At 45.6% G+C, this 144,179-nt stretch overlaps 2 protein-coding genes across 12 annotated transcripts; one reads left to right on the top strand and one right to left on the bottom strand.

The window, feature by feature from the left end:
- The first annotated feature begins 36,684 nt into the window (after positions 1-36,684).
- Positions 36,685-55,566, top strand: KLF11 (KLF transcription factor 11). Its single transcript, XM_068280307.1, has 4 exons — positions 36,685-36,982; positions 44,391-44,651; positions 48,481-49,435; positions 55,047-55,566. The coding sequence occupies exons 1-4, from the start codon at positions 36,941-36,943 to the stop codon at positions 55,343-55,345; spliced, it is 1,557 nt and encodes a 518-aa protein (XP_068136408.1). The 5' UTR covers positions 36,685-36,940; the 3' UTR covers positions 55,346-55,566.
- LOC137571346 (uncharacterized) lies at positions 44,650-139,111 on the bottom strand. 11 transcript variants are annotated; one of them, XR_011031337.1, is made up of 5 exons: positions 115,174-115,922; positions 84,712-84,764; positions 78,300-78,961; positions 74,765-74,843; positions 44,650-44,686 (listed from the first exon to the last, which is right to left on the bottom strand). XR_011031337.1 is itself a non-coding variant. In XM_068280309.1 (3 exons), the coding sequence occupies exons 1-3, from the start codon at positions 115,627-115,629 to the stop codon at positions 78,859-78,861; spliced, it is 612 nt and encodes a 203-aa protein (XP_068136410.1). In that variant the 5' UTR covers positions 115,630-115,922; the 3' UTR covers positions 76,439-78,858. The 11 variants fall into 11 exon arrangements, 1 of the variants encoding a protein (XP_068136410.1); XR_011031335.1 differs by lacking the exon at positions 44,650-44,686 and adding an exon at positions 68,610-68,674; XR_011031334.1 differs by lacking the exon at positions 44,650-44,686 and adding an exon at positions 71,582-72,655.
- Between the last annotated feature and the right edge of the window lie 5,068 nt (positions 139,112-144,179).

Below are 144,179 nucleotides of genomic sequence, written 5' to 3'. Positions count from 1 at the left end.
GACCCTGAACAAGCATGCAGCAGATCAGGTGTTTCTGACATTATTGTCAGATCTGACAAGATGAGCTGCATGCTTGTTTACTACAACCAACAGGCAACTGGTATTGCTTAAAATGAAATAAGTATGGCAGCCTCCATATCCCTCTCGCTTCAGTTGTCCTTTAATGTTGACAGATGGTCTTCATCAGACCTTGAGGAGAAGCAATGTCACATCTGTGAAGTACGGTACATTACCATTTATCTGTCTCCCAGCCACAGAGTGGATCACACACAACTTTTCTTTCTACGGTTGTATGTTTTTGCGTGAACTCTCGTTTTATCAGACTTGCCACTGTATCTCACAAGCCAAATGTAAGTGATTTGGTTTCTTTAACACCCATGTTGTGCATGGCATGTGTGTTGTGGTGGATTTTTCATCACATGAATCTGATGTAAACATACAAGCAGGTAGGGTTTTGGCACAGCAGTCATATGCTGCTCATATATGGCCCAGTATGTCACAAAGCAACCCCAAACACACCTCCAAGACAACCACTGCCTTGCTCAAGAAACTGAGGGTAAAAGTGCTGGACTGGCCAAGCATGCAGGGCCGGATTTCTGGCAAGGCCACATAGGCCATGGCCTAGGGCACCAGAAATTTAGGGGCGGCTCAGTGAGGGGCAGTAAAGCTGTTCTGTGCAGCCATCCCCATCTACAAGGACAGCTTTAACCCTTCGTACTCTGTGTCCTGTACTTGTGTCGTCCCTGCAAGACCTGTAAGCTCTATCCCTGCAGGTACATATCAGCCTAATTCTCATGGTGACACAGTGGGTCCATCATTAACAAAATGGCAAACATAACATAAAGTTCTTAAGGAAAACACAACTTATAATCTATACGCATATTACTAAAATACTTATTGTCTGTGACATCCAATGCTGGAAAGTAAGTAAAATGCTCATTGGGGCACACAGAGATAACAACCATACAGACAGTATTGTTGGCCTTGGGCGGTAAAAAGTACAAATCCGGCTCTGCAAGCATGTCTCCAGACCTAAACCACATAGAGCATATGTGGGGCATCTCAAACAGAAGGTGGAGGAACGCAAGGTCTCTAACATCTACCAGCTTCATCATATCATCATGAAGGACTGGAAGAGGACTCCAGTGGCAGCCTGTGAAGCTCCAGTGAACTCCATGTGCAAGAAAGTTAAAGCAGTGCTGGGAAATAATGGTGGACACACAAAATATTGACACTTTGGGCACTATTTTCCCACTCTTTTCCTTTAGGAGTGTCCTCATTTTTGTTGCCAGCAGTTACGAAATGAATGAATGAGACAGCGCACGGCAATATAACCGTTACTACCGGCAACACGTGCCTGCGGTACTCAAGAAGTGTGACCATTACTACGGTAAAAGCAACCCCCACCAACCCAATAAGGCCTGGTTCACACATAAATCTGTACATTTCCAGTCCAGTCCTGTCCTGTCCTGTCCTTGCCAGTTTTGCATCAGTTTTCTACCAGTTATTCAGTTTTACGTGACAGGATTGGAACTGTACGCAGTTCTATGGGTGAACACACCCATAGAAAACAGATACAAAACTGACAGGAAAGGACTGAACCAGAAATGTACAGATTTATGTGTGAACCAAGCTATAACAAACTGATGCCAATTGTCAAAAACTGACAGGACAGGACTGGACACCTTTTATGTGTGAACCCGGGCCTAAGTCAATGTTGGAAAACTCTTTCCATGGCTTCCCCTACCCCATAGAGAAGAGTAAAGCACTGGCTGTGCCAAATATTTTTAATGCCGTGCAATACAAGCCCCTGGAAGCAGAGGAATGTAGGCTTCTGGTGTTTGAGAGCAAATACTGTAAAATGTTATGTTTTACTCTTTCTTAAACTAAATTTCAATTTAGGACAGTGAGGTATTTAAATCACTAATTATGCAGGTATCCTGTGACTGTTATATGTTTCAGTCTATAAATAACTCACAGGGCCATACTGAATGTACAGAATGTACATAGATTGTAATCTATAGTCACAGCCGGAGGGTATAAAGTGCCTGGAGACAATTCTAAGAAAGTCCCTTCATGGATTGTAAGTGATTTTAGCCAGAGAAACTGGGAGCTACAGCAGGCTGCTATACAGTATCAAAAATAGATAAAAAATAATACAGTCGGTTCCACCCCGTTTACACTCAATTAAATAGAAAACAGTCCACTGTTGTTTTTTTTTAAAGGAACAGCATCAGTCTTTATTCTTCATAAATGTTATATCATTTAATTGCAGCCGTATGAATAGGATATCCAATCCCAACACCAACAAATGCCTGACACGTGTTTCACGGCCAGAGGCCACTTCCTCAGAGGCAAACAAATACGTACAATCTGTCAAAAATACACAATGCATACAAAAAATTGTCAGTACTACCCTATGTCAGATGCCTGCTTACAGAAAAAGTCGGGGCAAACCCCCATCTAATTACTTTTATCTTACAAAATAGGCCAAAACGGTCCGGAAAAAAAAGAAACAACCGGTGGGTCGCAATCTAAAAAACCGTATAAATAAAAAAAAATATGGATCACCCTAGTATCAGAAATACTAGGCTGCTTTGCTTATCTAAAAGAAAGCATACAAATGCCAAAAGACAAAATATAGAGACATGCAAGGTAAAAACAGTATGTCGACTATGTGGGCCCGAGAGAATTAAAGTGACACTTGACGCAAAAAAAAAAAAACACAAAAAATGTATGATGTAATGAATTGTATGTGTAGTATGGATAATTACTAGAAGATTAGTAGCAAAGAAAAGAGTCTCATATTTTTACTTTCAGTTATATGGCTTTTTTTTTTTTTTATAACATTGCATCATCCTCTAATATTTGCCATTCACAAACTACACTCTGTATTTTAAACTATGAAACAGAGCAGAGCTAGTGACCCTTTGAACTTCCCTGCAGTAAAATCTTATCTGACGTTGTCTTTCACTGTTACTCTGATGTATAAGAGCTTCAGAAATTAGCACTGATCTTTGACTAAATTAGTCAGAGAGCTTATTGAAGTCTATGGGCTACGCAGTAAATGTAAACGCCGGAGCGCAGTGCGACACAGTGCGCATGTGCGGAGCAACGGGATGTACATCCTGCCCAGCAGGGAGTACATAACTGAAAGGGGGAGTGTGTATGACCCTGTCGGCACACTCTTCCGCAGGGTCATACGATTGTCATTTTTCGCATTGCAATGGAATGCGGCAGCAGCACCGCACCTCAACACAAAAAACAAGTACAAAACCGGCCTGAGCGCCGCCCCCTGACATTAGCACTTCCCCACCCCCGTGCACGCCCCTTGCAGTGTGACGTATTTTCTGCTGGAGAGAAGAAGGTCACTGGGATTCCCCATCGTATTTCCGGTGTTTAGCGCATGCGGTCGGACCCCACCCCTCACCTGGGCCCCCCCGGTCCGCCCTCCCCCTCCAGCAATCAGCACTGTGTATAAGTGTCAGCCAGGCGGCGGGGAAGCAATGACTCACCTCCTTCCGTTCCAGCGCTGCGTTTCACCGCTTGTCACTTCCTGCAATGCCGCCCACTGTACTGCGGAATTACAATGGGTGGCATTGCAGGAGGTGACAGGCGGGAGAACGCAGCGCTGGAATGGAAGGAGGGGAGTCATTGCTTCCCCGCCCACTGTCTGGCTGACACTTATACACAGCACTGATAGATGGAGGGCGAGTGTGGACCGGGGGGAACCCAAGTGAGTGGGGGTCCGACCCCATCCCCACCGCTGTGCCTTCTGCCCACTCTTCCTGGCTGCTACCCCCCCAGGCTCCCTATATTGGGGGCAATTATACTAGCTATGTACTACCTCAGGCGGCAAAAGGTCTAGAACCGGCCCTGGAGACTGGTTCTCTTTAATATTTCATAAACATGTATTTATGTAAGAGAAATGCTGAATGTTAGCCACGCTCAGTGTTTTAGCTGTGAAGATTACTGCCAGTGTTTTAGAGAAGTGAAGGAGCCGCCCCATACATTGACCTTGGCCCTGTACACAGCAGGTAATTTACTGCACACAAAGCTGCTGACTTGGCTAACACATGAAATCTTTCTTTTACTATTTCTGCTTTGTTTTCTTAAACCAGCACAAGTGTATTGGTTTAGTTCAGGTTCAGTAAGTGAAGTAACAGCTCCCAGCTCTAGACTTGTAGAACAGGGCAGGTTATACAACATGACCTTTTACCTAGATTCAGCCTATCCGCAGCAGCAGCAGCAGCAGCAGCAGCAGCAGCAGCAGCAGCAGCAGCAGCAATGTGCCATGTACTGTATAGCATCTGACTGTTATTACTCAACTATCCCCAGATCCCTGCTGTGCTGGCTGCTCTCTCCCCGGATTCTTTCTGCACCTCTTTGAAAAGAAAGAATGCCTTGGATGTCTGTATAATGTCTGGTGGTCCTAAACTAAGGGGAACCCAAACTGGACTGCTAGAAGCTGTAGTCTCTAAATGAAGAGCAGCAGCTGTAGATGCAGGGCCGGTTTAAGCAACAATGGGGCCCCAGGCAGAGCTGGGACAAGGTCCTCCAGCACCCAAGGCTGAGACACCAAAGTGCGCCCCTCCATCCCTTCCACCCCAGCTGTCACACACTGATTGCTATTAGACTAAGAGGCGCCACAGCGCCCACAACCTCCCCAACACCTTAATATCTAGTTATCTGGCTTGCAGTCACTGTCATGTATCCCCTTTTCTTATTTCTTTCTGCTTCAAACACAATTAGGAATGACAGCTGAATGAATTCTGCGCCCCCTCCTACACTGCGCCCTGAGGCTGGAGCCTCTCCAGCCTATGCCTCGGCCCGGCCCTGGCCCCAGGGCAAAATAAACCTGCCCCCCCCCCCCCCAACATATACCCCGGAACAAAAATCGGCATTAGGGGACCTTTTTTGCAGCTGGTATAGTCAGGGTGTGAAGTCCCAATCGGTCGGAGCTCCACATTCTGGCTATCCCAGCCTGCATGGGGGACAAGGGGTTAAAAAGTTTTAAGAGGAAACACATATTTTTTTTTTTTAAATTCCCACACTCTAAACATAAAAAAAAAAATGGGAAAATAGGAAAACATGCCAGGGATCTTCATACAGCCATATTGCGGCTGTATAGCGATCCCTGGCCAAAGCGCTGTGGCTGCGTATAGACCCCCTGGAAACCCCGTCAGGAAATTTATTGCGCTTTCGTTTGATGCATGTAAAATTACACTACCGTTAGGTTTGCTACTAAAAGTGACATTTACCGCATTTAAAAGTATACTTTTTTCCTTCGAAACTTTAAAATCGATTTTCTCAAAAACTATAAGGCCGATTTGAATTTTTTTTTCCCCTCTTGTAGCTACTGGAGGCCCCTACAAGCTCTGGGGCCCTGGGGCAGCTGCCTCCTTTGCCTTAATGGTAGCGCCGGCCCTGTGTAGATGTCCCGTGTATACAGGACATAATGACACACAGAGCAGAGAAAGTTCTGTCTTCCTTACTGTACTGCTGATTTTTCTGTGTGGTGCTGCTATTCTTATATCAAATTGGGATAGGGGGGGGGTGTCAACTACAGGAGAGCAGTCCCTACAACTGGGGGGGGGGGCAGAGCTGTAGGCGGGCTCCAGCAACTACTTCACTTCCTCTGATATAGGGGTCCATCCAGGGCCGAGCCTGGGCGGGTGCTGCGGGTGCAAGGCACCCAGGCGCCTGCCTCTGAGAGGCGCCGCCCGGCCCCGCTCGCCCGGCCTCGCTCTCCCCCTGTGGCCGCCGCCGCCGCTTCAAGCTCCCTCCCTCTAGCCGCCGCGTCAGACCTCGATCAGGCGGGCGGGCGCTAGGACCTAGCACGCCGCACTGATATGCGGAAGTGACATCACTTCCGCATATAGAGCGGGTGCGTCCGGCGCCCTTTTCCTGGTCGGGTCGCCCGCTGATTGAGGTCTGACTAAGGGCTGCTGAAAGGTGAGGGGGGAGCGGAGGAGGGAGCGGCGGCGGCGGCGGGGCGCGCTCCTGTCACTCACTAGCTATCCTGGGCACAGATACCACCTGGCTACCTATCCTGGGCGCACATACCCCCTGGCTACCTATCCTGGGCGCACATACCCCCTGGCTACCTATCCTGGGCACAGATACCACCTGGCTACCTATCCTGGGCGCACATACCCCCTGGCTACCTATCCTGGGCGCACATACCCCCTGGCTACCTATCCTGGGCACAGATACCACCTGGCTACCTATCCTGGGCGCACATACCCCCTGGCTACCTATCCTGGGCACAGATACCACCTGGCTACCTATCCTGGGCGCACATACCCCCTGGCTACCTATCCTGGGCACAGATACCACCTGGCTACCTATCCTGGGCACAGATACCACCTGGCTACCTATCCTGGGCGCACATACCCCCTGGCTACCTATCCTGGGCACAGATACCACCTGGCTACCTATCCTGGGCGCACATACCACCTGGCTACCTATCCTGGGCGCACATACCCCCTGGCTACCTATCCTGGGCGCACATACCCCCTGGCTACCTATCCTGGGCACAGATACCACCTGGCTACCTATCCTGGGCACAGATACCACCTGGCTACCTATCCTGGGCGCACATACCCCCTGGCTACCTATCCTGGGCACAGATACCACCTGGCTACCTATCCTGGGCGCACATACCCCCTGGCTACCTATCCTGGGCGCACATACCCCCTGGCTACCTATCCTGGGCGCACATACCCCCTGGCTACCTATCCTGGGCGCACATACCCCCTGGCTACCTATCCTGGGCGCACATACCCCCAGGCTACCTATCCTGGGCACAGATACCCCCTGGCTACCTATCCTGGGCGCACATACCCCCTGGCTACCTATCCTGGGCGCACATACCCCCTGGCTACCTATCCTGGGCGCACATACCCCCTGGCTACCTATCCTGGGCGCACATACCCCCTGGCTACCTATCCTGGGCGCACATACCCCCTGGCTACCTATCCTGGGCGCACATACCCCCTGGCTACCTATCCTGGGCGCACATACCCCCTGGCTACCTATCCTGGGCGCATATACCCCCTGGCTACCTATCCTGGGCGCATATACCGCCTGGCTACCTATCCTGGGCGCATATACCCCCTGGCTACCTATCCTGGGGACATATATCCCTGGCTACATATTCTGGGGACACTGTCTGTTTGTCATTATGTGCATTTGCTGGTGAAAAGCTGTCTTCTTATGTGCATTTGCTGGTGAAAAGCTGTCTTATTATGTGCATTTGCTGGTGAAAAGCTGTCTTATTATGTGCATTTGCTGGTGAAAAGCTGTCTTATTATGTGCATTTGCTGGTGAAAAGCTGTCTTATTATGTGCATTTGCTGGTGAAAAGCTGTCTTATGTGCATTTGCTGGTGAAAAGCGGTCTCTTGTTATGTGCATTTGCTGGGGAAAAGCGGTCTCTTGTTATGTGCATTTGCTGGGGAAAAGCGGTCTCTTGTTATGTGCATTTGCTGGGGAAAAGCGGTCTCTTGTTATGTGCATTTGCTGGGGAAAAGCGGTCTCTTGTTATGTGCATTTGCTGGGGAAAAGCGGTCTCTTGTTATGTGCATTTGCTGGGGAAAAGCGGTCTCTTGTTATGTGCATTTGCTGGGGAAAAGCGGTCTCTTGTTATGTGCATTTGCTGGGGAAAAGCGGTCTCTTGTTATGTGCATTTGCTGGGGAAAAGCGGTCTCTTGTTATGTGCATTTGCTGGGGAAAAGCGGTCTCTTGTTATGTGCATTTGCTGGGGAAAAGCGGTCTCTTGTTATGTGCATTTGCTGGGGAAAAGCGGTCTCTTGTTATGTGCATTTGCTGGGGAAAAGCGGTCTCTTGTTATGTGCATTTGCTGGGGAAAAGCGGTCTCTTGTTATGTGCATTTGCTGGGGAAAAGCGGTCTCTTGTTATGTGCATTTACATGGGGAAAAGCTGTCTCTTATGTGCATTTAGTGGGGAAATTTTGTCAGTAAAAATAATCTTTTGTCAGTAAATTTTTAGGTATTTGTCAGTAAAAAAATAACGTGAAAGGTTGGTAACACTGGCAGGCTGCGTGGCGCAACGGGAAAGATACAGGCAGCCCACCTCACGCTTGGGCTTGGCGGGGGGAGGAGCCTACGACAGCGAGAGTAGGGTGGCCGCAGGCAGCCATAAATACGCAGTGTGTGACTGCGTCGCACTCGCAGAGCCTCTCAGCCTGAGTCAGTCCAGAGACTAGCAGACTCGCAGGAAGCCAAAGCCAGCCAGGAGCAAGCCCATGGAAGAGGGGTAGGAATGGGGTATCACATGCATGCGGAAAGAGGTGGAAGGTGTGGGTGTGATTAGGCAGGACACTGGTGTGGTTATGTGGTTGGGCGCGGTAAATTTAACCACTCCCATAGGCGCCAGAGAAAATCTTGCACCCAGGTGCCAGGCACCCCAGGCTCGCCCCTGGGTCCATCCTTCAGATCAGGGGTTACACTTGTTATGGGGGTGAAGATCACACTTGTATTATGCCCTTTGTGAGATGGGCCCCTAGACTGTGAGGGTCCCCAGGCATAGGCAAGGGAAAAAATGAGAAGATTGGGGGGGGGGGGGGCCCAATCAATGATTTGCTTGGGGCCCCATGGTTTGTAGTAACTGCTTGTTGATGCTCGTGTACCAAGGCTGGTGCTGAAAAGCCCCCCGCGCAAGGGCAGGCGCGTAAGGGTCATTACATCTCCTTCGGAGTTGCAACGACTCAGTGGGGGAATAGTAACTGTCATTCGGCGAAACCTGCGCCCAACTCACCAGTGGCGTACACATACATACGCACCCGGGGGAGTGAATTTTCTGGGCCCCCAAGCGCTGCCGGGACCCTGTGTCAAGGGAGCACCCAAGTTACTTTTGCTTCAGGGCCCCATTGGAGCTTGAACTGGCCCAGTCATGTGCATTGGACTCTGCTGTATTCTGTGTCTCAGTGGAGGTTGCAGGGCACCGATGTGTCCCACTGAGTATCCCATAAATCTGTACATGGACCAGCACAGAACTACAAATCATGGAACTCCCATCAGAGCAGAACCCTAATCGGCCACACCCAGCACATTAATCCCCCCCCCCCATCCCATTTCCCTCCATGGTGACCCCTGCAGCCACAAAGACTTTCTAGTAAAATAGAAAAAACATCGCCAACAGGTATTTATTGGCGACCGCTGCTGAGAGTGAACAATGTCTAAAGTTCAGAATAAACATATAAAACCATCAGCGCAGGTACATTAATTCAACGTTCCACCGTGCAAAGTCTACAAATTGTTTCAAGAGCACGTGCCCACCATCAGCAATTAAGAGAACTCAGGCCTACCAGCCACAAACAACCCACAATATAAGGTTGTATGTATAGCTTTAGCAAAATCCACTGTATCTCAATCCTCCAATTGGAATTAGCACAGTGTCCTGGGATATGAGCATAAAAACAAAAGGCAGTTCTCACCGTACAAAATTTTGGGATGCATTAAAAGAGAAATAATTAAACTCGAGATGCTAGCATAATATTGCCCCTGTTTAACTCTCTAGTAAGGCCACATCTGGAATATGGAATTCAGTTCTGGGCACCACATTACAAAAAAGATATTGCAGTTTTAGAGCAGGTGCAAAGACGAGCAACAAAATTGATACGTGGGATGGAAGGTCTCACTTACCAAGAAAGGTTAGATAAACTGGGTTTATTTAGTCTAGAGAAAAGACGCCTTAGAGGAAATCTAATTAACATGTAAGACATCCATGGCTACAATTACTAGGTAATGCCTAATGATGTTGATCCAGGGATTTTATCTGATTGCCATCTGGAGTTGGGAAGGAATTTTTCCCTTTAGGGGCTAATTGGACCATGCCTTGTAAGGGGTTTTCCGCCTTCCTCTGGATCAACAGGGATATGTGAGGGAGCAGGCTAGTGTTGTACTTTGTCTTGGTTGAACTCGATGGACGTATGTCTTTTTTCAACCAAAATAACTATGTAACTATGTAAGAGTAGAGACTGCTTTTATTTCATAAGAACTGATCTGTCTTTCTTTTTGTTTCCTGTCTTTCTTCACCTGCGAAATGTGGAGACAGAGACAGTAAACAAAGAGTCAACATCTCACCCTAGTAACATGTTGTGACCTTTCCACCAATAACATATTTCAGCATCCAATTCCCATCTCACCCTACTAACACATGCAGCCAGCTTTCCCTAAAATATGTGTACAGCCATTCATGCCCTGAAACTCATCCCATAAAGGTGTACAGGGACCAGCACATAACTACATTTCAGGGACCAGCACATAACTACATATAACTACATTGTGAGTCCCTCGCCGTCCTCCCGCGGTCTGCCGTTCAGCCGCGGTCAGCCCCTGTAACTGGTTCAGTCAGAATCAGTCTGGGTCTTCTGCTCATACGTGGACCTACTGCACATGCGCAGTAGACCCGGACTGATGTGACTGTGCAAGATACCGGGACTGATTGCGGCTGAACGGAAGACCGCGGGAGGACGGCAAGGGACTCACATGTGTTTATGGGGCTGGAGGAAACCTCGGGTAAGTATCGATTCTTCTTAGTTTTTCATCTCTAAGGGCCCTTTTCCACTAGCAATCGCTAGCGTTCGCACTAAACGCTAGCGATTGCGCAAAAGTTAAACATTTCTAGACGTTTGCAATCGCGATTTTGCTATGCTATGCACTGCATAGCAAAATCGCTGCAAAAATCGTTCTGCGGCGCGATCGCGATTAAGTAAAAAATGAATCGCGGTAGGGGAAATGACCTACCGCGATTCCTATGTTAAAAAGCAAACCGTAGCGATTTGAAAATCACTAGCGGTTTACGATTTTGCAATTCAGCAATCGCAAACGCTCTAGTGGAAAAGGGCCCTGAGTCTCTTTAAGGGGAAAAAAAAAACCCTTAGTGGTTAACTAGTTAAGTCCTGTGGTGTGCCACCTCTATTTTCTCTTCATTCTGGATTGTTGAGTCTGGAGTGGTGTACCAGGAGTAAGGTGTTGGCACCAACTATCCCTGCCTGAGTAGCAGAAGTTGAGAGTGTTCTGGTCTGCATTTTTCCTACACATCAGCAGCAATGGCCTCAGTATGAATTTCATATCCTTATAATCTGTCTGTTTTTATAGTCTAACGTGCCCTCAGTGCTGATCAGGAGGCGGAGGTGTTGGCGTGACTAGCGCAACACAAAAGACAACCTCAAGGCCAAACATGGAAGGATAAACTGAGAGATGACTTGATGATTCTGACACTCCATTAGCTAGCTTCATAGATTGCCATTAATTTTAGAGAAACATAATAATGTGCGGAATGTTCAACTGTCTTAACAGATGAAGTCAACTCCTTGAAGCGAGAGTAATCTTCATAAATCTGCATGAAAACCAAGTTGTTTACGTTCTTCACAGTCAACTGAGGTACTGGCAGAACTTCATAAGTGGCCAAACACTACTTTGTAAACCTGGCCCAGTCTTCAGCATAATAATCCAAGGTCTGTGCTACCTAGAGCATGTATATTGTGTATTATAGATGTGCTTCTTATTTCAGCGTGTAAAGCCAATACCCACGTATTTGCAAATGGGCTACCAGTTATGTAAATTCTGAAAACGAGTAACCAACCACTCAGCTTTTGCGTTCTGAGGTAAGGTCTTTGCCCTTTCCTTTGCCAGTGATTCCCAATACCTGCAAAGTTGACCATGGGACTCTGCCCAGTGCAACACCAGTCAGCAAGCTTCCCTCACAGCAAAACCTCACAGCACCAGTTTTACTTTAAAGGGAGACTTAAGGGGGAAAAACGAGTTAAGCTTCTTGCAGACCATGACGCCAGTCCAAGTCCCTCTGGCCAGTAGCTGCGACACCCGTAAAGCTGGCCCCTCGCCACCAGTGGCCTGCTACTGCGCATGCATGGCCTCAAGCCACGAGCACCCTGATTGCACTCCTGCTGCCAGGAGCATTCTGCGCATGCGCAGTCAGCTGGCTCACTTCTTCTTTATATTTATAGCAAAATAAAATTTTCAAGTTGCTGGATATTTCACAAGTAAATATATAACAGTAATATGGTTCCAGCAGAGCACCCTACACAGCACAAAACAAGTATCTTACAATAAAGAATCACCCATAAGGCCAAATAAACAGTTCGGAACAAAAATTATCAAAACAGATTGGTAGCAGCTAAACAAAAAAGGAAAGCACATCCTCCATATAAAAGTACCCCAACATAATATCTTAAGTTTCCTCCAGACCAATACCTGGGACATCAACTGTTATGCAAGGTACACACCATACAATGTTCTGTTAGGTTTACCTGCCACATAGATATTTTCTTTTGGATCTTATCTGGCAGGTAAATCTAACAGAAAATCTAATTGTTTAGATTAGAAAATTGTATGGTGTGTATCTAGCATTAAACATATGAGTGATAGACCCATCATCCCAGTTAGAATGGAAGGTGAGAATAGTGTTTTGCACGCTATGAAATAAAAAGTTCATCAAACTCACCAGTTCCACTCTGGTCAAGATTTGCTCAAATGGTATTTGTGTTTGTTCCCAAAAACTTTCAATAGCCAATACAAGAGAGCAAACAAATGTATAATACATTGTTTCCCATTTTTTGGATACTATAGTTGGGCGTCAAAAGTAGGGCATGTTGTGTATCTATTTTCACATTAGCTGAAATCATTTTACCAAGGCCCAATTTCACCTTCTTCCAAACTGGTGTGTGGCTACAGGACATTCCCAGAAGACATAGGGCAAACTCTTCTTATGTTATTCTCATATGACGCCCAGGACCTGTTTTAGGTAAAAAAGGGCCTGGGGCAAAAATGAATGTGGGAACCCTAACATTTTAGTACTATAATGACCGTAAAGCTGTTGCAACCTGTAACCTCCAGACTTGGGGGCCTCTTAGAACTGTAATGCTCTTGGCAATTGCCCAATGTATCCCTATGACTTGTTGATGCCAAAAAAGGCCTTCAACTGAGTCAACTGGATATTCGTGGAATGTGTATTCAAACATATAGAACTAGGAGAATGGATGATGATTAGGATATTAGCATTGTACACAGTTCTCACTTCTTACATTAACCACCCTGGCGTTCTATTGATTGCGCCAGGGTGGCGGTGCAGCAGTATTTTTTGCATTTTTTTTTTTAAATCATGTAGCTAGCCTAGCGCTAGCTACATGATTCCCCCCTCCCTGCGGCATCCCTCCCACTCCTCCGATCGCCACCGGCGATCAAGCCCATCCGGAAATCCCGTTCTGAACGGGATTTCCTTTAGGGCTTCCCCCATCGCCATGGAGACGAACGGAATGACGTCATCTACGTCGTGACATCACAGGGAGTCCCGATCCACCCCTCAGCGCTGCCTGGCAAGGATTTGGCCAGGCTGCGGCGGGTAGCGGCGCATCGGCGGTGAGCGGCAGGGCGATCGCGTACAACACACAGCTAGCAAAGTGCTAGCTGCGTGTTTTTTTTTTAAAAAATGTGCAAATTGGCTGGAGCGGTGCACAGCGACGGTCATGGATGAGCTGAGCTCGTCCATACCGCCAAGAAGGTTAAAATAAAAGTCAATCTATTTGAGCCAGTTTATATAAGAAATAGAATGTTCTTGTCACGCCTTATATTTGCACTAACATTACAATCACTGCTAAGGACAATTAAGGTGACCACACACCATACAATTAAAAGATCCAATTTTACACCAATTTGATAATTACAATCGGTTGTCCAAAAAAATTAAGTTGTTTTTTTTTTGTTTTCAAACGAGAAAGCCGATCGAATTCTCAATTTTTATAACCAACCAATTTTTTCATAGTTCACGATCTTTTATCCTGAAATTGCGGCAATCTTGAAAATCCGTGTCAGAAAATTGTATCAGAATGCTCGAATCAAATCAAAAAAATAAATTGTATGGTGTGTGGCCACCTTAAGGCTACTTACACACCAGTACGTTGCTTTTAGGGGACGTTATAGGGCACATAACGTGCCCCTAACGCAACGCCTGGTGGTGTTGGAGCAGGACGCTACCAAGAGCCGCGTTACAAGCAGCTCTTGGTGCGCCTGCTCTGTCGGAGGCGCTGCGGAGACCACGTGAGCGGAGCTCTCCGCATCACGTGGTCCCGCCAGCCAATCAGCGGCCGCTCCAAAGAGTAAACACTGCAAGTGCAGTGAATGCCAAGTAGCCATGTGTCTGGCTACGTAGCGGCCTCTCCCCGCCTCCTCTCCTCCCCTAAAATAAAAAAAAACACCCGTACTGAGCATGCGCAAACAGTCTAACGTGGCTTAGCCGCGTATAAAGTATTGTATGCAGTACGTTGTCTTGACGTGAAGCGTTACTGTGTAACGCAACGTGGGCACTGTGAACAGCCCATTGATTTTCCATTGCTGTGCGGCGGGGGTGCGTTACAGGCTGCACTAACGTGCGCCTGTAACATCCCACTGTGAAAGCAGCCTAAGTCTCAACTCCAATACAAGGCAACTTAGATCGGCCTCCCATATGTGGATGATCAGCTATTTATATCACCATCCCTACCACTTCTGTGCCTATAATGAAAAGAGAATTTTTAGTATATGGAAAATTATTTCGCTTTAAAATAAATAATGAAAAATCTGAAGCACTCAAGGTCTCTTTGATGGATGAGGTGTATAAAAGGATTAAGGATAATTTCGCCATTATGTGGAATCATAACTTTATAACATTCCTAGACATTAAAATAGCTGCTAATCCACCAGACATTTATGCAGCTAATTTTGTCTGTACAGTATATTATCTACAGCTAAACCAGATCTCCAGAGACGAGCACCTTATATGGTTTTGGCTTATTAACAAAATAAAAAAAAACATTTTTCAAATGATTCTATATTAGTTTTAGATCCTCCCTTGCGGAAGCAGGAAATTTGGGTGCCTGCGGCTGATGGATAATTTGGGCGTCCCATGGGCTTTAAAGAGAACCCGAGGTGGGTTTGAAGAATATTATCTGCATACAGAGGCTGGATCTGCCTATACAGCCCAGCCTCTGTTGCTATCCCAAACCCCCCTAAGGTCCCCCTGCACTCTGCAATCCCTCATAAATCACAGCCACGCTGCTGACAAACAGCTTGTCAGAGCTGGCTGTGTTTATCTCTATAGTGTCAGTCTGCTGCTCTCCCCGCCTCCTGCAGAACTCCAGTCCCTGCCTGCACCCCTTCCCTCCCTGCTGATTGGAGGGAAGGGACGGGGGCAGGGACCGGAGCTATGCAGGAGGCGGGGGAGCAGCTGAGACTGACACTACAGATGTAAACACAGCCTCACAGCACGGCTGTGATTTATGAGGGATTGCAGAGTGCAGGGAGACCTTAGTGGGGTTTGGGATAGCAACAGAGGCTAGGCTGTATAGGCAGATCCAGCCTCTGTATGCAGATAACATTCTTTAAACACACCTCGGGTTCTCTTTAATGAAAATAGCGGCTATTGGGCGCCCAAAGCAGAAATTTATAGAAGAAATAAAGGGCGCCGGTCCCATCTAAATTATTGTTTTGAAATGTATAATTTTAAAAATGATAAAGGTTAGGAACGGGTGTTTTAGGGTTAGGCGTTAGGAAGGGAGGGGTTAGGGTTAGGCGTCAGGAAGGGGTGGGGTTTAGGGTTAGGCATCAGGAAGGGGGGTTTTAGGGTTAGGTGTCAGGAAGGAGGGTTTTAAGGTTAGGTGTCAGGAAGGGGGTTTTAGGGTTAGGCATTGGAGGGGGAGTGTTTTGTGTGAGAGTTGGGTTAGGTTTAGTTGTAGTAAAATATCAGTAACATTTACCAATATTTTACTATCGTCATTACCACCATAAAAAATGTTTTTCTTTTTCATTTGGAGCCCAATTCTCAACAGTATATATTTGGAGCAGTGTCGGACTGGGAGATGGTAAAGCTAAGGAAATCCACTTGCTGGCCAAGCAGCAGTGTTCATGTGTTGCTGCTCGCAGTGAAGACTTGCCACGGGTTTCCATTGTGAGAGATAACACAGGGTTACTGCTGCTTGGCCAGCAGGTGGATTTCCTCAGATTTTCCACTTCCCAGTCCGACACTGATCTGGAGTCACCCGGACTGCTGGAGTGTAGAGAGATGGTTATTGCTTCCAGTAGTGGAACATCTATGATTACTGCAGCTAATGGTGGTCCGGTGCAGAACCTACCCAATGGTGATAAATAGGGATTTATAGTGAGGATAGCTTTGGGGGAGGAGGAATTATAAAAAAATTATTTCTGGAAATGGTCTTTAATGAAGACGATGCCCATAGATAGACATAAGGTGACCATCAGCCCATGATGATAATGCTTGGACTAGAGTATTAACCATGATTACCTTATGTGTAATACCGCTGTAACAGTGGCTATTATTTGTGTATTAGGCTTAAGTCTGTGAGAATGAGTGGTTACTGTGTTACCGGGTTTCCAGAGAGTCTCCTATAAACCAGTGAATCACATGCTAATCATTGCTGATTTGGTCCCAGAATGACTGTAACTTCGATGAATGATACTATAAACAAATGATAAAAGCTAGCCAAGTGAAATCATGCAATTTCCTGTAATTATACTATATATAGAATATATTAACGACTGTACAGCACCTAAAATTTCATAGCAGTGAAGTGAGAAGGAACAGGAAGAGAAAACAGGGAGCCAAGATACAGGAACTTTGGGGGGCTTACTGAAGCAGCGCAGCTTAATAACTGGAGTGTGAGCTCAGCGCACGCTATGCTGCGGTCGTGCAGCTAGCATGCGCTGGTAACTTGCACTCGCTCCTTCTAACTATCGGCCGCTCCACTGAACCTGCCCTGAGCCCCGGGGGGTCCAGTGGCTTTACTGGATGCGATCCCCGCACGCTACGTTGCACTACCGCAGCATAGCATGCGCTGAGCTTGCGCTACTGTCATTAAGCTGTGCTGATGAATTAACCCCTTTGTGTGGTGAGGAGTTGTAGCAAGTTGTGGAAGCTAATTGTTTGTGCCAGGGCAGTTTATAGCCATAGGCAAGCCAGGCAGATGCTTGGAGTGACACCTGCATTAAGAGGCACCATAGTGATGTTCTGAGCACGCTGTGCTTTATTCAATGTTCACACAACTACCACTTCCTTTAACCAGCAGTCATAAAACTCCTTAAGGACCAGACACTTTTTTTCCATTCAGACCACTGCAGCAACGTTTTATTGCTCGGTCAGACAACCTACCACCTAAATGAATTTTACCTCCTTTTCTTGTCACTAATACAGCTTTCTTTTGGTGCTATTTGATTGCTGCTGATTTTTAGTTTGTATTATATTCATCAAAAAAAGACATGAATTTTGTCAAAAAAATGATTGTTTTAACTTTCTGTGCTGACATTTTTCAAATAAAGTAACATTTCTATATACATTTTTGTTCAAATGTATTGTGCTACATGTCTTTGATTAAAAAAAAACCCATTCAGTGTATATTTATTGGTTTGGGTAAAAGTTATAGCGTTTACAAACTATGGTGCAAAAAGTGCATTTTCCCATTTTGAAGCATCCCTGATTTTTCTGAGCACCTGTCATGTTTCATGAGGTGCTAAAATTCCAGGATAGTATAAATACCCCCCAAATGACCCTATTTTGGAAATAAGACATCCCAAAGTATTCACTAAGAGGCATGGTGAGTTCATAGAAGATTTTATTTTTTGTTACAAGTTAGCGGAAAATGACACTTTGTGACAAAAAAATAAAAATAAAAAAGTTTCCATTTCTGCTAACTTGTGACAAAAAAAAAAAATGAAATCTGCCACGGTCTCACCATGCCCCTCTCTGAATACTTTGGGGTGTCTACTTTCCAAAATGGTGTCATTTGTGGGGTGTGTTTATTGTCCTGGCATTTTGGGGGGTGCTAAATTGTAAGCACCCCTGTAAAGCCTAAAGGAACTCATAGGACGTTGGGCCCCTTAGCGCACCTAGGCTGCAAAAAAGTGTCACAAATGTGGTATCGCCGTACTCAGGAGAAGTAGTATAATGTGTTTTGGGGTGTATTTTTACACATACCCATGCTGGGTGGGAGAAATAGCTCTGTAAATGACAATTTTTTGATTTTTTTTACACACAATTGTTCATTTACAGAGATATTTCTCCCATCCAGCATGGGTATGTGTAAAAATACACCCCAAAACACATTATACTTCTTCTCCTAAATACTGCTATACCACATCTGTGACACTTTTTTGCACCCTAGGTCCTATGCAGAGCCGGATTAAGGCTAAATGGGGCCCTAAGCAATGTAACTGATTTGGGCCCCCCCATCATGTCGTAATAGAATCAGAAGATGCAGCTGCACAGCAACATGCCGCACACACCGGGGCAGCCGAGCTACTGGTTGCTATGGGCAACATCCCGCTTTCCTCTATGGGTGCACAATGCAGGGAATAGCAGCGGCAAAATGCAGAGTGAGAGATGAATGGCTGGGACATTTGCACTCAGGGGCTGGGGCACCCCTGTGAAGAGGGCGCCAGATATCACAGCAGCAGCACTTTTCCCCTGCATCTCCAGCCTGGCAATAGCAGAAGTCTCTGGACACCGCCACACCGGAAGCAGTTCCCCAGACAGAATTACATAACCACCCCCACCACTGAACAACAGATTTCCTCCTAGACTAGACAGCCACCATGCAGCCTCCATCCCAGTGAATACGATAGTCCAGCAGAGAAGGCAGCCACAGCGGGGGAGAATGACAGCACCAGATGACTTACATTCACCTATTGCGATCCAAGCAATAGAGGTCCCGTCATCCGGAGACCATCCGTCTCCTCTAGAGTGCTGCCGCTCTGTTACTACTTCTATTACTACTTCCTGTCTGAGTATCAGGAAGTTCAGAGCGAGCGGCTGCACTGTAGAAAAGACAGATGGGTTTCAGATGACGGGATCTCTATCGCTTGGATCATGGATAGGTGAGTGAGCGTTTGCCATCTGCTGCTATCATTCTTGCTGCAGCTGTGGTTTTCTGTGGGAAGGGAGGGAGGAGTGGGCTGCGGCAGAGCGCACAGTAGCAGGAGGGGGACCTAGGAGGAGAGCCTGGCTCTGAAGACAATCAGCAGCGCACAGCATCATTTGACAAGACAAATAACATTTATATTGCGCTTTTCTCCTGGCAGACTCAAAGCGCCAGAGCTGCAGCCACTAGGACGCGCCCTATAGGCAGTAGCAGTGTTAGAGAGACTTACCTAAGGTCTCCTAGTGAATAGATGCTGGCTTACTGAACATTCAGAGCCGAGATTCGAACCCTGGTCTCCTGTGTCAGAGGCAGAGCCCTTCAAGGGACTCTGACCAGTGCCTGTGGGTATGCCTTTAAGCATACCCACAACTAATTAATTACATCCTCACACCTACCAGCATGATGTTTGTAATTATATCCCCCTGGGTTCCTTATATTTTATTGCATTGTGCTGAATCGAGAAAAGTCGTCCTGTGTAATACAATGTAACTATGGAAAGATGCATATCATTTTGAAGCTCTCTTTCTCCTCTTTCCAATGATAAACTGCCACCCTACGCCTTTTAGTCTTCGCTATTTTTGCAACCGAAATTGCTGTCGCTGCGATTTCGATCGCGAAAATACCGAAAACTAAAAGGCATAGGGCGGAGGTTTATATATCATTGGAAAGAGGAGAAAGAGAGCTTTAAAATGATATGCATCTTTTCATAGTTACTGCACTGCTCAGAGTCCCTTTAACCATTATACCATCCAGCCACCGCTGACAGGATGGCGAGGGCTGGTTTATGTGCTGATGGGGCCCCTTTGACTCTGAATGGGGCCCCAAGCGACTGCTTTTGTTGCCTGGTCAGTAATCCGGCCCTGGTCCTATGAGTACCTATAGGATTTCACAGGTCATTTTGAGGCATTTGGTTTCCAGACTACTCCTCACGGTTTAGGGCCCTTAAAATTCCAGGGCAGTTTAGTAAACCCACAAGTGACCCCATTTTAAAAAGAAGACACCCCAAGGTATTCCCCTAGGAGTATGGTGAGGTCATAGAAGATTTTATTTTTTGGCACAAGTTAGCGGAAATTGATTTTTATTGTTTTCTTTCACAAAGTGTCATTTGTGGAACCGGTCATAAGCAGGGTGGCCTCTTAGATGACAGGTTGTATTGGCACTGAAGTGCAGGAAGCGCAGGATGTTCTCAAATCGTGACCTGGAAATGGCAGCAGAGAACATGGGCATGTGATGTATTGGGTGCGTAGACCAATAAGGCCACAATACATTCTATTGCAGACCGCAACGCGTACAAAGATACGCGTTGCCACATTACCTACGCATACATATGCGGCAATGCATATTTTTGTGCGTGTTGCGGCCCGCAATAGCGCTAATTACAGTCAGGAATGCGGAGAAAGCTACGCGTGGCCGGGCCTGTTGGCAAAAACGAAACTAGCTGGCAGCGGGGGACCAGAGGATTAGTGAGTGGCTGCGAGGGCACTGGACTGCTGCAGGGGGCTAGTAGAAGCCCCAGGTGAGTAAAACTCATTTTTGTTTTCTGGCTTAAGTGTCCCTTTAAGGAGAAGGCCCCAAAAAATGTTACGTTTGGAAACTTGGAGTGGTTTCCACCGAAAAGGCTGGGCATGGTAGCTTCTTGGATTGGCGGTTGCATATTGTGTGGCATAACGGTTGGTTTCAGCCACAATTAAGTCGTAGAGACCAGCAGTGATCAGAAAAAAAACTTCTGTCACTGCGGTGGGGCGGGTGAGGGTTTGGCCGGGTGATCAAAAGCCCGCAGGGGGCAGATTAGGGCCTGATCTGATGGATAGGAGTGTTAGGGGGTGACAGGTGGTGATTGACGGGTGTCTCAGGGGGTGATTAGAGGGGAGAATAGATGCAATCAATGCACTGGGGAGGTGATCAGAAGGGGGACTGAGGGGGATCTGAGGGTTTGGCCGAGTGATCAGGAGCCCACACGGGGCAAATTAGGGCCTGATCTGATGGGTAGGTGTGCTAGGGGGTGACAGGAGGTGAATGATGGGTGTCTCAGGGTGTGATTAGAGGAGGGAATAAATGCAAGCAATGCACTGGGGAGGTGATTTGGGGGAGGGGGGGTCTGTGGGCGATCTGAGGGTGTGGGCGGGTAATAGGGTACCTGCAAGGGGCAGATTAGGGTCTGATCTGACAGGTGGTGACGGGGTGATTGATGGGTGATCAGTGGGTAATTAGAGGAGAGAACAGATGTATATAATGAACTGGGGAGGTGATAAGGGGGGGTCTGAGGGCGATCTGAGGGTGTGGGTGGGTGTTTGAGTGCCCGCAAGGGGCAGATTAGGGTCTGATCTGATGGGTAGCAGTGACAGGTGGTGACAGGGGGTGACGGAGTGATTGATAGGTGATCAGGGTGTGATTAGAGGGGAGAATAGATGCAAGCAATGCACTCGGGAGGTGATCTGAGGGCGGGTCTGCGGGCGATCTGAGGGTGTGGGCGGGTGATCAGGTTAGGGTCTGATCTGATGGGTGGCAATGACAGGTGGTGACAGGGGGTGATTGATGGGTGATTGACAGGTGGTCAGTGAGTGATTACAGGCGAGAATAGATGTATACAGTACACAGTGGGGGGTCTGGGGAGGATCTGAGTGTGTGGGGGGTGATCAGGAGCCCCCAGAGGGCAGATTAGGACCTGATCTAAAATATAGCATTGACAGATAGTGACACGGGGTGATTGGTGGGTGATTAAGGGGGTGATTGGGTGCAAACTGTGGTCTGAGGGGGCGATCGGGGGGGGGGGGGGTGCTGTGGGCGATCAGGGGGCAGGGGGGGGGCAGGATCAGTGTGCTGTTGTGCTTACATACACAGCTGCAACCTGCCCTGGTGGTCCCTCGATCACTGGGACCACCAGGGCAGGAGGCAGCCTGTATAATACACTTTGTATTATACACTTTCAATGTAGTGATCGAGGGGTTAACAACCCGCCGGCGCTTCTAAACAGCCGGCGGGTTGACATTGCGGGTGGCCGGAGCCTAATGCCGGCGGATGCGCGCGATCCCCGGCAATTCAGTCCCCCAGGAGCCGCCGCTGATCGGCGTTAGGCGGTCCTGGGGGTGCCACTTTGTCGACGCCCATAGGTAGTGGGCGGTCGTCAAGTAGTTAAAGCCTTTAAAGCCTCGTATACACACCTGATTTAAGTTGGCTGAGGCAGCTGATAACGACCCCATTAGCCGACAATCAGGCATGTGTACGGCAGCCAGCAACCACTGTGAGCGATCTGCCGGGCCGATCTACTCAACCCCAGTGATGCCGATACCATTGTTTGCACCGTTCCCCAGCCCGCCGCATGATGTCAAGCATGCGCTGCTCGTTGTCCCTCCTTCGTCCCCCTGCATAGCAACACAGCGCTGTCATCAGCTACACAGCTGTCACGCCTGTGTGCAGTCCAGAGATGTTGCCCAAGGAGATCGGGTCCTGATCCCCAATGGATGACATCTGTCAAAGGTGTGTAAGCACCTTTATACTAAATACACACCATAAGGCCAGAAACCCACTAGGAGAGATTTTCCGAGCGCTTTGTGATTTGAAAAGCTCCTGCTAATGTAATGCTATGAGTGTGATCCCACTAGAGGGATGTGATTTTATAAAAATCCCCCATAACATTGCATTAGCAAGAGCTTTTTCAAATCGCTAGCAATTAGAAATCGCTCCTAGTGGGTTTCTGGCCTAAGATAGTTACTGGAAATTGATAAGAAAAGATAAGAAAATCGATCGAACAGTAAATTGGCTGAAAAATCTCACCGTGTGTACCTAGCATAAGAAAGGAATGATAGTTTTAGCTTAAATGGGCACTGCTAACTAGCATAACAAAGGAGACCTGAGTAGGGCTCATTCACACTAGTTAGGCTTCTGTTCCACGGACTGTTGATAGGCAGTGAAATGCCTCTCAAACTCTCACAACTGCTCACTGCTGCGTGGTAACTGCTTGCTGCTGCCTGGTAACTGCTCACTGCTGCCTGGTAACTGCTTGCTGCTGCCTGGTAACTGCTCGCTGCTGCCTGGTAACTGCTCGCTGCTGCCTGGTAACTGCTCGCTGCTGCCTGGTAACTGCATGCTGAGCACACAGTCCAACTGTTCGTGGAAAAGAGGCCTTAGGCTTCCTTTCCACTGACTGTTGAGCACTGTGCTCAGCAAGCAGTTACCAGGCAGCAGTGAGCAGTTATCAGGCAGCAGTGAGCAGTTATCAGGCAGCAACAAGCAGTTACCAGGCAGCAAGTGAGTAGTTGTGTGAGTTTGAGAGTCATTTCACTGCCCATCAACAGTCCATGGAAAGGAGGCCTTAGTGAGTTGAAATGCATTAAAATGCATGAATAAAAACTCATGAATTGGTTTGTGCATTCCCACGCATTTCTATGAGTTTTAATCACTCATAATGAGTTGCAATTCACTGCACAGCAACTCATTGCTGTTGTGTGAATGATAAAATTACCATTCAATGCATACTATGTGCATTGTGTCAAAACTCACTGCAACTTGCATAGTGTGAATGAGACCATATCATAACAATGATATAGCAGGTGCTTTTAATGTGTTTATTAAAGAGGCGCTGTCAGCCTTACTATGCCAGATAAAAAAAACTACATATATAAGTAGATAAATACTAGCTCAACTTACATAACGTGCATTGCACGGTCCAAGTGTTGATTTCAGTGACTTTATAAAATAAAAAAAGGTAAATGGAGAGAATTCTGTTTGCTGGCAGGGGCCATCTTTACTCCCTCCAGCTGAAGCCAATGGTGAGGTCATTTCCTCCCTTACTCCCCTCTCCTCCCCACACCAATAGCAAGCGTTGATTGTAAATGCAGGGAATCCCTAGGGAAATGGTAGCAGGGACGGGGGTCCCCATGGATGCGATGCGGTGCGGTGGTGGCAGCCACTGCCCACATGAATCAGCGGAGATGCCTGTCGGGCTGGAGTGTGGGGAGGGGGCAGACACGGACAGTCATGGGAGGCAGCCAATGAGAGGAAAAGGAGCGAGAGTGACACAGGCTGCAGCCAATCAGGCTGAACTAGCTGTGTCTGTGCAGAAACTCCCCCGCCCCTGCCCCAGCCTGCACTGCAACTTCTCTTTTGCGGCTGATTACTGGCTGCGTACCAAGGAGCTGAGGACATGAGGATTAATCTCTGCAATAAAAAAGTAAGATTGATTTTAAAGTTATGCATTGCCTTTTTGATTTCGGAACAGTTAACCTTTGAGTGTGTTATTGGTGCTCACAAAACTGACTGATGTAGGCTGCAATCTTTATCTTCACAATATTAGAGGTGGAGAACAAAAGGTTCTCTACCTGGCTCGCCAAAATGCCCAGAAAAAGGTCTGCAGAGTCTTAAAGAGATGAAAAACTAACTATAAAAAAGTAACTTGCCTAGATATCTTATCTAAAGTTTAGATAGTTTACATAGCAAATCTAGCTGCAAAAAGCTTCAACAGTGTATGATTATTTATTCCTGTGATACAATGAGAGCGGCCATGTTCTGTTTGTCACATTACACACAGGCAAGCTAATAGCATCTCCAGCCCTCAGCCTGTGAAAACTTCACTCCCCTCTCCTCCTCCCTCCTCCCCTCTGCCTCTGAAATCTATGGCTAGGAACCTCGTCCTCCTCCGGCCCAGACTGAGCTTCCATAAGCCCTTGCTACTAAGGCTTAGAGTGCCAAGACTCTCTGGAGAACCTGTGGGCGAGGCTTGTTTAGTTTATAGGGAATTAGAGTATTAAAACAAAAGAAAAAAGTATTTGGCTTGAGGAACGCCCTATAAACTATATGAAAGGAACACAATTATGCAATGAGTAAAAGTTTATCTCAGATCCACTTTAAATCTCTCATGAAAGGTATCAGCCAATTGGTTCAGTTCAATTCCCTGAGGATGAAGGTTTCTATGTTCGAGGACAGACTTAGGCCTGTAACGATCGGTGTAACACAGAGAGGATCTGATTACCGGTGAACTGCAGTCTCACCAGGAATACAGAATATACCCGATTATTGGTGATCTGCAGTATCACCGATAATCAGATATATCTACTAACCTCTGGACACCAGGGAGAACAAGTGAGTGTATATATGCAACAGTATACTTTGAGTACTTCACCAGAAGTATGTTCCTTCCTATGGCCTAGACTCTCCAGGAGGGAGGAGCTAGGCTGAGGGTAGGAAGGTCAGAGCGTGAGTGACACCCGAGAGGGAGGGTGTCACTAACAGGTCTGGGAACTGCCTCTAACAGTAAGGCCAGTTCTCGAGGTCGGCTAGCTAGGTCGTTAACACACAGACAGATAAGGTACAGAATCAGGATGTAAATACAGAGTCCAGGAACGAGCAGAGTTTTGGCAACAGGATATCAGAAATAGCACAGTACAGAATCAGGATGCAAATACAGAGTCCAGGAACGAGCAGAGTTTGGCAACGGGATATCAGAAATAGCAAGGTACAAGGTCAGAGTTCAGAGGAATAGTCAGGCAGGCAGAAGGTCATAACAAATAATACAATGCAATGTTCCTAATACTAAGGTGTGAACGCCTTGATGTCAACACCTTTGGAAACTATGCTAGAACACAGATACAGACAAGGTCTGAGTGCTACCACGTTGTGATCGCAACGGCAGACAACCAGAGAATGCCCAGCACCAAGTATATATAGTAAAGCGCTCTCCAGCGCCTCCCTTAAGTACTGGACCAATGGCAAGTGGTGAAAATGTCAGCTGACCAGCCTGGTCAGCTGACCCTTTTCTGGCTGTCATATAAGCTCTGCCTCTCAGTGCGCGCACGCGTCCTTCTGAATCTGTGTGGACTAGCAGTCCCAGCCACACCAGACATGTCTTGCAATGTAACCCTTGATTCAAGCGCAGGGACCGCCGCCCCGCTCTCTAAGCGAGCGGCGGTTTCCCCACGTCCGGCCGCACTGTCAGCTGCTCTTCCATGCGTGCAATCTGCCGCCTCCAACGCGGACTCCACCGCTCTGTCCATGCGGCGGTTTTTCTGCGTTGTGCCGCCATGTTAGACGCGGAAACAGCCGCCTCACTCTGAGCCCTTGCGGCGGCTTTTCCGCGTTTCCTCACAAGGCCCCATTCACACTAGGAGTCACAAAATGCTAGCAAAATCACTAGCATTTTGCAAGGTGATTTTTGCGAGCTTTTTCACTGTACAGGAAATTTAATTTGGAGCAATTGCGTTTTGTAAAAACAGGTATGCAACAGAAGGGAAAAAGTCAAATTGCACATTATGGGAACGTTGGGTTAGTTACAGTTAACCAAAAAGTATGCTTCAATGTTGCTGCACTGTGTCCGTTGCATCGCAGCAGATGCCAGGGCTGGAACAAGGTCCTCTACCACCCAAGGTTGAGACACCAAAGTGCTCCCCTCCATCCTTCCCACCCCATCCATAAGAGGTGCCCCAGGGCCATCAAGCTCCCCAACACCTTAATCTTTAGGTATCTGGCTTGCAGTCACTGCCATGTATCCCCTTTTCTTATTTCTCTCTGCTTCAAACACAATAGGGGAACGATAGCTGAGTGAGTTGTGCGCCCCCTCCTACACTGCGCCCTGAGGCTGGAGCCTCTCTCGCCTCTGCCTCGGCTCGGCCTTGGCAGATGCACTCTGAATGTCTCAAAGACTTACAATTGCACTGCGATTCTGTGCGTTAAAATGCCTCTGTTACATCGTTTGCCCATTGCCCCCACTGTGAGCTTAGCCAAAAGCAGGACACTCTGCAAGATTCAAAAAACAAAACAAAACATAGTTGTGCTTCCTTGGATCCAGTCCTAAAACGTTGCGTTCATATAACAACTTAGATTGTGATAAGCCTTCAAAGAGAACAAAACATGTTATTCTCTGAGAAACAGACATAAATTACTGTAGAAGAAAACAATGGGAAAAGCCGTCACAATACATAAACACCATATAAAGTCGGTATAACGTGTTTTCACAATTCGTCTGTGTTGTTACTTTCCTGCAGACAGCAGGACTTGCTGGCTCATCTTTTGTTTGTGCAAAGCGGTGGTAAGGAGGTGTTCCTGGCTGCAAGGTGTCTAAGAAGCACATGATGCATCAAAACAAGTCTGACTCATGATAATAACTTTCCTGGAGAGGACTGGCTGCCTTGTTTGTGATGGATTCCTGGCCACACAGCAGCAATATACTTTATCCACTTTGTAGCACTTTGTAGTCATAGCAGTTACTGACTAGTAGTGTTGATCGAACACCAAGTTATTCAGGCTCGGGTCGGCTCGGCCGGACATGGTCCAGATGTGCGGGATATTGGGCCGAACACCGAGCCATGTCCGGCTGAGTCGACCCGAGCCCGAATAACTGGGTGTTCGATCAACACTACTGACTACTAGCACTTACTTTTATACATCTGCAATGTTCTGGTCATCCGTAAGGACACAGAAATACGAATTTGTCTGCAAGAATGCATAATGTCATTGGCTTTCGAGGACTTGGCAGATACAAAGGAATACACTGAGTTAAAGTGAACCTTTGTTAAATTTAAAGTTAGGCATCTAATCATGCCTGCAGTTATGGTCACAGTGTATATACCAGCTACTCTCCCTACAAAACCAAACTCTACATATTCCCTGACCCTAATCTTCCCTGTTGAAATGATCCTTAAAAACGATCTGTACTGAAGATAACTTAAAAGAACCTGAGGCGAAAAGATCATAAGGATTTATACTTACCTGGGGCTTCTTCCAGCGCCCTGTGGACCATGGGCTCCCTCTGTGTCCATCCTTTCTATTCTGTTCTCACTCCCCTCTGAAAGCCGCTACGCATGCGCAACCCTGGTGGATCAGGTGCAAGTGAGTAGGGAGACTGGCTTGTATTGATTATTTTGGCAATTAAACTGCTGTTGAGGAAATGCTGTTGAAAACAGAGAAAACCCTGGGAATCTCCCTTGAGGAGATAGACTTGTCCTTAACCTGTCGGTTCTGTTATATTTTAACAGCTTACCCATATGTTCTCGCATATAAGCCGACCTGTGTATAAGCCAAGGTGCCCACTTTTCCCTCAGGAACCAGGAAAAAGTAATTGACTCACGTATAAGCCCCCTCCCCAATATAGCGCCCTCCACAGTAGCCAGATGTTCTCCCAGTATAAGTCAGCCCCCCCTTCCTATAGACAGATGTGCACAAGGATCATATAGCTGTGTCTCAAGAAGCCACTAGATGGCGTCATAGATATGAGACACAACAATTGCCACCGAGGAAAAATCCCCAATCATTGCACCACTGACAGGTTGCTTGCACGCTCCACTCCACAAGCCAGGGGACACAGGTAGTCTTGAGCAGCGCACTCTGCACACCATGTTGCTGGGGGAAAGGGGACCATGGACACAGCAGGGTGCAAGCTGGTAAGAGCAGGATCACTAGTGCACAATCCATACTCTCCTCTGCCATTAACAAAACCTGCTGCACTATCTGTTTTGCTCCACTGATTCGCATATAAGCCGAGGGGGAAAATTAAGCTTAAACGCAAGTGTATGTGTACAGTACTTTTGTTTGTTGGAGCGATCCTTCAACCCTTTCCTATTGTCCAATGTTAAAATGATGGAAAACAAATTATGATAGAGAGGACCAGTGTGGTTTGAATGATAAAACTACATCTTTCGTTTCTGATTTTTTTGTGGTATGCGTGACTAGGGGTGTGGTGGGGGCGTGGTTAGAGGTGTGATGGGGCGTGTCTTGCAGTGTCCCTCTTTCTTATCTCAATATGTTGGGAGGTATGAGATATAATCTAGAATACAGGTTCATTTTAATCAGCCCAGGCTGACAATCTACTGAAATGAGCCAGAAAACCATAATCTCTGCCATAAAGCTTTTATAACATTAGGAAGGCATGAGCAGGCTTTTCCTGGAAAATGGCTAAAGTCCTCAGATCTGGAAGTTAAACAGAGGCGAGCCATACAAAAAATCAGAATGGCAGCTGCGTAATGTATTTATTATTAACTATTTTCCATCACAGAGAGCGCTTTATCGTCTTCTTGATAGCAATGTTCAATGCCATATAAACCCTGTGACTCCAGAGGTTTATGACTGACTTGTATGTTCACCTTATCATAAAATGTGCGTTTATCAATGACTGTGCTCACTGTGCAAGGAATAGTAAAAGACGTGGTGTGTCCGAAGTACTCTACAGAGTTAGCATTCGGAGTCCAGGGCAAAGGAAGTATAGGCTAAGGTCATACTGCTTCACTTTGTAAAGTTACCCATCAGAGGCATAACTGCTAATTATACATAGAGGCCTACATGTGAAAGCGCAGGATTGTAATTTGGATACAAGATATTACTGAGAGTAGAATAAAGATAATATTATCGGTATTCTACTATTGACTTATCCAGGGCAGATTCTAGGCTTCACGCGTCGCAATTTTCCCAACGACCAACTATTTTTTGAGCGCTGAGTGGTCGTTTCCGCGATATCGCGATGTGGGTACAGACGCATGACCACACGAGCGTCACTTAGTTTCGCGTTGCAATAATGACCGTCTCCGCGGATTGCTAAGATCCCCGACGACTCCTGCACAAAGTACTGCGATTGCTTGAAGTGTCGTTTGCTCCCGGCGCATAGTGTCGTGTGACGTCGTACACACCCACCGGCAGGAAGAGGCATCGCTGACAACGTCGCAGGACCCGTCAGGCTGTGAGTGCGCAGCTTAAAAATTACGCCCCCCGTGGAGCCAGGTATAGGTGCCTGCAGTATAGGTTAGCCAGGTATAGGTGTCCACAGTATAGGTTAGCCAGGTATAGGTGCCCCCCAGTATAGGTAGCCAGCTACAAGTGCCCCTAGTATAGGTTGCCAGCTATAGGTGCCCCAGTATAGGTATCCAGCTATAGGTGCCTCCAGTATTGGTAGCCAGGCATAGGTGCCCCCAGTATAGCCAGACACAAGTGCACCCAGGATAGGTAGCAAGGAATAGGTGCATCCAGTGTAAGTAGTCAGGCATAGGTGCCCCCAGTATAGGTAGCTAGGCATAGGTGCTCCCAATATAGGTAGCTAGGCATAGGTGCTCCCAGTATAGGTAGCTGGGAATAGGTGCTCCCGGTATAGGAAGTCAGGAATAGGTGCACCCAGTATTGGTAGCCATACATACAGTGGCTTGCAAAAGTATTCAGCCCCCTTGAAGTTTTCCACATTTTGTCACATTACTGCCACAAACATGATTCAATTCTATTTGAATTCCACGTGAAAGACCAATACAAAGTGGTGTACACGTGAGAAGTGGAACTAAAATCATACATTATTCCAACATTTTTTACAAATCAATAACTGCAAGGTGAGGTGTGCGTAATTATTCAGCCCCCTGAGTCAATACTTTGTAGAACCACCTTTTGCTGCAATTACAGCTGCCAGTCTTTTAGGGTATGTCTCTACCAACTTTGCACATCTAGAGACTGATATCCTTGCCCATTCTTCTTTGCAAAACAGCTCCAGCTCAGTCAGATTAGATGGACAGCGTTTGTGAACAGCAGTTTTCAGATCTTGCCACAGATTCTCGATTGGATTTAGATCTGGTCTTTGACTGGGTCATTCTAACGCATGGATATGTTTTGTTTTAAACCATTCCATTGTTGCCCTGGCTTTATGTTTAAAGTTGTTGTCCTGCTGGAAGGTGAACCTCCGCCCCAGTCTCAAGTCTTTTGCAGACTCCAAGAGGTTTTCTTCCAAGATTGCCCTGTATTTGGCTCAATCCATCTTCCCATCAACTTTGACCAGCTTCCCTGTCCCTGCTGAAGAGAAGCAACCCCATATTTGACAGTGGGGATGGTGTGTTCTGAGGGATGTGCAGTGTTAGTTTTCTGCCACACATAGCGTTTTGCATTTTGGACAAAAAGTTCCAATTTGGTCTTATCCGACCAGAGCACCTTCTTCCACATGTTTGCTGTGTCCCCCACATGGCTTGTGGCAAACTGCAAATGGAACTTCTTATGCTTTGCTGTTAACAATGGCTTTCTTCTTGTCACTCTTCCATAAGAGCCAACTTTGTGCAGTGCACAACTAATAGTTGTTCTATGGTGAGATTCCCCCACCTGAGCTGTAGATCTCTGCAGCTCGTCCAGAGTCACCATGGGCCTCTTGACTGCATTTCTGATTAGCGCTCTACTTTTTCGGCCTGTGAGTTTAGGTGGACAGCCTTGTCTTGGTAGGTTTACAGTTGTGCCATACTCCTTCCATTTCTGAATAATCGCTTGAACAGTGCTCCGTGGGATGTTCAAGGCTTTGGAAATCTTTTTTGTAGCTTAAGCCTGCTTTAAATTTCTAAATAACTTTATCCCTGACCTGTCTGGTGTGTTCTTTGGACTTCATGGTGTTGTTGCTCCCAAGATTCTCTTAGACAACCTCCGAGGCCGTCACAGAGCAGCTGTATTTGTACTGACATTAGATTACACATAGGCGCACTCTATTTAGTCATTAGCATGCATTAGCACTCATCATGCAATGTGTATGGGCAACTGACTGCACTCAGACCAAAGGGGCCGAATAATTACGCACACCACACTTTGCAGTTATTTATTTGTAAAAAATGTTTGGAATGATGTATGAGTTTCGTTCCACTTCTCACATGTACACCACTTTGTATTGGTCTTTCACGTTGGAATTCCAATAAAATTGATTCATGTTTGTGGCAGTAATGTGACAAAATGTGGAAAACTTCAAGGGGGCCAAATACTTTTGCAAGCCACTGTAGGTGGCTGCAGCATGGGTAGAAAGGTATGGGTGGCCGCAGTATAGGTAGCTAGACATAGGTGCAGCCAATATAGGTAGCTAGATATAGGTGGATACATTATAGTTAGCTAGTTATAGGTGGCTGCAGTATAGGTAGCTAGGCATAGGTTCTTTGAGTATAGGTAGCTAGGCATAGGTGGCCGCAGTACAGGTAGATAGGCATAGGTGCTCCCAGTTTAGGTAGCCAGGATTAGGTGCAGCCAGTACAGGTAGCTATGCATAGGTGGCCGCAGTATAGGTAGCAAGGTATAGATGCCCCAGTATAGGTAGCAAGGAATAGGTGCAGCCAGCATAGGTAGCTAAGCATAGCTGGCCGCAGTATAGGGAGCTAGACATAGGTGGCCACACTATAGGTAGCTAGGCATAGGTGGGCGCAGTATAGGTAGCTAGGTATAGGTGGCCGCAGTATAGGTAGCTAGGCATAGGTAGCTAGGCATAGGTGGCCGCAGTATAGGTAGCTAGGCATAGGTGGCCACACTATAGGTAGCTAGGCATAGGTGGGCGCAGTATAGGTAGCTAGGCATAGGTGGGCGCAGTATAGGTAGCTAGGCATAGGTGGCCGCAGTATAGGTAGCTAGGCATAGGTGGCCGCAGTATAGGTAGCCAGGAATAGGTGCAGCGGCGGGGCAGAGTGGGCATACAGCTTAACTCACCTTCTGGGATGCACACAGCCTCTATCTCCCAGGCTTCCATAGTGATGTTGGTAACAGCGCCCCCTGTGATAACATGCAGTTACATCATCACAGCTGTTACCAACGCATCGGACACTTGGGAGGAAGAAGATAGAGGCAGCGATTTTCGGCCTCCCTATCCTTCCCTCCCTCTCCCTCTCTCTGTGGGCGGCACAGGACGGCGATAAATCCAATCAGAGGCCGGGGATCGCCGATCTCCTTTACCGTGCGACATAAACACCGGGGATTTCTTTCCCGCGTGTTTATATTTAGCCTGCGAGCCGCGATCGGAGGCTCACAGGATGTTCACGGAGACACCCTCTGTGAACTGACATGGAACTATGCAAATCCACTCACGATCTGCCGCCGCCTATCGGCCTTAGGCGGTCGTTAAATAGTTAACAGACTTCATCTGCATATCTGACAATCATCTGCAGATCTGAAGATCAATCCTGGTGGATCTGATCTGCAGATGAATGTCAAGGTGTGTATGAGGATCTGCAGATATCATAGACTATGAATGCATTTTGCAGGAACGGATCTTTTGCAGGAACAGATCTTTTACAGATACTGATCTGTTGCATGTGTACAGCATTTGTGTGTGCAGCATCTTGAAAAGATTTTATCTGATTTTATCTGATGGGGAGTTCAGCTCCATAGAATAGACTGGAGTATGGCTCTCATACTACATGGAAGAGGGTAAAATTGGTCTGTGATCTTTCATTAATCTTTCAAGTGTGTACACAGCTTTATGCTCCATCTACACGGAGCGATCCAGCGGCTCGATTAGCCGCCAGATCGAGTCTTCCGCATCCCCGCGCGTACCCGCCACGTCCCCGCGTGCGTCGGATTCGATACCCGCTCGTCCCCGCCGGCGCCGCTTATCTTCCGCTCGATTCCCCGCTATTGTCCGCTCGCGGGGAATCGGCCGCAGCGAGATCGAACCTGTTGGATCTTATCAATCGAGCCGCATTAGCATACATCGGCACGTGTAGACCCAGCTTTAGACATATAGGGCTGGTGCACACCGAGCGGCTTTTTCAGCGTTTCTGCAGCCGCTTGCGGCTGCGGATACGCTTGGTCAATGTATCTCAATGGGGTGGTTCACACCAGAGCGGGAGGCGTTTTGCAGAAACGCATACTCCCGGGGTGAGGCATTTTTTGGATTGCGGATGCGTTTCTGCCTCAATGTTAAGTATAGGAAAAACGCAAACCGCTCTGAAAAACGCCTGTTCAGAGCGGTTTTGCCGGCGTTTTTGTTACAGAAGTTGTTCAGTAACAGCTTTACTGTAACAATATATGAAATCTACTACACCAAAACCGCTACACAAAACCGCAAAACGCTAGCTGAAACGCTACAGAAAAATAAGAAAAAGCGTTTCAAAATCTGCTAGCATTTTGCGGATCTGCTAGCGGTTTTTGGTGTGCACCAGGCCGTAGTATATAAGGGCCCATTTCCACTAGACCGAATTTGCATGTATTTTCTGCATGCAGATTTGCATAACCAATACAAGTCAATGGGCCTGTTTTCACTAGCAAAAAAAATCGGCACGCTGGGCTGTACAGAAATAGGCCTGGGGCACACCAGAGGAGTTTTTCTGAGCGTTTTGAGTTTTTAAATCTGCTGCTAATGTTATCCTATGTGTCTGTGCACACTGGAGCAATGAGGTTTTGTAAAAAACCCCATAGCATTACATTGGGAAGAGCTTTTAGAGGTTTCAAAACCTCTTCCCAATGTAATGCTATGGGTTTTTTTTTTACAAAACCTCATTGCTCCAGTGTGCACAGACACATAGGATAACATTAGCAGCAGATTTAAAAACTCAAAACGCTCAGAAAAACTCCTCTGGTGTGCACCAGGCCATAATCCGCACAGCAGAGCCATCAGAATTCGCACAATGCAAGCATAGTGTGCGATACGTATGTAATGTAATTAATATGAAAATCGCATACATTTTTGCCATGCAAATTTTCCATGCGAATTTGCGTACGTTTTCGCGTAAAATGAATGTAAAAGCACACAAGCACTGACATGGTTAAAATTGCATACTTACAAGAATACGTGAAAATGTGTGCGCTCTCGCATTAATATTCGCATGCAAATTCATTTACGCGTTTTCCGCAAAGGAATCGCACCGCACTAGTGGAAACGTAGCCTAAACTATGTTGTTTTTTTTTTATTTCAATGTGCTTATAGGGCTGGTGCACACCAAAACCCGCTAGCAGATCCGCAAAATGCTAGCAGATTTTTAAACGCTTTTTTTTATTTTTATGAGGCGTTTTGCTAGCGTTTTGCGGATTGCTGCTGCGGTTTTCAGTATAGTAGATTTCATATATTGTTACAGTAAAGCTGTTACTGAACAGCTTCTGTAACAAAAACGCCTGCAAAACCGCTCTGAAGTGCCGTTTTTCAGAGCGGTTTGCGTTTTTCCTATACTTAACATTGAGGCAGAAACGCATCCGAAATCCAAAAAATGCCTCACCCAGGCATTTTTCGTTTCTGCAAAACGCCTGCCGCTCTGGTGTGCACCACCCCATTGAGATACATTGACCAAGCAGATCCGCAGCCGCAAGCGGATCTGAAAACGCCCAAAAAGCCGCTCGGTGTGCACCAGCCCTTAAAGTGTTTTATACTATGTATAACATGTTATACAATGCTGTAACATTTACCAACAAAAATATGTAGTAAAAAAAAACCTGTATTGTATATTTTATACATAATGACAACTTTATTTGTATCTTTGAAACGTTGTAAATGGAGTTGTACGGTACTGTCTGTATACGCGCTTTAACTGAAAGCTTTTTCACAATGCAATGCTATAGAAAGTGAGACCGCGGAGTCCCTGCATGATCATGTATCCTATATGCTAGTATGACCCGGTGCTGTCTGTCACCCACATTTATCATTGTATGTAACCTGATTTATTGGCCAGCACTGCCACTGTTGGCACTTTGTAAATAAAATAATAAAAATAGTCTGAGAGGGATCGATCTTTTTGAGGAGTTTCTTTCCCTTAAAGTGGCCATACATCAGGAAATTTGGCGGGCAATTGACCATCCAATTCGATAACAATTCAGTGCCGCCACAAGCATGCCAGACCTAAGATTCAACCAATTTTGGCCCGAAATAGGAGGAATGTATTGACTGGACATGCTGGGAAATCTCAGGCTGACGTGGTCGAACGGGTACACATCGGTCATGGCGTACGATATTGGGACGAACGACTAATGTAATGGAACCCACAGACGCTGTCTAGTGTTGTGCATTTTTGAGGGTAGGGACACCCCCTCCACGACCTACCTCTGTGCCAAATTGCAGCCCCCAAACTCTGCGGGTTCCCAAAATAGGTTTTTGTTTGATCTATCTCGGGAAGTGGCGGCTTTTAGGGGCTGCAATTTGACACAAGGGTGGTACGGGGTCCCCTCCATACCATGAAAATTTGGGGAGTCTAGGATACGTGGCCGCGGAGATATCACCAGCGGCATAAAATAATAGGAAATCTCACAGTACAGCATCGTGGTGCGCATGCACGGCAGAGTACATTTCCAGGCAGCACAATGGACACAGCACAGGCATCTATCATGTGGGCCATGTAGGTGACCTCACACATGCACCCAACCTGCTATAAGGCCATCAGTCACATGAATATGAAAGCACGGTGCTTACACTGTGGGGCAGCAGACAGGTAAAGTATTTACATATATGGCATGATGGACATCTAAAAAATGGGGGGGGGGGCAGTGGCCCGGGTGGTGAGGCAGCACCGATTCCCCAAAAGATTTCTGCTGGAATCGGTCTGCAATTGGCCTGTGGTGTATGGGCAGCCAACAGATCTCTCTCTCTGATCAGATACCGATCTGTCTCTTGGTCGAATCTACCCATATTGTACTAGATAACTAAATAAACAATCTGAAAAGGATCATCTTTTGGCCACACGAGTTTCTTTCCCTCTGGTTTACATAGTGCAGTTTGTAAACAGCCCTATACATTAACCAGGTGGGAGGGGCTGAGAGAAGATGCACTCCCTGACCCCGGGTCGGCATTCCTCCCCTGCCATTCTATCTCCCCTCTAGTCGCGGTGCCGGCCACCCCCCTGGGCGGGAGTAGGAGTGCAATGCACACATTATTGGAAAGTATGTGGCCGGGGTGGGAGGGGCCGCGCAGTGACAGACGCGCCTCCCTCTCAGCCGTGCGACCTTTCCCCCAGTTTCCAGCTCTGCACACTCAGCCCTGAGCGGCATGCCTTCAACACGAGCTGATCACGCTCCCGGCTTGCCCGCCATTGGCTGCCGAGACGCTGAGCCGAGCGCTGATTGGACGCCGGCTCCCCCCCTTCCCGTGGCCGAGCAATGAGTGCTATGTCCTCACCTTGCCTTCTCCGCCCCCCTCCCCGCGCGGATGTGTGTGCACGCCGGAGCCGGGCCCTCCCCTGCAACATGACGACGAGGTACATCCCCAATGCAAAGAAGGCGAGCTTGTTATTGCTGATGAGCAGCCCCGGCTCAGGCAGGCAGCACCAGGACCTGCTGCTACCTCTCCATCCTTTGTTGCATTGTATCAGCCTGCCATCATCATGCTGAATGCGACCACTGCAGACAGGCAGCAGCCTCCAGCTGTAAGTACAGCATCAGCCCTCTAATGTCCACATAGGGACCACAGTGCTGGGGACACTTGTAGAGGCTACATCAGTGTAGCTAGGCAGACAGAGAGACAATGGGGGATCAGAGCTGTACAGGAATGTTTCTACAAGAGTCCCCCTAGAGATTTTACTGCTCATCTTCTTACAGTTGCCTTTTGTGTGCTGTCTCAGGGCAGTTTTTAGACATAGGCAAAACCAGTCAGATGTCTGGGGTGTTAACTATAGAAGGGGGCACCACAGAGATATTCTTCACTGCTTGTCTTCAGTGATGCTTGTGAGGTGTTATGTTGTGTGACTGCTTTGTAGAATGTTTGTTTGGGGGGTCTTTCAGTTGGCTGGTACTCAAGAAATGTGTGAAGGTATTGTCTTATTAGAAGTGTTCAGGCTATCCTGTTAGGTCATGGAGGATCAGAACCACAGGCGTTGCAAGGAACTGAATATTCCTATTGTAAACATGTTCCTCTTGTATAACCACCCCTAGATTGGGTTCAGTATGTCATTGAGATCTTGTATTTAGGGTACAATAAGAATTACATTGTATCAGTTGTGTGGAGAAGGCACAGGCAGGCAGTAGGTGAAGCTGTCACTTTGTGTTGGGATGATACAAGCTGATACAATGTATCTTAGATGCTTCAGTGATATAAACAGACTATGATCACATGACTAATATATATTTTGATCAGTTGTAGGGGGGTACATTGCCTTTACAGCTGTAGGAAACTGCTGTAGCTGTCAGATTGTGTTGGGATATGCTTGATTGTATCTCAGATGCCTCCATGGTAACAGGTTCTTATCTATGATATGTATGTACATTATTTGGATTAGTTGTATGGAATATAGTGCCATGACCACCTTCTAGTGCAACTGTCACTGCTGGAAATCAGCAACAGTTGAATTACAATGTATCTAAGTGAGGCTTTGATATTGGGGCTGTGGATGGAAATGGTGGTGTTTTTTTCCTGTCTAATTTCGTTAGTGGTGGTGCCAGACCTAAAAGTGCAGGCTGTACTGTAACCCTTCAGATGCCGGGGATGCATTCATTCTGTGGGGCTTAATTGACAACCGCCCTGCCTGTTTTTTTGGATGGATTTTGAACAGAAAGCCGTCCCCTTGGAAGCCTTTGACACACCCACCTCATTTCCTGACCCTCCCTCGTCCTGCCCCCCTCACGTGGCTATTTTAATGGATGATGTATTGCAGAGCTATATTTGGATCTGGCGGCCCAGCCCTCTGGGAGGCTGTGGTTGGTGGAGAAGGCAGGTCCTCTCTCGCTGCTATTGCCTACTTGTCTTGGGTGGGGTAATACAGTTCTATCTAACTTCTTATTGTCCCTGATAACCCACCCACAGAAACTGAAAAACAACTCCTAGGCTATCAGCATCGAGGGGAGGGGGGGTGAAAGCACACAGCTGACCTAGGCTGAAACCGACAGGGTGTGGTTTCTATCATTTCTTGTGCGTCTGTGTGACTTACAATAAGAGACAGAACAGTTATCGGAAATGAACCATTATGACAAGTGATACTGCACTGGATTGTTCCAAAGGAACTGATAAGACAAGACGTATAACATTTATATCATGTTTTTTACATCGCTGTAGAGTGCTATCTGCTTGGGGCGATCTCTATGGGCAACCAGGTGCATTAGGGAGCTTTGCCCAAAGACTCTTTAATGTTTTACATACTGACTTGAGCCTAGATTCAAAGGCTTGACCCCTACATCTATTGCCTGGTACACACCATGCAATTTCACATCAGACAGATGGGTTGAATTGGTTATGTCTGACCGGTCCGATCTGATTTCAGATTTTTTCCTGATCAATTCTATACAAAATTGATTAAAAAAAAATCATAAATCAGATCGGAACTGTTGGAAATAATTGATTCAATCCGTCTATGTGACAGGAAGTTGCATGATGTGTACCAGACATAAAGCAGCACCTTTAACCAGTACACTATTCGGCGTGGGAAAAAGTCAATATAAACTTTTTTCCAGCTCTCTTGATGGTTGCTTGTTTACAAATTTATAGACCCAGGATGAATGATCCCCATACATTGTGTTGGTGTGTTTGACTTTGTTTAGTAGCTGTTAGCAGTTCAGGGGCTGTAATTGCTGCAGCCAAAATTCCAATAAACTTTTCTCTTCTTCATAGAACTGAGTGTAATAGCAGGGTTATAATCTGATCAGTGCTGACCCCCAAAGCATTTGTTGCCATACATAGGAAAATATATGTATATCCAGCATTAATGTAATGTTTGCACAGAACTCACTATCCCACAAAGGGGTTTCTGATCTAATTATTGTTATTTAGTATTTATATAGAGCCGACATCTTCCACAGCGCTGTACAGAGTATATTGTCTTGTCACTTAACTGTCCAGTCAGAGGGGCTCACAATCTAATCCCTACCATAGTCATTTCTGTGTATGTATCATAGTGTAGGGCCAATTAACTTACGGTATCTGTATGATTTTGGGAAGTGGGAGGAAACCAGAGTGCCTGGAGAAAACACACACAGACACGGGGAGAACATACAAACTCAAATCGCTCTGTAGCCTGTTTGGAAGCCAATGAAACTGTCAGTGTGTTTTGCAGGGAAATCTAGAACATCCAGATAAATGTCTTAACTGTATGGTGTTTTAACTAGTGATCTGACCACCTGAAGAGCTAGAAGTTCTGTTGTTGTTGGTAATAGCAAGCAGAGGGTTAATTCTCTTGAGTACAATGTACTTTGTTAGAGTTGAAAAAAAAAATCTAGTTGTTATGGGAACTAGAAATGTTGGACTGCCTTTTTGTCAGATTTTTAGAAAGGATAACTGCATTAGGTAAATATTTATAAGCCTGACCATAAACAGTGTCATTTAGATAAAGTCTTCCCAGAATTCTGTCTGCCACTTGAAACTACTGGCATATTGTGTTCTGTGCCAGAACGATTTCACAATAACTAGTAAACAACTTGACTGCCTATTTTTATAGCCCTCAGAAATTACTGGCCTCTACTGTTTTGAGGAGGACAGGTCCTCTTAAAGTCACAGACAGCTGTGAGTGGGACACGTTAGGACATGTTCTTTGTGTATTGTCTGTGTGACATAAGATGCTGGTATCCCCCATGAGTCAGGCTGCTGGTGGGGAGGGGGGTGTTTGGGTGGTCTAAATTCTTGAGGTAATCTTATCTGTCATAAATTCAATGGTGAGGACAGAGCAGGAAGTCACCACAGCAGCAGCAGCAGCAGCAGCAGCCCACTGACCAATGTCTGTTTATTATTATTATTATTATTATATACCAATAGTTTAAGTTGGTGCATTTTTGTGTGTGTGTGTAATAGAAACTCTGTTTTTCAAACATCCCTGATTGCTTTGTCACAGCTATTACTAGTTAACCTGTTCATTGCCAAATTCCGAAAGTCAAAAATGAATGGCTTACTCAGTGTACTGTATAGAATTATTTTAAAATGACTTAATTCGAGGATCTAATTAATAATGCATTGTAATTGCATAATTTATTTTAGATCAGATGTCGACCCTGGCATGGACAGCATAAGCTGGTGGTCTGTACTTGTACCAATAGTTAGAGAGTTAAGGTGCCCATTAACTGTACAATTCCGCAGCCGATCGTTCATTTCTGACCGGACTGGAAAGAATCAGTCGTGCCCATTGACAGCCGAATTTCCGCTATCCAATCCGATCAGTTGATTTAATCTGGTTGAATTGGCTAGCGTGGATTCAACCATTAATGATGGTAGCCCATAGAAACCTTGTGATATAGGACCATTTAGAGGAGTAACAGACCAGTTTCCAATAGCAACCGTTCTGAGAGAAGGGAAGAAGATGCAATAGTGTCCTTTAAGCCCCAATTTTCATGAATAACCCAAGTATTCCTATTCAAAGCCATGAGACACAAGGGGTTTCAGTGTTCTCCTCAGAATTTTTTTCCAGCCAGGTGGCATGAAAAAGTAGCCGGTTGGGGGGAGATGAGAGAATGCAGGGCAGGTGCTTCTGTGCGCATGTCTGCTAACAGCGTAGGAGGAGGTGAGCTGATAACAGCCGGGTGCTCACCAAAACTAGCCGGGTGGAGCACCCGGCCTAAAGAGCCTGGGGAGAACACTGGGTTTATTCATCGATCAAAGGAAACATTGTTCAAAGGAAACCAGAGATCAACCAAACAGAAGCCTTGTTTCAGTCTACAAGTGAAACCTGATTGGCTGCTCAGTGCAACGCCTCCACTTTAATTCAAATCGTCTTGCACGTGTCATAATAGATTAGCCCTCAGTGTTCTCCCCAGGTTCTTTTAGCCGGGTGCTCCACCCGGCTAGATTTGGTGACCACCCGGCTGTCATCGGCGCAGCTCCTCACCTCCTCCTATGCTGTAGGCAGAGTTGCCCTGCATTTTCATCTCGCCCCACCCGGCTACTATTTCATGCCACCCGGCTACTATTTCATGCCACCCGGCTAGAAACAAATTCTGGGGAGAACACTGAGCCCTACTGTACCTTTTGTATCAATTGCTCATACGCAATCAGCGAAATCGTGATTTTGCGGTGTTTCACGATTTTTCAGCAAGTGTTTTGCGATTCTTATTCCAGTGAATGAGAATTGTGACACAATTGCTGGAAAAATGCTAAATGTAGCACATTTGCGATTGTCGGAAATCGCAAACGCGCCCCAATCGCTGCAGTGTGAGGAGCACTTTGCTGATCTCTGGCGATCAGAAAATTGTTTCAAACAGTGCCCGAGTGTGAACTCAGCCTAAAGACCGCATGTTTTCATTGCCCATAGCAACCTTACTAAACATTTTTCATTCACAAACCAGTACTGCAGCATGAAAGCTGATAGACTGCCATGGGCTACAAAAAAAAACAACTTTCATTATCATCGCTAAAGGCTCATAAGGATGCTGAAGGCGGCTACCCACAGCTAAACCATTATCCCATTTAATGTCTTATTCCTCTATGGGATACGTCACATTGTTATGGAAAGTTCCAGCTCTGTGTGAACGTGTCAGCTGTAGCACGCAGCACTCTGTTAAGTGGGTGAATGAATCATAGCCTGTGATAAGCTGCCTCTGCTTGAGAACTCTTTACAGTCTCTGGTGTTTAGGAACGCCATATTGGCTCAGGTTATCTGAGGACGTGAGGACCTGCGCGAGTTACCAGCGCCGCTACACACTGCAGGCACAGGGGGCTTTTTTTCCCCTCATTTTCTTGCTGCAGCTAAAAACCAAAAGCACACATGAAATAAGCGGAAGAATCTGAGACTGTCCTGTTATTTAGACCGGATCATTACAGGCAGGGGCACCAGACGCCTCAGATGGGAGCCCCCCTTCTCATGGACAACATCTCGCTAGAAACGTTTTACTGATGGCTTTGATGTGCTTGTCTGAATAACGGGATAAGCCTGGATTCTCCTGCGCTGGTTATGCAATCTTGGACTAGTATTATGCAGCTGTATCATGTGCGGTCACTCTTGGTGCAGGGTGATTTTGGTGGCCCCTTGCAGCATTGTTCTTACTCAATTATATATTTGTGATGTTTTGACTTCTGTGTTACAACATCGACTTGTAGAGTTCTGTAGTATGTCTGTACTGTTTTATAGGGTGCCATACTCTTCTGTAGATAGGGTGGGGGTGTTGCAGCCCTCAGGGGAGCCACTAAGATGTCATATTCCTGACATCACTCAGAGACTGCTGAAAACTTGGAGTGCTTTCTGAATGAGAATACATTATTTAGCAGGGAACTGTTAGTCATTCTATGCAGTGGGAGAGTCCTTGGAACAGCACACTTGCTGTCATGTCAGGAGGCGGAAGAGAGCGCCTGCTTCTATTACTGATCTCTTCTATTGCAGCGGCGCCTCTTAGTTGGCATACTAAAGGTGAGCTCCAGACAGAAACACCCCCCCCCCAAAAAAAAATAAAATAAAATAAAAATAAGGCTAGGCAACCTTCCCATTGATTTCCCTATAAGTTGACAATCAAATTGATCAGATAGTCCATTGATTGGGAATAAATTGATTGGTTTCTTGGTTGTTAGGCTGCCCATATATTAGTTGATTTTGTGGGCCGATCAACCTTCCGATCAAATAATTTTATACAATCGGTGCTGCAACATGGTAACCTGATCGATCTTATGATAATTTCCCTCTGCAATCGGTTGAAAGGATTAATCGGGCATTGTGGAAAATCTCAGTTGCAAGGGCTTGGTCATGTGAAGTAGAGGCATTTAATTACCTGACAACCCATGGACCCCTGGCTGGTGACCCACCGTGCCCCCCACCCCTGCCCAATGCCCACACCTCAGGAAATACTGGCCTCCGGGGTCACAGCAGACTCCAGTACTCCAAGACACCAATGCATATAGCATCCTCTCGACTTGCTCCGGTGTCACATGGTACAAATGCCCGCAGTTAATAGATAAGATCAAGTGCTGAAAGGTTGGAGGCAGAGTTCCTCATACAATAGGCAGATATTCTAACCTTTCCTACTCTGAGTAAATTAAAAAGAAGAGTATTCTTGCTGGGATTCCTTGTCTACTGAATTATCAGCACACTGGGGATTTGTGGTGTTTTTCAGTTTGGCAGTGGAATGTGGGCTTGTGTTAATGGAATTCCATGTGGTGACCTCTCCTTGACAAGGATTGATGACTGTAATCTGATGCCTTATGAATGACTTGGTGAGCTAGAGTCTCAGTCACAGTCTGCAGTATCAGAATCACTGGCTTTGTCACCTCTTGACACCATAGCTCATGTCTTCTGACAACATCCAGAGCTGCAAGTATTGAGGTGTCCATACAGCTATGAAGTCATGGGGAACAGGGATGGTGCTTTATAGGGTATGGTGTTTTGGGGCACAGAGATGGTATGTCCTAGGCTACCATAGTTTAGGGTATAGTGATGGTGTATCATGGGGTAGAATGTTTCAGGGTACATGGGTTACAGTAGAATCTCGTTATAGTAAACCTCCAGGATATAGTAAACTCAGTCCTCCGGTCCCTGCAAATGTCTATATAAATATACAATGTATGGCCAATTCTGAGATAGTAAACTTCTGATATAGTAAACTACTTTTCCTGGTCCCCTGGAGTCTACTTAAAAGGGATTCTACTGTATATGTCATAGGGCACTAATGGTTTTGGGCACAGGGATGGAGTTTTATTGGCTACTGTGGTTTGGGGCACAGACAGGGCTGTGGAGTAGTCAAGACGTTGGAGCTATTTTTGGGTACTTGGAGTCGGATGTATTTTATTTCGACTTCATAGCCCTGGGCACAGGGAACCATGATTTGGAGGCACAGGGATGTTGTGTCATATGGTACTATGGTGTGGGGCACAGGCATGGTGTGTCATGGGGAGCTGTATTTTTATTCACATGTTAATTGTTTGCCTTGCCTTCACAGGTTGACTTCATGGACATGTGCGAGTCGATCCTGGAAAGGAAGAGGCATGACAGTGAGCGCTCCTCATGCAGCACACTGGAGCAGAATGACTTTGAGGCAGTAGAGGCTCTGGTGTGTATGAGCTCCTGGGGGCAGCGATCTCACAAGGGAGACGTGCTGAAGATGAGGCCTCTGACTCCAGCATCCGACTCCAATGACTTCATGATGCAGTGCGAGTCCTCCCCATCTATGGCTAAGGATTTCCACTCTCTATCCACCCTGGTAAGAACAGAGCCAATGTGATTGTCATCAGTGTCCTGCAATTTGGATGCAATTACAGACAGTTTATTTAATGTATTGAATAAAGCTTGCAGAATATGGCATTTAATGATGTTGACCTACTGTGCCGAGTTGGATCCTGGCTAAGAAAGGTCTGATAAAACCTACTGGGCCAACAATTGACCTGTGTATTTATGAGACTGAGGTTAGTCCTTCATGGGCATATTCAGTTTCATAAGGGCAGTCTTAAAGAGACTCTGAAGCCTCCCCAAAAACCTGTTTTTACTTTAGAGACCTCTTTAGCATGAATGCCCTACCTGAAACGCCGCATCCCGCGGCTGAACACTCAATCACCCCAAACTTCCCTTGGCAAATTTCAGGGCTCATTCCGTGTAGAGGCAGAACTTTGTGCAGTAGCTTTGCCTCTACTTGTGTCAATCTGTATGGATCTCCACCGCCTCCCCACCCCTCTCAGTCTTCTTTCACTGAGAGGGGCTGGAAGAGGCAGCTATCAGCGCAGATTGACACAAATGGAGGCAGAGCTACAGCCCAAAGCTCTGCCTCCCCCGGGCAGCAAAAAGCTGCGGGGATGCGGCGTTTCAGGTAGGGCATTAATGCTAAAGAGGTCTATAAAGTAAAAACAGGTTTTTTGGAAGGCTTCAGAGTCTGTGTACACGAGTTTCTTGCAAAGTTTGTGGGTTTAAGTCACGTGTAAGGACAGTGCTGGTCAGATTGCTTACATTGGCCTTCACTATAGATACTCAATACTTTTAAAAAGAAAATACTTGCCTAAGGATGGGGAAGCCTCTGGATCCTGAAGCTTCCCACACTGTCTTCTGGTCCCCCACCGCTCACCGGGACCTTTCGTAACATCGGGCCGCGCTCCTCTTCTGGTGAATGAGTGGCTCCGGCTTACTGCGCAGGTGCAGTATGGCTGCATTCATGTCTAAAGTGGAGAATGGCCCCAGTGTGATTACTGACAAGGCCTTGTGGGTAATCTTCAGGGGGTCCCTGTTTGGCAACAAGGGACCGGAGTATGGCATGGGGTCGAGAGGCTTCTTTTTTATGCATTGGGTACACTGTAAAGTTTGGGTTGCCTATAAATTAGATATGAAGGACACCATTTGACTTTACTAGCCTTGTTTCCTATACAAAGACAAATTGATAACGTCATCCTATATCCACACCCTCACCAACCACCTCGCCATGTCATACAATGGCCTCTGTACCAATGTAGAAACCGGGAAGCAGACCCATTGATGGTGGGACGGGACAGGACAGGTAGACAGGTCTTGTGGTCAGATTTTCCTGATCGTGGTGCTTTACCAGCTGAGAAAAATGACATCAACCCTCTACAGGATTACTTTGAGCATGGAAACAACTGGTTTTGGATGTTTGCTAGCAGGATTCTTATTGTATCAGTGTTCTCCACTGGCTCTTTTAACCGGGTGCATCACCTGGCTAGTTTTTTGTGAGCCCCCAGCTGTCATCGGCTCACCACCTTTTCTGCTGCAAGCGGAGTTGTGCAGAGAAGCACCGGCCCGGCATTCTCTCATCTCGCCCCACCCGGCTACTTTTTCTTGCCACCTGGCTGGAAAAAAATTCTGGGGCGAACACTGTATATATTTATACCCAGAAAGGAGATGAACAGAAAAGTTTCAGATTTGTTGAGTTACAAGCTCTGGACAATTACTCCCATAAACTTAACATACTGTACTTCCCTCTCAGGTAAAGATGCATATAATACATGCTGGAAGTCCTGGTGGAACAATATCTTGGAGGGTGAGATGGCTGATTGCAAGGTCAACACTAGCTGCCACCTGCTGCCAAGTTTTTCTTTTTCATACGTTGCACGCCACTCTTACATGTGTGGTTCATTAAACAGGAGTTAAACACCAGTGGGACTTAGAATTGTACATCATTAAAGATGGCACATCATTGTTTTGCAAAGTGTCTTCCCCTTTCTATGGCTACCTCCCCTATGGGAAAAGGCCCAAGAGGCCCATTTGTCAGTGTGTTGGAATAGCTGAACTTTAGTTACATGATTACTTCATGAATAGCTTTAGAGTAAGATCTTTTATGCATAAGTGCCAACAGATATTAAGCATTGCGGTCTTCTGACCACACTAAGTGCTTCTTCTAGTACACAGTAATTACACTGAGCTAATTAGCGAACTACTGCCAAGCGTTTGCTTCATTATCACCAGCTTCAGGTACTGACCGTACACATGCTCAACAAAAGTCGCAGAAAACAGGTGACCAACGATGCAGAAACTACCGGCGACGCCGTTGAAAAGACTTGTTTCTGTACACTGATTTTTGCAAATCACCAACTCATTTCAATATTGGTCGTCGAAGTGGACAGTATGCATGACATGTCCACATTCATTAGAACAGTGTCATTCAAACGACATTGCACACACGTGGTCAACTGCATGATATCTGTCCATCGGTCATCTGAGTTGCTCTGCCAGATGGATTGGGCAAAATGTTGGTCTCTCGTCATTCATGTGGCTTCGTTCTTGCACGAGATTGTCAACCAAGCTGATGAAATCTGTAGTTTGTCAGATGTTTCAAACTACTTTCATTTAGCATGTGTACGAGGCTTAAGCCTATTGGTGGCCCTTTTACTGTTCGATAGCAGTCTGATCTGATCAGCCTTTGATTACGTACCAATCATTTACCACCTTACATTGCTTGAAGTCAATCACAAAACAAGACACGGAGCACTAAAGTCAATCACTAAATTAGCCCCTTTTTCTGTGTTTGGACAGAGCAAAGAAAGGATTAGAACCTTTACTAGGTTTTTACTGCTATCTGAGCTAACATGGAAGAGAATTCCACTTCCTGTTTCTCTCATTGGTATCAAAGAAGAGGAATTATGACAATAATAGCCTGAGTTTGTAGTGCTATCTGCGACTCTGGGAAATTTCCTTTACTTCCTCATAAAAGTCACAAAACACCAGAAATGAGAAGAAATTTGTCCTCTTGTGACACAGATAGCAATAACACACTGACAGAGTTTCTGAGCCTTCCTTGTTCTATCTAAAACTGATTATAAGAATTGAGTAAAAGTGTACCTGAGATGATGGAATGCAAAAGTTTTATACATACCTGGGGCTTCCTACAACCCCCTTCGGCCTGATTGCTCCCTCTCTACCGTCCTCCGCCTCCTGGATCCTCCGCTACGGTCCCGGTAACTTTGGCCAGTTGGGTGCAGTGCGGCCGCAGGCGCTCCCCCTATCGTGCTCCTGCGGCTGGGAGTGTTCTGCGCCTGTGCAGTAGTACTGCACAGGCGCAGGATGGGAGTGGAGTGCTCGCAGCTGGGCCATGCATGTGCAGTAAGCCCCAGGAGCCATAGCGGTGCATCCAGGCAACGGAGGAGGACTGCGAGAGACTGATCAGGCCGAGGAAGCCCCAGATATACTGTATATAACATTTTTGTATTTCATCATTTCAGGTTTACTTTAGGTCACGCTATAGACCTTTTAAATGACCCCCAACAACGCTAGTCCGCTGCGCTGAAGGGTTAAGGCACTTGTAACGGAGAGTTGTGTGTTATGTCATTCAAACCAGCAACTGGAGCCAAACAAATGCTCCAGTTAGATATATTTTCATCAAGACTTGTTTGTAACCAATTATTTTTTCACTTGTAAATGTAATAAACCAAATCTGTAAAAAAAAATAAATAATAATAATTATGTTCTACTTTCAATCAGGATAAGAAGTAGATATCTTTGTGTGTGGCCTCAAGGACTTTGTTCTGCTGGAGAGTTAACTGTTGCTCTTATGGTATAATTTGTCTTATTTTTGCCCATTTTGTGTTTTGCAGTGCATGACTCCTCCACACAGTCCAGAATTTTCTGAGCCATGTACAACACTCCCTCCGGCCTGCCAAGTGACCTATTCCAGACCTGTGACGGTCATGTCCAGCAGTTCTCCGTGCTCTGTCTCCTCTTCTAGTGCATCCAAACTGTCTACTCCCACAGTCCAGAGCTTGTCTTCTCAGGGGTCAGAAGTGCCAGAAAGGCCTCCACCCTGCAGAGCAATGGTCACAAGTGTCATACGTCACACAGCTGACACCTCTGCCTTCCACCATTTCCCCCACTCTCCAGCACAAGCACCATCTGCTGAAAATTTGTCCTCCATGAAGTGTGAAGTCAAACATTCCAAGCCTACCAAAGAGACTCCTGTCCTGGAAGACCTTTCACGAAGCAATTCCCCTATGCACCTTCCACAGACTAATAGTCCTTGTCCAAACACAGATACTGGCAGTCAGCCTGTAGTCCCTATCGCACAGACACATCAGCCAGTTAAATGTGAAAGTGAACTCTCAAACGAGACCAACCAACTAGTTTCTGTTCCTGTTTCTACTTCTCCACTTCTTTGTCAGATGTTTCCAGTTGGTGGACAACCTGGTGTCATCTCTGCTTTTATTAAGCCACCACCTCAAACTTTGTGCAATACTATTCAACCCATTTTGCCCCAAACCACTCCACTCTCACAGCCAGTCCTTATGGGTGCCCCGATGTCCCCAGGAACTGTTATGTTTGTCCTTCCACCACCATCTGTCAAGCCTCCTCAGCAGTGTCCACAGACTCTAATGACAGTTGGAAACACAAAATTACTCCCTCTGGCCCCTGCACCTGTGTTTATCACTTCTGGCCAAGCCAGCCCCCCACAAATGGACTTTTCCAGGAGGCGCAATTACGTCTGCAATTTTACCGGGTGTAGGAAGACCTATTTTAAAAGTTCCCACCTAAAAGCACATCTTCGAACCCACACAGGTAAGGGATCAAAAGTGTCAAAATCTACAAAATTTCGAGTTTTCATATATATAAAGAAATGAGCCTGCAAACCTATCATGGAATTATTTAAAGGTGTCTACAGTTAGGTGACATGTTTGCAACACTCTTTCTGGTCTTATCAGAGTAGATCGTATTAAGGGGTGCTGAAAGGTTAAAGAAAACTTGTAATAAAAAACATCCCCTGGGGAGGGGGGGATACTTACCTCAAGAGGGGGGTGCCTCTGGATCCTAATGAGGAGTCCTCCGCCATCACTCGGTTTCATTGTTGGCACCACCCGAACAAATAAATAGTAAATGCCTACTGCGATCCAGCGCAGGCACAATAGTGGCTTTCTGATCGGGGTAAGGTACAAATGGCCAAGCGCCGATTGAGTACGCTCTACCTGCGGAGGCAGCTCACATCTGCACAGTAGAGCGGATCCGATCGGGCTCTGCTATTTCTGCCTGAGCCTGCTGGAAAGCTGCTACTGCTCCTGCGCTGGAGCTGGGGAAGGTAAATGCCAACCAGAGGCGTATCTAGAGGGGTGCAGGCATGGCTCATGCCATGGGCGCCACAGTACCATGGGCGCAATGCCTGACCCTGTGCTGCACCCCCATGCCTGACCCTGTGCTGCACCCCCATGCCTGACCCTGTGCTGCACCCCCATGCCTGACCCTGTGCTGCACCACCATGCCTGACCCTGTGCTGCACCACCATGCCTGCTCTATGCCTCCACATCACTCAGACCTTTGGGGAACATGGCTACTTAATTTATGTATGTAGGGTGCACTTGGCTTAGTGTTAGAAAACAGGACAGAGTTGGTAATAAGAAGAGAGATATTTTCAAAAAAGTAATTTCATCCATATCCCTAGCCGAAAAACACAGGGCAACCATAACACATGTATGCGAGAAAGGACGCTGTTTTTAGAGGGGAAGGGTACTCTGACCAGGGGCAAGGGGCGCAATTTCAGTGTTTTCCATAGGCTCTATATGATCCAGATACGCCCCTGATGCCAACATCCTTGTCGGCTGTGGTTTCAGGAAACCAGCGCTGGAAGAGGAGGATGGGGGAAGCCTCATTAGGATCCATAGGCTTCCCCCTCCCGAGGTAAGTATCCTGGGGAGGGGGGGGGGGGATGTTCATTACAGATTAGCATTAGAGTCAGTGGTTGCTGTCTCGTGTTAGCAATAGCAATGAGGACCTCTTTTAAAAACCCAGCGCACCCTGAATTTATTAAAGCAAACATTAATACAGCAGGTTCAAGCATGCAATGCAGTTGCGCACTACTGCTACTTTACTAACCTTTCATGAACCCTCAGTGTGGTCCAGTATGACCAAGACGTTATAAACTTTGCTATCTAATGGAGTATAACGTAATAAATCCAAGTTGCGTTTGTTGGGTCATTTATGTTCTCCAGAGATCTCCCAAGTTCTGGAAAGCTAGTAAATCAGGTTCCAAGTGTGTGTCTAATGTGTGAAACTGATAATTCCGTGCTCTTGGCCGAAGTAATCTGCCAGGTCGGATCAGTGGCCAAGCTGTTGAGGAGTCGGTGGCTGCCACGCTGGATTGTCGGTGGATTCTTGGCGCATGGCAGTCATTATCAACCGCCTCAGCTGAGTTTCATCTGGCATGTGTACAGAGCTTTAACGGTAACTTGAGTAGCATATGGAAGCTGTCATATTTATTTATTTTTAAACAATACCAGTTGCCTGGCAGTCCTGCTGATCTTTCTGGCATCAGTAGTGTCTGAATCACACCTGAAATAAGCATTCAGCTAATGCAGTCAGAGAACCTGATCTGCATACTTGTTTATTGTCTATGGCTAAATGTATCAGAGGCAGAGGATCAGCAGGACTGCCAGGTTATTATCCATTGTTTAAAAGGAAATCAATATGGCAGCCTCCGTACTCCCTTCAGGTTTCATGTAAACCAGTTTCGTGTGGGGCTGTAAATAGTGAAGGGCTCTGAATATGTTCCGAATTTGCTGTAGTTCACTAAGCAAATTTTGTATGCAAATTTATGTAGCTTGAACATGAACCAGTCAAATCCTGCTGATGTAAAATTTGATTGCTGTTTTCAAGCTGAATACATTTGCATAATCCTGCATCAACTCGAAATTATTTGCATCTCATTAACCATCCCTAGTCAAAAGCAGTGTTTCATGACTACTTTGGGTGACAGTTTACACACCACAGGTGTGTTGCTCAGCTTTCTGCATTGAGCTTCTATGCTTGTATGTATTTCTATCCAGGGCTCTGTTTTTCCTCTCAGGCTGGGAACACACTAGCTAGTGCGGGAAAGGCAGCGTTTTGCTGCATATATGTTTGTGCGTTTTATGTGAGTTAGCGTTTTGCAGGTTTTTTTCCCTGCACATGCATTTTGCATGTGTTTTTAATGCGTTTGCGGTTCGCATATACAAATTGCATATGCATGTTGCATGCGTTTTTTTTTTTTATTGCATTTTATGCAAATCACTAGGGAGTCAACTAAAAGCAGAAATACATCATCAAAAAAAAATGCATTAAAACACAATAGACTCTATTCACAAAACTTCCCAAACATGACTTATTTATCACCTATTTGATAAAAATAACCTTTGAGCAGATTTATAAGCAAAATAATCACTCAAAGTAAGTTGTTCCTGATGAACTTCATTTAAATATTACCTTTTTTACCTTAATTATAAAAACAAAACAAAAGTTTGCTTTCTTAAAACAGAAAGAATTTGCCATAATTCAGGTTGGAGTGAGCTTGAGATGTCTCACAGTGCATCACTGCTGAATATATGCAAATTAACCATTCTACCCTTAAGCTGAGTACACACGTACGATAACGATCGTTCAAAAACGAACGATAACGACAATCGGAACGATAATCGTGCGTTCAAAAAGTGTGAACGATCGTTTTTGTGAACGATAACGATCGTTATCGTTCAATCGGACCGATCCAACCCGGCGGATTTTTTCGAAAGATAATCGTTCAATCGTTGCAGTGTGTACAAAGATCGTCCGATAACGCATGTTCTTATTGCCTGTCATAACGTCACTTCCGTTTGCGCACGCATTTTTTTATCGTTCGTCGTTCAGTACTTTATACTTATATCGTTCACGTGTGTACACAATCGTTCATTACGAACGATCTTTTCAGTCTAATTTGAATATCGTGTAAACGTCACGAATCGTTCGTAACGAACGATCTTTATCGGACGTGTATACGAACCTTAAGAAGCTAAACGCACCTCCAGAACCACTGGAATGCAATGATGTGTCAGCTTGTTAATTTGTACAGAGCCATAATAATCCAACATGCATACAGACTGTTTCGGATTGTTTAATCCTCATCAGTGCATGGCATGGATATAATTAAATTATATTTTTGCTCTGTGGAAGCTTAAAAAAGTAAAATAGGAAAGGTTAAAACAGGTGAAAAAGCTTTGTGACTAGAGCCCAATACCTCTGCGTCACCATTGACTTTCATTATGTGCATTTTGGAAAAATATACAGCAAGACCAGCGTTTTTAAAAATGCACATTGCAGAGCGCAAACATATGCGTTTTCATGCGGCCTATTGACTTTCATTATGTGCGTTTTTGCTGCGTTTTTCGCAATGCTAGTGTTTCTGCCTAGTGTGTTCCTACCCTCAAAGCTCAGAAGCAGAGTGGTAGGTGTACCTGCATCTGACCAGCTTGGCCCTAGAATGCGTGCTTGTGGTAGATTGAGATTCTGTAATCATCATTTTAATAAAATGTGCATATTTTAGCAATACAATTCAACTTGGTGATGCTACACCATGGGCTTGATTCACTAAAGGGTGCTAACACAGTTAGCGTGCCTAAAAACTTTGCACGTGCAAACTAGGGTGCTAAGTAGTTTGCATGGCAAAGCTGTTACTAATTGCGTGCTATTTTAGTGCGTGTAAAAGTTTGCGCGCGTATTTATGCGCAGTGCTTTGCATGCAAAATCAGCTGCTTCGTGTGCAAAGTATGCTTATCACACTACTTAGCACGCGAAGTGGCTGATTTTGCAGGTGAAGTAGTGCGCATAAAACTTTACACGCAATAAACTTTATGCACGCTAAACTCTTACGTGCGAAGAGGCAGTTTGCACGTGATAAGCAGCTTTTCACTGGCGTGCTAACACTTAGCACGCTTTAGTGAATCAAGCCCTATGGGTTCTAGACATGGTTTTTCCACTTTTGATTAGCTGAATGTTAACACAGACCTGGTACTCTGATTTGCTAAAATAGTTTACAGCGTCTGTGTTGGCCAACCACCTGCTGCGTGAAACACATATTTTGCAGTCCAAAAACTGGATCCACCAGGAAAGGGTTTTATTTTGGCCAAGCATTAGTGGAGAATCTCATAACCACTGCAAACATAAACATGCATACAGCACAGTGGTGTAGGGATTAGCACTCTCTCCTTGCATCGCTGGATCCCTGGTTCAAATCCCCGATAGGGAGTTATCTGCACAGAGCTTGTATGTTTTCTCATTCCCGTATCAGCGTGAGTTTCCTCCAGGCACTCTAGTTTTTCCCCACATCCCAAAAACATACAGTTAGTTAATTGGCTTCCCCTAAATTGGCCTTAGATTACGATACATATACTACACGATACATATATAGACATATGACTATGGGAGGGATTAGAGTGTGAGACCCTCTAAGGGACAGTCAAGTGACAAGACAAAATACTCTGTACAGAAGATATCAGTGCTATAGAAATACTAAATAATAATATACACACTTTTCCCTGCAGCATCAGCACATTGCCAGCCGACGTTTGTCAGCTAAAATGGGGAGGTTGGCCCTGGCTCAGCAGACATCCCACCTAATGTCTAACACAAAACCTCCACCACCACCTACTGCTTAACACCCACTCCTGCCTAATGCTTAACACTAACCCCAGCGCCCATACTCTCACTGTTCATATCCAATTGTCTGCTCAGTAGACGATGGACTCCTCTGATAGTTGCAGTAGAGGGTATTGGAAGAGCACCACCATGTTTAATCAGTGCCTGGTAAACGCAATGCATTTTTTTTCCAGATTAATGGTCGGAACGATTCATTTCGGTTCGATCTGATTTCCGATTCTTTTTCTGATCGATTTTCCAATCCCTTCTATAGAAAATCAGAAAAACGATCGGAAATCAGATTGGACTTTTCGGAAATAATCAATTCAACTGTCATTCTGATGAAAAATTGCATTGTGTGTTCCAGGCATAGGACCTGGTACAGGGGTGTGTATGTGTGTGAACAATACTGCAATGATACCATGGTCGTGGAATGGATGTGTGTGTGGGACAGCTGTAGTTTTACTGCTGTCTCCAGTTTTATGCACATCTTTACTCCCTTCCACATGTCCCTCATACCTAATTACCTGTTATCTGCACGTGGATTACAATCAAATTGTACATCTCTGTAGTCATGCCAACAACTGTGTAGGTGGTAAACCTATTGAATATGACTTGAACTGTTGATTTGTATGGGTCCCTTTAATACAGAGGTGTGATTAGACTGCATAAAGGCTGTACCAAAGGCTATGGTAGTATTAATTGTGCTAATGTTTGGTGGAACCTAGCCTGACTTGTCGTCCTCTCTCTCTTGCAGGTGAGAAGCCTTTCAGCTGTAACTGGGAAGGATGCGATAAAAAGTTTGCCAGATCCGATGAACTTTCTCGACACAGGAGAACCCACACGGGGGAGAAGAAATTTGCCTGTCCCTTGTGCGATCGCCGGTTCATGCGCAGCGATCACCTGACCAAGCACGCACGACGTCACATGACCACAAAGAAAGTCCCCACCTGGCAGGCAGAGGTGGGGAAGCTGAACAGAATAACAGCGTCAGAGCAATCCAGAAACCCTGGACCCTCCTTAGGCATGCTGGTGTCTGTGCCTCCAGCAGTGTAAGAGGGACTACATAAACTATGTGCAATGAACTGCAGCCTTTTGATTCACGCACTGAAACTCCCAGTGACCCGACACCTAAAGATTCACAATGCTTTTCTTTGTTCCGTTGTCTTGGGGCCAGTTGTTGGACACTGAACTGTACCCTTTCCGAGTGATAAAAACATATGTGCATCTTATCTACCAGCCTTTTTACACAGGATAATAAAACCTTTTGGCAATAAGCTTTTTTTATGTGTTATCCTTAAAAGTTGGTTGCATGTTTTGCTATCCTTTAAAGAGAAACTCCAACCAAGAATTGAACTTCATACCAATCAGTAGCTGATACCCCCTTTTACATGAGAAATATATTGCTCTTCACAAACAGACCATCAGGGGGCGCTGAGTGACTGATTTTGTGCTGAAACTCCTCCCACAAGAAGCTCTGAGTACAGCGGTACTTTTGGCAGTTTGTTACAATGTAACAAGGCTCACAGACAGGAATTAGTTGTTTACAGCTGTCTCTAACAGCCAATACAGCTAGGAGCAGCTACATAACCTGCCCTCAGTAAAAATGTCACCATGTAATAAATGTCAGAATGTAAATCTGGAAGAGGAAAGATTTTACAATGGCCAAACACTGACTAAATCGTTTATACATAATTATTGTAAAAATTAAGCACTTTTTTTATTACATTATTTTTACTGGGATTCCTCTTTAAGCTCTCACCCCCTTCCCCTGCCATCTGACCATCCCCCACAGGAACTGTGTCCAGGCTTTGTGTTACAAGGTGCTATCACATAAGAATGTGCAGTATTCTAGCAGCTAAGGCCATGGTGGTAGGTGATTACAGAACAGCTAATGTCATTTCAAAGGTTTCCCAACAATGGATCTCATAGTGATCTAGCCTTTTTTTTTCCTTCTTTTAAAGTATACTTGTATTATGTAAAAAGCGCCCCTATGGGGTACTTGCTTCAGAAGGGGGAAGCCTCTAGATCCTAAAGAGGCTTCCCCCGTCATCCTCCATACCTCCATTTCAACTCTGGGACCCCCAAAATCCCGCTTGTTGGAGCAGGTGCAATAGCTCCGTTCGGCTTGGATTTCTTCGGAAAACTTGGGCTGGATCGGGTCTGCGCCACTACTTTATCCACTTGAATACTAAAGGGTTTTTCCCTTCAGAACCAGACAATTTTAACCTTTCAGCGCTCCTCCCTTTCTTTCACCAATAACTTAATCACTACTAATCCCAACATAATGATCCATAATTTTTTTTTTTATTGCCACCAATTATGCTTTCTTTGGGTGGTGCATTATGCTAAGAATTATTTTATTCTAAATTCATTTTAATGGGAATAATAAGAAAAAAAATTGGAAAAATTCATTATTTCTCAGTTTTTGGCCATTATAGTTTTAAAATAAAACTCACACATTTTAATGCCCATTTGTCCTGGTTATTGCAACGTTTAACCACTTAAGCCCAACGCCGGCCATTAGCCCAGCGATCAATGAAAGGGATTATAGATGCCTTTCATTGATTGAAGCCCCCCGCAGAAAAGCCGACAGCGTCTCATCAGACGCTGCAGTTTTTCGGAGTTAAAAAAGTTCCCTGTCTTCATTCTTCTTCCTGGGAGCGAGATCGATTGCTCCCAGGACTTTTTGATCTTGTGGCCAAATAGTAAAACTACACCCACATCCACTTTTTATTAAATAAATACATTAACATTTAAAATTAGCTGTTTACCTCCCACATCAAAAAATACCCAAATACATTTTTTAATAATAAAAAAAAAATTATAATAATAAAAAAAAATCAATAGTTACCTAAGGGTCTGAACTTTTTAAATATGCATGTCAAAGGAGTATATTAATATTAAATTATGGGCTTGTAAATCGTGATGGACGCAAATTGAAAAAATGCACCTTTATTTCCAAATAAAATATCGGCGCCATACATTGTGAGAGGGACATAATTTAAAGGGACTCCGAGCAGTGCAGAAACTATGGAAAGATGCATATCATTTTAAAGCTCTCTTTCTCCTCTTTCCAATGATATATAATCCGTCGCCCTACGCCTTTTGGTTTTCTCTATTTTCGCGATTGAATTTGCAGCGGCCGCAATTTCGATGGCGAAAATAGAGAAAACTAAAAGGCGTAGGGCGGCGATTTAGGTGTCGTCAGGAAGAGGAGAAAGAGAGCTTTAAAATGATATCCATCTTTCCACAGTTACATTGTATTTCACAGGGTGACTTTTTCTCAAAGTCAACAGCTCCATTCTGCTGAAAAAGTCGGCATGTGTAATACAATGTAACTATGGAAAGATGGATATCATTTTAAAGCTCTCTTTCTGACGACACCTAAATCATCGCCCTACGCCTTTTAGTTTTCTCTATTTTCGCGATCGAAGCCGCGGCAATTTCAATCGTGAAAATAGCAAACTAAAAGGTGTAGGCCGGTGGATTATATATCATTGGAGAGAGGAGAAAGAGAGCTTTAAACTGATATGCACCTTCCCATATTTTCTGCACTGCTCAAAGTCCCTTTAAATGGTGTAATAAGCGGGAAATGGCAAATAAAATACATGGGTTTTAATTATGGTAGCATGTATTAATTTCAAACTATAATGGCCAAAACCTGAGAAATATTTTTTTTTCCATTTCTTTCCTGTTAAAATGGATTTAGAATAAATTAATTCTCAGCAAAATCTATCACCCAAAGAATTGGTGGCGGAAAAAACAAGCTATAAATCGATTAATTGTGATGAGTAGTGATAAAGTTATTGGCAAATAAATGGGAGGTGAAAGTTGCTCAGATGCAAAAATAAACAACCCTTCGGGCTTAAGTGGTTAAAATATTTCCCTAGTACAATGCATGGCACCAATAGTTTATTCGGAAATAAAGGTGCATTTTTTCAATTTTGCTTCCATCACTAATTACAAGCCCATAAATTAAAAAAACTAACAGTAATATATCCTCTTGACATACATATTAAAAAAAAAAAAAATTCAGTTCCAAAGGTAACCATTTATGGTTTTCTTTTTTTAGGCTGCTTTCTCAGTGAGACGTTACAGGCGCACGTTAGTGCAGCCTGTAACGCTCCCCAACTCACAGCAATATAACTGCAATGGGCTGTTCACAGTGCCCACGTTGCGTTACATTGTAACGCTGCACGTCAATCTAAAGTGCAGCATGCTACGGCGTTAGAGCGGCTTTGCTGCATTAGCCTGCTTGCACAGGCGCAGTGATTAGCCACATGGCTAATTAATATTCACACGGCTGTCCCCCTGCCACACAGGAGAGCGAGCGCCTCTTATAGGCTAAAACCTATGACAGCCGATCGCGTCATTGGCTGGCTGGGGGGAGAGAGGGAGCAGGGGAGAAATAAATAAATAGAAAATTTTATTTAAAAAAACAAAAATATTTTATATAAACAAAAATAAACACAGATCAGACTCCACCAACAGAGAGCTCTGTTGGTGGGGAGAAAAGGGGCGGGGGAAATCACTTGGGTGCTGAGTTGTGTGGCCCTGCAGCGAGGCCTTAAAGCTGCAGTGGCCTATTAAGCAAAAACTGGCCTGGTCTTTAGGGGGGTTTAGCACTACAACAACAACAAACAACATTTGTAAAGCACTTTTCTCCCATGGGACTCAAAGCGCACTGTAGTCCTCAAGTGGTTAATTGCCTGCTGTAAACTTGGAACTGCAAAGGTTTCAGAAGAACTCACAGGCCTATCTGTTCTGCACTGCTCAGTATTTACCTGTGAAGCCTGTGACAAGCATTCACTTATTACAGCAACCTAACAACAAATTTCCCTTTTTAATACAAGGTATTTCCAATAATAATTCAGCTTTAAAGAGATCATTTAACCCAGGATTCAGCTACTGATTGGAATGAAGTTCAGAGCCCCTTTGTCATGAGAAATCTTTTAATCATCAAGGGGGGGGGGTCTGTATGGCTGATATCGTGGTGAAACTGCTCCCACAGTGGTCCTGACAGTTTGCTGTCTGTGAATCTTGTGGCAATGTGGGAGAGAACAGATTTTTCCAACTGCCAATCAAGAAATCTATCCCTCTGTGCATAGACCTGTCAGTAAAGAACATTCCGTACAGATCACCTGGAAAAACTAAAGATGTCACCACCAGCGATACATTTCAGAATGTAAATGAGAGAGGAAATATTTTACAATGGGCAAACGCTGACTAATAATTTATAAATTAATATTGTAAATAAGCAATTGTATTCGTTATGTTATTTTCACTACAGTTCCTCTTTAAGTCAGCTACTGTGGTTTCTCATGATGAATCTCTCCTGAATATGCATACTGTATATGTGTAAAATGTATAAGCTATAGGCTCACTATACACCAGTGATTCTGCATGTGTGCCTGGCTTTCAAGGGCTTAAAGAGATGATTTGCATATTTGATGCATCATGGGAAACCACAGTTGCTCATTTAAAAAGAACCTTAGGTGAACCTTGGGTAAAAAAAAAAAAAAATCAAATACTGTACTTGCCTAAGGAGAGGGAAGCCTTATGGAACCCTCGCCACTGCCTTGGACCCTCCTGCAAATCATAACCGCGCTACTTTTCCTGCATGAGCGCTGTAAAGCAGTGTAGGAGATTTGGGCACAGCCGGCGCCACCACAGGCTGTAATAGGAATTACTGCTATAGCAGCGCTCAGTGACTGATTTGGGCGCTGTCAGAAGACAGAGCACAAATCACTACAAGAACACTGTAATTCAGCTGCCAGCAATAGCTAGAAGAAGTTGCACAGCTAGATATCATGGGGCCCCATAGCAAGACTTTCATGGGGCCCTCAGAGGCGCTCTTAACCACCTGCTCCTACTTTATGGATAGGAGTTAATTGGGCAATTTACATTCTCATGCAATAGAAGGCTCATACACACATCAGACTATGGTCTTTGAAAATGAAAGATCACAGACCAATCTTACCACCCTTCCTGTAGTATGAGAGCCATACTCTACACAGTCTATTCTATGGAGCTGAACTCCACATCAGAAAAAAATCTTTGCAAGATGCAAAGATTTTTTTCTGATGGGGAGTTCAGCTCCATAGAATAGACTGTGTAGAGTATGGCTCTCATACTACATGAGGGGTGGTAAGATTGGTCTGTGATCTTTCATTTTCCAAAGACTATGGTCTGATGTGTGTATGTGGCCTAACACTGCACATAGTCCATGGGCACTAAGACAAAGTCAGAGGGTGGAGGAACACAAGGAAGTTAAAGGGGAACTGAAGAGAGAGGTATATGGAGGCTGTCATGTTTATTTCCTTTTAATCAATACCAGTTGCCTGGCAGCCCTGCTGGTCTATTTCTCTGCAGTAGTATCTGATTAACCACCCTGGCGTTCTATTAAGATCGCCAGGGCAGCTGCATGAGGGTTTTTTTTAAATAAAATCGCCTCCGGCGCCCAGAATAAACAAGGAAGGCCGCAATGAGCGGCCTTCCTTGTTTTGCTTAGATCGTCGCCATAGCGACGAGCGGAGTGACGTCATGGACGTCAGCCGACGTCCTGACGTCTGCCGCCTCCGATCCAGCCCTTAGCGCTGGCCGGAACTATTTGTTCCGGCTGCGCAGGGCTCAGGCGGCTGGGGGGACCCTCTTTCGCCGCTGCTCGCGGCGGATCGCCGCAGAGCGGCGGCGATCGGGCAGCACACGCGGCTGGCAAAGTGCCGGCTGCGTGTGCTGCTCTTTATTCCATGTAAATCGGCCCAGCAGGGCCTGAGCGGCACCCTCTGGCGGTAATGGACGAGCTGAGCTCGTCCATACCGCTAAGGTGGTTAAAACCAGAAACAAGCATGCAGCTAGTCTTGTCAGATCAGACTTATAAGTCTGAGCCACTGAAACACCTGATCTGCTGCAAGCTTGTTCAGGGGCTATGGCTAATAGTATTAGAGGCAGAGGATCAGCAGGGCTGCCAGGCAACTGGTATTGTCTAAAAGGAAATAAACATGACAGTCTCCATATACCTCTCTCTTCAGTTCCCCTTTAACGGCGAATACATTAAGTACCCACTGGGCCCCCTCTGCTCCAGGGCCCCATAGCAGCTGCTATGGCTAGTGCTACGCCCCTGGCTGAAAGCTGAATTAATACTTTCCCCCACTATCCTTGGCAGTCTGGAAGGGGAATAGTAATTAACGCTGCCAGGACTTGTGCAGGAGCAGGGTGAGTTTATCGGCTTTCCCCTGTGCCGAAATCTGGTGGCTATGTTATAGGTATGCTTCATGCATGAGCACGGCAGCTCCTGTGCAGTAGCATTGAGCGGCTCCAGCTTACTGTGCAGACGTGTCCGTGCTCGTGCAGGTGCAGTATGGCTTGTGCTTGAGGAGAAGTGCAGTCGTGAGCTTGGAATCAGGAAGGGCTTGTCGGATTCCTTTTGGAGAGTTGGCACTCGGCAACAGTGGATTAGAGGACGCCGTAGAAGCCTTTACAGGATGCAGAGGCTACAGGATCCACTTTATATCTTTGTATGGTTTTGTCATCTAGTGTGACATGGATGTACAAGAAAATAAAAATGAGGCTTTGCTTTAATACTATAGCCGTATCAGTATTGTCTAGTCATGGTAATGGCAGATTCCATAAATTAAAATGCCTCTTCTAAACCTTACCTGTAGAAAGAAAGGAAAACCAAATGCAGGCTGCAGTTCTGTGCATCAGAGCCATGTTTCTGGGCCACTAATTAGGACCACACCATGCCCAGAATTCTAGCCACAATTGTGTAGTTCTAGATGGAATAGGGAGCGGGTAGAACTTTTGCCAGATCTGAATTGCTGTGTGTGTTGCATTTCCATTCCCAGGAAATGGATCACCAACAACAGGAAGTGGGGGGGAGATGCCTGCCATGAGGACACATAAAATGGAGGCAGTAGAACCTAAAAGATGTACCATGAGGACACATAATGGAAACAGTAGAACCTAAAAGTTATTTTAAATTGAAGATGGAAAATGATCTCCTAAGACAAAACTCAGGAGAAAAACTGAATTGCATATGTATTCTTGTGTTCCTAACGATAATATTCTAGCCACTTTATGTTTTTGTAAAAAAAAGTTAATACAGAGGATGGCGCTACGAACAGGCAGAGCCGAGACTCGAACACTGGTTGCCTGTGTCAAAGGCTTTATGTTTTTGTGATGAAGTCAAGGAGAACAGGAAGTGTGGGAATATCTGCTCAATGGGGACACAGAAATAAATAAAACCTGACAGAAATTCTAACCTTTCCTCACTCTAAATCTTAAACAAAACACTGAAATTTTTGACAAAATTTCTTTTTTAAAACAGAACTCTATTCACAGACATTAGTCAAGCATTCAGCCATGTCATTATATAAAAATCCCACATTTTAAAGGACACCTGAGGTGAGAGAGGTATGGAAGCTGCCATATTTATTTTCTTTTAAATAATATCAGTTGCCTGGCAGCCCTGCCAATCTTCCATGCATCCCCCAGTTGTCTGCTAAGGACAGGTACAGCACTTATCTGGTCTCCTTGTTCAGTTAGTGTTACAGCACAACAGCAAGTCTTTTATAAAGCATTTCTTATATTTTCTCGTTAAACTTGCTGTCCGTATTTTAAGATTTTCCATTTAGTGGGTGGAATTCTTAATGTCAGTCTAACTCCACCTCCCCAGAACAAGCTGACAAGGCCTGTGGTTTGAGAACAGCTACTTTGCCAATGCAAGTGGAAAAGAACATTCCATTTCATTACTCAAACCCAGGAGATAAATTCACTGCTGAGATTCTTACTGATACAGAGTCAGGGAAGCTACAATGTCACTATGCGCTATAACCAGACCAGGCCTGAATAATCTCTGCGGATTGTCACCAACACCTGCTCTATCACCTCTTCACAAGAATGCAAAGTCATTCTGCAGAGTGGCTTCTTGGTGTGATATAATGCTGCATCAACTGGGAAATATTTGCATCTTATTGACCATCCCTATTCTTAAAGGACAACTGTAGCCTAGTAAAATGAAAAAAGTTAAGCTACATAATCACATCAGTGACGTCTCCCTGACAATGAGCGCTCCCTGATCCAATTTTCATACATCTTTCAGCTGGCGGGTATGTGTGACGTCACGCGACATTACACGACAAGACTTCAAGTGATTGTGGTACTTTGCACCTGAGGCATCGGAGAACTTAATGACCTGATCCGCCGTGATGGTCGTTATCACAGCATGATGCTAAGTGACGTTTGCGTGATTGTACGCCTCTACCCACGTTGTAAAATCGCGGAAACGACCGCTCGTCGTTGAAAAAAATCACTGGTCGATGGGAAAATCATTGGAAAAATCGTGAGGTGGGTACGGGCTCTAGATACAAATATGAGAGGAGGGAAGGCTTTGGACCCTTTAGAGCCTTCCCGTTCCTCTCTGTGTCCCCGCATTCCACCGCCGGGCCCCCGTTCCAGCCTCTGACTCTAACGTCGAAGAGGCCTTCAGGTAGAGTGACCAGATTTTTGTGGGCTCAACCTGGGACGGGTGGCGGGGGGTTAGGTGGCAGCGCGCGAAGGGTGCCGCACCAAAAATGGGCGTGGCCATGACATTGTATGGGCGGAGCTAACGTAATGATGTAACAGCGAGGCATAAGAAAGCAGTGTTTACGCCATGATGTGGTCAAACGAGGATTCGCATCATGGTTGTGCAGAAACTGTGTGATGCTATTTAATAGTATGCCATAATCCCAAAGCAGCAAGCATAGCCAACTATGACCATTAACCTCCTTGGCGGTAACCCCGTGTGTGACACGGGGTAAGCCGCCGGAGGGTGCCGCTCAGGCCCTGCTGGGCCGATTTACTTAATTTTTTTTTTGCTGGACGCAGCTAGCACTTTGCTAGCTGCGCCAGCACCCCGATCGCCGCCGCCGCCGCGCGCCCGATCGCCGCTATCCGGTGCGGCGCGCGGCCCCCCCCCCCCCCCCCCAGCGCTGCCTGGCCAATCAGTGCCAGGCAGCGCAGAGGGGTGGATCGGGTCTCCCAATGACGTCCCGACGTCGGTGACGTCATCCCGCCCCGTCGCCATGGCGACGGGGGAAGCCCTCCAGGAAATCCCGTTCTTTGAACGGGATTTCCTGATCGGTGATCGCCGAAGGCGATCGAAGCGGGCGGGGGGATGCCGCTGAGCAGCGGCTATCATGTAGCGAGCCCTCGGCTCGCTACATGATAAAAAAAAAAAAAAAATTAAAAAAAACTGTTGCGCTTCCCCCTGGCGGTATTTTTCATACCGCCAAGGGGGTTAAATAATAAATGCAGCAACAGTTACCCCAGACACCAGAAAATAAACGCAATGGGCAACATGTCAGCACAAAATAAACGCAATGGGCAACATGTCAGCACAAAATAAACGCAATGGGCAACATGTCAGCACAAAATAAACGTATTGCGGGCAACATGTCAGCACAAAATAAACGCGTGGGCACATTTCACCTGGAAAAAAAAAGCTTTTACTCACCTGACAGCGCGCAGCTCCCCTGGACGATCCTCCTCCAATCTCCCACGCTCACAGGGAGAGCAGGGCTACGGGAAGATGGCGCCCGAAGCCCTGTACTGGAGGCACAAATAGTCTCCAGTACAGGGCTCCGCCTCCGGACACCATCTTCCCGTGGCCCTGCTCTGCCTGTGCCTGCCGGAGGACAATGCAGGCTGCTGAAACGGGGCTGTGGGGAATGAACTAGCGCAGCGTCTATGAGACGCTGCGGCTAGTTCATTCAGTACGGTGGCCAGAGTCCCGAGGCCGGGACATCCCGCTGCTAAAAGCAGGACGTTTCCCGGGACCTCATGCAGCCTCGGATAGCGCCCCCCGAAGGCGGGACGCTTTCCGGGTAAAGCGGGACGTATGGTCAGCGTACTTCAGGTCTCCTCAGAAGGCCACAGAAGTACTCAGTTCTCCTTGTACTTCCAAAGAAGAGCAGCTCCGTACTGTGCATTCGCAAGGGTGGACTCGCATGTGCACAGCGCTCTCTTCTGAAGTATTCAGAGACCCAAAGACGCAGCCAGCGGAAGATTTGAATGGGGCTCATCTGTGGAATGAGGGGATGCAGAGAGGAATGAATAGATCCAGAGGCTTGTCTCTTCTTAGGTAAGTGTGTATTTCTTTAATAATTTTTTTTAGAGATCATCAAAACTGGGTGACTGGGTCATTTTAAAAATGTCATTACTGTGATCTTCTATAACCCGACACCAGGTATGGTCAATGAGATGCAAACTATTCTCAGTTGATGTACATTCATAAAACTTGAAAATGGACCAGTCAGGCCAGTTTTACACTATGCTGGTGCAGCGACTGCCTGGCGGCAGAGTGTGTCGGCAGGGTCATATGCAGAGTGCTGCCCCCCGCTCAGTGACATACTTCCTGCTGGACAGGAAGTACGTCACTGGGATTACCATCGTTCTGCACATGCAATCCACCGTTCACACTTACTGCGTCACCCATAGATTTCCATTACCCCCAGCACCGTGCGCTATGCACTAACGCGCTGCAGGCGTGAGGCGGGATTGCGACAAGGTGAACACTTCAGGCACAACGGGCGCAGGAAGTGTAAAAGGCCCCATTGACTTGCATTGCTGTTGAGTTACCCGGCTGTAAAACAGGGTAACACAACGCACACTTACAGTGCAAGTGTTAAAAGCAGCATCTGCATTTTATTGGCCCATTTTCAAGCTGCACAGATTTCCATACAATTTGTAAGAACTAAAGGTGGCTATGCATGTAGCGATTTGGCAGCCAATCGATTATTATCAAATCGGATGAAAATCGGTGCCGCAACAAGCATAAGGATTATTTGCATCTTATTGACCATGCCTACCTGGCACACTTTCTTTACTTGGCTTTAGCTCTGATTAATCAGTGTGGCTTACGGCACACAAATGATTGCAGTTATTAAATAAAGGCCTGCGGGAGGGAGCACACATCCACCGACATTTTTCCAAGCGATTATGCGTTTCTCCATCCACGATTTTCCATGTTCATATACAATTTTCTATATTGAGGTGAAATACATCGTACATTGTAGCAGGGCCAGGCCGAGGCAAAGGCTGGAGAGGCTCCAGCCTCAGGGCGCAGTGTAGGAGGGGGCGCACAATTCTTTCAGCTGTCATTCCTAATTGTGTTTGAAGCAGAAATAAATAAGAAAAGAGGATACATAGCAGTGACTGCAAGCCAGATAACTAGATATTAAGGTGTTGGGGAGGTTGTGGGCCCTGTGGCCCTCTTAGTGTAATAGGAATCAGTGTGTGACAGCTGGGGTGGGAGGGATGGAGGGGCGCACTTTGGTGTCTCAGCCTTGGCTGCTGGAGGACCTTGTCCCAGCTCTGCATTGTAGTTCGGAATGGGCATGACGTGGGGGGAAAAAATAGAAAACCATCTAATTTTAAAATGCGTGAAAAATGCACAAACAGGACGTGAACAAACGCAAAGATTTCCATTTCCTGAGCGGGTCGCTGACTTCAGTGATTACCGAAGTGGTGTGTGAGGGAAACATGACCTCCTTCAGGTCATCACTGTTCATTTATCCCTTTTTCCACTTTAGTTTATGTATTTTATATTGAAGTGAGGAGGATTTTTGTGCCGCCTCGTTTGTAGCATGCCCAGAAACTCTGTTCTCACGCTATTTCCATTCCTGTTTTATTTTTTATTTGAATCCTTTTAAATATTTACTTTCTATTACATTATTTCATTACTGTTCAGAATCTAAATGGTGTTGTTTTATGGAAATGTAATGGCTTGTCACTGTTTGGAGATCCGTATAGATTAAAAAAGATTGCATTTGTTTGCATAGAATGTAAATCTTATGCTGGCTATTTTCTAAAGCCTGATGTCTGCGCAATGAACACTGTATAATTTCAGTGATTCTGGAAGATGCAATTTCATATACAGCATGCGGAGCTCTATCTCACCAGATATTATTGATTTATGAAACATATTCCGTGGCGATGTACAGAGTACTCCTATCAGTACTGTTGGGGTTATAAAAGGGGCAGTTAGAGTGCATTTACAATATGCTGCCAACTTTTCCCTATGCCTGGGGTATAACATGGGGATGGGTGATTTACTTAAAGTGTAATTAAAGGGAACCTGAAGTGAGAGAAATATGGAGGCTGCCATCTTCAGTCTCTAATAAACAATGTTAGTTGCCTGACTTCTGTGTTGATGCTCTCCCTCTAGCTGTAATACTTTAAAGTAAACCTGGGATGGGTTTACTAAAAGATTTGATACTTACCCAAGGCTTCCTCAAGCTCCATGAGCACTGATGCTCCCTGTCCTCCCGCGGTCTGCTGTTCAGCCGCGATCAGCGCCGGTAATCTGGCTCACTCTCCCCAGTTGGCTCTTCTATGCATGTACATCAGACACAGTAATAAAGATCTGCTGCATAAATATAGGGGGAGCAAGGTGGACCACTTCTTACTCTCCCTCCATCAAATACACAGATCCATCTTCCACCAGGAGGAAACCGAGGGAAGCTTAAGGCTAATGGGGCTGGAAGAAGCCCCTGGTAAGTAAAATAGAACTTATTCCCCTGCCTCAGATTTACGTACTTTAAAGTGTACCTGAGATGAAAGGGGGAAAAAAGTATACATACCTGGGGCTTCCCCCAACACCCTACAGGCTGATTGCTCCCTCGCCGTCTTCCCAGGCCTCCGCAATCTGCTAGGTGGCCTAGTAAATCCACCAGTCAGCGCCAGTCAGCGCAGGCGTGGTCCGTCCGTGTGCTCTCCCCAGTCGTACTCCTGTGGCTGGTAGTTCTGCGCCTCCACAGTAGTATGCAAATGGGGTGCACATGCACAGTACGCCCCAACTGGCGGAATAACCAGGCCGCCTGGCAGAGGAACCAGGCAGCCCAGGAGGACGGTGAGGGAGCAATCAGTCTGAAGGGGGCTGGAGGAAGCCCCAGATATCTATACATTTTTTTCCCCCTTTCGTTTTAGGTTTCCATTAAACTGCTTGTTTTTTTTTTTTTTTTGCAAGTGTGCTCAGCCTGTTACTGATGAACTGCTGTAAGCAAATCAGTTTCAGAGAAAGGAACTGAAAGGTTTTATCCACATCATAAAAGCTTATTGACACTTTCTTTACACATTGCACAATACCAAAGTGAAAAAGACCAACAGAAACCAGGTGCTCGTTTCATACCTTATAGTGAGCATGATTTGCATCTTTTACACACTGCTCCACTCAGTCAGAAACAATAGAAAATACCTTTTCTCGTCAAGTGATGATACTTCAGTAAACGTTTTGAATAAGTCTTCTTTTCTTAAAGGGAAAGTCCACTTCTGCTGACAAAAACTCCAATCTTCCAGCTTTGTATCAATAGACCTACTCCTAAATAGTGGTGGCCAGGTCTAGAAGAACACATGGAGTAGCATGTGACTTGTTTGATCACAATCAGAGACTGGCAGATCTATCACCTGACCAAGCTGATCACATGCTTCTCCATGAGTTCTCCCAGACATGACCATCACTACTGCTAAACAGGACTTGGCTTATTTTGTACGTAAAGCTTACATTTTTGTCAGTTTCAATATTTATTCTACTCCCACGCAGACAAATATTTAACTGGTGAAACTTTTTTATCTGTCATTGATCTCAGAGGTGTTTCTCAGCCATACAGGAGTTTTATGACCTCTAACCAGTTATCAGTGAGAATTATGCTACAGTATAATTGCAGAAAACCTGTTGTTATTTGGTTAACGATGGACGGACTTGCCCACACCTGCCCAAATAGCCTTTGAGTCAATTGTCCAATTACTTCTGAGCCCCTGAAATGACAGGATTGTGTTGAAATAATACTTTAGTTACCTCGCATTTTCATGCAATCGTTTTGTTCACCCCACTGAATTTTAGCTAAAGTCTGCACTTCAACTGCATTTGAGTTACATTTAAAATTAATTGTGGTAATGTACAGAACCAAAATTAGAATAAAAGTTGTCTGTGTCCAAATACTTATGGACCTAACTATACAGTATATATGGAAAGGCGAGGGTGTGCATGGGAGATTTTTGAAGAACTGCTCTTTAAAGTAACCCTATAAGAAGAAAAGTGCCCCTGGGGGTATTTACCTCAGGAGGGGGAAGCCTTTTGATCCTAATGAGGCATCCCACGTCTTCTTCAGCCTCTGGGATCCAGCGCTGGCAACCCCTGAACAACATGCGGCAATATTTACCTATCCGCGCTCCTGCGCAGGTGCAGTACAAGCTTCCCCTCAGGCTCCCCTGGAAATAGCCAAGCCCGATTGGGTCTGCTCTACTGCGCAGGTGGGAGTCGCCTGTGCAGTAGGGCGGACTTGACTTGGCTATTTCCAGGGGAGCCCGAGGGGAAGCTCGTACGCTGAAGCCTCTACTGCTCCTGTGCCGCCCGCTGACAAGCTTGTTGGCGTATTTTCGGGGGCTGCCAGTGCTGGATCCCCGAGGCTGAAGTGGACTGGGGAAGCCTCATTAGGATCCAGAGGTATCCCCCTCCTGAGGTAAGTACCCCGTAGGAGCACTTTTTTTCTTACAATTTCTCTGTAACGTTACAGCACTAAATATTACAGGTTGTATTCAAAATGACACCATTGTTATTATGTAATAAAGTGCATTTATTTCTAATAACCAGAGAAGAATTCTGATTAGTCGCTATGGGTTACTGCATGCCCACATGTCCAAGGCTAAGTACAGACAAACAAGGTAAATACTCAAACATATATAACAGATCATGCAGAACACAAAGCAAGCAGCACTTTGGATATCTTTGTCAAGAAAAGTGCATTCTGTAACATGATACCACATAGAGAAGTCCCTGTATAATACATTTGATACATTATGGAAGACCGGGATCTTCATGTCCAATTCCCTCTTGTATATGTTGCATGGGCCCTATTTCTAAAGAGTGGCTACATAAAAAAACAGATCACTACTTCCTGATCTCCACTTTTGGAATCCAATAACCACTTTTGTAGCACCAAATTTATAAAAGAATGATCAGGTTTCGTCCTCTGGCTATAAGTGCTTTAATTATTGTATCATAACCAAATCAGAAGCCCCATTCATTTGAATGGTGTATCAACCGCAACCATTACTTTCTGTCCAATCTTTCAAAGAGTAACATGGTCCACTGACATTCAATGATGTATCCTGCTACTGTTACTTGATGTGTAATGCAACTCAACATTCAATATTTGCTCTAAGAAACTAACCACAGTATAAAACAAATATGAAACAGTATGAGACTAGTCTAATGCCCTTTGTAGGCATATTTACACTTCACTGAAGCTAACTGATAACATTACTGGTTTCAGGACAAATTACCAGATTAACTTGTAATAAATAATTAGTGAGCAAATAAGGGAGAGAAAGTTCTCTGCTTAGTCCCTGGATACAGCCGAAACTTTTCTGCATTGTGTAATTCAGCTCAGTACATTTCAACACAATTAGATTTTTCTGGTATGGCAATAGCAAGCTTAAAGAGAAACCAAGGGCCACTACCTGATCTGGGGGGCTGGGCAGATCAGGTAGCCGCCATTCATGTCTGCACTGCCCCACTTTCACTTTCGTGATCTCTGGGCCACAACGCTGGAAGGAGAGAGATATCTCCCAGTGTGCAGAGAGGCGGGGGGGGGGGGGGGGGGAGCAGCAGGGGGCGTGGCCAGGAAGAGAGAGCTGCCCAGTGGAAGCTCTGGAAAGCCTGCAGGAACACCCCTAGTGGGTGTTTTGAGCAGGGAATCACTCTCCTCCTATTACCCTCGGAGATAGCGACAAATATTGTCGCTAATTTTGGGGGGTATAGGCTATAGTGTGGCGGTGGGGGGGCTGAAAGCGGCGGGGGGCGGGGGGCACAGAGGCATGTCATGAGGCAGAGAACATGCCTCTGCGTCTCATCTGCCCCCTCCCCCCATGCACCACCTGTGGTTCTCTTTAATCAATTAGCTTCTAAGTAAAGTGAAAAATTTGAGCATTGACTCTTCCAGTAACTTGGAAACCAATAAGGGCTGGAACCCACAAGAGCGTTTTTTTGAGCATTTTGGCAGCGCTGCGATACGCTAGCGTTTTGCCAAAACGCTCAGCTGATGTTAATGGATGGGGCAACTTCCACAGGAGCGTTTGCGTTTCCCAGAAACGCAAACGCAGGACCTGCAGCATTTTGGGAGCGTTAGCGCTTCAATGTAAAGTATTGAAACGCTAGCAGAAACGCTCAGCAAAACCTAAACTGAGCGGTTTTGCTAGCGTTTTGCGGTTCAGCACACTGTAACAAAATTAAAAATAATTCACAGGACCAATCAGGATAAAAACGCGAAACGCAAAACGCTACACAACCGCTGAGGAAAAAAATACACTGTTGCAAAACGCGACCGAAAACTCGCATGAATCCGCTTGCAAACCGCTCATGCAAAACGCTAGCGGTTGCGTTTTGCGTATTTCAGTGGGTTCCAGGCCTTACAGGTTTTTAGCTGTTCATTTTATGCTGTGTTTAATGCTCTAGACTACTGACGACATGTGTTTCAATCCACTTTAAAAGTTATGATCTGTGGCAAACTAATTAATTATTTATGATTATAGATTTATAAAGCATCAACAAATTCTAGGTTGATATTATGACAGTGGAAGATTCCTGCTACTTATAGTCACCAGCATTAGACCACAAATCCACCCGTTACACAAAATGTATTTTTGGCAAATATTGAGCAGAAACAAAGAATCGTGCAACCGTGCCCCATCCCCTCCCCCCTGAAAAATGTCTGGGGCACCCATGGTTGAGAGATTGTTGAGGATATAAAGGGCACACTGTGGAACATGTTGGGATTATTGGGGGATACAATAGCCACAATGGGGAATGTAGAGACACTGGGCAGGAATTGGTGAAACACTGGGGTGGTGTAAAGGAATGGAGGGTATAATTGGCAATATATGCATTTCATTGATATTTTCCTGTTGTTATTAGTATTTGCTCTATGTTGACATCAGGCAATGCCCCTGATGAGTCACTGTGTGACGAAATCGATAGGGTGGAGACTGATGCGGAAGTTAGACATTTTCCTGTTGTTGGTATGTCGTTCATAACTTCCGGTCTGTCATTGGTAATATTGTTGCTGTATGGCACAGCTATTGCCGTTACTCATTCTTATTGGACACACGGCTTCACATTTTGCTTTGTTGGCTAGTAGTAGTCGTCACCATCTCTGGTCATGTGATGTAGTGGCCACTGGTAAGTCTAGTACAGCTCTTCTTCAGAAAGGGTTACATCTGCAGCTTTGGGCCTCATATGTGGCAACCAGTTATATTTCAGGAGAATCAGCAGCCATTCTCACACCTAGGATGGCAAATTCAGGGCACAGACTTCATGCTGTGCTGATCAGAGATTTGAAATATAAAATTATAAAAAGCAAGGGCCACAAAAAAAAAGAAAAAAAAGAAACAGGTGTTGACTAGTTCCTAATTAGCAGTACTTATACTTGTACATGTACAGTAAAGTCCGCCTCTATCCGGCACAGGTGGGTATAGCCTGACACCGGATACATGTGCCGAAAAAGCACAAACCTCCCCCCCATGCAGCAGAAAAAAACATATTGAGACTCCAGGTTCCATCTTCTACCCTTCCTGTAGCTCTTAGTGGCTTTCTATCATCCTCTGTGTAGGGATTCCGGCCTGTCACCTGACCTGCATCAGAAAGTATTTTCTGCCCTACCATGCCCTGCAAACCCCCCAAAGCACTTTTCCTGTTATCCTCCTCAGACGACATGCCAGTTAGTTCTAGATAAGGGGGACTTTGCTGTATTTAACCTCCCTGGCGTTCTGGACGAGCTAGGCTCTTCCAGAGACGCCGTAGGTCGCCGCTCAGGCCCCGCTGGACCGATTTGAATAACTAATTAATTAACTTTTTTTTAAAACACGCAGCAAGCACTTTGCTTGCTGCGTGTTGTGCCTGATCGCCGCCGCCCGCCACAGATTCGCCGCTACCCAACGCGATGCAGCCTCCCCCCCCAGACCCCGTGTGCTGCCTGGCCAATCAGTGCCAGGGAGCGCTGAGGGGTGGATCAGGACTCCCTGTAATGTCATGACGTCCATGACGTCACGACGGTCGTCACCATGGCGAAGCCCTCCTGGAAATCCCGTTCAGAACGGGATTTCCGGACGGGTGATTGAGCAGGCAGCGATCGGAGGGGTGGGAGGGACGCCGCAGGGAGGGGAGAATCATGTAGCTAGCGCTAGGCTAGCTACATGATAAATTAAAAAAAAAATTGCAAAAAAATGTTCGCGCGGGAATCAGAACGCCAGGCAGGTTGTAATACTATAGGAGGGGGGGGGGGGGGGGAATAGAAGGAAAAGGAGTTGAACCCGGGGCTTCTAATGGTCCCCCGCAGACATCCTGTGCCTGCGCAGCCACTCACCGATGCTCTGGCCCCGCCTCTGGTTCACTTCTGGAATTTCAGACTTTACTGCGCAGGCACAGACCATACTGGGCCTGCGCAGTACGCTCCTGGTGACATCAGCGGGAGCGAGGACACAGCAATGCAGGCGCAGTGGTTTTCAGACTTTAAAGTCTGAAATTCCAGAAGTGAACCAGAGGCGGGGCCGGAGCATCGGTGAGTGGCTGCGCGGGCACAGGATGTCTGCGGAGGACCATTAGAATCCCTGGGTAAGTTCAACTCTTTTTCCTCCGACCCCCTACAGTATTTCTTTAAAGCTAATGGGAACCGGGGGTTAAAATAAAAAGCCAGATACTTACCTAAAGGAGAGGGATGGCTCCCGGTTCTAATGAGCCTTCCCTCTCCTCTCCCGGTGCCCTCGATGCAGCGCAGGAACCCAGTTTAATTCCCCTGCTGCGAGGGACTTCAGAAGCCTTCGGGAGCCAAGTTATCCCGAAGATGTTCCGAAGTCACCTTAGTCTGGCGGAAGGAGCAGTATTTGACCAATTAAGTCAAATACTGCCCCCAGGTACATCGCTGCACCGGGAGAGGGGTAGAGGGAAGGCTAATTACAACCCAGAGCCTTCCCTCTCCATAGGTAAGTATCTGGCTTTTTATTTTAAACAGCAGTTCCCATTCACTTTAACTTATTAAGCAGGCAGACAAATGACAGCGCTCAAGGCTGCACCTGAAATGAAAACTAACAAAGGAATGCAGAGCCCCACTGGGGCTAAATACATGCCTTGAATGCAAAACAGACGCAATTATGTACTAATTCTAATCCGCCATGGGGAATTCCAATAGGGAATAATCTGTGCACAAATTATCTACTGAAGCTAACACCCTCCTTTGTTACACCTGTTTTGAGTGCTAGTTGTATAATGTTGTCCAGTTTCTGGAGCTCTGCACATCCATGCAGATAGATCATTCGGGTACAGCCTCTGTATGAAAGCGCTGCCATGTTTCCCGCTGTACATTTTTTTTACACTAGTCTGCTTTAGTTGTGCTTAAAGAACTCCCGAGGCTAATAAATACATCTATTTTTACTTACCTGGCATTTCTTCCAGCCACCAGAAGTCATTGGAGTCCCTCACTGCAGTTCCGGTTCTTCCCGGTGTGCCGCTGGCCACCTGTAAAGATCGCCAACCCATCGTTTAATTAAAAATATATTTATTTCTTTGCCTCGAGAGTCCTTTAAGCTAGGTACACACATGCCGATGTAACTTATCAATCGAGCCGCTGATGCAGCTCGATTGATAAGATCCGACAGGTCCGATCTCGCCGCTGCTCGATTCCCCGCGAGAGAACAATAGCGGAGAATCGAGCGGAAGATAAGCAGCGCCGGCGGGGACAAGCGGGTATCGAATCCGACGCACGCGCGGACGAGCGGTAACGCGGCGGGTACGCACGGGGATGCGGAAAAGGTGATGCGGCGGCTAATCAAGCCGCCGGCTCGCTCCGTCTAGATTAGGCTTTAGGTGTGACCCTAATCAATGATGAAATACTGTATACTTGCATGATTGATTTTTCCCTTGTTTAAAAGGACACCTGACCTGAGCAAGGCTACCTAAGGTATGTTACTGCTGGATCCACATGCCTCTCTGCTTTGTCCATTCCTCTCCTTGTTCCCCCCAGCCCGCTTCATCATTCCTTGAAAATTTTGACTTTTGGCTGAAGTCAAATTTTCGGACAGGAAGAGGCAGACTGGCTGTGATGTTCCCTCCCATTTCCTCTTCTTAAAGGACCACTATTGCAAAAAATTGCAAAATGTAAAATTCATGTGTATGCTTATGTATAAAATATATATAAGTTCCAGAGTAAAATGTATTATAAATTACTTTTCTCCTATCTCGCTGTCATGTACAGTAGGCAATAGAAATCTGACAGGTTTTGGACTATTCATTCTCCTCATGGACATTTTTCAGGACTTTCTTCACTTCATTTTCAAAACCACTTACTGAATGGCAGTTTCTCAGTCCAACTGCCAAAATACCGTCCGAGCATGTAGGGAGGTCGGGCAGCATCTTTGTAGAGATGCTTTCCTGGGATTGCTTATGTAAAGAATAAAGGAAATACAGAGAATCCCCCATGAGAAGATGGACTATTCCAAAATCTGTCAAATTTGTCAGATTTTTACTGAGTACAATAAGTGACTGCAACATAGGCAAAAAGTAATTTAAGGTACATTTTACTCTGAGAGACATGTACTTCTTATAAATGTGTACGTTTAAATTTTTCACGATAGTGATCCTTTAAAGAGACACTGAAGCGAAAAAAAAATTATGATATTATGATTTGTATGTGTAGTACAGCTAAGAAATAAAACATTAAGATCAGATACATCAGTCTAATTGTTTCCAGTACAGGAAGAGTTGAGAAACTCCAGTTGTTATCTCTATGCAAACAAGCCATTAAGCTCTCCGACTAAGTTAGTGGTGGAGAGGGCTGTTATCTGACTTTTATTATCTCAACTGTAAGTGAACTGTTTACTTTTCCTCTGCTAGAGGAGAGGTCATTACTTCACAGACTGCTCTGAAAGAATCATTTTGAATGCTGAGTGCTGTGTAATCTGCACATATTATAGAATAATGTAATGTTAGAAAAAACACTATATACCTGAAAATAAAAGTATGAGAATATTTTCTTTGCTGCTAATCTTCTAGTAATTATTCATAGTACACAACCAATTCATTACATCATATTTTTTTTTCACTTCAGTGTCTCTTTAAGGGGAGTGAATTGGGTGGGGAAAAAGGAGGGAATGGGGGGGGGGGGGGGGGATAGGAGGGAACATCAGAGCAGACAAAGTACAGAGGTATGTGGATCCAGCATGAACAGGGCCAATTCAAGCTCCAATGGGGCCTTGCGGCAAAGGTAATCAGGGGTCCCCTACGGTTCTTCCGCAAAATCAGTCCCACTGTGCCTTCAATGTCCCTTCTGTGCCACTGCTATCCTCATGTGCTGTCAGTGTGCCCCCATGTCCTGGTTCTGCAGAGGGTGTGCCAGTTGTCTCCCCATGGAAACATTTCCCCTCACCCTGCAAAGACTATGAGGACTCCTGGACTCCGCACTCACCTCCATCCCACAGTAACTGTCACAGCTGCCTCTATGGCAACTTGAAGTTGCCACTGCCCAGCTCAGCAGGAAGAAGTGGTGTCTACAACAAAGAGCATTCTACCCAAGAGGAAACAGAGCGACGCCTACAATTCACAGAATTCCCTGCCTAGCAGTGCCAGAGCCAGAAGTGAAAAACAGGACGGCAGGATTAGAGACTACAGGTTAAACACACCAGTCCAGTGGGCGGAACCTAATCCTAAATCTACTCAAGCCCCTGTCCATAAACAATGCAGGGGCCCTAGGGAGAAGTCAGGGGGAAACCTTGGGGGCCCAGGAGAGCTCAGGATCCCTGGGGCAATTGCCCTCTTTGCCTCGATGATAGTGCCGGCCCTGAACATACCTTAGCACTTACCTTAGATAGCAGTCAAATGCCGATGCTCCATTCTCCACCAGCAAGTTGCATTCAGTTTCGGAAGCTCGCCAACCCAAGCTGGGTCATAAGCTTCTGCATATCCGCAGGTTGGCGAGCTTCCTAAATTGAATGGAGCTTGCTGAAGAAGAACGGAGATTCAGCATGGGACCTGATCATTTTCAAGGGGCTGTAAGAATTCGCAGGGAAGTAAAGATTTTTCACCTCGGAATTCCTTTGAGGAACTAGCATACCAACCCGAGCCTTAAAGTCAATGGGAAACTATTAAAATAAAAATCAGCCAGATACTTACCTAAGGTCCTATACTGCTCCTCTCTAGGTCCCCTCGTTGCAGTGGCAGCTCCACCGTTTGAATCCCCGCCTTGGAAGACTTAGAAAGTCTTCAGGAGCCGAGTCCTCTCGAAGACCAGCGGCTCCATACTGCGCACGCGTGAGGGCACTATGGAGCGGCCCATCTTCTGGAGCACCCGGGCTCCCGAACACTTCCTTTGGCGGCAGAGAGAGCAGTTTTTGAACAAATTGGTCGAATACTGCTACGGGGGAGCCAGCCCTGGAACCGGGACCAAGAGAGGAGCGGGTAAGCTCTATATGACCCAGAGCCTTTCCTCTCCTTAGATAAGTGTCTGGCTGATTTTTTTTAATAGATTCCCAATTACTTTAAACAGGATTTCATTTAAATGTAAGATTTACATGTTTGAAGAATCATCCCATTTTGTTTTTTTTCTATTCTCTATGCTGTATTGCTGTATAGGGCTTCATTTTAGGCACCCCTGTGTATAGATATACTAGGGTGCATAGAGTTGAGTAAGAGTTCAGTTAAGAGTTGAGTTATGGAGCAGACTACATTCTTACAACTCAGCACTTGCTTCTTTGTGAAGAACGTGTCTTCTCCCGGATGAGCAGGAAGGGTTTTCAACTGGAAATGCAGGGATGCTGAGAAATGTAATCTGTAGTGCAGTTTTCTCCCTATTTTAGGTGTCACAACCAATTTCTCTGACTGCATTCAGAGTGGAGAGGAAGAATGCTATTTGGCAATCACATTTGACCTGTGTAACACATTTTTTTTGTCACTTTGCCTCTATTCACTGTATATATTCACCTCATTCCCTTTAGAGCTTGCCTTTGGGATTTAGTTGGGTTTTGAAACAGAGCTCCAGAGAAGCTTAAAATGCGGCTATGAAAAGTGCAGCTAGCACCTGAACCAATTTCCCATAACAGATAGAGGCAAAAGATGCACTGTGCTTTTAACCATACACTGCAACCTCTCTCACAGGAAGACAATAGTGATGACTCATTAGTGTGCAGCTGCTCTTCACAGTCCATTCCACATGTCCTGACGGTCCATGTCTGCTGGAGAGTCTAGAAAAGAACCAAGGGTTTGTTATGGCTGTGCTGCCTGCCTGGCTTTTCTAGCACCCTCTGATCCTCAATCACAGGATTGACCCGACAGAATTTCATATTTTTTGGTCCGGCGTGCTATTCCTCCCGTACCGTGTTCAGTGGTTTGTATGAAATACTTCATTAGGAAGTTTGATGGAGGACAAGAAGAAACAAACCTTCATTTTGCTTCCTTTGAATTGGTGGCATTTGAAGAAAGAGCTTTGTTGTACGTTATATAGCCTGTTTTCCCACAGTGCACTGGGGTGGAGAGGATGGGCCTATATGTATTCCTGTTCAATGCTGCTCATTAGTGCTTCCTCCACATCGTCATACATGATGGCTGATGGTAGCTCTGCAGAGTCCAGACATGCATCTGAAAACCTGAAAATCCACAGAATATACCAGTGAGAACCAGAACAATATTACAAGAATAAATACAAATGATAAAATGCAGAAAATCAGGAGGGAATTCATTTTTTCCTGCATTGAAGTTTTGAAAACATTTTTCAACCATAATCTCAAGCCTATGCCTAACCCTGACCTTCTCCTATAAAGAAAACTAACTGTAAAGGTGGCCATACACTTATAGATTTGCAGCAGATAGGACCATCAGATAGATTTCTGTCAGATGCCGGTCAGGTTGAATCTGACAGGAATCCATCGGATATGTGCCACACGCTAGGAACAGATTTCCAATAGATTTCAGAGTGAAATTTATTGGAAATCTATCTAAATGCATTATTGGAACATTAGATCCAATGTAACTTTATGGGCCATCGATCTGCTGGCAGCAGCAGATCGACCTAGATCTTCCATCCTGTCAGATAGATCAAATCCATCGAAATTGGCCACAAATCGATCGATTGATAGATTTGAAAGAATCGATTTTGATGGCTGAAATCGACCAGTGTATGGGCCCCTTAACCACCTTGGCGGTAATCACTCGCTCGGCTCGTCCATTGCCACCGCGGTGGATTTCTCAGGCCCCACTGGGCCGATTTTCGTAATTTTTGTTTTAAACACGCAGCTAGCACTTTGCTAGCTGCGTGCTATGTACGATCGCCACCGCCGCTCGCTGCTGATCCCCGACGCGTAACACGCCACCCCCCCTGCGAGACCCCTGCACAGCCTGGCCAATCAGAGCCAGGCAGTGCCTAGGGGTGGATCGGGACTCCCTCTGACGTCACAACGGCGATGACGTCATCACGATCGTCGTCATGGCGACGGGGAAGCCAAACAGGAAATCCCGTTCTGAACGGGAATTACTGTTTGCTCTGATCGCCGGAGGCGATCAGAAGGGGTGGGGGGATGCCGCTGCACAGCGGCTATCATGTAGCTAGCGCTAGGCTAGCTACATGATTTAACAAAAAAAAAAAAAAAATACTGCTGCGCCGCCACCCTGGCGCAATCAATAGAACGCCAGGGTGGTTAACACCTCCTGCATCACCAACTCGAAAGGTGCCCATTAATAGTACAATTTTTACTGAACAATCTTATTTTTGATCAGCTTATTCAGATCATATTATGTGAAAAAAAAAAAATCCGGTGGGCCAAATCAGTTTAAAAAACAACAACATTTTTTTTAAAATAATTTCTTTAACCTGCCTGGCGGTACACAGTTTCTGATGCTGCGTCCGCGGGGGGATTTTTTAACATAAAAGTTGTTTTAAATGCCTAAGATAGCACTTCGCTAGCTAAATATGCCCCCCAAGCCCTCCGGCACCCCTCTGATCCCCCCGACCGCCGCCAGTAATATTTACCCGTGCACTACTGGAGTGGTTCTTTAACAGACTGAGCAACTGCCATTCAGGCCTTTTTCACAGTGCGACGTTAAAGTCGCTTGTTGGAAAATGTTTTAACGTGGACTAACATACAGGAATAATAAGTCTGTGTAACATTCACAGTGCACACGTTGCATTTGTGTGTAACGTGTAGCATTATTAGAAAGTGCTGCATGCTGTGCGTTATACAAGTTATTAACTGCGGTGGACTGTTTGCACATGCTCAGTAATGACCTGGTAGCATACTTTTCATTGCCTGTATGCCCTACTGCAGTGGTCCTCAAACTAAGGCCCGTTGGCCGAATGCAGCCCCGAGGCTTTTTTACTGGCCCCCTACACACAAAATGTATTGCTTATAGATGCTGCCAGCTGCATCTTTAAATATGGGTGGGCCACATATAAAATAGCATTGCTGGCACCACCCATCCACATGGAAGCCAGAAAGCAGTCATTCGCTGGCTGCCAATCAAATTCCACATCAGGTGACACTGCTGTCGAGTTGGTCTGTATATTCTACCCCCCTATACTTCTATGTATACTCCGGCCCCTCAGCACTCTGAAGTATGTTGACCTGGCCCTCGACCAAAAAAGTTTGTGGACCCTTGCCCTACTGTATGCGACGATAACAGGGCATAGAGTTGCGTTGTGACATATTTGGGATGTTGCGTTGTTAGTTTGCATTGCGACTTTAACGTCGCATCAAAACGCAACGTCCCACTGTGAAAGTAGCCTTAGGGAATGCTTTGGAAAACAAAGAGAACCCTGTGGAGATGGACTAGTCCAAAACCTGTCAGTTGTGTCAGATTTTTACTGCTTGCGCTGTAGTGGTCCTTTAATGGTCACTTTATGAGATGATTTGTTAGAAACAGAGGTACATGGCTAATTACAGGACTACTACAACAGTCTGCTGAGGGGGTTTATCCCTCTCATAATGTACTCATAGCGCAGCATTTGCCTCCAATGCACAGATCACACACATACTGTACTTGTTTAGTCTATTGATTTCACTGGTGTAAGCATTTCAATCACTGAAAAGAGGAAGGTGGTGGTGTGAAATTCTGCTGGTGTCAGCGAAGGACACAGCTGGCCAGGACTCCATTACTAACTTAGTATGACTGAATTATGAAAGATCAGGCAAGTAAATTATCCATTGGAGACCAATCAGATCATATTTCTAGTGCAAGTCCAAGAATGAGTGCCAACAGCGGGCTGCTCCAGGCAATAACTTTTTCTCTAAAAATTAGGAGGATTCCCCCACATATTGCAGAGAAGGTATAGCAGTGTATCTTGAAGCAAACCTGAACTGAAAATAAACTCCAGGAAAAGGTTAATTTTGGGGTGGAGTTTAGGGTTTGGCAACAGGAAAGGCTATAGATTGGGTGGAGGTATACATTGGGGAGGTTAAAGGGCAACTGAAGTGAGAGGGATATGGAGGCTGCCATATTTATTTCCTTCTAAGCAATACCAGTTACCCAGCTATCCTGATGATCCTCTGCCTCTAAGGCCCCGTTCACATTACAAACGCGGATGGCCACGCATGCGGAACGCAACGCATGCGAACGCACGCCATCTGCGTTTGTGTGCGTTGCGTGGCTGATCTCATCACTGAAAAGTGAATGGGACAGCCATGCGTTTTTACAAAAAATGCGTGCAGCATGCGTTCCCGGACCGCACAGATCCGGAACGCAGGCAGTGTGAACATCAGACATTGCACTCTATGCAATGTCTGATGTCGTGCGTGTCGGCCACCTGCACGCGTTTCCAAAACGCGGCTGGAGACGCGTGCAGTGTGAACGGGGCCTAATACTTTCAGCCATAGACCCTGAACAAGCATGCAGCAGATCCGGTGTTTCTGAAAATTGTTGTCAAATCTGACAAGATTAGCTGCATGCTTGTTTCTGGTGTCATTCAGACACTACTACAGCCAAATAGATCTGCAGGGCTACCAGGTAACAGGTATTGTGTAAAAAGAATAAAAATATGGCAGCCTCAATTCACTTCAGAGGTACAGACTAACCAGCAAGCTCATGGTGACCCAGAACTCATTGGAGTGTGTAAGGGACTACAATGGTCTTAACAGCCCACTTACTAAGATGTTCAGAAAAATAAAAGTTTGCTTTCCTAAAACAGAAAGAATTTGCGATAATTCAGGTTGGAGTGAGCTTGAGATGTCTCCCAGAGCAACACTGCTGAATATATGCAAATAAACCATTGTGCCCTTAGGGCTCTTTCACACTACAGGCAGCGGTGAAAGGCTAAAACGCTGCGTTTTGGCTGCAGGCGTTTTGAAGGCGTTTTAACGCCTCTACATTACAGTCAACTGTAATGAGAAACGCCGCGGTAGGCCCAGAAAAAGCGCCTGGGAGCGTTGAAATGCAACGCTCCAAAACGCAGCGTTTAGTGTGAATGGTAAAATGAAAGTCTATGGACTTTCTTTTACCTAGGAAAACGCCAACTTCGGCCGTGGCGTTAAAACGCCGAAAAAGCCCTCTGGTGTGAAAGGGCCCTTAGAAGCTAAACACACCTCCAGAACCGCTGGAATGCAATGATGTGTCAGCTTGTTAATTTGTACAGAGCCATAATAATCCAACATGCATACAGACTGTTTCGGATTGTTTGATCCTCATCAGTGCATGGCATGGATTAATTTGGCTCCCATTCACTTCAGTTGTCCTTTAAGGATGGGATACTAGCACGGACTAATGCCAAAAAAGTTAGGGTAACGCGTGAGCAATGGTAAGGTGGGGAAATTAGAGTTTTGCATTAGGATTAGGTTCTTTTGGATGGAAGTTAGGTGACAGGATGGGGTAAGGCCTGGAACCCACTGAAATCCGCAAATGCAAAACGCAACCGCTAGCGTTTTGCATGAGCGGTTTGCAAGCGGATTCATGCGAGTTTTCGGTCGCGTTTTGCAACAGTGTATTTTTTTCCTCAGCGGTTGTGTAGCGTTTTGCGTTTTTATCCTGATTGGTCCTGTGAATTATTTTTAATTTTGTTACAGTGTGCTGAACCGCAAAACGCTAGCAAAACCGCTCAGTTTAGGTTTTGCTGAGCGTTTCTGCTAGCGTTTCAATACTTTACATTGAAGCGCTAACGCTCCCAAAATGCTGCAGGTCCTGCGTTTGCGTTTCTGGGAAACGCAAACGCTCCTGTGGAAGTTGCCCCATCCATTAACATCAGCTGAGCGTTTTGGCAAAACGCTAGCGTATCGCAGCGCTGCCAAAATGCTCAAAAAAACGCTCTTGTGGGTTCCAGCCCTTAATGTTAGGAGGGGAGGTTAGAGTTAAGTGTAATGAAGGGGTTTATGTTGAGTCTGAAGTAAAGTATCAGGGAGGAGCTTTCACAATAATTATACCAATCATGGTTGGGTAAATAATGGCAGGAAGTGCTAAGACCATTGTTGAAAAAATAGCAAAAGCCCTCATAGCAGAGTATTTGTAACCACGCTACCAAACTTAAAATGGCGTCGGGCAGTTAGGCGCAGGGCGAGTTGAATGACGGCTGCCCTTGCTGCTGCCAAAATTCCCGATGATACTATCCGCCCTCCGAGTCATATCAACTCGGGGTGTGTGTTTTAATGCAGGGTCCAGCATTGCTATAGCCACGCCGATACTAGGTGCAACGTTGCGTGCAGAGTTGAGCTGCTTCGTGTTACCAGTACTCTGACCAATGGCATTCTTCATCTGCCAATGGCTGAGGCAATGCAATCCTCCAGCTTCAGTTAAAGGGAATGTCCGAGGCGGTACTAAAAAAAAAACAATGAATAAAAACAACTTACCCGGGGCTTCCTCCAGCCCTTGGCAGCCGTTCTGTGCCTTCGCCACAGCTCCGCTCCCAGCTGGTGGCCCGGGGGTCCCCTCAGGACAACTGCAAGGGGCGGTAGGAAGCCCCTGGTAAGTAGATTTTTTTTAAGTACCTCAGACATTCCCTTTAAGACCCGTTCCCACCATGCAATTTTTCCAGCGAGGTTTCGTGACAGATGACCATTTTCATTGGTATGGTGCAACATATTGTAACACCGTTTAGCTTAAATTAGTTAAGCGATGTTTAACGACGTGTGGCGATCACGACAGGCATAACAGTCACGATCACTGACCATCGTTCTGATCCCCGTAGACTCATATAGCACCCGTTGTGTGCCGTCTTGTGTACTCACAGCAGGAGACAGATAGAGGAACGATCGTTCGTCAGATCGTGTGATAGTTTCTTCTCCTGGATAAATAGCTTTAGAGACAAGAGACTGACTCCAGAACTGTTCCATCTCTTAGCCACACCCATAATTCTCTGATGATTTACCCAACAATTTAGAGCACTTTCCTTAAAGATTAATAAGAAGGTGTGTGTACTTACTTTGGCAAGTTGTTGTTTTCAATATCCAGAACACCTCTGGCCACCGGTCCCTCCTGCAATAATTAAGACATTGTAATAAAAAAGTGCAAGAACAGCCAGGTATCAAGTATCACATTACTGACATCATCATGGCATAGTGAGAAATCTCCACCACCTCTTCTTACAGTTATAGTTAGTTATCGTTGGAATATCGTTTTTTTCAGGGGGTGGGGGGCTAAATAGAGGGAACCTGTAGCAAAAAAAAATTGCCCCTAGGAGGTACTTACCTGAGGAGGAGAGAGCCTCTGGATCTTAAAGGAGGTTTTCCCCCATCCTCCTCTGCAGCCCCCGTTCAAAAGTCTGCTTGTCGACTAGCTCCATCCCACTCGGCTCTCTTCGGATTGGGCCCGTAGTACAGCGTCTGCGCAGTAGCATGGACCCGATTGAGCTTAGCTATTTCTGCTGGACAGTGGTAGTGGGCATGTGCACGGATGCCACACTTTGGGGGTCCCATCACTGGAAGAGGCTGGCAGAGAACGATAGAGGATGCCTTTTGAGGATCCAGAGGTTTCCTCCTCCCGTGTTAAGTATCAATATATATGCACTGCAAACCTCCTGGGTTTGCCTTAACTCCCTTGTATGTTATTTTGATGTGGAAGAAAATTAGAGAGCCTGGAGGAAAATCAGGTAAACATTGGCAAAGATAAAAAAGAAAAAATTCCATACAGATAGTGCATACCTCCCAACTTTATGAGACAAAAAAAGAGACACTTTAGAGAATCTGTATTGTTAAAAATCGCACAATAGTAAACATACCAGTGTGTTAGGCAGAGGCGGCCTTACAGTACGCGGGGCCTGGGGCGAGTGTCATATGCGGGGCCTAGAGACACATATCCTGTGGATACATACATTCTGTATATGCGCACATGCGCACACACACACACACACACACACACACACACAGATATGCTGTGGAAACGCACACACTATGGAAAAATACACACTCTGTATAGGTTTGATAGGTAGGTGCCCCATTGTGGGTGTGGTCACACATTTTACATTTTTTAGGCTACATTAGTGGATGCAACAGGTTATTTCAGATCCCTTTATTAGCAGAAACCCCAATCGATAAATGCAGCCACTGTGTGCCCCCAATAGACAAATGCCTCCACCGTGTGACCACAATAGACAAAGGCCACCACCATGTCCCCTCCAATAGACAAATGCCACCACCATGTCCCCTCCATTAGACAAATTCCACCACCATGTCCCATCCATTAGACTAATGCAGTCACCATGTGCACCCAATAGACAAATGTAGCCACCATATGCCTTTAATAAAGAAATGCAGCAACCACATGCCCCAAATTGACAAATGCAAAAAGGAAAAGGAAAAATTGTACTCTACAAGACAGAAAAAACAAGTCACAATCCCAGCAAAACCCACACCCAGTGCTTTATATATGTTACGGCCAGAACCCGAAGTGTGGCCACTTCGGGTTCTGGCCGGCCAATGTGCGAAGTAGCCGCAGCGCAGCGGCCAATGTCAGAAATGTAATCTTTACACTTATTTTACAGCCGTCTCGCTGCGGCCAAATGTATTAAAAGTTGCTTAATTTAATTAAATATAGCCGGCGGCAATGTGATAGATGAAGCCGCCGGCTTTCGCACTGCCTCCTCCTCCTCTCCTCCTCCCCCCGCCTCTCTCCTCTCCCTGCCTTCCATACAATACGAAGCCGCCGGGAGAGTCGTTCGTCGCGGCAGGAGAGCAGAGCGGGGAGGCTGCAGACATTGCTTCTGCCAGCACCCGCTCTGCAGGAACGGCAGGATTCCCCTGCCGCGACGAACGACTCTCGGGGACACGCGTGTCCCCGCCCGGCTGCTCCGTATGTCGTATAGGAGGCAGGGAGAGGAGGAGGAGGCAGTGCGAAAGCCGGCGGCTTCATCTCATTGCCGCCGGCTATATTTAATTAAATTAAGCAACTTTTAATACATTTGGCCGCAGCGAGACGGCGGTAAAATAAGTGTAAACATTACATTTCTAACATTGGCCGCTGCGCTGCGGCCACTTCGCACATTGGCCGGCCAGAACGCGAAGTGGCCACACTTCGGGTTCTGGCCGTAACATATACACACAAGTCAGTCATTCACTGATCCATAAGATGAATGGTATACAAACATTTTATACTTAACTGGGTCTTCCCCCAGCCCCCTGTAGGTTGTTGTATCACTTAATGTGCATACAGTCCCATCCGTTCCTCCGCTGCCCAACCTGGTAGTTGGGGACTATTGTGCATGCACTGCCCTGGCCATACTTGTGCTTGGTCTTGTTCCAATGGCCAGGAGCGTTCATCGCCTTCTAACTGTGCAGGCTCAGAGCACTACCATCCATGGGAACTAGACAAAGCACACGCATGGCCAGGGCCACACATGCACAGTAGTCTCTGAGCATCACAGTGGGCAGCGGAGGAATGGTCAGAACTGGACGCACACTGAGGGCTCGTTCCCACTGTTGCGACGCGATTTCGGCCGCATTCCGACGCTTGTAAAAACGCATGCGGATGCGTTTCCACATGCGTTTTTACCCGCGATTTCGCCTGCGATTTCGCATGGCAGGGTGCCATGCGAAATTAACCATGACACTGCCAGGGCTAAATAAAATTGAAAAAGGTGCGAAATCGCACGCGAAATCGCGGGTAAAAACGCATGTAACAAACGCATGCGTTTTTACTATTAAATACATTAGCGGCGATTCGCACGGATTCCCGACGCAGGCGAAATCGTTGGCTCTTTTGTGCGTTTTTTTCACGCTGAAAAAAAACGCACCTCAACAACGCTACAGTGGAAACAGGCCCATCCACTTGTATTACATGTGCGGATCTGCATGCGTTGGACGCATGCAGATTCGCGATAGTGGAAACGAGCCCTGAGGGAGCCCACAGCATACTGGGGGCTGGAGGAAGATCAGGTCAATAGAAATTAATCATAGTATAAAAGCTTGTGTACCATTCATGTCACGCACACTTTAAAACTATACCAGCTGTACATAAAGCAAACCTCTATACATTACACACCAGGCATTGCAAAGGGTAAGGGTATATTTCAGGGAACTCATGGAAATGTCTATCATAAACATATACCGGAAATAAGTCTATTATAAATAAGATCTGATAGGCATCATGTAGCAGCAGCAGCAGCAGTGTTGTGCAGCTCACTGATTTTTAGTTTGCTGAGTGTTTCCTTATCTGGTGCACTTAATTACCTCTGGCTGCCCTTCAGAGCTGAAAGGGTTACACTAATTACAGGTCCGTAGGAGATCTGACTCACAGCCTGTGCAGTACGGGGCTGGATGCAGGGAATTGTGCTGTGACCCAGCTATCACTGTTTTCCTTGTGTGCTGCTGATAGAGTTGCCCCTGTCTGCCATGTGAGCTGTGGGGAGTCTGGGGACTAGTGATGGGTCGTTCGCGAACGAGCCGGCTCTAAGAGCCGGCTCTTTGAAGTGAATCAGAGGAGCCGATGCTCACTCTGAGAAGAGCCGATGCCTCAGCCGCCCCTTTTAGCTCTGATTTGCTCCGTAATAAAGGGCGCTGAGGCATTCTGGGAGATGTAGTCCTCCTCTTGCAGCTTGTAGAAGTGTTTGGGGCGGAGCAGAGCAGTAGCAGGAGGGATTGCCTCAGTCAGAGTAGTCTGGAGTTGGCATGGAGACGGGGGCGGGGCTTTAAATCCGATTCTGAGTGGTGTCCAGTGATATTTAATGAAGCCGATTCAGAGCCGTAAGAGCCGGCTCTTTAATGGGAGCCGATTCTCTGAGAAGAGCCGGAATTCCCATCACTACTGGGGACATGTTCTTCTTCTTTCCCAGAACGCGGGCTGCAGCTGCCACAAACTTGTTGTGGGGGCGGGTCGGGCACGGCTGCCTCACTCATTTCTATTGGCTGGAGGGAGGAGCAGGGATTAGTGACTGACTGGAGTGGAGCAAGGGAAGGGAAGGAGAAGGAGCCTAGAGATTAGCCTATGCGGCCGCTCAGGACGTAACTGCGGTGCGCACATGAGTACATTAGAGCAGGGAATAGGTCTGCTGGGTGCGGGGCCTTCTTCAGACGCGGGGCCTGGGGCGATTGCCCCACTTGCCCCCCCCAAAGGCCGGCTCTGGTGTTAGGGGACATCTCCTATTCCCCTCTGTCACAATTTCGCCGCTTCCCGCCGCATTAAAAGTAGTCAAAAACATTTTAAAAAGTTTGTTTATAAAAAACAGGAAGTAGGTTGATGTACCAAAACAGGAAGTAGGTTGATGTACAGTATGTCCACACATAGAAAATACATCCATACACAAGCAGGCTGTATACAGCCTTCCTTTTGAATCTCAAGAGATCATTTGTGTGTTTACCTATTTCCCCTGCAGCTCTCATCCACTGAAGAGTAACAGGCTGATTGTTTCTTCCTGCAGACAGCTCTGTGTCTGTAATTCCTCAGTATGTGATAACCCAGCCAGCTCAGAGGATGATTTATCCAGCTTGTAAAAGGCAGCTCTCTTCTCTCACTGATAAGAGAGCAGAGAGGCTGCCTAATGTAAATAACACACACGGAAGTGTGCATAGAGGGGCGTGGAGGGGGAGGGGGCGTGCATAATAGATCAACAACACTGAAGAGTTGGCAACTTTCCAGACACAGGGTGACAAATCCGACAGAGGAAAGATAAGTTGATTTTTTACAGAGACGGTGATCATAGAAAGTGCTGCAGTAAGCCAGAGCACATTACAATAGGTTTAGGAACTTGTAGGATAGTAGAAAAAAGGATGACATTTTTGTTACAGTCTCTTTAAGACACACCTCTGCCACACCCCTAGTCACGCCCCCACCACACACCCTAGTTACTGATAACAGAAAGAACTCAGAAGCAAAAGGACAAACTTTTAAAACTCAAACCATACTGGTCCTCTTTATCATCAATCGTTCTTAATTTTAACATTTAAAAATAAGAAATATATCAATTTAAATTAAATAAATAATAACATTTAGAGTATATTAACCGGTTCAGCACCACAGTCCGAAAATCTTATGCATCCGAGCAACGTTCACCTCCTATTCATTCGCCTATAACTTTATTGCTACTTATCACAATGAATTGATCTATATCTTGTTTTTCCCGCCACTAATTAGGCTTTCTTTGGGTAGTACATTTTGCTAAGAATTATTTTTTTCTAAATCTATTTTAACAGGAAGATTAAGAAAGAAATGAAAAAAATTCATTATTTCTCAGTTTTTGGCCATTATAGTTTGAAATTAATATACGCTACCGTAATTAAAACTCATGTATTTTATTTGCCCATCTGTCCCGGTTATTACACCGTTTAACCGATGTCCCTATCACAATTTATGGTGCCGATATTTCATTTAGAAATAAAGGTGCATTTTTTCAATTTGCGTCCATCACTATTTATAAGCTTATAATTTTAAATAATATAATAACATATTCTCTTGACATGCATATTTAAAAAGTTCAGACCCTTGGGTAACTATTTATGTTGTTTTTGTTTTTTTTAATTGTATTTTTTATTTTTTAATTAAAAAAAGTGTATGTGGGTAACTTTTGGTGTGGGAGGGAAACTGCTAATTTTAAATGTAAAATAATATTTTTTTTTTAATTAAAAATGTATGTGGGTGCAGTTTACTATTTGGCCACAAGATGGCCACAGTGAAAAAAGTCCTGGATGCGAACGATCTCGCATCCAGGAACTAAAATGCTGGGGAGAAGTATCCTGGGGGCAGAAATACCGTGCTCTCTGGAGAGAAAGCGTCGGTATTTCTGCGGGGAAGTTAGATCGGCAGCAGCAGTGCCTATTTGGACGAGGAAGCTCGTCCAGATAGGCCGAACTGGTTAAACACATTTATAAGTATAAAAATACAAATATTTACATAGATCTGTACATGAGTTCTGAAAGAGGGACAAATGAGGGATAAAGAGGGACAGAGGGATTTGGTTCCAAAAGAGGGACTGTTCCTCTGAAAAAGGGACAGTTGGGAGCTATGATTAGTGATATATTAGAAGCCCATGGCACATATGCAATTTAGGGCTCGTTTCCAGTAGTGCGGCGTGCGACTCGCAGACGCACGCCGGCACTGAGCGGGATCGCAGGCGAATCCCATGAGCCGTGCCATGCACGGCTATGGGATTCGCAGCCTCCGCCGCAAATTCTGCGGGGGGTTTCGGCCGAATCGCTCCCGCAAGCGATTCGGCCGCGGCGCCGTTATCCCCTATGGCAGAGTTTCCCCGTGCGATTCATGTGCGGGGAAACTCTGCGGAATCGCGGCAGAAATGCGATAGTGGAAACGGGCCCTAACTTTTTCACCTGAGTTTTCTCCTAGGTGATATTTTCAAAACTTGTAAATAAAATACCTTTTAACCTCCCTGGCCGTAGTCCCAAGCTATTCTTGGGCTAGCCGCCGGGAGCTCTATGCAGAGTATAGCGCGCAGCGATAGCTTTTACTCACCTCCTGGGGGATCCAGATGTCAGTAGCCGTTCTCCTTTCTGTCCTCTGAGGCTCTGAATTAGGGCTCGTTTCCACTATAGCGAATCCGCGTGCGGGCACCGCATGCGGATTCGCATAGGCAATACAAGTGGATGGGATTGTTTCCACTTGTGCGTCGTGCGGGTGCGTTTTGTTGTGCGGGGGAAATCTGCAGATTTCGCGTGCGGCTGGAATGCGGACAAATCGCCCGCAATGCTTTTAATAGGGAAATCGCATGCGGCTTTGTCATGCGGTTTTCGTGTGCGATTTCGCATGTAATGTTATGGAAATTTACACAGGTAGTGACATGGTTAAATTCGCCTACTTCTTAGCCATGCAAAATCGTATGCGAAATCGCGGGGAAAACAGCATGCGGAAACGCATCCGCATGCGATTTCGTCCACGGTGGAATCCAGGCGATTCCGCACCGCAACAGTGGAAACGAGCCCTAGCTCTGGTGAGATCGCTGTCAATAATCTCACCAAAGTTTTACAGTGCCACCCAGAGGACAAAGGTAAAATTGCAACGTTGGAGCCCAGGGAGGTGAGTCAGAGCAGAGGCTGTTGCTGGCGTTCTCGCAGCATGATTTTTTTCCTGATTTTAGGGTCTGAAACCTTTTAAAAATATCCTAAAATCGTAATAATCATACCGCCAGGGGGGTTAAACCACCAGCAAGCAAACAAATACTCAAAATAATTTTAATAGTACTTTGTATCAGGGATGGTCGTAGTCAGCCAACTTCGCTACGCTGGAACTACGCGTATTATTACGCAAATACGCTTCACAATCTATGGCTATGAAATCAGAAACTTCGCTACGTTTGCATTACATAGACTACGCGTTAAAATACGCAAGCTTCGCGTAGTGCGAAGCGTAGTTGATGCGACCGCTTATGCCCTTATGCGGAAAAATTTCCGCAATAATCTGCTACCTATGTGCATAAATAAACTAATATAAGCGTACATTCCACCTTCCAATGCGGAATTGTATGCGTATAAAAGGGCAATAATATTTCTGCGCATGCGCAATGATCCATATAGATGCAGTTACCGCACGCGTAGTTGACTTAGCAATACATACGTCAACTACGCGTAGCGGGCGAAGCTTCGCATAGCGGGACTACGACTACGCAGAAATGCATACGTGTAGTTCTTAAACTTCGCGTATGAACTACGATGCGTAGTTGCGTACTACGACGCGTAGATTCGTGCTGGCGTAGTTTACGAGCAACCCGGCTTTGTATCTACTTTTTGATACTTTTTCCATTACAAAGTGCTAAAAGTTTATCCTAAATCAAAGATGAAAAATTATCTCCTAGGAGAAAACTCAGGAGAAAAAGTGAATTGCATATGGGCCCTTCAGTTACTTCTGAGGAGTCAACTAATCCTTGTTAACCACTACGGTAACTAGAAATATCCTACAACCTTTTTATTAGATCCTGTGGATGTCTATGTCTTTTTGTGGATTTTTGCAATAAGGTTATCCGCCTTTCTACGAACTCATCTAAAGTCTGACCCTTCTGCTGTTCTTTTTATTAGGGTTGTCTAGATAGAACACGGATATGTGGCAGCCTCTGCCAGATTTTTCTTCCTGTCTGATGTCACCATGTCTGCCTTCCTCTATTCCTGTCCTTACCCCTTTTTTAACCTTCCTGGCGGTAAGCCCGAGCTGAGCTCGGGCTATGCCGCCGGAAGGCACCGCTCAGGCCCCGCTGGGCCGATTTGCATAATTTTTTTTTTGCTGCACGCAGCTAGCACTTTGCTAGCTGCGTGCAGTGCCCGATCGCCGCCGCTACCCGCCGATCCGCCGCGCCGCAGCCGCCCCCCCCCAGACCCCGTGCGCTGCCTGGCCAATCAGTGCCAGGCAGCTCTATGGGGTGGATAGGAATCCCCTTTGACGTCACGACGTCGGTGACGTCATCCCGCCCCGTCGCCAACGGGATCTCTTGATCGCCGATCGCCGGCGGCGATCGGAGGGGCTGGGGGGATGCCGCTGACTTTGTCTCGCTACATGAAAAAAAAAAAAATTTAAAAAAAAAGATTTGCTGCCCCCTGGCGATTTTTTAGCAAACCGCCAGGAGGGTTAATTACATTTCTGTCTCTGTGACAAAAGCTCACAGTCAGGAACATCCAGAAGTGTTCCTAAATAGGACTTGGACAGCCCTAATATGCCTATTCAGCAGGAATGGTTAGTATTGCTGTTATGATGTTTGCTAGCTGTGTCCGTTGTTAAGGAGTCTCTCACTTCCTCTTCTGATGGTTAGGCATTTGTCATGCAACATCCAGCAAAAATCCAGGGAAGGAAAAAGGAAGGAAGTATTTCAGACTTCATAACATTATGGGAAGTTCTGATTAACGTATTGTTATGTTGATTGCTATAAAATGAGCACAAAGTTTGAAAGTCCACTATATTGATAAATTAATAGTAGCCATACATCTAGTGGGCCACAGACTGGTAATTTATACACTTTGGCACAGCCGCGAGGCGGCGGATGGTTGCATCGATTGTTGGGAAATTGGACACCGTTCCTGCCACACATCCGACCAACCAACTTTGGCCTGACATCTTGCAGCATGTGCTATCGACTAATGCTGCATACACACTTGAGATAAAAGTCTTTGGAAAAGGCAAGATCAAAGACCAATTTTACCCCATTCCATGTAGTATGAGAGCCAGACCTTCACAGTCTTTTCTATGGAGCTGAACTCCCCATCAGCTAAAATCTTTGCAAGATGCTGCACACACAGATGCTGCACACACTCAAAAGATCATTATCTGCAAAAGATCTCTTCCTGCAAAAGATCCATTCCTGCAAAATGCATTCATAGTCTATGATATCTGCAGATCCTCATACACACCTTGTTTAACAGACTTCATCTGCATATCTCGCAATCATCTGCAGATCTGAAAATCCATCCTGGTGGATCTGATCTGCAGATGATTGCCTGTTAAACAAGGTGTGTATGATGATCTGCAGATCTCATAGCCTATGAATGCATTTTGCAGGAAGAGATCTTTTGCAGATAATGATCTTTTGAGTGTGTACGGGCATCTTTGTGTGCAGCATCTTGCAAAGATTTTATCTGATGGGGAGTGCAGCTCCATAGAATAGACTGTGTAGAGTATGGCTCTCATACTACATGGAATGGGGTAAAATTGGTCTGTGATCTTGCCTTTTCCAAAGACTTTTATCTCAAGTGTTTATGCAGCATAAGCAACCAATTTTGGTCAGGCATGCACTTGGCAGCACCGACTTTAAAGAGACTCTGAAGCGAGAATAAATCTTGCTTCAGAGCTCATAGTTAGCAGGGGCACGTGTGCCCCTGCTAATCCACCGCAATAGCGCCGCTAAACGGGGGTCTCTTCACCCCCAAACCCCCCACTGCGACACTTGGTCGCAGACTTGGTCGCTCCTGGAGGCAGGGCTAACGGCTGCAGCCCAGCCTCCAGTCGCGTCTATCAGCGGCGCATCGCCGCCTCTCCCCCGCCCCTCTCAGTGAAGGAAGACTGAGAGGGGCAGGGGAGAGGCGGAGATACGCGCTGACAGACGCGCGTGGGGCAGGGCTGCGGCGGTTAGCCCTGCCCCAACCAGGAAGCGCTCCCCCGCTGAAAGGAGGGGATTTGGGGGATCAGGGACCCCCGTTAAGCCGCGGGATAGCGGCGGTTTAGCTATGAGGTCTGAAGCGAGATTTATTCTCGCTTCAGACTCTCTTTAATCCAATTTGATTATAATAATCGAATTGGATGGTCGATCGGCTGACACACAATGTGCTCTGGACTGTGAAGATAGACTTTCAAATTAAACATTATTGAGAATCTTGGATCTCGTATGAGAGCACAGAGCCCTGTATGTAGCGCTGTGACCCCTGAAAGTGAAAGTAAGCCATTAGGGCTTCAGGGGGGTCAGGGAGCAGCAGTGATAGGTGCTACTTGATCCAGCTTGGACCCCCCCCCCTGGGTGGAGCAGACGTGGGCGTGTGCGGCAGTGATGCCTGCAGATCTAGCGCTCGTTTTCTTAGCTGGGCCTTGTTAACTAGTAACTGTATGATCAATTTAGTGAGTGTTTGCACATTTTAAGATCTTTCCTCACCCTTTCCTGTCCCTGATTTAAATTCTTAAAATTTAACACGGGTGATCTCAGATGCAGCTCTGCAGAATTTTTGTATACTGTACTCATTGTTCCCAGAATACTGTGGGAGGAGAAATCTGCACAGCTAATCAGCCTAGGCTGTGACATTACTGGTAGGGCGGGGCTATGAAAAGCAATTTATAGATATAGGAAGTGTTCCTGATGCTAAAACCAGGATAATTAAAATAAAGTGGGTATCCTGAATAATTTACTACACTGACTTCACTAAATGCAACTGCATTTCCTCTTTGAAGTACAATTCTGATTTTGCTAAACATTTGCTCTTAATACTGCACAAGTCTTTTATGTCATTAATTGTAAGTAAACCCAGACTGAAAGCCCAGATTGCAAGCATGAAATCTGTACTCGGTTTGCAGGCAGCTCAGGTAATTTCCTCTTCCTGCATGAGTAATGATCTGCACAGAGCAGAAACAATACTTACTTGTATTCCACATCTGCACCAAATGATTAATTGGTATCAGTTCTGACATTTTCAATCTGCCAGTCTTTGCTTGGCTTGTGTTGGAGTGGCTACTGTTTCATATGTACAAAACCAATGTGTAGAGCTGAACTGTAGGGATTACTTATTGCTCAACGAAAGTTTAGTTTCAGATTAGGATTCAAAGACTATTTTTTCTTATTCTTACTCAACCTACAGGAAGCATGAGTCAGATCCCAGCAGCTAAGGACACCCGTGAGTTCACCACTGCTCCAGACTGCATTCAAGTCTTCAGTGTTCTAATTAAAGTAGCTGACGGGGCAGAGAAAGCCTTCCTGCTTTGTCACTGGATTTCTAAACCGTTCCTCCACCGTTATCCGGTCACACTGTGATTCACTTAAGGCAGATGAGTATTTTTAGAAACTTTAAGCATGTTTATTACACACGCTCTAGTCAGAATGTGATATGCTTCAAACTGTGCTTATTCCCCTAGGAGCCTTAAATAAACTGGACTGAGGAAGTTGTTAAAGGGGAACTGAAGAGAGAGGGATATGAAGGCTGTCATGTTTTTTTTCCTTTTAATCAATACCAGTTGCCTGGCAGCCCTGCTGGTCTATTTCTCTGCAGTAGTATCTGATTAAAACCAGAAACAAGCATGCAGCTAGTCTTGTCAGATCAGACTTATAAGTCTGAACCACTGAAACACCTGATCTGCTGCATGCTTGTTCAGGGGCTATGGCTAATAGTATTAGAGGCAGATGATCAGCAGGGCTGCCAGGCAACTGGTATTGTCTAAAAGGAAATAAACATGACAGCCTCCATATATCTCTCTCTCTTCAGTTCCCCTTTAAAGTGAACCTCCAGACTAAAAATCTACTCGGCAGCACTGAAAAGGCTTGGTGTTTCTTTAACGGTTTCACAGCATCTGAACTTTATTTTTCATATCCAAGCCTCATTTTTGGCTGCACAGAAGCTAAGGTCCACCCCATCAAAGAAAACTGCCAGGGCATTTTTCCCCTGATACTGTGCAGAGCATGTTGGGATTTCTGATGTTGATGTTCTTGTTGCCGTGCAACTGGGAAGGTTGATCAGGACACAGGACAGCTGGAACTGTCTCATTCTCCCTGTCACCTCCTTTCAACTAAAAAGATGGCTGCCCTCATGAAATCACAAACATTTGCCTGTTCTTTTAAAACAGGGTGGGTAAAGGTGCGTACACATGCACTACTATAAGGAACGATGGGTCCGTCAGACCCTCCCGCTGGGCAGGCGTTCCAGCGACAGTAGAGCGTGTGTACAGTCGGTCGCCTGCCCAGCGGGAGGGTCTGACGGACCCGTCGTTTCTTATAGTAGTGCGTGTGTACGCACCTTAAGAGAATATATTACCCATCTATTTTAATTAACATAACTAATGTAACTTAATGACAGTATGTTTGTTTAGGCTGAAGTTCCTCTTTAAAGGGCTATGACCCAATCAAACAGGACATGTTCATAATAACACTTAGCAAACTAAAGGGACTATTCACACTAGGTATGGCACAGCCTGGCGCACAGCACTGATATGCAGCTATAGCAGTGTGATGATGCACACTCTGCTGCAAGAATTTGTGAGCATACCTCCAAACCTTTGGAGCCAGCAAAAAGAAACACTAAGCCTTGCCCCTGCCACAGATTTCGTCACACCCTAATTTTGCATGTGCAAAATTGCGCCCCCCCAGTACAGTTCTCTGGTGTCTAGTGGTTCCCCCTTCCCTCCACATTATAGCTTCCCTGTTGGTGTTTATTGCCCCCCCCCCCCCCTCAGCTTCCCTGGTGGTATAGGGCTAAGCCCTCCCCCCTTCCCATTATTGCTTCCCTGGTGATGTTTAGTGCCTCATCCCCAAATATAGCTTCACTGGTGGTTTAGGGCTAAACCCACCTCCCTACCCATCACAGATTGACTGGTAGTCTAAAGCTAAGCCCCCCTCCTACCCTTTATAGCTGTCCTGGTGGCAAAAGGGCCCCCCAGTTCTGTGCTCCCCCTGCTTAGTATAAATGCACTGTATAGCTCAGTTGGATGCTACGCTGCTCTCACCTCTCCAGGAGAGTCCAGTGCTGTGCATCCTTCCTTTCACCCTCACTGCTCATTCAAGTTCCCAACTCTCTTCATGTTGCATGTTATTAAGTGACACAGAAAAGCTGGCAGTAGGAGGAAAGGTGAGCCGACAGGATATGTGCACATCATTGCACTCCAGCGGAGTGGTGAGAGCAGCACAGCTTACAGCTTCACTATACCCTGCATTTATACCAGGCAGGGAAGCACAGAACAGGGTAGCACGCCAGCACAGGGGGAGGGGGGTGTATCGGCTGTGCAGGACTCAGAATCACATCTTCCAACTTGGGACGATCCCGGAAAAAAACAGGTATATTTGTGGGTGCTGTCCCATTCAGTGTGATAGCAGATGGAACCAGCTGGGAGAGCAGCAGAGACAGACAAGGTGGAGGACCTATGGCTAGTCCCCCAGTGGTAATTAAACGCTTTTTTGTTTGATATATTTGTTATTCCAGTTGTTTTGCTTACTTTAAGTGCATGGCAGAACCAGCTTCGGACAACGAAGTTATCATGGAAGTTAATGTCAAAATAGGTAAGACGAAAGATTTAAATGACTTGGAATGAGGGACGTTTTTCGGTGCAAGAAGAGCTGGTGCTAGCATGTCTGAAACTACTCTTTTAGGGGTTTCTCACCCAACAGTATCTCGGGTGTTTATAGCGTGGCAGTTGAGAAATAAAAAACTTCAAGTGATAAGGACTATTCTGGTCAAAAAAGGCTGGTGAATGAGAGAGGTGAAAGGAGAGTAGCATGCCTAGTCCGCAGCAACAGAAGGGCAACAATACAGCAAATTACAGCTGATTCAATGCAAGTGCATCACAGAGCATATCCCGCCACACAACAAGCTGGACTTTGCAAAGGATGGGGTTTAGCAGCAGGAGACCATCAAGAGTGCCTTTGGTAATACAGACAAATAGGACCAGACACCTGTTGTGGGCCCTTACCACTATTCTTGATTGGTCTGAAATTGGTTTGAGAACATCAATCACAGTTTAACCTGTTTCCATGGCCAGCTCAGTCCCCTGACCTTAATCCTATTGAGCATCTAAGGGGCAAAGTTGAAAAATCACTTCAAAGCTTGGAAGGGACACCATCCAATGTGACCCAACGTAGAGCTGCCATTATGTCAGCATCGGCCAACATTCCTCAGCAACGGTATATAGGCAGTGATCAGAGCTAAAGGTGGACCAACAAGTGGTGTACACGTGAGAAGTGGAACGAAAATCATACAGGATTCCAATTTTTTTTTACAAATAAATAACTGTAAAGTGGGGTGTGCGTAATTATTCGGCCCCCTGAGTCAATACTTTGTAGAACCACCTCTTTCTGCAATTACAGCTGCCAGTCTTTTAGGGTATGTCTCTACCAGCTTTGCACATCTAGAGACTGAAATCCTTGCCCATTCTTCTTGCCCATTCTTCTTTGCAAAACAGCTCCAGCTCAGTCAGATTAGATGGACACCGTTTGTGAACAGCAGTTTTCAGATCTTGCCACAGATTCTCGATTGGATTTAGATGTGGACTTTGACTGGGCCATTCTAACACATGGATATGTTTTGTTTTAAACCATTCCATTGTTGCCCTGGCTTTATGTTTAGGGTCGTTGACCTGCTGGAAGGTGAACCTCCGCCCCAGTCTCAAGTCTTTTGCAGACTACATGAGGTTTTCTTCCAAGATTGCCCTGTATTTGGCTCCACACAACTTCCCATCAACTCTGACCAGCTTCCTTGTCGCTGCTGAAGAGAAGCACCCCCAGAGCATGATGCTGCCACCACCATATTTGACATTGGTGATGGTGCGTTCTGAGTGATGTGCAGTGTTAGTTTACCACCACACAGCATTTTGCATTTTGGCCAAAAAGTTCCATTTTGGTCTCATCTGACCAGAGCACCTTTTTCCACATGTTTGCTGTGTCCCCTACATGGCTTGTGGCAAACTGCAAACAGGATTTCCTATGCTTTTCTGTTCACAATTGCTTTCTTCTTGCCACTCTTCCATAAAGGCCAACTTTGTACAGTGCACGACTAATAGTTGTCCTATGGTGAGATTCCCCCACCTGAGCTATAGATCTCTGCAGCTCGTCCAGAGTCACCATGGGCCTCTTGACTGCATTTCTGATTAGTGCTCTCCTTGTTCGGCCTGTGAGTTTAGGTGGACGGCCTTGTCTTGGTAGGTTTACAGTTGTGCCATACTCCTTCCATTTCTGAATAATCGCTTGAACAGTGCTCCGTGGGATGTTCAAGGCTTTGGAAAATCTTTTTGTAGCCTAAGCCTGCTTTAAATTTCTCAATAACTTTATCCCTGACCTGTCTGGTGTGTTCTTTGGACTTCATGGTGTTGTTGCTCCTAAGATTCTCTTAGACAACCTCTGAGGCCGTCACAGAGCAGCTGTATTTGTACTGACATTAGATTACACATAGGTGCACTCTATGTAGTCATTAGCACTCATCAGGCAATGTCTATGGGCAACTGACTGCACTCAGACCAAAGGGGGCTGAATAATTACGCACACTCCACTTTGCAGTTATTGATTTGTAAAAAATGTTTGGAATAATGTATGTTTTTGTTCCACTTCTCACGTGTACACCACTTTGTATTGGTCTTTCATGTGAAATTCCAATAAAATTGATTCATGTTTGTAGTAGTAATGTGACAAAATGTGGAAAACTTCAAAGGGGCCGAATACTTTTGCAAGCCACGGTATGCTTTCTCCTAGGACAGGGGTAGGGAACATATGGCTCGGGAGCCAGATGTGGCTCTTTTGATGGCTATATCTGGCTCACAGTTAGGGGTTGATTCACTAAGCTACACTGCTCAAGCAACACAGCTTAGTGTGGCAGCACAAGTAAAAATTTTGAAGTAGGCACGCTACTGCTGTAGCATGCACTACTAATTTATGCTACCCCAAAATGACCGGTTGCTCCAATTGTCCCACTCTGGACCCTGTCAGGTCCAGTGACTTTGTAGGACGAGATCCCTGCACTTTGATTGGCCCAATAGGCTGCCTGTCACTTGACAGGCAGCCTATTGGGCCAAAGTGCGGGGATCTCATCCTACAAAGTGAATCAACCCCTAAGTCAGCTAGATAATTTGTACAAGCTGTTAGTCAGTATTTCTCCTCTTTGGCTCTCAGGGAAATTGCTGATGTTGCTAAAACCCAAGAGAAGCTAAAGACGTGTCTGACACTTCTGCTGCCCGGCGGATCAATTGTATACACATCACCATGGCAACAGGGACGTGAGCCCTACTGTCCCAGTTAGAAACATACTGTATGGCTCTCACAGAATTAAATTTTAAAATATGTGTTTATGGCTCTCAGACAAAAAGGTTCCTGACCCCTGTCCTAAGGGATATTTTCACACCTTATTAAAAAAAATGCCAGTAAGCCACATGCAAGCAAGAAACTCAGAATAATTTTGATGGTACTGCACTGTGTACTGCTGCAAGTTATGCCATTAGCGCGACCCGTGGTACTCGACTAGCACAACCATTGCTATGGTAACAAGCGCTACTAATGGTAACGCTCGCTAGTAATGTGCATTAGCATAGCAACGGTCACGCTAGTCGAGTTCTGTAGATGTCTGTGTAATGGTATAACTCTCGGTACACAGTGCCGGTAGTGAGGGTAAGATTGCCGCACAATATCTGTGGACGGCAATATTACCGCAAGTTAGTGCATCAAGCCCAGTGTACCTAAATAAAATAAATGTTTTCTTAACTGATTAAATGAAAACAATATTTACTTTCTGGATGACCTTTGTATAAACCTTTCAGTAACGAACATTCTATACAGATCACCTGGCAGAACTTAGGATGTCACCACCAGTGATAAATTCCAGAATGTTAAGGTGCGTACACACGTCGGACTGACACAAGCTACCAGTTATCAATCAGACCCGCCCGCCGGGCAGACGTTCTGACGACAGTTTCCGCGTGTGTACAGTCTGTCGGCCGGCTGATAAGGCTAGTTTTGACTGATCCGCTCGTCAATGTACACACCTTGAGGAAAGATTTTTAGAGATGGCTCGCACCTCCGATTTTCGGTTCGCGAACCTTGAACGCGAACTTCCGCAAAAGTTCAGTTCACGCAAACTTTCGCGAACTGCAATCGACTTCAATGAGGAGGCGGACTTTGAATACTAGAAACATTTATGCTGGCCACAAAAGTGATGGAAAAGAGGTTTCAAGGGGTCTAACACCTGGAGGGGGGCATGGCGGAGTGGGATACACGCCAAAAGTCCCTGGGAAAAATCCGGATTAGACGCAAAGCAGCGTTTTAAGGGCAGAAATCACATTGCATGCTAAATTGGAGGTGTAAAGTGCTTTAAAACATCTTGCATGTGCATACATCAATCAGGGAGTGTAATTAGACCAAACTCACGGTGTAACGCACCGCACACAGCTGTTTGTGTAGTGACGGCGGTGCTGGACTGATGCGCACCATGGCGAGAGTGCAGGCCATGGCGGTTTTCAAGCCCATATGGTCGCCGGGCTGAGGTAGCTCAATGACAGAACAACAGTGACTGTCCAGCTGATCAAATTTGGTCTGTCCACAATGAAGCAACGACCTTATTATCTTTGGTGTGCCATCCCCCAGACACTCATAAAGCCGGCGGTCATTGCTTCACCGTGGCAAGGTAACGATCACGAAGGGGAATTGACACATGTACATGCCTTTTGTTTTGTTGCTGCAGCTGCAGTGCAGCCAGAAAAATAAGGCAGGCATGTACACGCACCAGAAAAATTATTATAGCGGCCTTAAAAATTCAGGAATCCGCCTGGAGTCCTGTTGGTGGTGGCGGAGAAGGCAGTCAAGCGGCCTGCAGGCAGAGATGCTGTGTGGGGAGTGACTTAGTCTTGGGGCAGGCAGTCACACAGCGTGCAGGCAGAGATGCTGGGTGTGGGGACTGACTTAGTTTTTGGGTAGGCCTGACCGTGCTTTGCAGACCAGGCATCCGTGGTCAGATGGACCCTTGACCCAACGCTGTGTGCCAGAGATGTCACCACTTGCCTTTCAACATCACGGTACAGTTTAGGCATTGCCTTTTTTGAGAAATAATTGCGGCCTGGTATCTTCCACTGCGGTGTGTGGCTTTGCTTTTGTGTGCTGCTTTTCCTCAGGTGGTCATCCCATTGCAGTTTGTGTTTTGTAATCATGTGCCTTCGTAAGGTAGTTGTAGTGGCGTAGCTAAGGAGCTGTGGGCCCCGATGCAATTTTTACAATGGGGCCCCCCAAGCACTCTATACTTAATAATTGATGCGGCACACTAAAACCTGCCAATGGCACCTACAGTGTCAGAGGTGCAAGAAGGGAATAGGGAACAGTTTGTTAATGATCACTACTATTTAAAGTATCTATATAAGTGATTATTATAAGCACAGGACCAATAGAGAGCTAATACTGCAGTTGAGGGAGGGCCCTTCGGGGCCCCTCTGGCCCAAGGGCCCCGATGCGGTCGCTACCTCTGCAACCCCTATTACTACGCCCCTGGGTAGTTGTCCCTACGCAGGTCTTGGTATTTCCACGGCTCAATTTTCGGTGGCAGAGAGTACAGATGGCATTGCTCTCATCTGAGGCAGACACACACAAAAATGTCCACACCGCTGAGCCCTGGGATGATGGCACTTTGGTGATGGCTGCCGACTAAGTGTTAAGTGGGGTGCCAGAATCAGAGCAGGAGGAGGAAGATATGAACACTGTACTTTGGTCGAGGGCCACACAAAATCACGACCTCGAACCGACCTGCCAGGTGGCCTGCCTCTGGCTCTGCCTCTTGTTTTGTCCACATTGGGGGGGGGATGAAGTGAAAGGCATGCACTGACTTGACTAATACAATGTACGGTTACACAGGTGCAGTGAAAAGGTTGCAGTGACTGCTGGTACAACAATGTGCAGTTACAGAGGTGCAGTAAACAGGTTGCAGTGACTGCTGGTACAACAATCTGCGGTTACACAAGTGCAGTTAACAGGTATGCACAGACTGGTATATAAAACAGCGTGCAGACACAGGTGCAGGCAGACACACACACACACACACACACACACACACACACACACACACACACACACACACACACACACACACACACACACACACAGGTACCGTGAACAGGTGCAGTGACTGGTGGTATATAACACTGTGTGTGCTCACATATGTAGGTGCACTAAACAGGTAGGTATACAGTGATTGGTATTACAAATGTGCAGTGTCACACACACAGGTACCGTGAACAGGTGCAGCGAGTGACTGGTATATAATATAACACTGCTTGCGGTCACGTAGGTAGGTGCACTACTGAACAGGTATGCAGGGATTGGTATTACAAATGTGCAGCTGTCACACACACAGGTAGTCACTGAATGTGCTGGGCCTGGCAGTGGCACAGTAGGAATTACCAAGGGGCCAAAGGCCAGCAGCTGTGACTGACTGACAGGGCTGTATATGCAGCACAAGTGTCTGTGGGACACTTGTGCATATGCAGCCGGGCTCCCCATTGGTCCGCTGTCTGAGCCATTTTATTGGTTCAGACAGCGGACCAATGGGGAGCCCGGCTGCAGATTCAAAGATGCTTTGCCCGGGCTCCTTCTATGCGCACAGTAATTACAGTGTTAGATACACTGTAATTATACGACGGATTTTGCGGCGAGAGGCGGCGGGTGATCGACGGCGGTACGTATGATGGGGAACCTTTGCAGAGCTGCGCAGGGGCTTCTAAACTGTGCGGCGACCCGACGGGGAGCTCTGGGGGTCTCCTTATTAAAGGAGACCCCCAGATGCAGTGGCGGAAGATGGCGGCGGATGTTAGGCGGGCGAGTGCGCATGTGTGGGGAGTGAGGCCGTGGTGCTGATGGACAGCACCACAGCGTAAACCTCACTCCCCATCACTCGGTAAAAGGGAGCATCGCTCAGGCTTTCGCCTGAGTAATGCTCCCTAACGGTCGGCCATCGCGCGAAGGATATGGGCAATAGGATTTGCCGGTAATCCTCGCGTGATGGCAAGGTGATAAGTAGCTCGCATCTGCAAGCTACTTATCACCTTGAATAGGATATGGCCCTAGCTCTCAAAAGAGCTGTTGAGGAGTGCCTTTTAGCAATAAGTATCAGCAAGGAGCAAGCTAACAAGCTTAACACAAGAGCCCAACTAAGCTTTCCCTATGTCAGCAGGTTCTCTCCCTTCTCTAATTACTGCAGCCACACGAGTGAGTGAAAAGGCTGATGCTGCCTGCCTTTTAGGGGGGGGGGGGGGTGCTCCAGGAGGGAATGTAGCCTGATTGGCTACCCTGTGTTGACTGTGATGTAGAGGGTCAAAGTTGACCCTAATAATGTAGTATAGGGGGCGGGTTAAACTCGCATATAGTTCGCGGTTCACCGCAAACGTGAACCACCGAAGGTTGCGCAAATAAATTTGTGTGCGAACCGTTCGGGCCATCTCTTAAGATTTTACAATGGGCAAACACTGACTAAATAATTTATAAAGGAATATTGTAAAAAATAAGCAATTTTATTTATTATGTTATTTTCACTACAGTTCCTCTTTAACTGCAACTGTAAATGCTTGCATTGTCTCATACCACATAGCCGCGTTATGCCAACAGGTGTTCAGTACCTTTGCAATATCAATGCAATGCGATCTTACTGTCCGATGCAATTCTCTGCAACGTCCCACTGTGAACATCACCATACAGTATACCTGTTATGGAGATATACTGTACTGTAAGAAAGTCATCTCATTTGTTCCATTCTACTCTTTGTTCACCACAAGGTGCTGCTGTAGGCAAACATTTACTTGCAGAATACAACATACACTCTCTAGAGACAACTATCTGAAAGGCTGTATATATTACAGCATAAGTACAGTAGAAGGATCTACCATTCTTATAAAAAGATTCTTCTTGGAAGGACACCGGGCATATGACATACTGAAGCCCAATTCCAGACACAAATCTGAATATATCATCTGGCAATGCAGGAAGCAGAGCTTCCAAATGGTACCTTTTTGTCTCAATTTACAAGATTGCTGCTAAAAAAAATAATCTTATTTAAATAGTCATGTTAATCTGTTAACCAGCAGGGAGAACAGTTCTGCATGATAATAAGAACCTTTCCTAAATCCTAGTAATAGCGGCAGTTTAGCGTGAATTTCTAGAGCTGCACTACAGTTAAAGTGGACCCAAATAAAAAAATACAAGATTTCAGAAATAAAATCTATTTTCTAAATTATAATAATAAATAGCAGCCTTTTTTCAGCTGCAAGATGACAAATATAAAATATTTTACATTTATTGGAGGAACCCCTCCCTTCCTTTCAAATTGCCGGGACAAAATCCGGCAAACTGGTGAAGTAGGTGGTGTCCGGCAATGGAGGAATTGCTAATGGCTGCCCCCAGTATAACCCTAGTTATGAAAAGAGAAGGGGGAAAAGCATGCACTGAAATGATCATAGGTTTGAAGGAGTGTTTATTTATCTTTGTATGTGTCAGAGTGGTGCAACTAAATATTTTTAATTAAAAAAAATTTTAAAAAAATGTTTGGTTTGGGTCCGCTTTAAGAAAAAACTGGAACAGATTTAGGGTACGTTTCCACTAATGCAAATTCGCATAACCAATAAAAGTTAATGAGCCTGTGTCCACTTGTCAGGAAAACTGAGCGTTTTCTTGTGCAGGATAAATCTGCACAGCAGAGTCATCCGAATTCGGACACCGCACACACCGCATGCGATTCGCATACATTGTATTTAATAGGGAATTCGCATGGCTTTTTTTATGCGAATTTTCATGCGAATTCGCATACGATTTTGCATGGAATCAATGAAAAAGCACACAGGCACTGACATGGTTAAATTCGCACACAGCATCATCTATGCGAAATCGTATGCGAATTCGCGGTAAAATTCGCATACAACCGCATGCGATTACGCTCCTGCATGTGAATTGTCTGTGGGGAATCCGCTGCGATTCCCCACCGCACTAGTGCACCCTAAGAAGTGCTTGATAGCAGTTATAAGTGCTTGATAGCAGTTCTACAGATGTTGAACTGCAGGCTAGACATTACAGCCACCACCACCAGCAGCAGTAGCAGCCACTCCTTTGCAGCCGCCACAATGCCAGCAGCAGTAACAGCCACTATGCCAGCAGCTACTCATTTGCAGTTGTCACTATGCCAGCAGCAGGCGCCACAATGCCAGCAGCATTAGCAGCCACTGATTTGCAGCCGTCACAATGCCAGCAGCAGTAGCAGCTACTCATTTGCAGGCGCCACAATCCCAGCAGCAGTAACAGCTACTCATTTGTAGGCATGGTCGGAAAATTCCGCAGAATTATTAATTCCGTGATTCCGGTCGGAATTAATAATTCCGATTTTGTTAGTCGGAACGGAATTTCTATATATCTCAAACGGAATTCCGCGGAAATTTTATAATTCCGACGGAATTTTCCGGAATCACATCAAAATTCTCTCTCTCTCTCCTCTCCTCATCCATCCATCCTCTTATATCATCCAGTAGGGAATTGCAGATTTTCAAAACAGCTTATATACCATAGCTGGGATTAGAACCCAGGATGCAGTGTGTAGTAGGTATCTGTCTTAACCTCTAGACCATGAACCACACTACATGGTAAAGCTATCCTAGCATAAACCATACTACCATTATGATCAATTCAATAGATATGCTATGGTATATAAGCATGCTTTTCAAAAAGTACCAATCCTTAATCATGCTACTTTTTCTATTGAATTGATCATAATGGTAGTATGGTTTATGCTAGGACAACTTTACCATGTAGTGTGGTTCATGGTCTAGAGGTTAAGACAGATACCTACTAGCTACCACACACTGCATCCTGGGTTCAAATCCCAGCTATGGTATATAAGCTGTTTTGAAAATCTGCAATTCCCTACTGGATGATATAAGAGGATGGATGGAAGGATGGAGAGGGAGAGATTTTAAAATTTTCTGACGGAATTCCGTGTATCTCGGAATTCCGCGGAATGGCTCAGGAATTCCCTCGGAATGTAACTGTAGCGGAATTTCGGTAGTGGCGGTATGCGGAATTACCACGGAATCGGAAATTGGCTATTCCGACCATGCCTACTCATTTGCAGGCGCCACAATGCCAGCAGCAGTAGCAGCTACTCATTTGCAGGCGCCACAATGCCAGCAGCAGTAACAGTCATTCCAACAGCAGCTGCCACTGTGGCGTATTCACCATATTTCATAATCGAATACGTCATTACATATTTAAGTCACAGTGTCACAAGCAGCCAGAGCTGACAAACTTTCTCTCGAAAGCTATTACTGCTACGCACCAGATCAAGCACTTGCAACTAAGATTTTCCAGCATGTCCGACTGATCATCGATCAGGTAGACATGTTGCTGCACCAATTTTCCTCGGATTCAATAAAACAGCAACATTGCTAGATGTATGGCCATCTTAAAGGGACCCTGAGCAGGTGATAAAAACAGAATTTACGCTTACTTGGGGCTTCCTTCAGCCCACTGTAGGTCGCGAGGTCCCCCGGCGTCTTCCTGGCTCCTTCCCTGGTCCCAGTACCGGCTCCGGTTACAGAACAACTTGAGCCTGAAGTCGTCAGGTCTGCTTACCGCTTCCATGGATTGCACCATTATGCCGGCCGGCGTGAGTCCTGTGCATGCGCGGTTCAATTGCAGAGAACCACACATGCGCAGGACTCTCGTGCCATGACATAGACCGAGACCGGGACCAGGGAAGGAGCCAGGACAAAGCCGGTGGGCTGGAGGAAGCCTGAGGCAAGTGTAAATCCTGTTTTTATCACCTGCTCAGGGTCCCTTTAACAAAGCTAGCCGATGTCTGCTCTTAGGCAATATATTCTGTTCAGTAAGTCTGAGAACACAGAGCTCATCTTCTGTTCAATAACTCTGAGAACACAAAGTTCCTCTCTGGCTGCACTGGAGGGCTTTTAGGTTCCTTTTTGTGTACTGTCTGGGTGGTTGTGGGTTTTGATACCTTGGAAGGAAACTTATTTAATGAAAAGACAATTGTAGTGAGAAGAATATGGAGGTAGCCATATTTATTTATTTTCAAACAATACAAGTTGCCTGGCAGCCCTGCTTAGCAGCAGTAGTGTCTGAATCACACCAGAAAGAAGCATGCAGCTAATTTTGTGAGATCTGACAATAATGTCAGAAACCTCTGATCTGCTCATGCTTATTCAGGGACTGTGGCTAAAAGTATTAGAGGCAGAGGATCAGCAGGATAGCCAGGCAACTGGTAATGATTGTTGTGTATCTTATTGATTTTTTATTACCTGTATTATTGTATCTACTGTCTATTACCTGTATTGTGCTGTTGGTCACCCCTGTTATCATTTTCTGTAATCCTATGTATTGTACAGTGCTGCGTAATATGTTGGCGCTATATAAATCCAATAAATAGTAATAACAATAATAATGATTAAAAAGAGATGAATATGGCAGCCTCCATATACCGTATATTCCGGGGTATAAGACGACTGGGCGTATAAGACAACCCCCCAACTTTTCCAGGTAAAATATAGAGTTTGGGATATACTCGCTGTATAAGACTATCCCTCTTCCAACGCACACCAAATTAAAATAAAAAAATCATGTACTGGTGCTGTGTATGAACAGATACTGGTGCTGTACTGTATGTGTTACCCAGTATATAGGCAATTGACTTGTTGCATTGGTCAACTCTCCTTAAGTAGACTGGTCAACTCTCCTTGTCTACCTGTTTATCAGAGCGGTATGGAAGAATAGATTGTGCTCCCTCAGCAGGGAGATCTGAGAGGCGGTAACAGAATAGGGCGTATCACCCGGCATCAATGACACCCGGCGTATAAGACGACCTCCAACTTTTCAGAAGATTTTCAAGGGTTAAAAAGTAGTCTTATACGCAGGAATATACAGTACATCTCACTTCAGTTGTCCTTTAGGCAATAGGAACAAATAAGAAATTAAAAACACACTGGTTATGTTATAGTATTTCCTACCTTGGTGGAAAAATGGAGACAGAATGAAAAGATCCAGTGTACAGAAAGAACTACATAGGGAGCTGTAGGCTTCAGGGGGCCTCATTTGGAATGGAATCTGGGTCTTTGGAGTTTTTCTAACATGATTAGTATTTCTAATGAAAGTTTTATGTGCAGTAATTCTCAGCCCTGTGAAGAACAGTCATGCAATGAAGAATACCAACAAATCAGATATCATCTTCTATTCATCATTTTGTATTGCTTTGTTGAAGCTATTTTGGGCCCATGAAACTGTATTTGACAGCAGCAACTTGCTTTTGGGCCTACAAAGCCAGCGATGATCAGCTGGAAGCCTTCGGTGTGATCCACTGAGGTTACTGTGGTGGGTATATAGTCATTGCATTGCTTGCTTTCATGTGCATCCTGGGGCGTAACTCAGGGGGGGCCAGAGCTGTAAGGGGGACCCAACTACTACGTCACTCCCTCTGATAAAGGGGTCCATGCCTCAGATCAGGGTTTTTTGTGGCTACACTTTGTAGAAGAAGGCACTCCACAGGCTCCAAACTTGCGTTTGACTTCTTTATTCGAGCAACTGCACACACTACATGTTACGGGAACTCTGACCCTTCATCAGGTGTGGCTACACTTGTTATGGAAGTAAGGATTATGATGGCCCCACTCTCTTTAACCCTTGCAAGATAGGCTCCAAGGCTGTGAGTGTCACGAGAACGAAGTAAGGGAAAGGGTGTGAACATTAGGGACAAAATCAAAGTTTTTCTTGGGGACCCCATTTATAGTTACGCCTCTGTGTGCATCTCTGCAAGGACGTAAGAGAATGAAGGTAGAGCCGACTGTACTTTACCAGGCATTATTATAGAGAAAAGTAACAGAACTGGTGACACTTGATGATCTAAAGACACATTTGTAATGTGAAGATCTGTGGGTACTGGTGCTTAAATTACAAAATTTGGGTCCTTAGCTACCTAACTACCGCATCACGCCGACGGGCATGAACCAGGCGGCAGCCCCAGGACCACCTAATGCCATTTGGCGTCAAGTCCTGGGGTGGGGTTTTGCAGGAGATAGCTCACGCTGATGCACGCGCATCTCCACTTGAATGACGGAGCTCCACTCCGCAATCAGTCTCCCAGCGGCGATCACTCTGTACAGTGCTGCGATCTAAGGCAGCACTGAACACATGGCTGTCCCCTGGGAGGCAGGAGAGTGATCGGTGATCACATTAATTGGCTGGCGGGGGGAGGGAGGGCTGGGGAAAGAAATAAAAGAAAAACAAATAGCTATATTTAGCTAAAAAGAAAAACAATTTAAATATTTATAAAAAAATAAACAAACATTCCAGGTGCATCAGAGCCCACCAGCAGAAAGCTGTTGGTGGGCAGAAGGGGGAGGGGGGGATATGTGTGCTGAGTTGTACGGCCCTGCAGTGAGGCCTTAAAGCTGCAGTGGCCTAAATTGAAAAAAAAAATAGCCTGGTCACTAGGGGTGTGTAAGCCTACGGACCTCAAGTGGTTAATCAGTTCCCCTTTTCTCCCAAATTTTCTCATAGGAGATAATTTTTCATCTTCTGTTCTAAATGACTTATCAGCACTCTGCAATTGAAAAAAATACCAAACAGTAGGGGAAAAGTACTGTCATAATTTTGGCTTGCTGGTGGCTGAATAGGCATTATGTTGATGACGTGTGAAGATATTACCTACTAGAAAACTTAAGGTGGCCACACACGATACAATAAAATGATCGGATTTTACGGCAATTCGATAAAAACGATCCGATCTCCCGAAAACAATCGAAAGCTTTTTTTTCATTTCCCTGTTTTCTTCAATTTTAATCGATCCAGAATGCCAGATATTTTCTTCAAACTTTCTAAAGATTGTATGGTGTGTGTTGGATTGTCAATGTATTAATATACACACCCTAGCAATTTTGTCAGAGTTTCCAATTATTTTTATCATAATTGGGGAAAAATTTAACATAGGTGTGTGGTACATTGGTCATATTTTTGAAATGTTACAATCAGTCAGAAAAATTGATTGCAATGCATACATTGAACAGATATTTAAAAAAATTGTATGGTGTGTGGCCACCTTTAGGAGAAAAAATGAATTGAATAAGGGCCTTTATGTACACACCAACTATATCTTTCCTTCAAGCCTGGTGTGACAGACCCAACTCTAACTATAAACGCCTGCTTACGTGAACTACAGCAATGGATGAATGACAACTGGCTGAAACTAAATGCAGACAAAACTGAAGTCCTTCTGATTGGAGGGCAGAGCATGATAACAAAACAACTTAACTTGCAGTCTTCACCACTGGGAATAGGAGGCACGGATCTACGCAGCTCTGATCATGTGCGTAGCCTGGGAGTTCTAATTGATGGAGAGTTAAACTTCAGAACTCAAATCTCTGCTGTAGTGAAATCATCCTATTTTCACCTGAAGAACATTGCAAAAATCAAGCACTTCATCCCCCCAGAAGATCTGCCAACCTTAGTCCATGCCTTCATCACATCCCGACTGGACTACTGCAATGCTCTCTACACTGGCCTTCCAAAAAAGGTCTTGTACCGCCTACAGCTGATACAGAATACTGCTGCCAGACTGCTAACCAACCACACCCGTCACTGCCATATAAAACGCCAGTCCTGCACTCCCTTCACTGGCTACCTATAGAATGGAGGGTCCTATTCAAGATCGGCCTACTGACATTTAAATCCATGAATAATCTGGGCCCTGGATACATGAAAGATATGTTGCAGCTACGTAGCAATCCCCGCATTCTCAGATCCGCAGGTTCTAATAATCTAGTCATGCCCAGAGTCCACTTGGAATTTTTTGGTCCCAGAGCCTTCTGTCATGCTTCCCCTACGTTTTGGAACTCCTTATCTCAACAGATCAGGACAGCTCCATCCCTGGACGTGTTTAAATCCAGACTGAAAACCCACCTGTTCAGTTTGGCATTTGCAGAAATATAACTTTAGTTGTGTGAATACTTCATCCTACTACCAATTACTGAATCTGAGAGAGCCTAAGCGCTTTGAGTCCTATGGGAGAAAAGCGCTATAGAAATGTTATTGTATTGTATTGTACCAATAGTCTGAATGATCTCCACAAGTTGCAAAGAGAATATTAGACATTTAGACTAGTTTAATAAAAAAAAAAAGAGATTATTGAGAAACGGGATCTATAAGCACCTTTTCCATGGCAGAATGAGCTTTGTTAGATTCTTAGATGTCTTGATAAAAGGAACTCACACCCTGACAGCTGCAGCTTCTGACCAATGCTCCATTCACTCAAAACCAGAATGAATGGCTGGCTCCCTGAAGCAGAGGGCCATGGTGGCAATTTTTGAAAGGGTCAAAAAACAGTTCACCAGCCTCAGGATTGCAGTTGTGGATCTCGGGGCATCCTAATAGGGCAAGAAGTCTATACAGCCTCTTAATACAGTCCAAAACATGCAAAGATTCCCCAATATAGGACTCAACCCTCAATGGGATACAATATCCAACTTTTCTTTATTTCTTAAATACGGTGATACAGCATTTGGGACATTCCCGTTTTTGCATTGCATTGCAATAACATAATTAAGGGCCCAGAAGTGCATCATGAACGCATAGGGAACCCAATCACTTTAAAAGATTTTGCCACATGACACCAAAGGGGTCGTCTATTACCTAGGTTCTCAACGTGTGGTACGTGTACCCCAGGGGGTACTTCTGATGGTTCCAGGGGGTACTCGGGCTTGATATACTCAACCAAGAATAACACATTTAGAGTTTTAGAAAATGATAAATCTTAAACACCACATTAGTATTTTAGCTAATTTAAAGCAATACTAAATGCTTGGAAATTGTTTAGAACCAATTATCATGTACTACGATTAAATATATATTTGTCAAGGGGTACTTGTGATAGTGTTTACTATGCTAGGGGGTACTTGGTGAGTACAGGGTTATAAAAGGGGTACATAATAAAATGTTGAGAAACACTGGTCTATTACATCAAGTGCCCTTGTGGTCTGGGCCACAAGGGAAATTAAAACTAGGCTCAATAAGCATAAAAGTAACATTCAGAACCCTGAAATCAAAAGAAGGTGTGTCAGCAACCAATAGAGAGTCGCTGTTAGCCCAAAATTTTGTGGAGTCGAGGCAGAATGTCAGTTAATTAAGGTGGCAGGTACTGGAAGTGGTACAATTACACGAGGGTAGGTCCCACAGAAACACCCTCCTTAGACGTGAAGCCTGGTGGATGGAGCGATTGGGCACTCAATCTCCTGGTGGCCTGAACAAAGATTTCATTCTCAGATGTTTCCTTTAACAGGTATGGCTGCTTTTTACCCTGATAAGGGTTAATTTAAGTTTAAGCATTACCCCACCCCCACTTGTTAGGGTGTGGTGTGTAGTTTGATGTCTACATGTGTTGTGTGTTTGTATCAGAAGCCTAAGCCCTTGAGAAAGGGCGACAGGCCCGAAACATTGTGCTGGTTTTTATGCTGTATCACCGTATTTATGAAATAAACAAAAAGTTGGATATTGTATACCATTGAGGGTTAAATCCTATATTGGGGAATCTTTGCAAATTTTTGAAAGGGATCACTGCAGCTTAGCCAGAGCTCGAGTATGCAAAAGGGATAGTTACCCCAAACCCCGTAAGGTCTCTTAGGGGTCTCCCAGTACCTCCTTCCATCCAACTATCCCTCCCAGTGCTCTACAGATTTCCCCCATGTGGGATAGTAGAGGAAAGCATGTGAGGGAATGTTTACCTGTCATGGCAGTAGCTACAGTTCCTCTACACCTGACTGGCATGATCTTCCAGAGGCTTTCCTTGTAACCATTTGAAGGCCATGCTGTCTTTATTACTTGTGGGACATGCTTGTTTTTATTGCATGATTTGCATGCCTGTTTAATTATGTTATTTGGGGGACATACTATCTAATTATGTTATTTGGGAGACATGCTGCCTAACTGTGTCATTTAGGGGTCATGACAGCTTAAGTGTTTGAGGGATACACTGCCAAATTATGTTATTTGGAAAACATGCCTACTTTTATGTTATTTGAGGAATGTGTTGCCTGTTATTTGGGGATATGCTGCCTGTTGGTTGTCTGCTCTATTATTTGGCAGATGTGTTGCCTAATTATGTTGTTTGGAGGACATGCCTGCCTAATTTGAGCTATGAACTCTACCACAGAAAGAAACAAATGTTTTATTCTCGTTTCAGATCAGAATTAGCATTGTGTGTTTTGGCTAAATCCCCATATTCCATCGAGTCCACCAAAGATTTAGCCAAAGTCCTGTGACAACCAGAGTGGAATTGACACTTACTGTTGTGCTGTAGGGGTCCATCAGAGTTTGGGGTCTGTGCTGGAGATCTTCACATGCCGTAGACAATGCTTTGTTTGCTACTGTTGGCAACGTTTTACTGACCGCTGTTTGCTGCACTGGTAACGTTGACCCAGGGTTGGAGTTTGCATGGGGTGAACTTGTCATCCTCTGCTTTAGAGAAGTGGATGCTGGCCAAGATAAGCAATCCTCAGACTCAGCCAGGATGTCATCTAGTAGCTGCAGATCTGGGTCATCTGCTGTGTGTCTGCTGTTTCCAGTCCTTGCAGCAGCAGCGGTATTCCTTTTCTCGGCGGATTCTTTGTCATTGTCCCTGTTCTTTTGCTCACAAATGACCATCGTTCCTCTGTCGCTTATGGTTACCTCTGCTGGATCCAGTGGCTGCCTGCTGCAGATCTGGACTGCTCTTCTTCTGCTCTTGCTGCTGCCGCTGCCCATAGCAGCTAACCTGCAATCTTGTTAATTCTTTAAAAGCACAGCTTTAGTATCTGTACTGGTTCCAGTCTGGCGGATACATTTCCACTTTATTAACTCCATTAAGAATCAAGATCACATAAAAGGTTAAAAATGCATCCCAATTATATCCATGTCGGTTCTTCCTCAGTCCTGTAGAAGAAATGTCTAAAAACCTGTATTCCTCCCTTTGCTTGTGCAGTTCCCTCACATTCTCTCTCTCCTTCTCTCCTCCAGCTTTGCTAGGGTCGCTTGTCACCAGTCTCTGAGAGTTAAATATTAAGTCAGCCTGGCTGAGAGAGAGAGGCACTTTGCTCTGAAGCCAGAAGCTGCAGTAAAAAGTTAACTCAGATAGAAAAGCACTGGGCCAATAGGCGGAGCAGGGAAAGGATCCTAAAATAATACAGCATGGAAAATGTGAAACCCAGGAATCTAGACTTAGAAGAGGAAAATGAGGTTGGGTGTAACCTGTGAACTGCAGATGTAAAAATAATCACTGAAATGTAAAACATCCAGATGTGCTGAAAAATCCTTGTTATGGAAGGCAGGTAATCATAATAAATTGCCATACACATATTATTATTCTTACTAGGTAAAAGGCCCGCCTGCACTAGGCCTGGCTGCTCCCCTGCAATGCCTGCATGCCCGCGGCCCGTGCCTGCACGTTTGCAACCTGCCTGCGCACACAAAAATAACGACCCTTTGAACTTTCCTGCAGTAAAACATTATCTTAAAGTGAACCTCCAGACTAAAAATCTACCCAGCAGAACTGAAAAGGCTTGGTGTTTCTTTAACAGTTTCATAGCATCAGAACTTTGTTTTTCTTACCAAAGCATCATTCTCAGCTGCGTTTTTAGCTAAGCTCCACCCATCAAAGAAAAAAAGCCCAGGCTTTTTCCCCCTGATGCTGTGCAGAGCATGATGGGATTTAGTATGTTGTTCGCGTTGCCTAGCAACTGGGAGAGGTGCTCAGGACACAGGACAGTTGGAACTGTGTCTCATGCTCCCTGTCACCTCCTTTCAACTAAAAAGATGGCTGCCATCATAAAATCAAACATTTGCCTGTTCTTTTAAAACAGTGTGGGTAAGAGATTATATTACCTATATATTTTAATTAACATAACTAATGTAACTTAATGACAGTATGTTTGTTTAGGCTGGAGGTCCTCTTTAAGCCATCTCTCACTGTTTCATGGCCGTTTAAGTGCTTCAGAAAGCAGGACTGTATTCAACCCGAGTTGGGCCGGAGAGCTCAGAGAAGCTCTTTTGCATAGATAACAACGGAAGTTTTTTTTAACTCTTCCTGTACTGCAAAACGATGATATTTTTTCTTTGCTACTAATGTTCTATTTCTAAGCTGTACAGCACATATAATGCTTTATCTCATAAGTCTATTTTTGCTTCAGGTTTGCTTTAAACAGACACTGAAGCAAAAAAATAATAATAATAATATATGTAATGATTTGTATGTGTAGTACAGCTAAGAAATAAAACATTAGGAGCAGAGACATAAGTCTAATATTGTTTCCAGTACAGGAAGAGTTAAGAAACTCCAGTTATCTATGCAAAAGAGCCATTGAGCTCCACGACTTTCAAAGTCGCAGAGAGCTCAGTCTTCTGAAGCTTGTTATCTCAACTGTCAGTTGCTGTAATTTCTTTTTCACTGCAGAGGACAGGTCAGTAGTTCACTTGCCTGCTCTGTAAAATCATTTAGAATGCCGAGTAGTGTGTAAACTGCAAATATTAGAGAATGATGCAATGTTATAAAAAACACTATATAACCGAAAATAAAAATATGAGAATATTTTCTTTGCTACTAATGTTCTAGTAATTATCCGTACTACACAACCAATTATCATACAGTTATTATTCAAAAATTATTTAACCCCCACTGAAATGTAGTGTTTTGGCCAGTTTGACATTGATTTTGATCATTTCAGTCATCTTGTTTACAATTAAATCAAAGAGGCACTTGTAAGTCAGACAAATATAACATAACATTTATAATGAAATAACCACAAATGTCTTTTCTGTGCTCACATCATTATCAGTTTTAATCAATCCCCAAGTGACATTCATCCTTAGTACTTAGTACAACATCCTTTTCCAGTTATAACAGCTTTTAAATGCGAAGCATAGCTTGACACAAGTGTCTTGCAGCGATCTACGGGTATCTTAACCCATTCTTCATGGGCAAAAGCCTCCAGTTTAGTCACATTCTTAGGCTTGCGCGCTGCAACTGCTTACTTTAAGTCCCACCAGAGGTTCTCAATCGGATTTAAGTCTGGTGACTGAGATGGCCACTCCAAAATGTTCCAGCCTATAATCTGCAACCATGCTCTAGTGGACTTGGAGGTACGCTTGGGATCACTGTCCTGTTGAAAGGTCCAACTTCTCCCAAGCCTCAGGTTTGTGACGGACTGCATCACATTTTCATCCAATATCTCCTGGTACTGAAGAGAATTCATGGTACCTTGCACACGCTGAAGCTTCCCTGTACCTGCAGACGCAGAACAGCCCCAAAGCATGATTGACCCCCCGCCATGCTTCACAGTAGCCAAGGTGTTCTTTTCTTCATAGGCCTTGTTCTTCCTCCTCCAAATCCATGGGCCCAAACAGTTCTAATTTTGTTTCAGTAGTCCACAGAACACTATCCCAAAACGTTTGTGGCTTGTCCACATGACTTTTGGCATACTGCAGTCGAACAGTTTCAAAAGTGGCAGTAGTGTTGGACATGCCTCGCTACTGAAGACACAAGTGGTCTTTTAAAAAAAAAAAACATAAAAAAAAAACAGCTTTATTAGCACAAAACTCCAAATGCAACACATTTAACCACCCTGGCGTTCTGATTAAATCGCCAGGGTGGCTGCGGGAGGGTTTTTTTTAAATAAAAAAAAAACTATTTCATGCAGCCAACTGAAAGTTGGCTGCATGAAAGCCCACTAGAGGGCGCTCCGGAGGCGATCTTCCGATCGCCTCCGGCGCCCAGAATAAACAAGGAAGGCCGCAATGAGCGGCCTTCCTTGTTTTGCTTATATCGTCGCCATAGCGACGAGCGGAGTGACGTCATCGACGTCAGCCGACGTCCTGACGTCAGCCGCCTCCGATCCAGCCCTTAGCGCTGGCCGGAACTTTTTGTTCCGGCTACGCTGGGCTCAGGCGGCTGGGGGGACCCTCTTTCGCCGCTGCTCGCGGCGGATCGCCGCAGAGCGGCGGCGATCAGGCAGCACACGCGGCTGGCAAAGTGCCGGCTGCGTGTGCTGCTTTTTATTTGATGAAAATCGGCCCAGCAGGGCCTGAGCGGCGACCTCCGGCGGTGTTGGACGAGCTGAGCTCGTCCAGACCGCTCAGGTGGTTAACAGGTATCACCAGCATCTTCAGGCAAACACATACTTTATAAATAGAGGAGTATCTGTTTAGTGAACACAGCGTGTATAACATTAGATGCAGGTGTGTACTGGCCCTCTGTCTTACATACATCAACCTATTTAGACAGAACCAACATTTAGATCTATGGTGCACGGTAGATAATCTAATATTATAATCTTCCTTCTGTATCTCACATTAGAGAAATAGGAGCGAGATTAGGATAGGGCTGTTACTATGGCAACCCTAACTTCCCCTGGCATAGCTGTAACAAATACCCAGTTGTGTAACATCCAGTTAGCAGCATAAAACAAGGGAATCAGATATATCACAGCTCATCCCACTGCCTCCTTTGTAGTCTTTGTTCTGTGTACCGGTAACAATGGATTTTGTGAGTGTCTTTACAGACTTTACATCTGCAAGGTGGTGAGTGGAGGGAGATTATATGTTGCTAAGCTATTATAACTGCAAGGTTACCATACTTCTCTTGACTTGGCGGCTGATCGACCAGCCAACTCGATCATTATTATCGAATCAGATGAAAATTGGTGCCACCAAAACCATGCCTGATCGGCATTGCAACCAATTTTGGGCCGAAATTGGTTGCATATATCGAGCGTACATGCTGCAAGATGTCGGGCTTTGTAGTCGATTGGGTACGCGGGGGTAACGGTGAGCGATATCGGGACAAACGCGACGGATCCCCCGGTGCTGTTCCCCTGAGTATAAATGTACCCACGTGAGTGGTTATAAATGACCTGTCCTATATGGCCCACCGCACGGTGCCCATCTGTCTTCGGAATCCTGCTGCTCTATTAGCGCTATACATGCCGCGTGTGATGTCACACTCTACATGCTGAAATTGATCGGGAATTGGCCTGTGGTGTATGGGCAGCTGACAGATCTTTCTCTAATCAGATTTGATCAGAGAGAGAAATTTGTCTCTTGATCAAATCTGCCCATCATCTCAAGATGTATGGGCACCTTTATGCCTAGTACACGACGCAATTTTCCATTAGATTGGTGGTCGATCCGATTATTTCCGACAGATCCAATCTGTTTTCCGATCATTTTTCTAATTGATTTGGTATAAAAGTGATGGGAAAAATCGATAAGAAAAATTATCGGAGATTGGATCAGTTACAAATAATCGATTCGACTTGTATACCTGATGGAAAATTGCATGGTGTATGCCAGGCTTAAAGAGACTCTGAAGCAAGTCCAAATCCCCTTTTTTAACTTGTATTTAGGTTAAGCAGTATAATCCCTGCTAAACCGCCGCTATCCCGCGGCAAAACAAGGGGTTTATACCCCCAAATCCCCTCTGCAAAATCCACAACTTTCTTGGTCGTGGAGGCAGAGCTATGAGCTGCAGCTCTGCCTCCATGCCCGTCAATCGCCGCGCAGATCTCCACTTCTCTCCGCCCCTCTCAGTGAAGGAAGACTGAGAGGGGCGGGGAGAGGCGGCGATCAGCGGAGATTGACGCGCGAAGAGGCAGAGCTACAATCATAAGCTCTGCCTCATCAGGAAGCGCTCCCCGGACACAGGATAGGGGATTTGGGAATATAAACCCCTCGTTTTGCCACGGGATAGCGGCGGTTTAGCAGGGAGTATTCTGCTTAACATAAATACAAGTTAAAAAAGGGGATTTAGACTCGCTTCAGAGTCTCTTTAAGGGATTCCCAACAGTTTGACCTTCATCTTTATTCACATAAGTATATGTATCCGCCCTCACCACCACCCCCCAAAGGGTACCAAAAAACGAAATCTGACCTATTATTCTGGTGGTCTGGGTACCTAGTGCACCCTTTGCCCAACTCCACCCTACCCAAAGAAAACATGACCCTTGATACAACACATGCATGTGAAATGTGCCTTCACACTTTATCACCTTGTTACTTCTATAACGTCATAGTGTGAATGATCGAAGAAGCATGGTGGTGTAGTGGATAGCACTTTCGTCTTGAAGTGCTGGGTCCCTGATTTGAGTCTCAGACAGAGCACTATCTGTAAAGAGTTTGTACGTTATTCCTATATTTGTGTGGTTTTCCTCCCACATCCCAAAAACGTATAGGCCCCGAATCATAAAGCATTACCGCATGAGGTAATGCAGACAACAGATATGAAAGTAAATTCATAAAAGCTGTTATCACATGGCAAGCTGAAGTTACCAACCAGTGAGGTAAACTAATGACTTGTGTGGTAAATACCTAGACACGTTAGTAAATGTCAATTTACAAAGATTAAAAAATGCGGTAAAGCCCAGAAACATGTGTGGCGATTACCTCTAGCTCTGATGTGTCAGAAACTAGCTTCATATGCGATAGCCCATGACTGACAGAAGCAGAGAGCCAATAGGAACATCTTCCCTCTCCTGCGAGTCCCTCTGATATGCTTCAATACCTTCAAGGGAGGGTCAAGCTTCTCTATACCCCAGGCAGGGGAAGAGAGCCGACACAAACCCTGCAGATATTTTGCCCTTTAGGTTCCTGTTTGACGATGCGGAGAAGCAAGTGAGGAAATCGCCTAAGCATGGCCTGTCTTATGTTTCTTGGAAGTTTATCTAAACTGTGGCAATAAAATAAAATGTTAAGAGAGACTAATAGACAGACTCAGAGGTAGTATAACAAACATGTATTTCTAAAGGGATGTCAGGGATGCCTTTTACTATTGTAACATCACTGCACAGAACAGCATGAAACAAAACAGATGACTCCACGCTCTTCTGCTATTACCGAACAGGTTTCTTTGTAAATTGAAGCCCATTTTTTCTGGAAATTACCAAACTTTTACCACACCTGTGAAAATCTTTATGAATTAAGAAGCAAGTCTCAAATACCGAATGCGGTATTTTAACGACCTGATTTTTTTTATCACACAGACCTTTATGAATCGGGGCCATTGAGAGGTTAATTGGTTTCACCCTTAAATTGGAAATAGACTACAATGGTAAGAATTAGATGGTCAGCCCATCTAAAGGAAAATTAGTGACACAACTATGGACTCTGTAAAGCTGCAGAAGAGTCAGCGCTATATGAATACTAAATAATAAATGATGGATTGAATTTAACAGTGTATTTAAATGTATGATTTATCAGCTCTGGAGAATGCCTGGCTTCCCTCTATGCATCGGGCATCCGTTTTTTAGATATCCCATCCATAGTGTGCTCTAAAATTTACCATAAAGATTGCACTGGTAATACTACATGTAAAACCAAAACAGAGGACACCACATCGCTCACACGCTTTATGGACCTGAACCAGTTTTATATGCTCCTGTACTGCCTGATGAAGCGGGACTGTTGACCGAGAAATGCGTTGCGATTTTATGGAGCTGTAAATAAATTGTATATTTTTTACTCTGCATTTGAGTATATGTCCACTACCAGAGGGAGGTAAGTTCACCTCGACTTCCCTCTTTTTATCATTTTTAGAACATTGTTTTACTCTGCTTGGCGCCTCTGTTCGTACATATTACAGCATGGTAATACTACATGCACACTGCCATGTTGCCTAAACAGAATTCAGCAATGCATCTCAGCGTGGACAGCTGATGGGCACACTGATGCTTGGGCTTTTGTAGGAATGTCCCTTGACTACTGGAAGTGGGTTCGTCATGTCACCACAGCAGGCAAGTCTACTGCTGTCATGGCACTAATGCCTCTCAGCCCCTAACTTTCACAGTGATTAGAGAGAGAGAAGGGCTGCTGCAGCCACTAGTCTTCCCCCATTATCTGAGGTGGTGGGGTGTGTGGCTTTCAAAATGAGTAGGGGAGACATGGTGATGTGGGGGTAAAGTGGAGGTTCTTGGGATGCAGCAGAGGAGATGTGGGAGAACTTACGGTGGGAAAGCAGCAAATGATTTGGCTTCTAAATGTGTTTGGTTAGATGGTGGAGGCCACACATGATTTCAAAGATGGAAACCCTTAGGGCCCGTTTACACATAATCAGTTGCTCTCAGTTATAACTGAAAGAAAACTGATTTTCAAAGTAATGCCCATGTTTTCCTATGGCACCTTTCGCAGTTAACGCGTTTAACTGAAATATTTTTCACAATGCACTGCTATGGAAAAAATGCGTACTAACGCACACCAACTGATTAAGTGTAAATGGGCCCTTAGGCAGGGAAAACACTTGCAGGGCTGTGTTCCCCTGCAATTTCTATTGGGTTTCTGCGTTCGCATTTAACGCGTACGTTTCCACGTTCACAACGGCATGTACTGTATGCCATTGTGGGAAAAAGCAGAAAACTGTGCAAACGCGAACGAACTGATGCAACGTGTGCGTTTCCTGCGCAAGGCTATTGACTTCAATAGCCTGTAGAATCGAGCAGATTTTGCCGTTTTGGCAAAATGCATACAACCGCTTCTAGTGTGTTACCTGCCTTAGATGTGAGTATAGTGCGGTTTTGGAGGATGGTGTAATGTTCGCAGCTAAGTTAGTTAATGGAAGAAGAGTGTAATTAAAAAAAAAATAATAATAAAGATGAATTTAACCCATCTCAGGATTGAACTTCATCCCAATCAGTAGTTGATACCCCCTTTCTCATGAGAAATCTTTACCTTTTCTCATATAGATAATCAGGGGGGTCTGTATGGCTGATGTGGTGAAACCCCTCCCGCAGTGTGATGTCATGACCATGGTCCTGACAGTTTGCTGTCTGTGAACATCGTTGCATTGTGAGAAATAACAGCTTTTTCCAACTGCCAAGCAAGCAATATCTCCCTCTGTGCATAGAACTCTCAGTAACGAACATTCCGTACAGATCACCTGGCAGGACTAAAGATGTCACCACCAGTGATACATTTCAGAATGTAAATCAGGGAGAGGAAAGATTTTACAATGGGCAAACACTGACTATATAATCTATAAATGAATATTGTAAAAATAAGCAGTGTATTATGTTATTTTTACTACAGGTCCTCTTTAAGTTAAAGTTTGGATGTTAACTCCGTATGCCCAGGATCTGATGAAGTAAAGTACTCCAGAAATATACCGTAGTCCTTCAAGAAACTATTAGTTCAAATAAAGAATATCATATATTATTTTTTTCAGCTGGATGAGGAAAGCAAAAGCAACAGAAAAAAAAGCTGCAACTACAACCACAAAGTCATCCACTGTAACCACAAGTAGCCAAGAAATGTGAATATGAAAATAGCTGTGAAGGCATACTTTGCGTGCAGCTCCAGAGCTCGCAGAGGAAACACGTTTAACCTCTTGTGTTCCGAAGGTTTATGTGACATTCTTAAAGTGAACCTCCACACTAAAAATCTACTCAGCAGCATTGAAAAGGCTTGGTGTTTCTTTAACAGTTTCACAGCATCACAACTTTGTTTTTCTTACCCAAGCCTCATTTTTAGCTGCACAGAAGCTAAGCTCCGCCCCATCAAATAAATCTGCACGGGCAGTTTTCCCCTGATACTGTGCAAAGCATGATGGGATTTCTGATGTTGTTGTACTTGTTGCCTAGCGCGCACAGCTGGGAGGGGTGATCAGGACACAGGACAGTTGGAACTATGTCTCATGCTCCCTGTCGCCTCATTTCAACCAAAAAGATGGCTGCCCTCATGAAATCACAAACATTTGCCTGTTCTTTCAAAACAGGGTGGGTAAGAGATTATATTACCTATTTTAATTAAAATAACCAATGTAACTTAATGATCGTATGTTTGTTTAGGCTGAAGTTCCTCAATGTTGGGAATACACGGTACGTTTATTCACACATAATCGAGCCGCTGGCTCGATTCTGGCGCGTCCCCGCAGGCACCCCGGATTGATTCCCACTCGTCCCCGCGGGCGCTTCTTTATCTTACACTCGTTTCTTCTTTTGTCCTGCCCACAGGTATCGAGCGTGTAATTGATCCGGCGGGGTATTGGACACGTCGGAAATTATCAATCGAGCCATCAGCGGCTCGAGTATGCGGGAATAAACATACCGTGTACTCCCAGCATTAAAGAGAACCCGAGGTGGGATTTCATTATGTTAGTGGGGCACAGAGGCTGGTTGTGCACACCAGCCTCTGTTGCCCCATGGTGTGCCTCCAGGACCCCACTGCGCGCCGCTATACCCCCCGCAGTGCTGGCGACACGCAGCGTGTCACCAGCACAAGGTTTACCTATGCGCTGTCTGTTAGCGCCGCTCCCCCGCCTCGGCGCTACAGGCCCGCGTCCCTTACCTTGGAGGGAAGGGACACAGGCGGGTAGCGCCGATACGGAGGAGCGGCGCTGACAGCGCATAGGTAAACATTGTGCTGGCGACACGTTGTATGTCGCCAGCACTGCGGGGGGTATAGCGGCGCGCAGGGGGGTCCTGGAGGCACACCATGGGGCAACAGAGGCTGGTGTTAGTGTGCACAACCAGCCTCTGTGCCCCACTAACCACCTCGGGTTCTCTTTAAGCATACCTGAAGTTGAGCCACAAAGACAGTGGTGAAATAGGTTTTCCTCCTCTTTCTCTTAGCTGATATTTTCACATCTTGGCCCATGTGCAAATAACTTTTTCCCCTGAGTTTTCTCATCGGATACAATTTTTCATCTTCTACTTAGAATAACTTTTCAGCACCTTTCACCTGAAAAAGTATCAAAAAGTGGGTGGAAAAGTACTATCAAACTATTCGCTGTAAGTATTTTCTTGATTGCTGGTGATGTAAAAGGCATTTTATTGAGAAGTTTGAAAATATCTCTTAGGAGAAAAACTCAGGAGAAAAAATTAATTGCATATGGGACCTTATAAATAAAATGCCTTTTAAGCCATCAACAAGAAAAAAAATACTCAGTACCGTACCTTTTTACCTACTTTTTGCACAGAATGCTGAAAATTTATTTGAAACATAAGATGAAAAATTATCTGCGAGAAAACTTAAGAGAAAAAATGAATTGGATCGGGCCTATAATGCTCTCATAAGACCAGCTGTCATTAAATCAGGTCTTTTGCATACATGGCTTAGGCCTCGTTCACATCATTAGCGCAGATGGCTGTGCGATTGGAACGCAACGCGTCCGATCGCACGCCATCTGCGCTCCTATGCGCTGCGCTGCAGATCCCATTCATTACAATGAATGGGATCTGCGCTGCGATTCCCAAAAATGCGTGCAGCACGCGAAAGCGCAATCGCGCTGCCACGCAGCGCATATGATGGGAACGGTAGAAGGGCTGTCTATGCCCTTCTACCGCTCTTGCGTGTCGCACACTATATGCGCTGCCAAAATGCGCACGGCAGCGCGTATAGTCTGAACGAGGCCTTATTGCACCAGAGAGGTAACTTGAATTGCCTTTGCTGTAAAACAATTAGGACAAAAGGAAGGGAGTGAAAAGTGTTTCCTCTGGTTCACATGTTGCTATAGGCATGAAATGCTATATGAATGAATGTCCTTCTATGCCCTGGCCCCAAGTCCTCACCTCCTTGTTCATCATCTCCCTATCCACCATCAATTTCTCCTTGGACTTCAAGCAGCCCATTATACTACCCTTGCTGAAGAAACCCTCACTTACCCCTCACTTTCTTCCAATTATCGCTTCATCTTCCCCACTTTTTGGCCCATACGCAATTCTATTTGTCTCTTGAGTTTTCTACTAGGTGATATTTTCACAACTTGTTATAAAATGCCTTTTAAGCCGCAGCAAGCAAGAAAATACTCAACATAAATTTGATAGAACTTTTTCACCAACATTTGGGTGCTTTTTCGTAATGCTGAAAAGTTAGTTTAAATAGAAGATAAAAAATATCTCCTAGGAGATAACTAAAGTGAAAAAAGTTAATTGCATATGGCCCTTTGTCTCAAAACTTCTTGAACTCCTGATCCACAAATGCCTGACCCAATACCTCACCACCAACTCTCCATTTCACTTCCTATCATCTGGATTTCAGCCTGCCCACTTAACCAAAATAGCACTCGCCAAAGTCTTCAACGATATCACCCTAGCCAAACAACCTACCCTTGACTGCTCCATGCATTATCCACTCCTGTGCACAACTCCAGGACTTCTCTAAGACTTGCCCTTATTCTCTGGAACTCCCTTCCACCCCTCATTTGGCTCACTCCCTCACTCAATACCTTCAAGCAAGCCCTCAAAATGCACCTGTTCACATTGGCCTTCCTTCTCTCACCATTATCCTAACCCTCACTGCTGAGCACCCATGTATCGGTCCCCTGCCTAGTGTGTCCTCACCCACTCCCTTCAGATTGCAGAGTATAGCAGCAACAGAGCACCCTCACCTGTCCGGCCGGTGCTCTCCTTCCTGTGTCCATCACCACTGATGCCCCCTCTCCATGACCCAGTGACATGTACAGGGCCACGAAACAAGTGTTCTGTCCAGCACTTTGATTCTATACACTGCTTATATATTTGCTTTTCAGCATGATTGCTATTAGAAATTTTTTTTAAGTGATCCCGAGCCGAAGCTTGGGATCAAAATCAGATACTCACCTTAACCTCCTTAGCGGTAACCCCGAGTCAGGCTTGGGATGGAAATCCACAGCTCAGAGCAGTAATCCTGAGTTGGATTCATCTGAGGTGTGGAATGTGTAGGGCTGCCACAGAGCTATCAAGCGGTATGATTTTTAGGGTCTGAGAGTTTGTGAAAGAATGGCACTGCTTTTGGAAAAAAAAATCTAGAATTAATCATACTGCCAGGGAGGTTAAGAGAGGGAAGCATTAGGATCCTATTGAGGCTTCCCTCGCTACTCAGATGAGATGTCCCCCGTCGCTGAGTGCGGCACACAGTATACACGTGAGCACGGCCGCACATGCACAGTAGCACGGAGCCAGTGGCTCTGGCTTACTATGTATGGGCAGGCTCGCATGCCCCATGAAATAGGGAGAAGAGCTGCGCATCCCCGATGTGACATTGTCACTAAACTTGGGGAAGGGGGGGGGGGGGGGGCGTTGTCAGTGACGGGGGACATTAGAATACAGAGGGAAGCCTCAATAGGATCCTGAGGCTTCCCTCTCTTTAGGTAAGTGTCTAATTTTGTACCCGAGCTTTGATTTGGGTACACTTTAAAGCACGTAAACAATGCACTGTTGTCTGAACGTAAATCTCTCACACTTGTGGTTTATCTGAAGGTCATTGAATGTATTAATATTAAACTAGCTTGAGTTTCAGGAGAAGGCAATGAATTGTTGAGCTGGAAATCCATTATTATAACAAACAGGATTAATAACTCACCGATAAGCAGAAATCAGATGGTATTCACCACAGCATTTCTCCCACATTCCATCTTCCTTATCACAGTGTCAACCCAACCACAGGTTACTAGGATAACAAGCAGTGAACATTCATGCAAATGAGTGGGATGCTTGAGCAGTCAGACCAGCAAGAATTTACACGTCATGTGGTCACAGTGGGAATCATATATAAACAAGTGAACAAAGACAAAGCTGTTTCCTCTGTGAATTGAACACGCTAGTATACTGAAAGATATTGCAGGGAAAACTAGTGTTTTCTAACTATGCAGGCTTGGTGTTGAGTCCACTGTCTGCAGCCATACCACCAATTGGTCATGTGATCGTTTTAATAAGCAAAAATAAACAGCCAAGATGCTTTACAAAGTGCCCTAAAGCAACGGTGGCGTAGTGGCTAGCGCTCTTGCCTTGGGTCCCCGGTTCGAATCCCAGCCAGGTCAACTCAACATCTGCAAGGAGTTTGTATGTTCTCCCAGTGTCTGTGTGGGTTTCCTCTGGGCACTCCTGTTTCCTCCCACGCCCCAAAAACATACAGATAAGTTAATTGGCTCCCCCTAAATTGGCCCTAGACTACAATACATACACTACACTATATAGGCATAGGACTATGGTAGGGACTAGATTGTGAGCTCCTTCGAGGGACAGTTAGTGACAAGACTAAATGTAGTCTGTACAGCGCTGCAGAAGATGTTGGTGCTATATAAATACTAAATAATAATAATAATAATAATGTGAAAACCAGGAACAAGTGGCCTGTGAGTTCAGGGATGGAGCTGTCCTGATTGAGTGGGGTAAGGAGTCCCAAAGGGTTGGAGCAGCATGAGAAAATGCTCCAGTCTCAAAGCTTTTGGGGGGGGTCTCTGTTGATGACCAACTGGTTATCAGATCCTGTCAAATGGAGGTTTCTAGAGCGAAGCAGTTGGTTTAGAGCATTGGAACTAGACGACGCCACAGCAGTAATGTCATACTGCGAGGGGCGCATAAGGGTAATTTGGGGTTCCAGCGATCTCTGGACCCCGAATAACTCCTCCCTCCAAGTTGCTATGACTCGGTGGGGGAATAGTATTTTACGCCGCTGGCGATTTGAGCGGCAGCAAGGTGAGCCATCATTCGGCTCACCCTGCGCCCAGCTCAACCGGCAGCATACTAATACATACGTTTCTAGAGGTGCGGTTCAGCTGCAGCAAATTCTTCAGATAGCCAACACATAAATTGTGCAAGGATTTAAATGGAAGTAGGAGGATCTTGAAAAAGATTCTCCATTTTCTTGGTAGCCAGTGGAATAACCAAAGTGGCAGTGGCATTTGGTGGTGCAGGTCTTTATTTGGATGGACTGTGCAGAGGTCACTGCAACAGTCCAGGTGGCATGCAGTGAAGGAATGGAGTAGAGTTGGCAGATCTTTTGAGTGTTTGAGGTGTTACATTTTTGCAGTGTTCCTTGGTGAAAGTTGAATATCTGCCCAAGCTGCCCACATGTCCAGAGTTATGTAGATAAACTCCAAGTGGCGATGACTGGAAGAGTTTTGCTGGTGGCTGAAAACAAGAATTTAATTAGTTCCAGGCAGTTGTCATTTGTGAACTTCTGTAGTTCAGCTATGCAAGCATTTATCATTAGAGTTGTGTTGGTCATACCAGGTTTGAAGGCAAAATATAGCAAAGTATCATTAGTACAGCTGTGGTATGTCAGGCCATTGTTTTTGGATTCGTTTTTTAAGAGTTAATATCTGTATTGAAAACAGCAAAGGATACTCGACTGAGCCCTGGGGTACGCCATATTTTAGTGGTACAGGGTTAGACAGGAAACATCAGAATATACTCCTGTGTTCTGCTGACCAGAAAGGAAGTTCTCTTTTGACACAGTGGACCATCCATTGCTTCTTCAAATCCACTCTACTCTGGGCATTCAGGGTCTCACTCTCACCTGGCTTTCCTCATATCACATACGTTTAATCTTTAAAGTTGTGCACTCTGGCACCATCTCCTTCTTATGCCCAGTCTCAGTTGAGGTACTCCAAGTCTCGGCTCTCAGACCCCTTCTCTTCGCTTGCTATGCTTGGACTTTGCCAGCTTATTAGATCTTATGGTTATCTATATCACCTGTATGCTGCCAAAATCGCTTGGCTCCTGATTTAGCTACACTAACAGCTTGACAAGTTACATACTGTATTATCTTTGCGCCATTGTTGAATAGCTGTCTATATAGTTTGTACTCTCTGTTATATAGCAACACAGAACATGCTGGTGCTATATAAATTTAAGATAATAATATAGCCTTTCATGTCCCTACCTCTTCCTCTAGATTGCAAGCCTTTGGGCAGGGTCCTCCTTGTGTCTCCTACCTGATCACACACCTCCAGTACCATACACCCATCCCATGGATCTGAGTGATCCATATTGAGTGATCTCAACTTGCCTAATCTCCATGCTCCCATCCAGTGACTGACTAAGCATTACCTTGTACTCATACTGTGCTGTGTGATCTGGTCTTTCTTGTATTCCTGTATTGTCATATTGCTGTATGTCATCCCTAAATATTGTCTGTAACCTTAACTAATGTCCAGTGCTGCATAATATGTTGGCGCTTTATGAATACAATAAATAAATAAATAGCATTTTCTTCCCTGCTGATCTCAAACAGGGAATTGCAATTACAGCACCACCTGCTGGTTTCAGCTGGTATTGTGGCAATGCAATGGATTTATGTAAGAAAATGATATAATTCAGTTTTCGAGAAACGCAGAAATTTTAAAGAGACTCCGTAACAAAAATTTCAGCAGTATTTCTCCTATCCTACAAGTTCCTAAGGCTGTTCCATTGTGCTCTGGCTTACTGCAGCACTTTCTACTTGCACCATCTCTGTAATAAATCAACTTATCTTTCCCCTGTCGGATTTGTCGGCTGTGTCTGGAAGGCTGCCAACTCTTCAGTAATGTGAACAAGTTAACTCCTTCCAAGCCCCTCCAGTGCTCCTGTGATGACTATTCCTCACAGACAATGTCCCTTGCTCTCACTGTCAGCTTGTCTGCTATCTGTGAGGTTGATAAACACAGACTGATAAACTGAACAAAGAATAGCTGGCTGAGGAGGAATCTGCCTGTCAGGCTGACACCAGTGCAGAGCCAAGACACAGCTTGTCATGCTTCATTGACACACAGCTCTTTCAAAACTTGCACATAACCTCTGGAGACTGAATTCAATGTGTAACTCACTGAATTCTCTGTGTACTCACTGTCAGGGGCGGACTGGCCCGGGGGGATGGGTGGCAGTCTCCCCCCGGGCCGCCTCCTGTCTCTGTGTTTTGGGCCGCTGGCTGAAGCCTAGCAAAAGAGGAAAGGGCCGACTTCTTTCCTCTCCTGCTCTGCTCTCTGAAGGTCCCCTGGCTGCGTCTCCATCAGTAGGGAGGTTGCGGTGATCAGTCTCACCAGCAGCTGGCCCGACGGAGTATCAGCTGAGCAGCCAGCGTGACGTGCAGGCAATGTACAATACTGTTCTTCTTCCTGCCACATATGGCACACCTCTCCCTCCCGCCCCTTTCTTACCGGCAATTTCAAAGTGTGACCGGCAGCTCTGAGCGGTGAATAGAGACAGGACTGCGGTCAGGCTGGGTGCATCTCTGAGACACATGGAAGGGAGAGGAAGCAGGACCTGCACAGTACATCCTAAATGTAAGCAGTAAACGCCAGACAATTAGCTGTATTGCCAGCTGGAGTTTCTTATCTCTTGTTTTTCAAGTGTGTGTGTCTCTTCTTCCCAGGCCCCCCTCCTCCCATCTCCTCACTCCCAAATGCAATGGCTTCTTTCCTCATAAAGTCTTTTCTCAAATGGCACAGAGGAAGCCAGCAGGCCTAGTGAGATTTCCCTGCCATTTCTCCTCTCCCCCATGCTCTGTCTCTTTGTGCCTATACCTTTCATCTCCCCCACCATGTCCTCCATCTTTCTTATGTACTCTATTTCTCTTTCCCACATTCCTCTACCTTTATGCCTCATTTCCCTGCATCTGTCCCTGTCTCTCCTTTCTATTATGTATGTATTCTCTCTCTCTCCTGCTCTCTGACATCTTCTGCAGCACGTTACAAAGTACATGGCGTTGATTGTTTTCACTCAGAGCTCACAATCTAATCCTACAATAGTCCAAGGCAAATGTCCTACCATATTATTATTATTATTATTATTAAGCATTTATATAGCACTGACATCTTCTGCAGCACTTTACAGAGTACATAGTCATGTCACTGACTGTCCTCGGAGGAGCTCACATTCTAATCCTACCATAGTCACAATCTAATGGCCTACCATATTATTATTATGTATTTATAAAGCACTGACACCTTCTGCAGCACTGTACAGAGTTAATAGTTTATCACTGACTGTCCTCAGAGGAGCTCACACTCTAATCCTACCATAGTTATAGTCTAATGTCCTACCATATTATTATTATTATGCATTTATATAGCAGTGACATCTTCTGCAGCACTTTACAGAGTACATAGTCATGTCACTGACTGTCCTCAGAGGAGCTCACAGTCTAATCCTACCATAGTCATAGTCTAAAGTCCTTCTGTATTATGATGCATTTATATAGCAGTGACATCTTCTGCAGCACTTTACAGAGTACATAGTCATGTCACTGACTGTCCTCAGAGGAGCTCACAGTCTAATCCTACCATAGTCATAGTCTAAAGTCCTTCTGTATTATGATGTATTTATATAGCACTGACATCTTTTGCAGCACTTTACAGAGTACAAAGTCATGTCATTGGCTGTCCTCAGAGGAGCTCACAACCTTATGCTAGGTACACACTATTAGATTTTCTGGCAGATTTACTGTCAGATTGATTATTTCCAACAAGTCCGATCTGATTTCTGACTGTTTTCCCTTCACTTCTATCAGAAACCGGTCGGAAATCAATTTAGAAATCAGATTGGACATGTTGGAAATAATCAATCTGACAATAAATCTGCCACAAAATCTGTGTGTACCCAGCATAATCCTACCATAGTCATAATCTGTTTTCACCATAGACTTGTTTTGGGGGAAGCCAACTAACTTACTATTGTAAGACAGAGTTCTAAATCCAGCTCCGATTGCGCTTTCTGCTATAACCTGATTGGCGGTCACCCCGACCCAGGCTTTTGATTACTGCTAATAGGCTTTTTTACCCCAAGCCTGGGTTGCTGGGAGGGAGGGGGGTGAAATCTATGTAATTACATGTAATGCTGCTTTACACTGTATACATTTGCTCATAAAAAAAAGATATGGCTTTGCGCTGTGACTGCCGTGAAAGGGCCTCTAGGTTGTGTTTTCCCCCCAGGCCAAAAGGTCCCAGTCCTCCCCTGCTCACTGTGTATTAACTGAGTTCACTGCTCTGCTCATGTACTTCCTGTTTTGGTGGCCATCTTTTCTGTTTACAAAACAGTTTATAAAACAGTTTTTTACCCTCTTTATTGCAGCGGAGAGCAGCAAAAATATTACAGAGGGGGCTAGGAGATGACCCCAAACAGGCAGGGATGTTTGTTTATACTTCATTTTGTGAATACAGATTCTCTTTAAAGTTAGAGGCATGTTAATGTAAATTAACTTTATTGGTTTGAATTACAATCAGTCAAATTCACACACAAAAGATCATTTAAGGAAATACCCCAAAATTGTAAATGCAGATTTATGTATACAGGTAATCACATGCAAAATTTGCAGAGTGTGCCCTGAGCCTGCTGATTATTTTTCCTGGCATTGCACTAAATAAGCAAACAGAAATAAAAATACTACCAACAAGAGTCCTAAAGCAGGTTTGTTCCCATTGTACAACTTAAAAAAAATAAACAGGCCCAGTTTTACCTCACAGGAGCCTATAAGCACAAATGTACTGACACCTTAGATTTCACCCTCCATGAACCTACAAACCCCTGCCAAACCGCACCACACATATGCTATTACTTCTCTTACCCATCATAGGTAGCTACAGGTGCCCTTAAGGATTAGGTAACCAGAAGTATCCTCAATATTAAGTAGCTCTAGACGTGACCCCAAGTATTATGTAGGTAGAGGTGCCCCTGACTTAAGGGAGATCTTGTGAGTGAAATGCAGAGACCTCATCTAAACTCTGCATAGGTGTAACAATTGGTGTCAGCACGCAGAGAGAATCGGATTATTGGTGATCTGCAGTATCACCAAGAATGCAGATACATAGCCGATTATTGATGATCTGCAGTATCACCGATAATCAGATATATTGCTAACCTCTGGACACCTATGGATATGTGAGTGTTTAGTGTAACAGTAATACTTTGAGTAATGTACCTGCTGAGCAGGCGATATACAGTACAGAGACACCGCTCTGGGAAAACAGGAACCTTCCAGCAGCCTGAGGCTCTCCAAGGGGAGGAGTCAGACTGGAGACGGGAAGGGCCTAGGAGAGGGTGACACCTATGATGGATGTCCCTATCTGATCTGGAGACTATCTCTTTAAGGGGAGAGATCGCTCTCGAGGTCGGGCACGCCGGGTCGGCAACACACTGACAGATAAAGTACAAAGACAGAAGGCTGATTCGGTATCCAAGTCAAGCAGGGTCTGGCAACGGGATATCAGATATACGAGGTACCGAATCAGAAGACAAAGGAGTAGTCAGAAAAGCTATAAGTCATAACATAAATCAACAATGCCTATTCTGGGTGCGAGGTCCTTGGTCTCAGCACCCCGGAACTAGTCTGAAGAATACACAGATGATAATACAGTTCCCCTAGACTGAGTGCGAGGTCCGTAGTCTCAGCACCCTGGAACTAGTCTGAAGTATAACACAGATGATAACACAGTTCCCTAAGCTGGGTGTGAGGTCCTTGGTCTCTACACCCTGGAACTAACTTAAGGTATAACACAGATGATAACACAGTTCTCTAAGCTGGGTGTGAGGTCCTTGGTCTCTACACCCTGGAACTAGCTAAAGCATAAACAGAATACAATTCAAATAATCTGGCTAAGTGTGTATTCCCAGGTCCACCTAGTTCAAACACACTGAGGATCTGACTAGGTCTGAGTGCTTCCACGTAGTGATCGCAATGGCAGACAATTTGCAAGTGAACAGCAGGAACTATATATGGAGTAGTGCTCTCCAGCACCACCCCTAATTGCTCAACCAATAGTATCCCGCTCAGGAGTCAGCTGATCGGCATGGTCAGCTGACTCTTCCTGCTTAGTATAAGAATTCTGCCTCTCAGCGCGCGCGCGCGTGTATTCCTAAGCCTATGTGCACTAACAGACTCAGCCATACCAGGCACACGCTGCCGCGTGCAAACCGCCGCGCTGGACCCGGAAGCAGCCGCCTTACTGTTGCATGCGGCGGCTTTTCCGCGTTCTGCCCTGCTACCAGACACACGCTTCCGCGTACCAACCGCTGCACTGGACGCGGAATCAGCTGCCTGCTCAGTAGCACCTGTGGCGGCTTTTCCGCGATCTCTCACAATAGGGAAGAATGGAAGGGGGCACTTGGGGAGGGGAGTTAGCCGCCTTTTCATCTTTAGGCGCCTGTAAGCATGTGCCTACAGTGCCTTATGGTAAATCCGGCCCTGCAAATAAATACATTTTTTTTAAAGCCATTACATGTAATTCTTTGTATAGCAAGCAAGTAATGGAAATAAATTCCATAGTCTGATAACACTTAATTATCTGACAAATGTCAGATATGAAATCCTCACCTCCAGCCACTCAACATTCCTCTTCACAAATGTTTCTATGTCAAAATAGTTCTCTTCCTTGCAATTAATTACAGTGAGAATTCCCTGGTGCATCGTCTGTGGGCAGATCAGTAACATGAAAGGAGAGCAGAGACACTGAGATGTAACGCCGAGCTCCTGACATAGATTCCACCACAGCAGGGTGCCTGTGCTCCCTTCAGCATGGCCCAGCCTGACTAATGATTTATAATAAATGAAATCACAGCTAACCTATAACTCAGGCCTTAAAGCGAACCTGAACTCCGAACTTCCTCTCTGCTCTAAAAGATACGCAACAGTATAATAATCTTTAAAGAAAAACATGTCCTTGTTACAGCTGATACAAATCCTGTCTGCACTGTTTCTATTTTCTGCTTTCATGGAAGCAGACATAGGGTTAACATCCTGCGTTTACAAATTAGCTGCTCTGCCATGGGAGCCAGCTGACTCAGCTGAGAGATCAAATTACACTTGTGATTAGTCACAGATGAGAGGGAATTAGACAGGCTAAACTCTCTAAATACATACAGAGTGGATGTCTCTGTTTTCATTCTGTTCTGTGCAGAGGTTCACTTTTACCATTTGAGCCGCCTGGACGTGATGCGCACGTCCAGGCAGCTGCTGCTGTGCGGGTGCGCGCTCCCGTGCGTGCAAGCGGGTGCATGTGGTGCCCCCTGTTAGCCCAGAGATCTATGAATGGGAATATAATTCCCATTCATTGATCTAACTGCCCGCTAGAAAGACGAAGGAAGAAGAAGAAGAAGACGAAGGAAGAAGAAGAAGAAGACGAAGGAAGAAGAAGAAGAAGAAGGAAGAAGAAGAAGAAGACGAAGGAAGAAGAAGAAGAAGACGAAAGAAGAAGAAGAAGAAGACGAAAGAAGAAGAAGAAGAAGACGAAAGAAGAAGAAGAAGAAGACGAAAGAAGAAGAAGAAGAAGAAGAAGAAGAAGAAGAAGAAGAAGAAGAAGAAGAAGAAGAAGAAGAAGAAGACGAAGAAGAAGAAGAAGACGAAGAAGAAGAAGAAGACGAAGAAGAAGAAGACGAAGAAGAAGAAGAAGAAGAAGAAGAAGACGAAGAAGACGAAGAAGAAGACGAAGAAGACGAAGAAGAAGAAGAAGAAGACGAAGAAGAAGACGAAGAAGAAGAAGAAGAAGAAGAAGAAAAAAAAGGTTTCCTGTCCTCCTAGGACATCCTGGAAGTGAGATCTCGCTTCCAGGACTAAAGGAGAAAATGCTCACCATGGCCATCTTGTGGTCAAATACTAATACTACATTTACATAAACTTTTTAATAAAATATACCCATATTATTACATTTAAAATTAACTGTTTACCTCCCACACCCAAAAAAATTGCAATTAAAAAAAAAATTAAATAGTTACCTAAGGGTCTGAACTTTTTATATATGCATGTGAAGAGGGTATATTACGAACATTTTTTAATTATAAGCTTGTAAATAGTGATGGACGCAAATCTGAAAAAATGCCCCTTTATTTCCAAATAAAATATTGGCGCCATACATTGTGATAGGGACATAATTTAAATGGTGTAATAACCGGGAAAATGGGCAAATAAAATACATAGGTTTTAATTATGGTAGCATGTATTATTTTAAAGCTATAACAGCTAAAAACTGAGAAATAATGATTTTTTTTCCATTCTTTTCTTAATATTTCTGTGAAAATGCATTTAGAAAAAAAATAAATTCTTAGCAAAATATACCACGCAAAGAAAGCCTAATTGATGGCGGAAAAAACAAGCTATAGATCAATTCAGTGTGATAATTAGTGATAAAGTTATTGGCGAATGAATGGGAGGTGAAAATTGCTCAGATGCATAAGGCGAAGAATCCCTGCGGGCTGAAATGGTTAAAGAACACGTGCTGCAAAAATGTAGACAATAGTTTAGTTGTGTGGAATACATCCATGATGGTGACAGGCTAATACATCCAGCCAGGTAGTTTTCCTGCTCTACCTGCATATTTTAAAGGGGAACTGAAGAGAGAGGTATATGGAGGCTGCCATGTTTATTTCCTTTTAAGCAATACCAGTTGCCTGGCAGCCCAGCTGATCCTCTGCCTCGAGTACTTTTAGCCATAGCCCCTGAACAAGCATGCAGCAGATCAGGTGTTTTAGACTTTAAAGTCAGATCAGACAAGACTAGCTGCATGCTTGTTTCTGGTGTTATTCAGATACTACTGCAGAGAAATAGACCAGCAGGGCTGCCAGGCATCTGGTATTGATTAAAAGGAAATAAACATGGCAGCCTCCATTTACCTCTCTCTTCAGTTCCCCTTTAAGCATGACTCAATTCATCATCCACGGAAGGCATTTAAAATACAAAGGTCTCCTTTCCCCTTTCATCATCCTAGAATCATTTACATAAAAAAAAAAAAAGGACAACTGTAGTGAGAGGTATGTGGAGGCTGCCAAATTTATTTCCTTTTAACCAATACCAGTTGCCTGGTTGTCCTGCTGATCCTCTGCCTCTAATGCTAGAATTTTCTGGCAGATTTACATGCAGATCGATTATTTCCAACATGTCCGATCTGAATTTTAATAGATTTTTTGATTTTTCAAACGATTTTTGTTCAGTTCTATGAAAATCGAAAAATCAATTGAAATTCAAATCGGACATGTTGGAAATAATCGATCTGGCAGGTAAATCTGCCAGAAAATTGTATGGTGTGTACCTAGTATAATACTTTTAGCCCTGGACACTGAACAAGCATGCAGCAGATCAGGTGTTTCTGACAAGCCACATGCGTGTTTCTGGTATTAATCAGACTCTGTTGCTGCCAAATAGATCAGCAGGGCTGCCAGGCAACTAATTAGTATTGTTTAATAGGAAATAAATATGGCGCCCACCATATCCCTCTCTCTTCAGTTGTCTGTTAAAATTGCATACTTTGGAGAAACAGCAAAAATCAAGTACAAAACTGTATGTTGGCACCCTGCCCTGAAATACTGTATTACTTCCCACATTTAATTTTATGGAGGGAGCTTTTAGCATGTTCTCCTCATGACCCATTTATTCTAGGAACACAAAACAATAGGTTTAGTTGTACTATTGTCAGACAGGGGAATTGTAGGTATTTTTTTGTCTCCCTCTCTACTCACATGCTTGGAAGTCTAGCAAGACCTCTATAGAGAGAGGAAGTTGAAGGAGGATGATGTGAAGCAGTGAGAGGCTCCCTGGCGATTAGCTGCAGCTGCACCTGTAGAGGGAAACAGAATACTTTTTAATGCGCAGCTCCTGTGGCAATCTGCATCTAAGTCTATGGTAACACACGCACTTTTAAAAAACCTGCCGCAATTATCTGCATCGTGAATTAGCGGAAGCCAGATGGGGAATACCGTATAGTAATGTGGTATTCCCCGAAGGCCTGTTTCGTGCAGTGCGGCTGCTGTACTGCACCGCCAATATGCGGTGTGAAACCGGACTAAAAGAAAGCCCCAAGCTGTGTTGTATAGGTGCTCACATACAACATAATAGGAAGCCCTGGCGCTAGTACCAGCGGTGTCTGGTGTTGCCACTGTGGCGGTGGGGTGTAGCTGATCTATGTATGTGCATGTGATTTTTTGCCTTGTGCACATTCATGCATGCACCCTCCCCATCTGGTCATTGGTCATATATAGATAGGAAGGGATGAGTCCACAGTTATCCAACATGTGCACCACACAGTTAAAAGCATGCCATCTTTGCCCTTCCCCTCCATACCCACAAAATCTCGGGGCAAGTGTCCTTTACTTTTTTTGAAAAACAGCTAGGCCCTGTTCACACCTTCAATCGCAAAACACTACCGATTACGGCTAGCGTTTTGTGGGAGTGATTTTGCAGCGATGAAAAAGCGGAAAAATCACTAGACACAGTAGCCTTTTGGGAGCGATCGCGATTAGCGGTTCTACACATGCTAATCACGATCGCTCAAGAATCGCCGTCAAAACGCTGCAGGTAACGCATTTGCGATTATTTCTAATTGCGATCGCGGCAGTGAGAACACTGCCATAGGATTACATGTGCTAAGCGGTTTTAAAAACAGTTAGGTTTACGAAATCGCGAGATTCCGGCTCAGATGTGAATGGGGCCTTAGGAGCTGCCACCTGCTAGTGAACACCTTCAGGTATTGCCCCCGACGTTTTACAATCCCCGATGGAGACCCCCTTCCACCAGTCAAATTCTAATAAACGATTTGGCCCTCAACATAGAATGTGTTTAAGGTTTTGGCCTCTAATGTGACAGGCTTGCTTAACACCCTGCAATGTTATCACTTGCAATTGCATTTATGCACTGTTGCTGCCCTCTAGTGAAAATGTATACATATTACTACCTGATCAAACTAACAGTAATGTAATGTTAGTGGATTCCCATTCCCTTATCATGCAGTGATGCTGTATGTAAACAATAGGTTATGAATTTAAAATAAGCCTTTTTTTAAAATCCCAAATTACAAAATTATGTGTCCACATAATAAAATGTGATAACAAAATTTTAGTCCTGAAAAAGGTAACTTCTGATTTATCTTTTTTTTTTGTAAAGAGCCCTTAGCTCACTCCACTGGCTAATGTTAAAATTGAGAATTCTGATTAAGAATGGCTAATTGACATTTAAATCCTTGCACCATCTGGGCCCTGGATACCTGAAGGACTTGTTGCAATTGCATCACCCATCCCCACTACCCCCCTCCAATCTTAGAGCAAAATAATCTAATAACTTGGTCACCCCTAGAGTCCACCTCAAAACCTTTGGAGACAGAGACTTCTGTCATGCCGCCCCTACACTTTGGAACTCCCTGACACACCCAATCAGGACATCTCCATCCCTGGAATAATTAAAATCCAAACTGACAAGCCACCTGTTTAGTAAGGCATTTTTGAACACCTGACTATTTCCTCTGTAACATAATCTAGCCTGCAACCCTGTATTTATCTGAGCCATATCTATGTGCACACAGATCAGATGTCTATGATAAATCTGACAAGATTAGCTGCATGCTTGTTTCAGGTGTGTGGGATTTAGACCCTGCTGATCAAAAAGATCAGCTAGACCAAGGTTTTTCAACTTTTTCACTAATTGTACCACCTTTATCACCTGAAAATTTTTCAAGCACCACCAGTGTGCCTGCACAGTAGATTGGACCCGATCAGGCTTGGCTGTTTCCACTGGACCCTTAGTGGAGAGCCGCTACTGCGCATGTGCACACGCCGGCAAGGAGGTCTTTAGGCGGTCACCGTGCTTGATCCCCTTTACCAAGGAAAAAGGGGGAAGCCTATTTATGTCCCAGAGGCTTCCCCCTCCTGAGGCAAGTATCCCCCAGGTACATTTTTTCTTACAGGTACACTTTAAGAAAAGGGGAGCATATGGGACGGGAAAAGCAGGAGGCATTGGTCGGGAAAAGGTTTAAAGCTAGACTGCTAGCCTACAGATTGCATAAGTATCAAGCGAGGGGGAGCTGAACTTTGCGGAGGAAGGACGGGACCAGGACAAGTGGCAGACAGGCAATTAAGTGGCAGGCAAACCCGGCATGTACCACCTGGCCAACAGCAAAGTACCACTGGTGGTACGCGTACCACAGGTTGAAAAGCCCTGAGCTAGACTGCCGGGCAACTGATATTGTTTAAAAGGAAACAAATGGCAGCTTCCATAGGTTTCATACTTTAGGTTCCTTTTAAAGTGAACCTCTGTCAGTAGTAGCACAGTACAAAGTAAGGATCAGGCCCGGTTCACATTAGCGTTCCCTGTCCGGATCCGCCTGATCGGATCCGGACCGTATACTGTACAAATGGAACGTACGTTCCGCATAGCAATGCAAAGGCTATGTGGACATTCACATGCGTATGTTCCGTACAGTACGGAGCCGGACCGGATCCGGACACTTTTCCAACATGCTCTATTTTTTGGGTCCGGATCTCTGGCCCACGCACCTGGACCGGAGCCGGACCTGAGCCTGACAGCACCATCCGGAACGCAGAAACCAATGGGAAACGGAAGGCACAGAACACACTGCCTACAAACACCTGACGTTCTACCCCACTTCCTATGCGTATCCAAGCGGCCATTTCGGATGGGGACACATGGGCCCAGCATTCCTGGAGTGGAGCAGCAGTGACAGACGTGCTGGAGCGGTTTGGCAGAATGTCGGAGGTGGAGGTGAGGCCTACAGCGGAGGAACCTGATTCTACAGGTGCACCAGGTGCACCTTCTGCTGACCCCAACATTTTTTTATTTAAATTTCGCTATTTTTTGCCCACGGATCCGGATGGCAGCCTGATGCATGCCTGATGCAAACGGACCGGATCCGGATCGGAACCGTACGGTTTGCATGGCAAAACGCAAGTGTGAACGGGGCCTAAGGCTGTATTCTTTGCAGCCATACTGCAATGATGGATGTGAGAAACAAGTATGCAGAATGCTTTCACTGGTCTAAGTAACAAGAACATTTCTATAGCGCTTTTCTTCCATTGGTAGTAGGATGAAGTATTCATACAACAAAAGTTATATTTCTGCAAATGCCAAACTGAACAGCTAAGTTTTCAGTCAGAATTTAAACATGTCCAGGGATGGAGCTGTCCTGATCTGCTAGCCTAGCCTCGCTCAGTTCAGTCCGACCTAGAGTAGTACAGCCACCCAGCTGCGGCACCCGCCTCCCAGCCCAGGACTCCACACGACCGCCCGCAGACCCTCCGGAACCCACACGGCAGCATCTCTTACCTGCCTCCTGGATCTCCACAGCAGCGGCACCAGCACTAGCACCAGGCCTGCTCGTCCTGTCCCCCCATCAGCCGCGGACAGCAGCTTACCGCTCCGGCCCGCCTCCCGGTCTCCACGCTCCAGCTGGCTCCATCCTCAGGTCTGCTTGTCCCCCCACCAGCCGCGGACAGCAGCGCACCGCTCCGGCCCCAGGCACGCCTCCCGGTCTCCAAGCTCCAGCAGCGGCACCATCTCTAGGACTGCTCCCCCCTCCAGCCGCGGACAGCGCCGCTCCGCTCCGGCCCCAGGCCGCCACGTTCCAGAAGCGGCTCCATCTTCAGGCCTGCGCGCCCCACCAGCCGCAGACAGCGGCGCACCGCTCCGGCCCCAGGCCCGCCTCTCGGACCCCAAGCTCCCAGCAGCGGCACCATCACCAGGCCTGCTCCCCCCCTCCAGCTGTGGACAACAGCGCACCTCGATCTCCTCGTCAGGGGACAGCAGCGCTCCGCTTCGGTCCCAGGCCCGCCTCCCGGACTCTACACTCCAACATTAGCGGCACACCTCCAGGCCTGCCACCCACACCAGCCGCGGCCGGCTGCGCTCTCCCAGCTCACACACGAGGGGGCCCTGGGTCACTGCCCAAGGAGGAAGATCCCAGAGTTCCTGCAGGCACGCCGAGCCTTCCACTGCCGGTATCCAGCCGAACCTGCACGTGGCTGACACGTGGCTGCCCGCAAGCTGCTGCCTACCACCACCAAGGGTCTTCACTCCGCAGCCCTGCCTTCCACTCCAGGGACGAGGACATGGTGAGCCTGCCAAATTTATAAATTTATTTAGTTATCACTAACTGTGCCACTGTGATACATTCAGCGCATGATTCCTCTCTGGGCCACTCCATCTGCGCCTGTTCCCACCTGTGCTTGCTTACACTTGCGCCACCACCAGCCTACCCTGCCTGCTGCTCCCCATGCACTTTTCATCGTACCCGGAAACATTGCCGGCTGCCCGGGCTTCACTGCCCCAGCTGCTGCCCTAAGCAGGAGCACGGGGGAACCACCCTCACGGGGGACAAAAACCGTACGCTTCCTATCCCGTACCGAACTCCTGGAAAGGGAGCCCCGTGTTTGCTGCGAAAGGCCATTTGCAGACACCTTGCAGGAGACAGTCAGCTTCCACATTGCGCTCCTAACTATTAGCGTCAGGGGCCCAAAGAATCGCCGCCACAGGGGGAGAAGGGCAGGAGCTCGGGTGAGGCTGAAGAGAAGAGGTCTACTCTCTTCCATACTGGCCATACTCCTAGCGAACGTCTGCTCACTCCCAAACAAGGTGGATGAACTGCTCCTACTGCTCGGCCGCAAACCCTCGCTAAGCAAGAACACCCCTGTGCTCTGCTTCACGGAGACCTGGCTCAACGGAAACGTCCCGGACAATGCTGTACAGTTGTCAGGCTACCTTCTCTTCCGAGCAGACCAGGACCGTGACCTCTCCGGGAAAACGAGAGGAGGCGGCATATGCTTCTGCATTAACTCCGACTGGTGCACCAACATCTCACACCTCAGCAAGTTCTGCTCCCCTGACGTTGAACT

This window comes from Hyperolius riggenbachi, chromosome 4 (genome assembly GCF_040937935.1).
Source record: "Hyperolius riggenbachi isolate aHypRig1 chromosome 4, aHypRig1.pri, whole genome shotgun sequence".
In the NCBI taxonomy this organism is placed as follows: Eukaryota; Metazoa; Chordata; class Amphibia; order Anura; family Hyperoliidae; genus Hyperolius; species Hyperolius riggenbachi.
Note: the sequence above shows the minus strand (reverse complement) of the source record. Positions and strands in the feature narration are given on the sequence as shown.

Coding starts and splice junctions, on each gene's coding strand:
- LOC137571346 (XM_068280309.1), bottom strand. CDS start 115,629: ATGGGCAGCGGCAGCAGCAAGAGCAGAAGAAGAGCAGTCCAGATCTGC. Junction 84,765..115,173: donor TGGACCCCTACAGCACAACA/GTAAGTGTCAAT, acceptor TAATTATTGCAG/GAGGGACCGGTGGCCAGAGG. Junction 78,962..84,711: donor GAAAACAACAACTTGCCAAA/GTAAGTACACAC, acceptor GTGGATTTTCAG/GTTTTCAGATGCATGTCTGG.
- KLF11 (XM_068280307.1), top strand. CDS start 36,941: ATGCTGAATGCGACCACTGCAGACAGGCAGCAGCCTCCAGCT. Junction 44,652..48,480: donor TCCACTCTCTATCCACCCTG/GTAAGAACAGAG, acceptor TGTGTTTTGCAG/TGCATGACTCCTCCACACAG. Junction 49,436..55,046: donor ACATCTTCGAACCCACACAG/GTAAGGGATCAA, acceptor TCTCTCTTGCAG/GTGAGAAGCCTTTCAGCTGT.